This window comes from Trichogramma pretiosum, unplaced genomic scaffold, assembly GCF_000599845.2.
Source record: "Trichogramma pretiosum strain Unisexual culture from Peru unplaced genomic scaffold, Tpre_2.0 scaffold16, whole genome shotgun sequence".
In the NCBI taxonomy this organism is placed as follows: Eukaryota; Metazoa; Arthropoda; class Insecta; order Hymenoptera; family Trichogrammatidae; genus Trichogramma; species Trichogramma pretiosum.
This window is the reverse complement of record NW_019641647.1, coordinates 1,393,674-1,515,267: the sequence shown is the minus strand read 5'-3', so window position 1 is coordinate 1,515,267 and position 121,594 is coordinate 1,393,674. Positions and strand designations below refer to the sequence as shown.

General features: G+C 38.4%; 9 protein-coding genes across 23 annotated transcripts; 4 read left to right on the top strand and 5 right to left on the bottom strand.

Moving 5' to 3' along the window:
* The first annotated feature begins 40,817 nt into the window (after positions 1-40,817).
* Positions 40,818-55,966, top strand: LOC106658622 (protein hairy-like). Its single transcript, XM_014380642.2, has 4 exons — positions 40,818-42,010; positions 46,533-46,760; positions 53,328-53,900; positions 54,027-55,966. Exons 1-4 carry the CDS (start codon positions 41,774-41,776, stop codon positions 54,552-54,554), a joined length of 1,566 nt encoding a protein of 521 aa, XP_014236128.1. The 5' UTR covers positions 40,818-41,773; the 3' UTR covers positions 54,555-55,966.
* Positions 55,967-63,086: 7,120 nt separating this feature from the next.
* Positions 63,087-75,124, bottom strand: LOC106658694 (uncharacterized protein CG3556). Of its 3 annotated transcripts, none has more exons than XM_014380776.2 (7): positions 74,886-75,124; positions 69,303-69,406; positions 66,764-67,007; positions 66,003-66,250; positions 64,969-65,358; positions 63,774-64,241; positions 63,087-63,706 (listed from the first exon to the last, which is right to left on the bottom strand). In XM_014380776.2, the coding sequence occupies exons 2-7, from the start codon at positions 69,403-69,405 to the stop codon at positions 63,645-63,647; spliced, it is 1,515 nt and encodes a 504-aa protein (XP_014236262.1). In that variant the 5' UTR covers position 69,406; positions 74,886-75,124; the 3' UTR covers positions 63,087-63,644. The 3 variants fall into 3 exon arrangements, with proteins under 3 accessions (XP_014236262.1, XP_014236279.1, XP_014236253.1); XM_014380793.2 differs by lacking the exon at positions 74,886-75,124 and adding an exon at positions 70,125-70,610; XM_014380767.2 differs by lacking the exons at positions 69,303-69,406; positions 74,886-75,124 and adding an exon at positions 68,276-68,415.
* A 2,945-nt stretch (positions 75,125-78,069) lies between these two features.
* LOC106658244 (protein I'm not dead yet-like) lies at positions 78,070-82,123 on the top strand. Its single transcript, XM_014380108.1, has 9 exons — positions 78,070-78,116; positions 78,207-78,336; positions 78,936-79,316; positions 79,406-79,452; positions 79,510-79,822; positions 80,347-80,492; positions 80,706-80,800; positions 81,344-81,627; positions 81,734-82,123. Exons 1-9 carry the CDS (start codon positions 78,070-78,072, stop codon positions 82,001-82,003), a joined length of 1,713 nt encoding a protein of 570 aa, XP_014235594.1. The 3' UTR covers positions 82,004-82,123.
* Positions 82,124-82,335: 212 nt separating this feature from the next.
* On the bottom strand, positions 82,336-83,245 carry LOC106659041 (PAXIP1-associated glutamate-rich protein 1). The gene is made up of 3 exons (XM_014381330.2): positions 82,933-83,245; positions 82,712-82,872; positions 82,336-82,641 (listed from the first exon to the last, which is right to left on the bottom strand). Exons 1-3 carry the CDS (start codon positions 83,002-83,004, stop codon positions 82,419-82,421), a joined length of 456 nt encoding a protein of 151 aa, XP_014236816.1. The 5' UTR covers positions 83,005-83,245; the 3' UTR covers positions 82,336-82,418.
* Positions 83,246-83,404: 159 nt separating this feature from the next.
* Positions 83,405-87,713, top strand: LOC106659344. Its single transcript, XM_014381861.2, has 6 exons — positions 83,405-84,181; positions 84,622-85,349; positions 85,410-85,526; positions 85,640-85,804; positions 85,869-86,033; positions 86,475-87,713. The coding sequence occupies exons 1-6, from the start codon at positions 84,142-84,144 to the stop codon at positions 86,754-86,756; spliced, it is 1,497 nt and encodes a 498-aa protein (XP_014237347.1). The 5' UTR covers positions 83,405-84,141; the 3' UTR covers positions 86,757-87,713.
* LOC106659345 (interferon-related developmental regulator 1) lies at positions 87,213-92,529 on the bottom strand. Its single transcript, XM_014381862.2, has 6 exons — positions 91,690-92,529; positions 88,921-89,369; positions 88,583-88,836; positions 88,262-88,505; positions 87,960-88,181; positions 87,213-87,883 (listed from the first exon to the last, which is right to left on the bottom strand). Exons 1-6 carry the CDS (start codon positions 91,718-91,720, stop codon positions 87,791-87,793), a joined length of 1,293 nt encoding a protein of 430 aa, XP_014237348.1. The 5' UTR covers positions 91,721-92,529; the 3' UTR covers positions 87,213-87,790.
* A 1,239-nt stretch (positions 92,530-93,768) lies between these two features.
* LOC106658947 (27 kDa hemolymph protein-like) lies at positions 93,769-96,957 on the bottom strand. The gene is made up of 4 exons (XM_014381155.2): positions 96,755-96,957; positions 94,531-95,037; positions 94,266-94,446; positions 93,769-94,183 (listed from the first exon to the last, which is right to left on the bottom strand). The coding sequence occupies exons 1-4, from the start codon at positions 96,780-96,782 to the stop codon at positions 94,045-94,047; spliced, it is 855 nt and encodes a 284-aa protein (XP_014236641.1). The 5' UTR covers positions 96,783-96,957; the 3' UTR covers positions 93,769-94,044.
* Positions 96,958-100,695: 3,738 nt separating this feature from the next.
* Positions 100,696-104,182, bottom strand: LOC106658848 (calcyphosin-like protein). Of its 13 annotated transcripts, none has more exons than XM_023459839.1 (8): positions 103,988-104,182; positions 103,368-103,467; positions 103,176-103,241; positions 102,873-103,108; positions 102,649-102,802; positions 101,444-101,621; positions 101,165-101,374; positions 100,696-101,085 (listed from the first exon to the last, which is right to left on the bottom strand). In XM_023459839.1, exons 4-8 carry the CDS (start codon positions 103,051-103,053, stop codon positions 100,984-100,986), a joined length of 825 nt encoding a protein of 274 aa, XP_023315607.1. In that variant the 5' UTR covers positions 103,054-103,108; positions 103,176-103,241; positions 103,368-103,467; positions 103,988-104,182; the 3' UTR covers positions 100,696-100,983. The 13 variants fall into 13 exon arrangements, with proteins under 13 accessions (XP_023315607.1, XP_023315606.1, XP_023315608.1 ...); XM_023459838.1 differs by having other exon boundaries at positions 103,193-103,241; XM_023459840.1 differs by having other exon boundaries at positions 103,193-103,204.
* A 9,518-nt stretch (positions 104,183-113,700) lies between these two features.
* On the top strand, positions 113,701-120,856 carry LOC106658566 (elongation of very long chain fatty acids protein AAEL008004). Its single transcript, XM_014380573.2, has 4 exons — positions 113,701-113,924; positions 118,954-119,217; positions 119,301-119,544; positions 119,852-120,856. Exons 2-4 carry the CDS (start codon positions 118,966-118,968, stop codon positions 120,334-120,336), a joined length of 981 nt encoding a protein of 326 aa, XP_014236059.1. The 5' UTR covers positions 113,701-113,924; positions 118,954-118,965; the 3' UTR covers positions 120,337-120,856.
* Positions 120,857-121,594: the final 738 nt, after the last annotated feature.

The following is a 121,594-nucleotide window of genomic DNA, read 5'->3' as shown; positions in this document are numbered from 1 at the left end:
GAGAGAGAGAGAAAGCGTGCGTTCACACACACCCACCGATGCACACATATATAGTAAAGCTATACGAGTGGAGCGCAGTGGAGCTTTCCACTGATCCTAGAAGCGAACGAGCGCGCGCGTCGCTTCGAAATCGTTGAGCAGCAGCAGCAGCAGCGGCGGCAGTATAGTGTTCGGGTTTTATTCGCCCTTTTTTCTTTTTTTTTTTTTTTTTTGCGCACACGTTCCGTCCTCGTCGAGCGTAATAGCCTCGTTCTTGCTGCCGCTATACGCGCTCGGGATATATCCTCCTCCCTCCACGAAGCAAGAGCTGCTGCTGCTACTCCGAAGCTATATAAGGTATTTCGTATAGCTACGTTCGCAGCAGCGAGTATATACGTATAGAGCAAACGAGAGAAAAGAGAAAGAGAGAGAGAGAGAGAGAGAGAGAGAGAGAGAGAGAGAGAGTACGTGCAAAAGCGCGCTCGAGAGAACTTGGCTGGCTGACTGCTCGCTATATATAATATAGCAGGTATATAGTAGTATAGCTGCTGCACTGGTGGTAGTAGTGTAGCAGCGGCAGCACTAGGTATGGGTGGATGGGGTGGAAAAGCGTGGCGCGCGAGAGCCCGAGAGCGATAAATGGTGCCGCGCCAGAGCCAAGCCGCCCCAACCCATCCATCCCACCCTCTCGCGAACCGAACCGAAGCTCTAGTGTGCGAGCGAGCGCGAACTTCATCCCCCCGTTGGGAGTACAGCACGCCGCATACACCCACGCACACACACCTACACAGGGACTCGCTCTCTCTGCGCGCCGTGCGCTATATCTACTGCTCGGTGCTCTCTTGTGCTGCTGCTGCCGCTGCTGCCTGCCTCGCTCCCTCATCCCCCAGGGGGGAGTAAGCCGCACGGAATATCCGCACGGTGGTTGAGAGCTCGCGCGCGCGTTCGAGCTTGCCATACGCGCGCGCCAGCGAGCTCTATAGCTCGAGCGATGCGATATATAGGTTGACGAAAGCACACGCGTATATCTAACGGGTGACTCGATCGCAAGCCTCGCGCACTGTTTTTCTTTACGAGCTTCTGCGAGCTTTCACCGACCTCACCATTGTGCCTTTAAATTTTTCCTCCAAACTCATGTTTCGTCCTGTTTTTTTTACAAAGGGATATCGAAACTTTTTGTCCTTGACAATAGATAGCTAATTATGTAAGCGGGTGATCGGAGGATTATATCAAAGATGCACATATCAGTGGTGCGCGATCATGCATGGAAAATTCAAATGGTCAGGACGCGCATAGTATTTAATCTTAAATAGAATTTAATTTTTTTTATCATGTTTTATACATTGTTTATTTTAATTTTAAAGGAAAAAGGAGCAGTTTATATCCAAACTACATTGCAACCTGATATAAATTTTATGGTTGAATAAATTAAATAAAAATGTACCACTGTTCTTCTGTTTGTGCAGTCTGTTCCGTTCAGCCCGTACAATTGATGACTTTATCATTTTTTTAATTCTACTGGTTCCAGTGGTTCCATATTCATTTTTGTTGGTGACTTTTGTTTTGAGCTGCCAACAAATTAAGTTGGAAATGAAGTAAAACTACTAACTAGTAACTTTCAATGTGCTACGTGCGCACAAAACCATACCTGTAATCGATCACGTCATCAAGGATTAGAATATTCGCCCTTAATCTACCCAAATTCGAAGACTAATCGCATTGCGTTTATTGCAATAAGATAATTAGACCATCACTTTTTGAATAGAGGAGCATCCGAGACCAGACCAATTTTATTCCACTACAGTATCGACCCTTCTCTGCCAAAAATGCCCTTGTGCCTTTTTTGCTTCAAAACCAGGAAACTGTCTGTATTTAGGTTGACCTGATATGCTCGAGTACACCCAAAAAAGTTGGGTGAGCCCAACATTACTTGGGTAATCAGCAAAAATTTTTTTGCACATGATTTATTATAAAATTTTAGCATAAAAAATTGTAGCCGAGCTCTTGAGTCGATGACGATGTGGGTGCAGAAAAAACATCCCGAACAAGTTAGTCGGGATACAAATTTGTTACTAACACACACAATCGACATTAATAACTCATGTACATATCAAATTCCATTCGCATAAACAAAAACGAAAAACTTACTTCAAAGCTCGTTGAACTCACTTTTCGGACCAACTAAAAAAGCTTCGTTCAGCCCGAGTCTTCCAGAACCTGACGGATCGGGTTAAAATGGCAGGTCGTCGAAATCCCTAGTTAACTTCCCCTGCTCTGTTTCCCAACACGTGGTATTAAAGATTATTCAGAGCTATACCACAATGTTATCAGTTCCAAAATTTGTTTAGTTCTATACTACTTAATGTACACCAATAATTATCTTGACTTACAATATTGAGGAGAAAATACGTCAAATACTGATAAAGATTAACATTTATAATTTCATTTATCGCCTACATCGGATTACTATTATTATTTTTCAATACTATTATTACTATAACGTATACATACTACTATAATTTTTCAACAAAAATTAACAAATTGAATTATGAAAATTTCTGAGAAGGATGTGTTTGGAGTTTTAATTCCAAAAAATTGCTGTGAAATTGTTGTGGAACTCGTTTACATAATACACCTTTGCATGAATGTTGTTATTATTTGTCATTACATTCCTATATAACTAATGAAAAACTATAACAATCAGCAGTATCATCATCCTCATCAACCACTACAATATAATTGTCATTCTCTTCAACTAAAACAATTTTACATACCAGCGGCCCGAAAGTAGCATTTCCCTGCCGATGCGCTAAACGGAATATGGCTATTTTCAGGCCACGAGGTATGTAAAATAGCATACCGGCCTAGGGCAGTAATATACTATAAATTGTGTATGATACACTATCCGTATGAAAAAACAAACTTCCCGTACTTGTGATAAAATTTGACATTATGTACCCGCGTGAGAAGTGGTTGTTTCTCGCACGAGTCAGGCTGTAGCAGTAACAGCAGCAGCTTGGAGCGCTTTTATACTCCATTGCTTACGAGCGCGCAAGCTCGACGTTCGGTTGCTTCTCTGTTGGCTGTTAATTACTACGTGACCTTGAGCTTCTAGTGATGAATAACTCATACTGACACTTCGCGCACGAGTAACGTAATGTACTTTTATGAATAGATGCTGTCGAAATGGAACATTCTCTCTTGTTATATAGTTACTTTTACTAGAGATTTCTGTTTAATATTTATTTATCTTAGGTACTTTTTTCTTATGATCGGATTTGTAAAAAATTATCCTGTATGTGGTATAAAAAGTTGAGCATTTCTATAGTTACATAAAAATCTTCTGAGATGAAATGAAGATTCGCGCGGACCACCCGTTAGATGATAAAGCTCGTTCGCTTTTCCTCATAAGCAGCAATACGCGACGCAATAGAAACCTCGCTTGGCTGACTGACTCTTGCTCTATGTATACACGTACTTTTAGATATATAGTACGTGTACTATATATTATATACAAACACAGGAGAATATAACATAAAAGTTCACAGACGTACACATACTCAAATTACACGTACATGCAGACAGCGAATACAACAAGTACTCACACAGTTTTAATAATTTAACAAAAAATTGTCTTTTTACATTTTATAAACTTATACGTGAACATTTAAAAGTATTTAAACATAATAGTTTAAGCAGACTAGAGAAAAAAGTCAACATAATACATAAATAATGACGTAAGAAATAATATGATAATATGCAGGTTGGCCTAAGCAACAACCACAAACGCCATAAAAAAGGGATAATCTCATATCTTCCCGTGACATCGTGGTCCAAGTTCTATTACTGCAGCTGGTCCATCTTCTTGATTCTATTCTTCGTCCGATTCAAAAAGGTCAAGTGTGACTTTTAACTGAACCACATCATGACGAAACTAAATGTGAAAGCATAATGAAATACATATTTTTAACATAAATATATTTTATATAATATTTGCAATAAAAATACAAACATAATGAGTAGAACATTTAAAAAAGCATTAAAGGGAGACAGGGGTCATGGTATTTTTTTTAAGAGCTCCAATTTTTTTAAATTGATTTATTAAAATTTATTAACTTTAAAGAGTATTCTGTAACAATTTTATCTCAGTCAGAGCATAAATGACATAAAAACTGAATTTTTCTAACGGTGGGGAACGTAACTAAAAAAATATTTAACCGATTCTTTCAAAATTGTGTTCATTTCTTTATTCAACTTTTGAGCAGTTGCTGAGGTCGAAATATTTTGATTTTACCGAATAAGTTTTTGCTAATAACAATTTACCGAATAAAAGGTTCATTTTTTAATTATTCAATTACTCAATATTAGAGGATTTCTTAACTTCAGAATTATGCCAAATTTAGACGAAACGGTGTTAATGAATAAAATCATCGTCAGTTCTTACAAAAACGTATAAATGAATGGTGGCATTTGAAATTGTTAGCATCAGATGGACGTGCCAGTGCTGAAAGATGACGCTTCGCAGAGCAGAGCAGAGCAGAAAGATGCCATTTCGCGTTCGAGCTGAAAGATGCCACTTCAGCGCTCGAATCTGAAGGATGGTTTTTTCTGCGTTTGAAGTGGCACCATGTTAAGGTTTCATGTTTTACAAGTAAAATTGGATGCTCTTCCAGAATCTGGCGTTGGTTAGTTAAAAGTTATGATAGTTAAAGTTGAAGCTTCAAACGCAGAAATACCGAGCACTGATGTGTCAGCTTTCAGCTCGAAGCGCGAAATGGCATCTTTCTGCTCTGCTCTGCTCTGTGAAGCGTCATCTTTCAGCACTGGCACGTCGAGATGATCATGTGAAAAATTATGGGTCTTAAAAAAAATTTTCTGACTTCAGTAGTTTTTCTCTCTAAATCTTAAATATAAATGGGTCAGATTCAGAATTTTTGAAATACTAATGATGGAAAATTTGGACAATTTACAACAAAAAAGCTCATGGGCACTTTTACTTTTGAATCATTCTAATGTAGTCTAGGAATTATTTGAATATTTGCGAGTTTTAATGAATTTCGGATAGATATTGAAACGGCCAACTGTGGGCCTCTGAAAAAATGTCATAGAAAGCCCCAATTTTTCAAACATTTTTTTGGGATATTTCTGACATCGGGTATAACAAGTTTTTCATATTTGCAGAAAAAAATATTTTTGGCCGTTCGACTTCACGGAGAATCGGCCGTATGTTTAGTTATACAAATAAATTTACGCCACAAGCAAAAAAAGGCAACAAATAAGTATTAGTATCAACCTTGCTTATTGATCTTCAGAAGTTATGTATGTATTTCATGAAGTTTTGCAAATCTAAATTTTAGGCCAACGCGAACAATTTGCTATGAGCAATTGTTGTAAAGAATGGTACTTAGAAACGCTTTAAAACTAGAATTTTTGATAAATATTTTCGTTAATTTTGGAATTGTACAAAATTCAAAGCCTAACTACGTCACTACTACAAGTAGTGTTTTTTTATAAGTTTGAAAGTTGAATTTTCGAATCGAAAAACTGAAAGTCTTGAAATCAGTAAGTGGATGGCCAAGCTAACTTTTTCAACATTTGATCTGAATACTCGAATTGGAAAAAGTCACACGATCCAGAGAAAAAAAAATAATAAGCCGAAAGACATTATTCCATTGTCGCAGCGAGTGGTCTGCGATTGCAGTAGCGCAGCAGACGCGTTTTGCAATTCGAGCCAATCCAGATGCCAGTCGCAGCATCAGAGTTAGTCTCTAAGCCCGTACATACGCAGTTACGGCAGCAGTAGCAACGGTACGTGCTATGGTCAAGATAAAACGCGCGGGGGTGGATGGGTATGCGAGCGCGCGGCCCATAACAGATCGGCTGCGGCTGATTGTTCCATCGCACACGTATGTACACGTATAGCGTTACCGCACCACCGAGTCACTCAGCTGCATGGATGCTACATGTTCGTAGCTACATCTATAGATGTGCATACAGACTTTCCTTTACCTCCCTCCCTCACTATTACCGCTCGATCCTTGCTCATGGGCACGCAACCAAATAAACGATTCGAACGAGCTCTGCTCGCCTCGGGCTTCCCTTTTTGCATGCCAATGCTTTCGCTCGCCGATCCCGTTCCCCTTTAGATCCCGTATACATATACGAATACGGATTTTTTTCTTTTTCATTCTTTTCTTTTTTTCATTCGACGCTGCTGCTGTTTTTACTGCTTTTGGTGCTACTGCACCTTAATTCCTTTCATTGTTGGAGCCTTGGCGCCGGTTCTATCGAAGGATATTCATAAAACGTGAGCATATTTACAGTACGTCGTGATCGTTTTGTGTTTCGTAAAAAAGTAACATAGAGTTGCGAATTAATCAGTGAGTCCGATATTACTCGTTGAGCTGGCCAGTCGAAAAGTAAAATGTTATGCTTCCACGAGTGAGTAATGGCTATCAAATATTTGCAAATCATGGAGACTCAAAACAGTACCAGGTCTTACATAGTCTGCAGAATCAAAAATAGAAAGCTCTGGCCATAAGAACTTGAAACGAGGAAAGAAACATGGTGTGTATTATTCACTTGCTTTTTTCTCTTTTTATACTTTTATAAAACAATATACAGGGAGGTATATACGTGTGTACACTGGTTGATCCACGCTTTCCTACCACATTCTGTACTACGAGTGATCCTTCGAGAATCGATCTTTGCTTGTCTCTCCTTTTCTTACTGGAACTTTTTTTCTTTTTTTCTTTTTTTCTTTTCTCAGCTATACTTATTTCTACAGCAAGAAATGAAGCGTAACTTTTGACTTGAAAACAATTTTGATTCGTGAATTTTTCACACGCATACGATCGCGCTCACACACACACACACACACACCCACACAAACTCAAGTCCAGTAATATTTGATAAGAAAAATTATTTATAGTCAGCGTTGAAATTGTATTACTACCTCCGAAAATTCAAAAAGTGAATTTTACAACGTCGTACTACAACAACCTTATCTCACAAGCGGTTAATGGGTTGTGAAACCTCTCAGTCGGATGAAGACAGTCCTTTACCAATTCGAGCAAATCATGTACATACGACGAAGAATTCCAAATTCTGAATAGTGAGTCGAAGAATAGTGAGAAAAATGTATACATTTATCAATGTTTCTTATAGTTAATTCTATGTTAGATCTACAGAATGGAAACGCGTTATCACTGAGAAAAGTTTTTTTCATCACTGCGTGCGGGAATAGTAGATTACGCGTAGATTGAGTATACTATTTTTTGATACAACGTGCGGAAAGTTCGTTTTTCCGCACGCTGTAGCCATAGCACCGGGATCTGTTACTTTCAAAGCATCCTATTGACTGCGAAAAACGAACTTTCCGCTCGCTGTATCAAAAATGCTACTTTCCGCACACTGCGCCGTGCGGGAAAATCTTAAAATCGATTTCGTGCACTCGATGATGAAAAATAATATACGTAACTGAGGCGGGGGGTTGTCTATCTTGCACGATTGTACTATTGTACTATTTTTAATTGTCTATCTAGATTGACTCAGATTTTTATCTTTTTCAAGTTTTAAACCGTCAGAACCAAAAGCTATTTTCTTAAAGTTAAGTGATATTGACTGCAATTTGAATTGTTTATACTATATTTACTGTACCCAACTGCAAGATCGAAAATATTGAATTACCTGATACTCCGAGTTGATTAGATTTTCTTATTCTTATCGAGTTGCATGTCTCATCGCAATCTTCATTGACATCAGTTTTGAAGTCTCATTCTGCAGGCATCCTAACTCTCTTACTTTAATGAGATAAAGCAATAGAAGCAAAAGTTTTTAAGTAACTGATTTATATAAAAATGTTCTTCCTTCGAAAGCTCGAAACAGATACGGTCGATAAGTAACGATCGAATTCGCGTAGTGTATGGTCAAAAGACGACTAGAAGTAAGTTCAGTCGAAAGGAACGAGTATAGGGTAAGCTTTTGTATTTTTCATACGCCCAGACGTGTGCGTGTGCAAACGTCATCGCGTAATAATGCTCATTAAGGGAAGGGAGCTACGATAATAGCGAATACGATGACTATGCACAACGTTTACATTATACAGTAGTTGTCGTCTAGGCGCGTTTGAGCAACACATACGCACCTACGTATGGGAGAAGGGGCAAGACTTGCTTCTGTCAGTTATGTTTTTTATACGACGCGAGCTCGCTTGGTCTCTTTGTTTATCCTAGCAGGTGTGGTACTTTGCTTCAATAAGAGCGTGTCTTTGACACACTCGGGGGCAAAACTGTTGAGCAGAGAAAAATTATTTGCAATATGGTGACTTGCTCACTTTCAAGCTCGAGTTTGCGTGATAATATTGTGCTTTTAATTGAAACAGAGAGAAAACACTGTTTTCAATTTTTCAATTTTGCATCTGAAACATTTTTTCGGTTGTTGAAATTCTTATTGAAGAGCCTTCTGGCAAGTATGGCAGAGAAAGAGAGAGAGAGAGAACTGTAGTGTAACGCTCCTCATGTACAGCGAATTTGCCTTTTTGCTATCCACAAAAATTCTCTTTCACTCTCATTTTAATTCGATAACAGATATCTTATTTCTGAAAAATGTTATGGATTCCTTGATCAAAATTCATACAATAAAATATGCTGCAAAAAAGAAGAGCTGCCTTCCATATTTTATCGCGGCTTGGCAAACCTTAACAACGGAGCAGCAAGAGCAGCTGTTTTTTGATCTTTTGCCCCTTTCTCTCGAGCAACACTTCCTTTATAAGGCTTGCTTTCTTACATACAATATATGTATATATATTACTACCAAGAACAGGGCACAGCTTCAGTTTAATTATTTCAGATATAGAGCACAGGTAGACGCGCGGCACTGTTCAAGCTCTAGTGTAATGCTGCGCGCTCGAGCCTTGAGAGCTTTTCTAACAAACATATAATATATATGGTACACCGTAGGCTTGAAGATGTGGTAAGCGAAGAATTTAATACTTTGCATCGCAAGGTCTCGGTTACGTAAAACATTTCTAGGATTGGACAGTTTTGCTCTTCGAAAAATGAATTTTTTTCTCAGATCGAGCTCTGATTTTATACCATAGAATTTTATTTAGCTTTTTGATCGTGAATCAAGTCTGCTCGAAAAGAAAGTCTTTCGGATTCTCGAGTCTGGCGTCTTTGGAATCAAGCTCCTACGTTTAAAAGCCGGAAGACAGCTCGAAATTCGAGGCTTTGAGCTTTCGTGCGTATACGCACATACAGAGTACACGTAAGCTTGCAGCGAAACTTAGCTTAGCTCCTCGTGTTCGTTCGGAAGGGGTTGACCGTGTATACTTGCGCGTGTCAGCTCGGCATGATGTATGGGAGGACATTATACATGCGTACACGAGAGCAGGAATGACGGATCGTGCACTCAAACGTGCGCTGTCAAGGGTTGCTCGCCACCCCATGGCGCGCGTGCACTTGCGGCTGCAGCGCCGGCATCGTTGCCCAAAGGACTGGAGCAGCGGCCCTTCGTGCGCACACGTGAATTCTCTCTCGGGCAATCGTATGCATTTATACAACCGATGCCTGTGCAGCGTCGTACATGTGTGCGTATCTGCCGCTACCCTCGTTTCTCGTGTCCGTTGCTAGGCCAAAGCCTTGCGACCCTCGCGCTTTTATCGCGCGCTTATCTCGTCGCGAGGATGATCGCTGCGTTGATTTAAGCCGATGTGTGCGCCTCGCCGATTCGACTTATTATTTGTGCCGACCGGGGAAGCTTTCTTATACACGTATAAACTTGTTGTGTCCATTCTAAGTAATATTCCGACGCTTTTTGCAGATTACGAATTCGATTTCAGCAAGCATCTAGCTGAATAAGTGTGCTCGAATGTAAAGAATATTTTCATCAAGAGTTTTCGTGCAGGTGAAAAAGCGTCGAATATAAAGAAGAAAAGATCGAAAAGTATAAAACTGCTCCAGTCTGTGGCACACACTGAACATTCTGCAGTACAAAATTATTGTACAATGTAGAACGCGCGTGTGCCGATTCATACATTCTTCGCGGCTACGAATTATGAGAAAAGCTCTCGATCTTTGGCATAGGTACATAAATCGAACAAAAAAAAAATAGAGCGATATATCCGTATAAATATATTCGGTAAAAAGTAAAGCGGGAAAAGCGCTGTTTTCTAGCAATACGTATATATGTGTAATGCGCTTGTGTACGTACGTAGAAGTATAGAGCGTCGTAGCGTACGTCAGCGCAGCCACCCACACATCTCAGCCGAGAAAGAAGGAAAAAAGAAGGAAAAAAAAAGAATAAAAACTCAAAGAGAGAGAGAGAGGGAGAGAGGGAAAGTCTCTCGCAGAAATCGCTCGTCCATCCGACCTCTCATCTTTTTTTTTCTCCATCCGCGTGCACAGCTCTTTCTCTCTTTCACTCGTCTGTCTATATATATACATAGTCGTATAAGTAGTCGAGGGTGGCTGCTGCCGTCGCTGCCGCTGCCGCCGTCGCTGTATAGCACGCTACGCCAAGCTTCTATATAACTTCGCTAGAGCTGTACGCGTATATAGCTATAGGTGTATATATCTATAGCTATATGTAGAAACGAGAATGCGGAGAAAGGCAAAGAGACTCTCTCACGCGCGTCACTCAGCTCTCTGAGCACACGATAGCAGCGCGAGCACACATATATATATATACATACACACGCAGATACATATACCTTTATATAGGTATATACATAGAGCTACCCTTCGCTCTCTCTCGCTCACGCGCTCTTTCAGCCGTGCTACTGCACTGCACGAACAGCAGCAGCAGCAGTACTCGTTCCCGCCTTCTTCGTGTTTCCGCGACCCGTTCGTTCCGACCGCTCCGTCTCTCTCTCTCGCTCTCACTCGCTCTCACTCGCTCTCACTCACTTGTGTCCCGCAGGGCATGTCCCTGCTTCGCCTCTTTCTCTCGACCTGCAAAAGTATAGTCCCTCGGCTTGAGCCTATTTTCCCTTTATTTGGGCCTTTGCCAGGAGGATAAAAAAAATGCCGATCTCTGATTGGAAGCGCCTCGAGTCGATCTTTCCAATAAAAAAAGTCCCAGGCTCGAAGCTAGAAAAGGAGAATTTTGCGAGAATTTCGAAGCTCCAGCCGTTTGGACAATACATTTGCGTGGCAAGGTGATTCTCATCCCCTTTGGTGGCACGCTCCGCGACACGCCCGCGCGCTCCGTTGTAGCGCCAACGGCAGCAGCAGCAGCAGCAGCAGCGAGAGAGAGAGAAAACGCGCGCAAGCGAGCTGTTCGCTCTCTCTCTCTCTCTCTCTCTCTCTCTCTCTCTCTCTCTTGCTCGTTCTTCGCTTTACTATATAGAGTAAATGTATAGATATAGGTATAGGAGTCGCGTCGGTTGGCATGCCACGCTCGCACGACCCTTGACCCTCCCTCGGCCCCGCAGCCGCCCTCCCCCGCGCGCGCGCGCTACCTATATATTCCGCGCTATAGCTATAATATAGGTGGTACGGCGCGCGCGCTACACTCGTGCTAATACTGCTGCTCTTGCTGCACACCAGGCTGCTGCTGCTGCTGCTGCTGCTACTGCTGTGCTGTCAGCCACCCTCTGGCTATATGGAGCAACGTATAGGTATAGCTGTATAGATGTATAGCTGTATAACTGTATACATGTATGTATGTATATAAGCAGGAGCCGCGTGCAGTGTGCGCGCTCGCTACAATCCCCCCGCGTGTTCTATATATATAACAGAGACGAGTGGAGGGTAGGTTTTCCAGCCTCGCGCGCGAGCCGCTCGTTAACCTGCCTCTCGCTCCCTCGCTCGCTCGCCTGCCTGCATAGCGTGCGCATATATATAACACGTACACAAGCGCACGACCTCGTATTTCCTCTCTCTTTCTCGCTCACCACCTACCAACCCACTCCACTTACACTTTTACGTCGTACCTATATATACTGTATACGTATAGATACGAGCTGGAGTGAGAGCGACTGCCAGAGAGATAGCTGACTAGAGCCAGGCTGCTGCTGCTGCTGCTGCTGCTACTGCTGCTGTTCTCGTGGCTTAGGGGTTGGGGGCGTGCGAGCAACCAGCCAGAGCCTGCCTACCTGACTCGCCTCTATACCTATATGTACGAGCGCGCGCGAACGTTGCAGTCGAGCAAGCTTTAACTTTTGACGGCGCGCGTGGACGACCTCGTCGAGTTGGATGGCTCTTTTTTTCTCTTTTTTCCTTCTTTTTTCTTCTCTTTTTCTTCTTCTCTTTTTCCTCTTGCTCTTTCTCTTTCTCCTCTTTTCTTTCGCACGGCATCGGTCTGCATTTTTTTCCCAACTACGCAGTGCAGGATTGATCGATCAGTTGAATATATATGCCTTCGTGTGTTTTTCCAAGCTCTCTTGCTTTGCCCTTTTTACCTCTGCTCAATTTTTATCAACATCATTATTTTATAACACATTGCAAATAGTTCAAGTTTTTACACGGATAATTTTAAAAATGTTGAAAGAACAAATTATTTATGACGCGAACCAACGCTAAAGAAACGTATAAATGAAGACTTGATAGGTAGATGGAAAAATTTCTACAGAATTTCATAAAGTCGAGGATTTTGAGAATACCATCTCACTTGCATAATAAAATATATTTAAATGCTTCTTTCTCGTAAATAATGATCTTACTTGGGTTTCAAAACAAACAACGTGTGACCCTATCGAAAGAAAAATATAATTTATCAGCGTCAAAAGCGCGCGCAAGCTCGCAAGCTCGCTTCTAAATTCTTTTCTACTGTATACGCGCGCTACGTTGCCAGAGCATTCGAATGTTTTCTGTATTGCAATGTATGGCACAATGCCGTATATGCATGTTTATTTTGGTATCAGGCCTTTTCATTTTTGCGTCATCTAGTGGTGTACGAGTCGAGTCGAGCGAGAAGCGCAAACAATAAATGTACACAGTGTCGCGCCGCAGACGCTTTTGCTGCCGCTTTTGCTTGCTCGACTCGACTCGCTCCTGCCTGTATGCATGTATGCCTACGTATTTGTATATGGTGGATTCTCAGTAAAATAGAATGGCCAAAAAAATTTTTTTTCTGCTAACATTTTTTTTTGTATGTGAACAACAAATTTTTCATATCCGTTACACTTGAAGGCCCATTATAAAAATCTATGTTGTATTAGTTGAAATTCTAAGAAAGCTCTGTGAATATTTTAGTAATTGGAGTAGATTCGATTTGAGCTTTTATTACTTTCTATATAATAGGAGGCTCTCTACGTGCTTGGAACCTCTTGCAGTATTTTTTTTTAAAGTTTTAAAAAAAATTTTCAGCAAAAAAGCTTACTTGCGCTTTTTTCTTGAATTTACTCGAAATTAAAATATTTTCAATATAATCATGAATTTTAGAAATAACACTATCTTCGGCCATCTGAAAGTTTTTTATACCTTCAAAAAAAAATGTTTCAGCTCCTCGATTTACCAGAGAATTGACCATATTTAAACGCGCATACATGGAGATATACACGTTATACACAGGCATTCGACGGCATAGGCGTTAGGTTGGCATACGCGCGAACATCGTGTCTGTGGACGTACGGTGCAATAACAAAGACTCATCGAACGAGGACTGCGCGTATAAAAGTACGTGCAAATGTATGTAGATGCGTCGCATCTATGTGCACATCGTCGGCACATCAACATACGTATAAAAGTGTTGAATGCCAGACTACGTGTGCACAAAGCTTCAGATAGCTGTATAAGGCTTGAAGCGCATATATATGGCATGCACGATGAGAAGGAGCGTCCGGTCTTTATAGGGAGCTATATTTACATATCAATATTAAACTAGAGAAGCACGAGCGAGCGTGCAAAATGCTAGGCAAGATTGTCACAGACGACGACGAGCTATATAGCTCGAACTTGAGAGCGCTAGATTTCACGGCTGGCGCCTGTATTATGGAGCATTGCATTGGGCTCGTATGCTTTTAGCTTATATCTTGAGCTATTTTGTGGCGTCGCGTCCAGCGCCATCCTCACCTTCCCCTTTGCCCCTATTCCAGCGGTAGTATTGTGCAGAGAGAGAGAGAGAGAGAAAGAGCGCATTTCGTGTTTGGCCGCGTTGCGAATTACGTCCGCTCTGTAGGGAGATTAACGGCTCTCAACTGCGAGTATTTGGCACTATATTGCTACTGCTAGTCTCTCTCTCTTCTACATGCTGTTTATATAGACATTGCTTGTATGTGTGTACGTGTGTGTCTATTCGAGCTGCTCTTGTGTATTACAGCTCTGGCAATGCAGCTCTTTTTCCTTCAGTAGCTCCGGTCTACGTTATTCACTAAAGTAGCATGCATCCTTAGCTTTGTATCTCTGGGTATAAAATATATTTTCATCCATTTTTTATCAACAAAAAAAAAAAAAAGTAAAAATAAAAAAAAAGAAGAAGAAGAAAGAAGAGAAAAAGAAAAAAAGGCGTGAATTCGAGGCGAAAAATTCAAATAAAAAGAAAGACTCGGATGAAGTGGGTAAAAGTTCGAAAAAATCCACGTCTCCGCTCGCATCTATGCAAGTATTTTCTTCCTTCGCGTATATTTATAAAAGTTCTGCTGCTACATTAGAGAGTATCGTGTGCGACAGGCAAGCAAGAGTCAGTCTCCTCACACCTAAGCCTGTGTAAGATTGCAGGGCTGCTTGCTCGACTGCGTGGGTGGTAATCCCGATTCTCTCTCTGCTCGAGGAGAAAGGGTCGTTATATCCGGGCGCCAAGTGAGCGAACGTCCCTCGAGTAATAGTACTGCTCTCCAAGATAGCTTTCTCTCTCTCTCTCTCAGTTCTCTCACTGCGGCGAATGCGTATTATAGATACACCCACACGTACACTGCGGCACAATATCCGTTATATATAGAAACCAAATCGCCACTACTGAAAATACCAAGCTTTACGTATGCGAGTGCACGCATGTAGCTTTTTTGGTTTAACCCTGACTCTAGGAGAGTAGACGTTGTTGATATGTAAGGATAAAATCCGAGCGTTCATTTTTTAAGAATGAATCCTGGATATTTTTAAACTCTTCAAACGATGACAACTTTTTTGGTAGATACTATAAATGTTTACTCTTTTCAAAAATCCTCCTTTTTCCCTTCAAACAATATTTATTTTATGAGGATAGAAACACTTTCTTTGCTTTTTTTTCACTGACGACAGAAGAGCTGTAAATAATGATTTTATTTTAATGAGTGAGTATGTATTTCATATTTAATCTTTAAATAAAAATTTTACATTAAACAGGCAAAATTAAAAAAATGGGATAACATAGAAAGCTCATCTCTGCAAATTGTAAGCATGTATCATAGAAATATTTGTCAATTCAGTTTAAAGCCAAGCAAGCATATATGCGTATTCGTCGAGTACTCGTGCTTCATATGTATAGCTTACGTACAAACTACGCGCGTATTGTAGGTAGAGGCAGGCAAAAAATTGTTTTTACATGTTTTTTTTTTCATTAACCCGTACAAGTACTCGCTCGCCGAACTATATACAGTGATAATTTCGACAATTGTAGCACTAGTAGCAACGCATGAAATAAAGATATCATGGATACTACATGTTCGGTCGTGTATTGTTTTATTATACTAAATCGGTCTTTTCTGCTTGACAGATTCGCTTTTTAAATATGCCTACATTTACATATAACACATACATGGTAATATTTCCAATAGTAAAATTGTTAAAATTTTGTCTGTTCATTGATATTAGTGAGACATTTTTTAATTTTTATTAAAATTGAATTGGTTGAAAAATACTACGCAGATGAGAACGTTTTTATCATTTACAAAACTATAAAGTTAAAAAAGAAATTAAGACTGGCTGGCTTGAGAGATTTATTTAACACTACATAAGAATTATTTATTATATTCTTACCCTTATTGATCAATATGTTTCTAATAAGATTTTCATTAACAATTCATAAATTTCAATTCATGAATTCAAAAAATCTCATAAATGATAAAAAAAGCGGATCATTACTCTCAAACCAATGTCTGACTACAAAGACGTAGAACTACTTAATCACTGGTACATGAGCTTTAAAATTTCGTATTATCTGTTGCTATTCACTCTGAATGTTTTTAATGTTGAAAAACTTGAATAATGTTAAACCCTCAGAAACTCAAGAAGAGCATTGAGTAACTTCAACAATTTTTCATATTTATAATTTGATGAACTGGAAAAATAATAAATTTCAAAAACAAACTTTATCCGTACATTTGATGTGAGAAAATTATGTTAAATTAAATTATTTTTATATTTTTATATGTATCTGCAATGGATTTGCCAACTAATGGATTTGTTTAAAAAACATAATATAAATGAGTTCGTCTTGCCTTTTTTGCAGCGAAGCCACAACTATTCTTTTCCCCTCTATATATATATCCATGCATACACACACTCACATATATATACATTTCGTACAAACAGTCGTATGACCATCCATGCGAAAAAGTCGCGCACAAAGAGGATTGCAGTGCGCGGATAGTAAGAGAGCACGCGGCGCGCGAGCAATGATGCTGTTGGGGGAGCTGCTGAAAGAGGATTATAACGAGAGAAAGATAGAGATAGAGAGAACGACGCGCTGAATTGGTAACGAGAGCGGAAGTATCGCCAAGAGAGAAGAGGCTCACTGCGATTCACTTGCTTCTTTCTTTCTGTGTGGCTGTCTTCGTATATATATAATATATCCTCGAGTCGTCGTCGTCATCGTTGCTTTCGAGTCCGTATATAGTTATATATAACGAGTGAAAAAGTCACCGACACGAGGATATTGTTATATATAGGACTCGACTGCATTAATCATTTCAGCCCGAGCCTTAAGAATTATTCTCCTTTTGCAACTCTTTTTTCCTATATATTACTAGGATTTTTTGCCTTCTAACTTGACAACGTGTGATACTTTTCGTTTTTTTTAACTCAAATATTACATCAAAAAGTGAGAAAAAACTCTACGATTGAAAAAAGTCTTCGGGTTCGTGTAATGCGAAACGAGCATCGAGTCGTGCTCGCAAGGAGCGCCGATGTTACGTACGACTCACCTGTATAATACCACGGGCGTATATTGCAATGCGCACTCGAAACAATATTCAACAGTCCTCGATTTAGCTTTCATCTGGTAAATATACTTTTTCAGTTTCACCCTTGCAGCACTTGACGAAAAAACACTCCTCGCAAGCGCGCAGCGACGCTCGTTTCTCGCGCACGAACCAGCAACAGCGTGACTTTTTTCTTCTCTCAATTATTATTATGTAGCCAGAGTTTCGTATACGTACACTTGCTACATTTGTAAGAGCTCTCAATTCACGATACGCACGTGTGCACTTGCAACATATGTATATACGTATCAATACGTGCTGCGAGCGATGTATAGAGTCATCGTCAAGGCGAAAAAAAGAACCACAATCAAGTATAAAAGTTCGCTCCATTTCTCGTTTGCTATACCCATATAGATAAAGTCGAGCTTCTTGTCAAGGGGGTGCGAAGCAACAGTTAGCAAGCGCGTACGTGACGACGCATAAATCGTCCACTTCAAGATCTGTCTATATATATATATATACGTTGTTGTGCGCTATTGTGTCTGGTGTATACTGTTGTATGCGCCAATAGATGTGTGCGCGTGTGTAAGTGAACGAACGTGCCCGAGGAGTCATGATCTAAAAGCTGCACTTTTCTATATATACATTATCTGATATGAACTTGTGCCCGAATCATCGGAGATTATGAAATTTATTTTTTAACAGGCGGATACCCATTTTACGAGACTGACATGAAATATTTTTCTGAACGACTGTATGGTAACTTCTAATATAATATTCTTGAGGCCGACCGCGAGACGTTTAGAAAAATGTTTAGCATTGGGAAAAACGATCTTGCAAATTGTTTCTTTGTCCTGGTTTTTTATATCCTTTAAATAATTGTAAAATCAGAGACATTTGGATAACATTGTATTGGAAGCGATGAAAACAATTGGTTTAAAATAGTTGAACTGATTTTTTGAGGTCAATATTATGATAAAACCACTTTTCTTCAATGTTGTGTTTTTGAATATATACGGAGAATTTTTTATTTTAAAAGTTGTGCAAAATTATGGATTTATACTCTGAAAAAGATGCCCGATAAATACGAATTAAAAAAATTGTTGGCCTTCAACACGAGCACGAAGCAATATACGATGTATCGCCCATCTCATTTATCCGAAAATTCGTAGCTTTCTAAGCTTCTCACATATGTACGCGGTTTATTTTGCTCTGCAGCACAGCCGTCACGCGTACGGAGTGCATTATAAAAAAAAATACTACTGCACGTAGCAACTCTCGACTCATACGAGCGCGTACATAATACGCGTATACGCGTATATAATATGCAAGGGAGGCGGTAACGAGAAAAAAAGGTCGCGGGAAACGACATTTCCTCTCTGTCTAACTCTCTCTCTCTCTCTCTCTCTCTCTCTCGCTCGGCACTCTTACTCTGGCTCGTTTCAGTTTCGCACCGAGTCAGAACGAGCGCACGTGGCACACACGAGCTTAATTAACGCGCTGTCCGAGAGCTACCTCGTGCGCACAGCACACCGACTGCATACACGCGCACACACACATACACACACACACTCTCTCTGGTTTAATCTCTCAATGACGCGTACGCGCACGCTTGCAGCTATACACATAAGCTCTGTATATATTTAAGCAGCAGTACTCGCACTGCAATAGAGGCGGTACATGCATTGCGTGCACCGAGAGAGGCGGCTCGATAATCAGAGAGAGAAAATAGGTTGAGCTTCAACAACGACACCCAAATACACACATATATTATGATGTAATAAATTCCGTCCTTCCATCAATTTCTTCCTGACAAAATGTAAAAAGCTCAATTTTTCAAGTTGTATTTTGAAGTTAGGAATTTTTCTTCAAAAGAGTTTTTAGGGCTCCTTCTAGTGCTTCGAGAAGCTTTCTTGCAGTTTTCTACCAGTGCAGCTTTTTTATTTCAAATATAGCTTACTTGGAGGTTATTTTCAACAAATTATAAAACATTGAAAATAAATAGTATATTTTGCACCTAGTTAGTGAAAAACTAAAAAAATACATTTTTACATTGTTTTTAGTAGTTCATTTTATCATTTATTTTTTGGAGATCCTTATACCTAGACGTTGTATGGGTAGGTAGCACCCAGAGTATGTTTGATCTATGTCTCACATTCCCTGTCATCTGACAGAAGTTGCGTTCGTGAAGTCCAGATGAATCAGCGCTTCACCGATAAGCACTCGATCAAGCTTTTTGTTTAAATTTTTGTCTGAAGTGATGACACTGTTTGGATTTCTAATATTCAATATAAAACTATTATTTTAGGCTCGAAAAGCAGCTGTGACCAAATTTCAATGCAGATAGGTTTTTTTTTTGAATTTGTTGAGATGAAAGTAAAATCTCGTAGGAAGAGCTTTTGGTCGCGGCATGCGCTCGCACCGTGTTACTCTTTTTACTGCGTACTTGCGAGTTTTTAATAGCTCACCTTGGAATTATCGACAACTATGTACGCATAACCGGCACGTAGCGTTAAGTTTCAAAAATAAATTGAGCTTGAGATGTACTTTTGAAGCAGCTCCGGGGTCATGGATTTTGAATTTAACGAAGCTTTGCACGCATACATAAGCACGTTATTTTGTACACATACATTTTCTTATTTTTTCTTTTCTCACTCAAGCTCACGTACATTGGTATTGTTTATTTTTACAGCGATACTTGTACGACGTAGAAAGTGACTAGAAAGAGTTCAACATGTTTGTTATGTCCAGCACAAAGTTGGTACTTGAGAGATATAGTTTTATCATTTTGAGAATACAAAATAGCATGAATATAAACATTTTTCCAAAAAGGAACTCTGGCGTTGGCGATAGCAAAAAGCACAAATAAGAGAGTAAAGCTGCAGGACGTGCAAGGAGCAACGCAAGAATATATTGCAAAACTATAAGGTAATACTCGCATTAAAAGCGAGTACTCGGTTTGCGTTGGTTCGTGTAGGTGCGGGCAGCGGGCGTGTGAGTGCACACACACACACACACATGGGTCTGCGCGCTACAAGCGCATATAATGGGGTTGCAGCGATCGCGGGCACATGGCGGGGAGGAATGATTAATGCGAGCCGTGTTGCTCTGTTGCTGCGAGAGATATGTATTAAGCCAAGCTCGCATGTGCGGCTTTCTCTGTGCACGCGCGCCCGGCAAATAGGCGCGCAGGTGCGTTTCCGATTATATATATACATGCTCCTACTGCTGCTGTGTACTACGTCTAGCTCGCGCAAGTGTACGTGCGGCGTTCGAGCTATATACCAGTCCACACCGAGGCGCCTGCTTTACTGCCACGGCTCGTTCTGAAGCGTACGCGAGCACTGTATACTGCGCTATATGCATATATACGGCAGACTCTCCCGCGGGATTTCGAGCTATATCTATCTCCGTGACCCATCGGCTATAATACTGACGCTCTATACCCACGCGAGTTTGCTCGACGCGCAAATGCGATTTACTATTTTATGCATACATGTTTGTTGAAACTATCCTAGATGGCCAAAAATAAATATATATTTTTGAATTTCACGCGCGCCTGTGCTTGCTTACTTGCATAATACTAGCGCGCTGCAAGTACATTACATGCACGAATCGACGTGGAGCTTATAATTCTCTATAGCTCGTCTCTGCGAAAAGTTTTTTTTCGAAAACGGATGGAAAAAAAAACGTTATAGTGAGGATTTGCAAGTAATATGCGTATCCCGTAGTAAAATGTTCGTTTTGAATCATTATCGAAGGTCGATATGTTTCAGCCGATACAACGAACGAAGCTGGCGCGTTATACATATAATTACGAAAACAGCCCCTGTCGCGCGCACGAGTTCCATCGCGCTGGCTGTTATCGGGACAAAAAATCGTTCAAGGGTATATCGTATATAGCAGGGTTACTAATGTCGCTGAGCGCTACGCGTGTGACAAATACAGTCGAATATATAACAGGCCAGGATTTTTTATACATACCACACGTAAACTGAAAGCGTAAAATAAGCAAACAACCCGTGTCTCCCCCCACACCCTTTACCCTGTGTACATACAGAGAGAGAGAGCGCAATATCATCAAAAAGATCACCCTTCTTGCCGCCGCTGCTACTACCACCACCACCGCCGCCACCACAATCATCGTCGTCGTCGTCGTCGTCGTCGTCGTCGCACATGCAATGCACGATCAGTCGCGCACGCCCGGTATGTATTATCGCACCATATCTCGAGTCACGCGAGCAAAGCTAAAAGGAAAAAAAGAAATCTATATAACATACAGCCGCAGGAGTGTGTTTATACGTAAAAAGTATATCTATATACGCGGAGCGGCAGACGCGCAATCGAGCGTGAATCATCGTGAAAGCGCTGCTGTATATATATAGGTATACTTCATAGGCTCCGCACATGTATTGTGTACGTAATATTGCGCGTCGGGACTCGAGGGGGGGTAGTTTGTCTTTCGGTCGTACGCTCGCGAGCGCCAATGTATACCCGGCACACACTTGCGCACATAGAGTCGTATAGGCCGACTGTAGTGACGTTGATCGCACCCACGCGACGCGATTCATCAAAGAGAGACTCGAGGGTGAGAGCGGGATCTGCCGCCGTTGCCTACTGCCTTTATGCCTGAGAGTATATCGCCTGTCATCGTATAGCCGCGTAAAATCGCACACCAGCACGATTATATTATACGCGTATATAAAAGTGCGAGCGAGCTAAATCTTCTCTCGGTCGCTCCACTGCACGTATATATGCTATATATAGCGGCGCTCATCCGTAGAGCATATATTATAACGGCGCGGGGCGCGTACAATGAGCGGACGAGTATTTGTGAGGGATATAATCGACTGTATAATGCTGCGGTCTGTGCTTCCAATATAATCTCTCGGTATTATTGCTCGCGCTCTACCAAACCGACTCTACATATACATATACATTTACTGTGGAGCTCGATTCGCGAGAGCTCATCGCATTGCTGGCCTTGTTCTTGCCGCTTTTGCATATATATATGTTCGGACTACGAAGTCGAGCTGCACGATCTCCATATCGTACTTCGTTTTTTTTTCTTTATGCCTGCACAACTTGGTTTATATACTTGCGATTATCCGCAAACTCAACCTCGTTCTTGCTCGAGGATTCATCGAATTATTTTTTTCTAACCCATACAAAAATAAATAATTTGGTTTTTCGGCTTTCCTACATTTTGTACATGAAAAACATGACAAAGTTTAACTGACAACGAGACCATTTGATTTCCGGGTCATGGATTTGTTCTGAAAAATTATTTGAGTCTCCTATTGTCTTTAATAATGAAGCTCTCTGTGCTGAATGTAATTTAATGGGCCGTTGGGCCCACTTTTAAGAAGAATTTTCACTATATTTTCAAAAAATCTTCTTTCTATCTCGAGATAGAAGCACTTGGACGAAAAAATACAAACAACAAAAATATCTTAATATTTTTCAAAGAATCTTACTGAATTTTTTAGAATTTTTAAAATGGGCGGTTTTAAAAATTCTGGAAAAATTCAAAAAGATGTTGAAAATTTTCAAGACTTTTTATTCTTTGCATTTTTTCGTTTAAATACTTCAATCTTGAGATTGAATTAATCACTGAGAGCTTCATTATTAAGTACCACGTGGTCTCCTTGTGAGTCAAGAAGTAAAGAAAAACAATCAGAAATTCAATAAGCACGTGGCGACGAACGTGCGAAAAGCTTGATTCCTCACATCCAAAAGCTCGGAATTGATGGTAAGCAAGGCGAGCGATGAGCTTGCATGCAGTAGAATTGCAGGAGCTCTTGCGCAGGAAATTGTATTTGTCAAGGCTCGGCGCGGTACAGGCACCTCCAAGTTTACAGTCGCAAGCTCATTATTATCATGATTCTCGAGAGCTGCATTCAACTTGTTGTTATTATCGTCATACGCGCCATAATGAAAATCGTTATTATAACAATAATAATTGCGCAGAGTCGCAGTTGTGTGACGTATGCAGGGGCGTTTGTGGACACCGACGGGCGGACACGACTGTCTCGATCAGGCATGTGTCTTTATGACATGACTGATACATAAAGGCGGATCGAGTTGAGCTTACGTACATAAACGTATATATACGCTGGCATGCAGTGCTGTACCTTTATATGTGTACGTAGACTAGACAGGGTAGCAGTAACAGCAGCAGCGGCTATAGTGGCAGTAGCGTTGTCGGCGGCGTCGGTGGGTGCGCTAGCGGTAACGCGATAAACGGATTAAGGGGGTGAGCGCGCGCGCAAGAGAGAGAGCGAAAGCTCTCGGGCGCCAAGCAACGTTGACTTGCGTGGGAGAACGTCACGCTCGCCTGTGTACTTGGCGCGTGATCGTATATATATATACCGTATACTATTACGCTCGCCGCCTTGTAGCTTTTCTCTCCTACATATATATACTACGGCACGAGTATGAGCTTTAGCGGCAAGCACAAGCCGCCCACCTACCTGCACGTGTGCATCGCTCGTATAATATCTACTATGTATATATGGGCTATACCACGTGGAGCGTGATGCCTAAAAAACGGGCATCGTCGAATTATAAACTACTATTTCCAGTACAATGAAAATTGGAAATCATGAAATTTTGAAATCTCTGGAGATCATATGGTTATGAACCTTAAGGCTCAAAGATGGATTTTCAACTTCTTAATATTATTTTAACTTTACGTAGGTCACTTCAATGCATAGTGTAAAATACGTTTTCAAAATTCATGAATTTTCATGTCTGAAATCCAAACAGAATGTGGCTAACGATACATTGAGACAGCCATTTGCACCAAAATTTTTTATTTTAGTCTTCAGATATTCACATTTTAATATGAATCGCTTTGTAATAATAGGATTTTTTCAATAAGTTATATACAAGAATTTAAATAGAAAATTTGAATTTGTTGTTAACATTTCCCGAGTGACAATAAAAGTGTTAGCTCAGCATATGTTGATAAAAGATAAAATCTAACTTAGTAAATACCGTAAATACATGAAGATTTGACTTCTAAAGATGGTAATTTTTTTGATATTCATATTGTAATATACTCTTTGTAAGTACACATTATTATAGAGGATTATATTGATCATAGAGGATTTTTTGGCTAATCACATTTTACGTGGGGCTGTCCATGTATGTTTTTAGACCGGTGTAGTCACATAATCGGTCGATGTACGCTTGAACGTGTGTACGAGCATATGTACGCGTGTTGACGGCACGAAGTGAATTTTATGACAATTACACCGTCGCATAAGACAACTTGACGCGACAATCAATGCCACTGCAACCGATCGTCCTTCAATTGCGGATCAAGCAGTAGGGTCGCAAGTGTAAAAACATTATCTCTCCTCGAGAGAATCCAGAGGAGAAAGTTTGAATGCTTGGGGGGTCAAAGAGAGACCCGCACGCGGCCAACTACCATACTCGTTGCGCTTAATGTTACGTGCTCCACATATAAGCTCGGCACCGTATCATTAATAATGCCAGTGCAGCTCGAGCTCTCGCGTTGGCAGTTACAAAATATACATAATGCATATATACCGAGGCGCGACAGTATCATGCGGTAAGCAGAAAACACATTCACGCGCAAGTTACGCGTATCTATATGTGTGTGTGTGTGTGTGTGTGTGTGTGTGTGTGTGTGTGTGTGTGTGTGTGTGTGTGCAGCATCGCTGTCGGCTCGAGGCAGCAAAAGAAACGAGAGAAAGAGAGAAAAAAGAAGGCAATGTTGGGCGTGCGTGACACTGCGCAGCCTGCTGCTGCTGCTGCTGCGTGCCATGTGCACCTTATTAAGCCGAGGCTCGAGCAGCTACAGTGTACGTACGCCGCGTATGTACTTATTGTCCGTATGGAGCGCGTATACGAGTCTCGTGCAAAAAAGAAGCTGAAAGAGAGAAAAAAGAAAAGGAGCGTCGGTAGCTGGAAGGTATATACGCGCAGCGCGGTGTACGCTAAACGGTAAAAGCCATACGGCCGACGCGTGCACACGCGCGCACACACACACCCCCAGCGGAGTAGCGGCCGAGCTGGCGGAGAAAAAAAGCAGCGGTAGCAGCAGCGAGCGAAGAGCTCCTTTTCACGCGTCTGTGCCATGTATAATAGCGGCGCGCGTGCATTGTTATATTGCGCGCGCGCGTGCTGCATTTTATCGCGCTCGCACGCCTACGCTTTATCTTGGCGCTCGTATCGCGTCTGCACATGCACACATTGCGCTGCCACTACCTTACAAATATGTATTTTCTTACTTTTTTTCCTCGCTCAACTTTGTGTGTGTGCGTGTATAAACACGAACGTGTACGTGTGAAGAATTTGGGCGTGCCGAACATTGTCTTGTCGCGCTGCGGTCTAGATACTATATATATACAGTGCGTCCATGCCCTCGAGCGAATTTCTACGACGCAAATCGTTTCGTACCTACGCATAAAATATAATTACGACGCATTTATTCGTGTCTATATGCACTTTTTGTTCACGCGCCGAGATGGATCGATAGAGAAACGGCAAGGGAATCGGCATCGAATCAACAAGTACAGCAGTGACGCGTCCTTCGGCCGCCCTTGTATACGTAGGCGTATTTTGAATCCATCGTCACTGCTCTGCACTATTGGTCGATGCACTAGGATCGTTTGCACATCGCATCACGGAATCGAGATTTTAGGGGTCACCGCGGAGACGTAGCCGGGTATTATTTTGCCCGTCGAGAGCCAGGCTACTGCCGAGGTCGTTCTGCGAGCGGAGCAGCGACTAAATTATGCCATCGCACGTTGCGAGCGATATTTGTTGTTACGTTGATCGATATTGTTTTGAACGTTTCATATAAAGTCGATAAAATGCAAATACGTAGCAGGCAAAATTAGAGTAAGGATTATCAATATTTATGCTAGCTTGCAGAGGGGGCAGGGACAGAAAGGCGTACCGATATAATATTCCAAGCGCGTAGATTCGAGTTATAACACATGAATAAAAGTGTACGCACGTATAAGTTGTATTATAATGTATAGGTACACGGTGCACGTCGCGATGGAATTTATATGTATCGAGAGCTGCACACATTGCAGTACGCGTATATACTAGGCACACGTAGACGCGTTCGTAGCACACATAGCTGGTGGTATTATAACATGCGTATAGCCGCGCGACGAGCTCGCGGGCGGCGGCGATCGCAATATCTATAGCGTGCATGCATCGCTGGCTGCTATACGCTGCTGCTGCAGTCGGTGGCACGCACGTCAAAAGCTCGACTCGATGCTGGCTGCGCAGCTGCCATGCAAATACGCCTGCTACGTAGCCTAGGTCGTGGGAGCGGACCAGCAGAGCCAGCGTGTGCCGCGCATCAATGATGCATAGCTGCGTGGCACGGCAGGCGCATCTCTCTGTATAAACCTATGTATAATCGCTAATATATACCTGTATATACCGACATAGAGCGAGAGAGCCGTATAGTAGCCGAGTCATTACCGCGCGCCTCGTCGTTTGCACGCGCTTCGGCTGTATACCTACATTTTCAGCTATAAATACTGCACTAAACGTTTGCTTCGTCACGCTCGAGGCGAGCGCCAACCATCGATAGCACCTTTTTTCACCAACTACCACTTTTTTTACCTAATTCATTGTTCCCTGCATGCTTCTTTTTTTCCAAGCTTTCAAAACTGATACTGAAACAAATTTCGCCTCCATCGAGTCATTCGCTTTCCAATGGATAGATTTTGTTATATTTTTCAAAACAACTTGAAAAATAAAGATGAATAAGAAAAAATGACAATTAAAGACGCACATTTACTTCTCGAAGTAAAGTCAAAAATAAAGAAAAAAACGATGCAATCCCGAGCAAGGATGCACTTTCGAAAGTCACCGAAAAGCTAAGCTCGTCGCCTGGAAAGTACCGCGTACGCTCGTGTCATTCTCATAAATAAGTCGTGCGTTGCAACGAGCTGCCCCATCATATTCCAGCTAAGAGCGACCATACTCGTATAATTTGTCGCATGAAAGCTCAAAACTACAATACGACTCGCGTCGAAAGAAATTTGCATACAGAGTCAGGAAAAATTGTCGAGCTTTAATACTCGTCGCATCTGTCGGGTGAAAGCTCGGGCCTCGAATCGAACACGAAGAAAGCTGTAAATTCGACGAATTGTTCGACTTAGGTAAAAATAAAAATACTCTGCAGGCGAATCAGTGATTTGCCAATAAAATATTTCTCGAGTATCAGGATTCTGAAAAAGAAAAATCTCTCGTGAGGTATAAAAAAAAGAAGCTTATATATCTCTAGGCTGTCGTGCGGACACTTACTCACTCAGACGTACACGCGATATGTATGTACGTACGGACTTGGTAGAGTCGCTCGCGTCACACACATATGAGACTCTCGACGATACGTCAGCTCATAGAGAAAAAGAGAGAAAGAGAGAGAGAGAGAGAGAGAGAGAGAGAGATCCGTAATCTCCGTTAATCCGTTGCGTCGAGTCAAGAACGCTCGGCTGGCGAGGCTCAGGCAACAACTGCGGCGACGGCGCAAAGTCGATGCTTAAAGGCCGCGCGCACGCGATACTTTTTATCGCTCGTTACACAGCTCGACGAGCTATATAGCACGTATATAGTCGAGTCTATGCGAGTCTGCGGGCGACGATTGCCGCAGCGGCTTGCGAGCCATCCTATACCTATATCTATGTACGTATTATAATGCGAGACGAGCCAAGAATTGCTTTATACGTATACAGATATACATTATAAGGTGTGCGCGCCAACTCGTGCCATTACTCGACTCGGCACGCCGTCCGTCGTTGCTGTGCCGCCGCAGCCGCCACCGCCGCTGCCGAGAGCGAGAAAGCCTCGGAGCTCTTACCAGATATTTATGCTCTACGTACTTATACGTTTATAGCTCATATAGCTATATATGCTCGCGACGCCCGAGTCTCTGGCGTTTGTTGTGTCTGCCTATATATATTATGTATTATACGCACCAACGGTGACTGCGTGCACAGGAGCTTTAATTCCAAATACTTTGTGTTTACCAAGGCCGCCTGCTCATGATGTACCGTGTTCGAATATTTTTATTAATATACTGTTTTATACACGATGTTTCAACTGTTCTCTCCGGCAGTTGTACTACTTTAAAAACAATATTTCATTTGCGAAACAGAAAGAAAAATATTATTATTGCCATTACCGTTTGCATCTGTATATTTTTTCCGAAATTGATCTTTTTTGCGTCAGAAATAAATATGATAACATTTTTTTCTCAAAGTAATTTTTCTATGAGATGTACCTTATCGTTGTTGAATGGTTCTCAGAAAAATCAATATTACAGACGTTTTTTTTATGGTGGGTTAAAATGAAAAAAGCTCCGTCCTTTATCAAATATCTACTAGCTGGGTCAAGAAAAAAATTAATTGATATTTATAATACAACGTATTAAAATTTATTTTATGCAATAGTATGACGAAAAATAACTATTAAGCATTATTATTAAAGAGTATGAGCATTTATAATGAACAAGCTCATGCTTGTAATAGGACAAACATAAAAAAGCTCACTGCAAATTCTTAATCAAAACTTAAAACGTGAAGAACGACGAGACAACAATATATAAAGTATTGTATACCAAAAACAGTTCACGAAACGTTCTTTCTCACGTCGGGTCGTTGGCATTGAGTACAATCTCTGGTGTATATATAAAATATATACTTTATATATATATCACGAGTTTGAGGTTGCGCTGCATGCAACGTGCAGCATCGTGTGCAAGCAGTAGTAACAGCAGCAGCAGCAGGAGCGAAGCTGTCAGCTAAAGCAGCACATGCCGCTGCTGTCGTGGTTATGCCGTTCTCTGCTGTAATGCCTGTGGCCGGGCGTTTGTGGCGAGACGCGTCGACTTTATCTTGAGCATTGCACGACGTCGCGTCGACAACTGCGCGCAGCGGCAACAACAACGGCGCGCAGTGATCATCAGGTATCTAGGTTGAAAAAATGCACCCAAACTTTAGCTGGAATTTTTGAAAATGATAAAATTACACGAAATATATATTTTTAACAGAAAGTAAATATTCGGGAATAATTAGAAAACTTTTGAACTTTTAAAGTGCCTCTCAGAAAAAATATTCGCAACAAAAAAGGTTTTCAATAACGTGATTGATAATGAACCATGCATCTAATAAATATAAAAAAATGAGCAAATATGAATAATTCTATTTGTTTATACTTTTTATAGGTTTATGAGTATTCATTGACTTTTATTGATTGATTTTATACCACCGCAATATTATGTGTTACGTCGTCGCCATCGATTTTATACTCATTGAGGCCTTATCAGCGTCGCATGTTGCATCTGTTGTGACTGCTGTTGTTGTTCAAAATACAGTCCAAAATTACATCTATATACACTATTTGAGAAATCTCGCCACGAGCGGCTTCATACGAAATCCGATCCATACCTTCGTTGTTATTATCGATGTTGACTCCATGATAGATGAAGTTGATGAAATTTTTTTTTCTTACATTTCCATCAATAAATTTTGTTCGTTAAAGGCATACTATTAGAGTTTATGAATAATGCGACTATCCTTGCATAATAGGCTGATGCTTATTACCACGAGACGTAAATTATGTGCGAGAATTACACCGAATATAATGTGCCGAGTTTTGAAGCGCACAAACGTTAAAGGCAAATTACTGTTGCTGATGCTGCGAGCTGCTCATGCGGCGTGGGCCACATATATGAGGCTGAATAAACAAGGTTAACATGTTTCATGTATGTGACAGTGCGTGTACGCACTCGCGAGTTTTCGATTATATAAAAGAAAAAATAAATAAAAACAGTAAAAATGTTTTCTTTAAAGGTAAAGCCGAACGTATGATGCATATATAGGCAGGTGAGCTTGCAAGCTTTACATTACACGCAGATTTACATGCAAGCGAACAACGAGAATTTCACATTTTCCACGCTCTGTTTTCTTTTTTTGCACGCGGACAACTTTTTAATGCGAGCTTTCGTATTCTGGCTTGGATATTCAGGTATACATGTATATACGGGAGAAAAAAGCTGAAGCAACGCCGCTAATATTCCATCTTTCTCTCTGCAGGTGTCGAGAAAATAGCTCGGGCGAGAGTTGGCGAAGTGGGCGTGAAGCGCGTCTAGCATATATATATCTTAATGTGTATATATCTATATATATGGGAGTCGCGCGCGCGCGATAAACGCCGCAGTGCCGCTGCTGCCGATGGCGCTCGTCGCGCGAAAACGATTACCTGCTGCTACTGCTCTGCAGCTTTTTGCGCGTCGCTCGTCGAGTCTCGCCAGCAGTGTCAGTATAAGTAGTAGTAGTAGTAGTAGTAGTAGTGGTAGTCGTAGCAGCAGCAGTAGCGTACGAAAGAGGAAGAGAGAGAGAGAGAGAGAGAGAGAGAGAGAGAGAGGAGGAAAACCGCACGGCTTGACAGTATATCAGATTGCTTTTTGGGGTCGGCGCGCGTCTCTCGGCAAAGCGTATAGATATACATACTTGGCATCGGTATAGTTGGAGACGGGCGCGCTAGCTTCGCGTCGAGGCGCTATCAGCATGGCAGAGCAAGAGAGAAAAAAAACGAGCGTTAATGAGCGCGAACGGCCTTGCTACCGAGTAGCAGCAGCAGCAGTAGCAGCTCGACGTGATGAGAGAGAGAGAGCTATATTCTCGTGCCTGACGACTGTTGCCACCGCTATGTATATACTGCTCGGCTCTCTACTCGGCGCACAAGGCCTGCAAAAAAAGATCGAAAAAGAAAGAGCAATCGTGCGCACAGGCATATATAGCTACCTATATACACGCTCGCTCGGCTCTCCTGGCCGCCGCCGCCGCCGCCGCCACCGACTGCCTGCGAGCTCCGACTTTTTCTTCTTTTTCTTTTTTTTTGCACTCCGAAATTAGACGATATTTCAGCTCTCTTTTTCTCGCCGTGCCGCGCGAGCTTATTATATTATTCCGCAGTGATGCTCGCTCGAGCTGTCTAATGCGGCGCGCGCGTTATTCTGATAATTTGTGGAAATGATTGCAGGCCAGAGCAGCAGTGGATGGCAATTCGGCTGGTCTGTGCGACTGCATTTTTTTCAAGTTCCCGCACGTCTGGCCGCTTTTTATACATCTACAAGCATGCGCGCGCGCGCAAAATTCGAAAAATATTTATCGTCGTACTTTCTACAAAGATTAACCGTGCGCGGTGACTTGTACATGCGGCCGAAAGCCACCGCAGCGAGACGTGCATTTTGAAAATTGCCTCTTTTACCTTTAACGCGCTCGACTTTTCTTCACGCGTTTGGTACAGCTTTTACGTGACGTCCTCCTGCTCAATCACGCATACTTGCATGATATAGTATGAATATTTACCACAGTACAGAGTGTAGACTTTTTTTGGCGCGTCTGCGCAGTTTGTAGGGCTCGGCAGTTGCAATTTTTTTCTTTTTCCATTTTTTGCTTCTCTATGAATATTTCAAGTTCGCCAGTCTGGAAGTTTACGTATTTAGAACGACGCGAACGGTGGTCTTGACGCGCTGAGTGCGAAATCGAGTATAGTTAAAATATATAGCGACTCGGTAGTATAGCATCGAATTTTTTTAGAGCTCGTCTGGGTAATAATGAGCATGAAAAAAAAAACAACAATAAAAGAGAGAGAGAGTGAGAAACCGAATGAAAGAAAAATAATAATAATAATGGAGGATCGTTTGCTCGTCGCGTATAGCTGGCAGTACGTATAGGCAGTGTATTTGTGTGCGTGCGAATGCGCGTGCAGCACAACGCATAATACGTTAAACGCCATGAGCGACAGCCGAGCTTTATATATATTTATAGCAGCGGCAGCTCGTCGCGGTGCGCGCGTCCACGTATAGAGTCGCAGTAGCAGCAACGGCTCGAAAACGAGTAAAACAACAGCCTCGGCTCGCTTATATAGCGATATGTATGCGGTATATAATGTGCGCGAGGCACGCTTTACGCGTGCAGTCGTCCGAAGCTCGTTCGGTCGGCGTCGACTCGTGCGTCGACTGCGGAGCAATCAAAGAAACGACGGAATGACGCATGCTACGTGCGCTGCACAGTTTCGCGCCATCGTACGCCGACAAAATTTATGCCCACGATTTTAACTCGATATGGCCTACCGTCCAAACTCTACTCGACAAAACTCTCTACGCCTATACTGCAAATGCAACCTAACAACAATTTTATCATACGTGTTTTTACTGCTCTTGTGTGCAGAGTTTAAATCCTGACAAATAATATACACTAATGAGCGACAATCACATCTTAGATGTACTGAGCGCGACCCGTCGAAAATTCTGTCAGTGCTTCCGGCTCCACAAATGGTCGGAAATCGAATTGAAATATTCTAGCATATTTCAGTGCGTTGCATATGCATAAATTATACCTGAAATCGATCACATTATCAGAAATATAAAAATTGGCCCTTAATATACCTGAATTAAACTACCGATCGAAACAAATTTATTTCTATGACACAATCAAGCCTTCACTTTTTTAAATAAAGCAGAGAATTTTATAATCAAACGAGCCTAAAATTGTTTACCTATCGTATAGATAAAAAGCAAAGCCATTGCCAATTCATTGGTAAAGAGCTTTCTCTAAAAAATGTGCTTGTTCTTATTTTCATGTATTAATGCGTTAATATAAAATAACTAATCAAGAAGGAAAAAATATTATAACTTCGATAAAAAAAACCAAATTTTTTGGAAATTATCATTACTCTATACATTATAGTTTTTAGTTTAAAGCTCATGAAAAAAATTACATGTAAAATATTCTAAAAGAAGAATACATATGTGTTAATTAGTTATTTGCGCAGCAAATTCAGACAAATTACTTCAATAGAAATACTAATAATTCTATTGAAAAAACAAAGTTCGATGTGCGGTGGAAAAAATATTTAGAAAAACTACTCAATTTATAACTATACTCAACCATAAGGCGATTGATCAATTGCTTTGTAAGTGTAAATGCATTACATAACAGTGACAAGGGATCGAATGTGGGATATGCCCAAAGAAATTTGCACGCTTTTATACTCCCATGAGTACTTTATGTGATTTTGGAAATATTTCTTTAAAAAATGCTTCAACTTTTTGAAAAAAAATAAAGTATTTTAAACTTTTATTCATTTTGTCATGTATGTTTATTCGCGTTTCTTACATAAATTTAAATATTAACAATATTTTGTCTTCGATTAATTTGTTTAAAGTAGTTATTAAACCAATCTTTTAACATTTCAATTTTCACTTGTTTCCTATTGGTATGCTCCCCCCACCCGTCGCTTAGAGATTGATCGTAAAATACCAATTTTTCGCTCATTGTTATAAGGATGTAAGAAACCTACCATTTCTTCTCTATAATTTTTTTTCTATTTAAGCTTATAAGTTTAATAATCAGGCATATAGTTATTCAAGTTTAGGTTGATCAGTGAAGTTTATTCGATGACAGTCATCTTTGCTGACGAATACTTTAGACAAATACGGGAAGGGGACTTTAGCGCAGCATTGGCGGCGAAGTATCACACAATGTATGCCAAACTTGGCCGTATCATACGACCATAGTTGATCCAATTTATAGCTATACTTTTGGACCGATAATACGATCATCATTAAATACTACGATGATCAAGCTAGCGTCTATATCATAGATCAAGCTCGGTACGAAATGGCGAGCATAAATTTTTGCCGGTTCATATATAGAGGCAAGATGCATTCTGCATCGAGTGCGGAGAATGAATATGTATTCCGTGCGCGCATATAGGCGCGAGCGAGCGAACGAGCGAACGAGTCGCCGCCGACCGGCCACTATTATAGCCTGCACGAGCGCATAGCTGCAGCCTGCAGTATTATGTGTCTATATATAGGTATATGCGTATAATAGCTGCGACACGAGGAAGGAGCGACTATATACGTGGAGCGCACGTGTGTGCAAACAGTCGGCCGTAGCAGTAGCAGCGGCGTCGCGTCCGAAAGTTTTTGCTCGTAAATCAAAAGTGCGCAAAGAGAGAGAGAGAGAGAGAGAGAAAGAGCATGTGGTATACGGCCAGAAGCAGCAGCAGCAGTAGCTACTATATATATTAAAGCGTGCAGTGCAGTGCAGCAGCAGCAGCAGCAGAGTTGGCCGACTTTCCTGTGCAGAGCTGTGACTGTATAACGCGAGCGGTGGCGGCAGCTCATGCCTATATAATCCGTCGGCGCGCTCGTTTGGACTCTGCACGCGCGCTCCATACCTACCTATATAGCACATGACTCGCTGCAGTAACAGCGCGACTCCACTCGACCAAGCTCCGGGATGCATTATATTACACACCATCTATGTGTATATATATTGCATGTACGTGCATTATGTCTCTCTCTCTCTCTCTCTCTCTTTTCTCTGCATGACTCGTGTGCACGTATATGCAGTCTCGTATGCAGAACGAACGAGACGAGAGAGAGAGAGAGAGAGTTCGCCGAATCTGCGCGCGCGAATCATTATATTTTCATTCTCGTACACACTATACGATGCGCCGCTGCACTATATATACATACGAGCTTGAATTATGCACCGTCAAAATTGGAGCAACAAAAAAAGCAGCCGAGGATTTTCCTGTCTCGACTCTCGTTCTGCTCGCGTGTATTATATATACGTGTGTGTGTGTGTCTTAAATTTCGCGTATAACCATCGTGATTGCACGAACGTTCATGTCTATAATGAGCTCTGACGTCAATGTCAATAATACATAAACACACACTTGTGCACAGGCTGAGCGTTAAAAAGCTGTGAGACCATGCGTGCGATTCTTTTCTTTTTTTTCTTCAATTATATGGCACAAAAAGAAAAAGGCGAATTTCAGAAGTATAAGATCGATGGGATTCGAGCTGCGAGACGGATATTATGAGCGCGTCGCTTATGCCGTTTCCTATAGCTGCGGCGCTGACTTTTCGCGCGCACTCGAACGAGAAGCTGCAATTGCCGCACGCGCGAGCTTTATTAGATTTATCCTAAGCGTGAAACATGTACATCTTCCAAAGCGTCCGTTATATACTCGTGCTCGAGCTCTCCCAGCTCCGATAAATATCTCGGTAAATATGATTAGATCGTAAAGCGAGGCGGCTCCTGCGCCTTTGCGGATATATACGTTGAGCGGCCAAGTTTAATGAAGCACGGCACAGCCTAGACCGGCCTATATGCATATCGCGAAATATTAGAGGCATATTCAAGGAGAGGAGCTGAGAGAAGCCGAGCAAATGAGCGGCTTGGCTGGGAGCTATATCGCGGCTAGGATATAGCGCGCGCCGCGCTATTATATAGCGAATGCAGCAGAAGCAGCTCCAGCACGAGAAGTAAGGGAGGAAACAAAAAAAAAAAACTATACGAAACTGGAGAGAGCGAGAGAAGAGAGCTATATTCTGCATATATACGTATACGTAAAGGTTGCCTGGCGGCGGCAGCGAGGCTGTGCACGGAAGCGCCAAGAAATTTCTCGCCGGGATACGCTTTATAAACGACCTTCCGAGCGTGCGCGCGCGCCAGCCAGCCAACAATCTTTCCTCCTCTTTCCCTCCTCCCCCTCCTCCTCCTCCTCCTTCGCCTATCCTCCTCCTCATCCTCGTCCTCCTCTCGTGAAGCTTGTCGTGCCTGCAGCCTTGTTGTTGTTGTTTTTTTTTCTACTCCTTCCACTCCTTCCACTTCTTCTTCTTCTTCTTCTTCTTCTTCGTCTTTTTCTCCGTCTTTCTCTGTCTCTTTTTTTTGTTCTTAGTAAACAGCTCACGCCGCGCGAGCGAGCTCGAGATATATCCTTTCGCGAGAGTCTGCAAAAAGGACACGACGACGACAACGATGACGACGTGAGGCGCAAAAAAGCGAGATTGTGTAGCTGCTATGTGTATACCTATGCTGCCTCACTGCTGCGCTTCGTCTTAGTCATTTTTTTATGCTTTTGAAAGAGCTGCGGCTGCTTCTGCTGATGCTGTTCATGCCGGTAGGATAGGTAGGCGGTATGCGAATATATATCGTACACAGTATGAGAAAAAGAGAATTTTCAGCTTGCACAAACACATCAGGTGTGTGGGAGCTTGTTTCGTATATATTATATATACTAGGGCCGAACTCTGTATGCGAGTCTGTTTATGTGCAGTGCAGCAGCAGCTACAACAGTAACAGCAGCACAGAGAGCTTGGCTTGCTCGGGTGCTACTATAAGCGAGAATGTGGCTGGCATTTTTGATGTGCGACTTTTTGCGCAGCTCGCATACGCTGCTGCAGCACTGCTCGCGTCATCCGGATAGACAGTGAAGACAAAGAATTTTTCTTTTTTCCTTTTCGTTTTGTTTTTTATTTATTTTATCCTCGCCAACACGAGAGCGGATTGCTCCCTGTAAGGTCACAGTCTTCTAAGCGTTATTTTTTTAGTTTTTCTTTAAATATTTTACTCGATCAAAATAATTTGATTCACCGATAATCTTGTTGATTACCGAACCGTATTTTAATTATTCGTTTGCAGAAAGTGCAGTGCCAAAAAACGAGAGATTAATCTGTTTTATATTTCTTTGAGTATTGATTACATGCGGGGAACGAATCCGATTTTAGATCGGTTTTATTATTTACTTATACAGAAAGAAACTGATTGGTGTTGCACAGATTCTTAGGAATGCAATTGAAAAGTGAAAAAAATTGTTGCTATGATATTTTGAAATGAAAAATTGTTTACTAACTCAGTTATTTTTTAGAGAACTGTAATTTTTACGAATTTCCTACGAAGTAAATTCTGAAAATTTCAGCATTATATTTTATGAAACATTATGAAGCATAAGTTTGGTGTACGATTCGATTCTTAGGCAAATAATTACGAATTTTTTCATTTCATAACCGATGAAAAAAAGAAGGGTGAAAATCGATACAAAAAAGGGGAAAAAGGGTAAAATCTGTAATCTTCAAATATTCGCAGCACCAGAGTAATCGAAAGAAAGAGAGAGATAGAGAGAGAGAGAGAGAGAGAGAGAGAGAGGGAGAGAGAGAGAAAAAAAAGCCAAAATTGTCTGGCCTCATCTGAAGTTGGTATCGCGCGTCACAGCAAGCTCTCGCACTCGTAAAGTGTATATAGCTCTGCAGAGCCACACATATAGATATAGATCGCGCCGAGCCCTCGTATAGGTTGCGCGCTTGACTATATAGAACGCTTGGCTGCAGCCACGGCGCGGCGTGCGAGAGAGCGAGAGAGAGAGAGAGAGAGAGAGAGCGAGGCAGGCAGGCAGAGAGTAGTGAAAAAGCTCGCTCGAGCGTCAAAGCGCAACCGCGCGCGAAATCCGGCTCTCTCAACCACCCACCCACCTACTCATCCACCAACGTCTGTATACGTATAGATATATATATGCGCGAAGCGGTAGTATAACGTATAGCAGCAGCAGCAGCAGCAGCGGTGGCAGCAGCAGAGCGTAGATAGCGAAGCGAGTCGTGAGGCGGGGTACGGGGTACGGGGATGACGGAGGGTACGGGGAACGGGGAGGGATGGAGTCGAGTGAGCAGCCGGGGGTGGCGGCGCTACGCCACGCTGGGAGGGTATATATCGCGTGCGCGTCTCCGTATATATCTACCCATATAGTCGTGTAGACATATACGTACGTATGCTACGATAGCAATATATATAGCGAGCAGTAGCAGCAGCAGCAGCAGCAGCAGCAGTAGTAGCGTAGAGAGAGAGAGAGAGAGAGTAGAGCACTTGGCGGCACGCGCGCGCGCCTCGACACGTCGACTATGTTCTCTCGTTTGCTATGTGTGCACACTACCCCCCGAGGGCACATCGCTTCCACTCGACGCCCGAAGAAGAGGTGTGTGCGCGGGTGGGTGGGCAGCAGCAGCAGCAGTAGCAGCAGCAGCACAGGGTGAAGAGGCTAGGCAGTGCGCAGCGTACGCGGGGGTGGGTGAAGGGCGGCATTGGCAAGGGAGGAGTGGACGCGGGGGGTAGGTCGGCATAGTACAGTAGTAGCAGCGGCGGCGGCAGTATGCGGGGGATCAGCCGTGCGCGCTCTGTGCTGCCAGCCGCACTTTAACTCGCAGCCAGCAGCAACTAACCCCCTCGTCCCCCGGCCACCACTGCCGCCGCCGCCGCACGCGAATACCTATATCTCTCTCTGTAGCTATATACAGGGGCTATGTGCTGCCTAGCGTATATAGCTCGTGCAGTACTGCGCGTATAAATACAGGTATATACCGCACCTTTATACCGAGTGTACGGAGAGAGAAAGTCTCGAGCGCTCGGCTATCCCTCTATATATACGTAGATAGCTCGTTCTCTCTCCCTCCCTCTCTGGCAAATACTCCGCATTCGTAAATATACATACAGCCACCCCCTAGCTACGTATTATATATACATACACGGGGCTACGGTATAATACGCAAACGTTGTTGTTGTTGTTGCTATAGCTGATGCAGCACATGCAGCACACGCAGCAGCTTGTACGCTGCTCAAATACGTATATGCTGTATGTAGGGTATGGGTAACGCGCACCAGCAGTACATGCGCTCGTATACGATGCACGAAAAAGCCTCTCCGCTACGCCCATGTGTATATACGTACGTAGCTCGTGTGGCCAACTGCAAAAATGGTTATACGCTCGCGAGCTCGTGCACGTAACGCAGTACGCGCCCTGCTCCGACTCTTTCACGATTTTATGTACCCATACCTATATGTATACACTCGTGTATACCTGTAATGCGCGCAGGAATTCGTTTGCGGCTTCGCCAGGAATGCCTGAGCTCGTTGCCTACATCTACACCTTCCTATATACACCTGTACAGAATTACGCTCGAGTTGCGGCGTGCACTCGTGTTTTCCCAAAATATGGATTATATATACGTAGACGAGAGCTGCCGTTCCTGCCACTGCGGAATATGCGAGCAGGCGTCTCGCCTCGATAAATATAGCAGCTACGTCGCGATAGCGCCTGCCTTAATTCATCCTAACGAGCGAATGCGAGCGCGACAGACACTCCGATAGATATATAGATGGAATTGAGAGAAAGAGAGAAACGAGTGCCGATCATTATAATACACATCCATGTCTGCTGACACATGCCAGCTGATAATTTTGAGCTCGATAGGCCGAGCGCTTGGCGACAGTCTTATCGTCTACTGCTACTCCTCTTTTTGCTCGTTCGATTGGCGTTTCAAGAAAAAACTTTCATTTGCCCACGGCCTCATCCACGGACGAAGATGACTCGAACGATTTGCTTGATATTTCAGCGATCACTCAGCTGCTTCCTTTTCCTTCTTTAACTATTATCATTTTCAACGATATTTCTTACGAATCGCTTCTCATCTGTTTTGCAGCATCCGACGATTGTTTTCATTGCATCGTATTTTGGCATATTTTTTTTTATTCGTCGTCTAATCGGAGCTACGAATGAAACGAGCGAGCTTAGTCGATCGATTGTCGCGATCTTGTTCGATGATTCGAGTAACTTTGAATGACGATGAATCGTTTTTCTCAATCTCGCGCGTTTATTTTTTTTATTCCCAAGCATATTACCTTATGGCATGTGCCGTCGTATGCGTTAAAGAGCCTAATTCAGTCGTTGATTCTGTGCGCGTATCAGCGGTATCAATTCGAAAATGATAAAGTGTTTGTAAAAACAACACTTTCAGAACAATTTAATGTTTTTAAATAGAAAAATCGAAGCGTCGTCAGCAGACTCCGACAAAACTTGATAAAATACAGATAAATATAAATTATTTGATAAATAAAAAAGGTGCCTACTTATTTATAATTCAATATTTACAAGCTCGATATTTCAAAACATGGAAATGGAAATGATATTTAAGAAAGCCAGGAGCATCGAAACGTCTCGATTAGATTCGCCAGGCACGGTACAGACTCGTTTGATATTCTATGACTTTTTCCTGCGTATGTATACAAGCAAAAGCGTGCAGCCGCTCGTGCATGTGCGGCACGACGAGTTGTGCCGCCGCCAACGACGCCAGTATAGCCTGCATGTGTATGTGCACATAACGTATGTAGGTGTGTGCATGTGTGCGCGCGGCTACGTTATATAGCGTCGAGTCGACGCGCGCCGCGCTCGTCTCGTTTGTTATAAAGCCGCACGAGCGAACTCGGCTTGCTGCTGCTGCTGCTGCTCCGAATCGCACGCGCGCGCGCGCGTGTATACATACACCTTGTATCCTATAGCTATATACAGTGCGCTCCTATATAGCTATATAGGCGAACGTGCGCGAGCCGCGCGTATATAGCTATAGAGGCATTACGTATAGAGGCTGCTGCGCGGGGGGCTGCTACTCTCTCGGCTGCCGCAGTCTCGAGCTTCGCTGCTGAATCGCGAACCGCCACAGTCTGTCGACGGCGCTTCGAGCGGCAACACGCGCGCGCGATACGCTCTTCTGCCCCACTCTTTCGCTATATACAAATACATATATACGAACGCTCGTCGTAATACATACGACCTCACTTCTCTCGCTTCCCTCGGCACTTTAATCTGTCGCACGCGCCCGACTCTCTCCAAAAGCGCGATATCAACAAGCGAGCTTGCAGCTGTTTACTCGCTCACACGGCTCGACTTCTCTCTCCCTCTCTCTCGCTGTCTTCGTTATTGTTACTTTTACCTTTTACGACTCTGGTAATCACGAGCGCATAGAGTATATTGTGGCGAATAAAATTCGCGATTTTGAACTTGAACAGAGGCCGCGCGATTGATGATCCCAGTGCAAACACACGTGTCAAAATTATCGAGGCGCGCACTCAGCCGGCAAAAGTTAATATCGCACGCGCTCTCTGCGTATACGTATATTGACAAGTGAGAGTTGTTGCTGATATTTCCGACAAATAAAAGGAAAAGCGATAAAGCTTCTCTCTCTCTCTCTCTCTCTCTCTCTGTGTTCGCGTGTGAATAAAATAAAAAATAAAAATTGTGACTACTGTTGGTGATATACGTGAATGATACACAACATCTAGTCTGCAAAAAGTTCACGAGTGTTGTTTTTTTTCTCGACTCGTACGTAGCGCACGTATATAGCGTGCATATGTAACGAGTCAGACGCGCGTACGAGCGGCAAAGCGTAAAGGAAAAGAGAAAAAAAATTTGTGAGAGCGAGACAGACGTTAGATATATGTGCACGCGCCGCGCACAAGTGATAACAACGACGTAGGCCAATTTGATGGCTCCGCAGCCTGTACGTGTGCGTCTGCTGTGCGTGTGTCGGCCTAGGATCGTTATTATCGTTGCAAACGAGTGACTCGTGCGCGGACGATCTTTGGCGCGCAGCGAGAGAGGCTGTTGTCGTTGCCGACAAGTGGCCGCGCAAACAGACTCGCCGCAACTTATACCTCCTATCGCTCCTTCTGCTGTCTACACGTTTGTGCGATTGCTGCGGTGCTAACGCATCGCGATACACGCATACGATACATACTTGGCATTACTGCGGACTTGTTGTGCAGAGCAAATATAGTGCAATAGCACGTGGAACGGACATAGACATAATAATAGTGATCGTCACGAGCGAGAAAAAAAGCTCTCCCATTGTGGCGTTGTTTTTTTTGCCAGCCGTGATCGTTACGAGTCGTCTCGAAGATAAAGATAGAAAAAGCCTGAGTCGATCGAAAGCCAAGAATAATCCAGATCATTAATCGTTAACGCGAATGAGCGAAATGCTGAGCAGATTCGGCCTGATTTTCGTAGCTGGTTGCACGAAGACGTCGCAAGCTCGATCGAGCGGTTAAGATGACCGCGCGCATACACAATTCAAAGAGTCATCAGCAGCAGCCAGACAGTAGTTGTAACAACAGCAATAGCAGCAACAGCAGCAGCAAAAAAGTCCAATTGAGCAACGGTAACTCAGCCAGTGTCGCAGCAGCGGTAGTCCGTCTACAGCAGCAACAGCACCTGTACTTGGACGAGACAAGCTCGAGTCCTTGCACAAGCCCCAGCCCGAGTCCGAAACTCGTCGAAGGACGTAGAGTGAGTATATACCATCGAGCAGCTCGACGCGCATATCCAAAGCTTTTTTTCGTGATCCCGTTAACTATTTCAACCTCGGTTCGATCGTACGGCAATCGACAACGATAACCACGAACGATGATCATCCATGTCCACTCCCTCGCTCATAAACGCAATTCGGATGTTTTTGATTCATTGAGATTATTGCCGATCGACGGTCGAGCTTTCTTACACATATTAGTTGAATAGATGATAGGCGGGAGCCGAGCACGCGCGTGAATCTACAAGAGTTGCCGAACGTCAGGGAAGATTAATCCGGCGCGTCGCCGGTACTATAATATACTACTAGTGCTATGTACGCATTCATGGTATGCCCGCCACGCACGTAGGTGGTATAATAGACGCGCGTAAACGAAACGCGACGGTGGCGGCTGTGCTCGGGTAATAAGCTGCACCTGCACGAGCGAGCGAAGCATTAACACCCTCTATATACGTCGCACCGTCGACGCATTATAACTATAGCGTATATAGTCGGCAAGGGAGAAACAAGCCTCTGTACGGCTTAGATGTATAATAATATCTTTAATATATATCTCTCTCTATATATATATATAGCGCTACAAACTGGCTCTCTGCGCGCACCACCGCGTCTCGAAAGCAGTCGCTCGAGCGGCAAATCAGATGGAGTATTTCGCGTGTAGCTGTATTGTCACGCGTGCGTCTGTGTGTATAATACGTGCTAGGGGATAGCTGATCATATAAACACTTAGCGCGCGCGCCACTCGGCACCCCTCGCCGATCGCTTACATGTATATATGTACTAGGCTCCCGTCGGCCAGCGAACAATGTCGGGCTTCGATCCGTGCCTCGCTATATATCTATAAGCTCGTACATAACAGGCGCGACGTATTATACAACGTGACGATATGTCCTTCGGCCCCTTTATATACGCACGAGCGAGAGAGAGAGAGAGACCAAGACAGAGATAGGTATAGAGCTTGTAACGCACAGTGGCTGAAACGCGCACCGCAACTCATCGACTTATGCACGTTATATAGCAAGCGATCCGACTGCCCATTTATAATGCACCTATGTGTATCGTGCACGTGCTCGCGTGACAATTAATGAGCTCGTTCGTGCGCTTACTCGATTCGCTCGGACGCACAGAGCTTGCAGAGCTTTACGCCACGAGCGCGCATGGCCAGCTCGAGCTCTCGATTGCATTTTTTAATTGCACCCGCACAGCCACGCTCGTTCCAATGCGTTTCATCGATATACACCGAGAATATTTGTATATTTTTTTTAACTACGAAAAATTTTCAAGCGAATCAGAGCTTCATTTTCGAGGATTCGATCTAGTTTCTCTGGATCGCGTTTTGATTCATGAACGTGGATTCGTTTGGAAGCGAGATTCGATCGGTATAAATATATAGTCCGTGTGACAAGGATTGCGTATACTTGCTCGTCGTGCGAAAAATCTGCCGGCGATTCGGAAGGATAAAAGCATGCCAATGTGTAACGTAACGAGAGCTCGCGCGCGCTTCCATTCGAGCGTATACATATAGGTGCACATTATGTACTGCTGTGCACTGCGACGCACGGCTATATAGAGGAGCCATACGCTATAGAGGCGCAGTCGAGCCAGTGGCAATTTTCTCGTAATTGGCCTGTGTGTATATATGACGACGATATAGCTAGCAACTGTACTACTCACTGCCACGAGCGCTACGTATATAGTTATATCACGATTTACTGTTGAGGCTGATAGATGTAGAAATGAAAGTACTAAAAAATAATTCATATCGCATGAAAAATATCATTTATTTTACCTTTGTGTATGTGTCTTGTACAATTGATGTGCTGAACTGAGTGGCGAAAAAGCACACACCTCGGTGCTGTAATTATAGTCAACGTTATACATGAAATTCGATGGTTAATTAATTGATTATTAAAATCTGTTTGGATATTCGATGCTCTCTCACGAGTCATTCGTGAACTGATTAAAGTCGCGTCTGGCCGAGCTAAGCTTCTCATATGCGAGTTATCGCGCTAACCAACAGAGCTTCGCCCTTTAAAGATTAAAATTCAACCGAGTTTTCCTTGTGCTCCTCACCGTATGCGTATGTTCAGCAATGGAAAAAAATCGAGTTGTCTTCCTTTGTCTAGGGATCGAATTTGTTGTTGGTCACTTCAAACGTGGCGTGAACTGGGAATTTGGAGCCGACGGAAGATCGGTTTTTTATTACGGATGACATTGGCCGAGGATTGCATCGCAAGTTAATTGTTGGGTTCAAAAATGTCCCGGTCGTAAAGGCTTTTTTCATATATCCAGAGGTGCAATAGGGTAATATACTCGTAAACATAGCGGTAGGTTGTAATAGCGATGATCTTTAATAGCTTAGCCTGCGTGTCGGGCCATTAACCGAATTGGCGACTCTGCGATACGCGCGTCTCTCCTGCGATATATACATCGCGCGACTCATTTTATATAAATAAAAAAGTGTATAAATGAAAAAAAGTGTTGGTCAACATGCGAGTCAATAATTTTCATGCAAGTATGTCGCACAGGCTTTTAAGCGTACGGCAATTTACAGATTTGTAAATATATATACGTCTGACGCGCTGCCGCTGAGTTTTGCGACTCGAGCGACGATAAGCATCGTGCGCGCGTGTACGTATGTATTTGATATTCACCGCCAGTTGACAATGCTCAAGGCCTACGACCTTTGCTCCTCCGACGCGCCTCGTCCATACTAAAATATTCATATCTGCGCTCGCGTGTAAGTAGATGTACATATATACACGAATCGCCGTTGCCGGGCGTATACCCGAGCTTTCCACTTTTTATACGTATGTACGTGCAATTTATCTTTATACTTGTATACGTGCGCACTCGACGCGCACGAGAGAGTTACACACAAATATTTTTTTTTTTTTTATGTACAGTATTAACGCCAGTTATCGCGTTGCAGCCGTGCTCGGCGGTATTGCACACAAGCGCCTGGCCACTGCAGTATACAGTACATACATCCATGTCAGTGCTGATCTGCACGTATGCACTGCGGCAGAAAGTAAAGCGTGTTACTCATTGACAGTTGACGAGGCGAAAGTCGAGCTCGCTCCCGTGCAGCTATATATTTTTTTGCCTAATAGATCCGACGCTTTTTTTCTCGATATTATTTTCTGTCGCAGTAGCAGAAATAGCTCCAGAGAGAAACTGTATGGAGGATATTTTTAATTGTTCCGCGCTCGTGCCAGCGAGCCACAGATATACAATACATATATAGCTTTTTTTTACGCAGTAATCACGAGTCAGCTTTTGCCACGATCGCTGCGAACGATTTAATTGCCGTAGTAGCTGCTAGTAATCGTCGCGCGGCAGTGGTGGCGGCGGCGGCGGCTGCGAAATTAGCGCCAGGCAGCGTCCCGTAACGAGAAAGAGAGAGAAAGAGAGAGAGAGAGAGCAAGAGATAAAGCGAGAGAGAGAGGAAAATTCAGCCGTCTAGCCGATCGCATGAGTGCTAACTCGAGCTGCGAGTCGCGTTGGTCACACACTTTAACCTCGGGAGAGCTCGAGAGCTGCGATATAATACATGTACGTGCGAGTCGTTTGTTCGTCGCGTGCATAGCACACAGACACGCGCCTGTGCGCAGAGATGCTTATATATACACGTATAAGCTCGGTTTATGCCGTCGCTGTCTGTCGCATACATAGGTATATACACAAGTACGAAAGCCTGCGACCGCAAACAAGCGGCTTTTGAAAGCGCCGCCGACGACGACGCGAACCGGTCGGCACTTTGCCAAACGCGCTCGCGCGTCGCACGCACAGCACACGCGCGCTCACTCATATATCGCAAAAATGACGATGGCTCGGAGCCCGGCCGCCCCACGAGACGTCGCGCGTTATGTATTTACGAAAGTACATCATATATACGCGAGCGTAGACTGGCGCACGAGCTGCGAGCTTTATTTGAATTTCTCGTGACTCAAGCTCGACTCGAGTCGAGGCGGCATATGCCTCTCCGCGCGTTATATGCAAGTCGGCCGCGTGCGCTCTATACTTTTCGTTTTGCCTCTCATAAGCAGGCGCCGTCGCCGCCGACGTCGTCGAGTTTTGCGGCTGCGACTACGAGAACGACGACGACGACGACGACGAGAATTAATTTCGAGACGGAGCGCGTGCGAAGAAACGCTCGCACGCAAGCCAGCGCCTCGAGCAGCTATATTGGATTATAACGATCGAGCCTCGGATGATGGATCGCAATGCTCGGCTTCTGCGCTATACTTTTATAAATATTAACATTTCTTTTACCTTTTTTTCCTTCAAAGTGAATTTTTTTAACTTTTCAAAACGTCAACGCTCGATGCACGCGTGCGTGAAAAATGTTTGCCTTACGATCACGCTTATTGGCCCTTTGCTATATTCTCCTGCCCTCTGAAACTTCCCAATAACTCGTATTCTGAATCGTTAGTCGCATTTCATACCCAAAGTAAGACTATCTTATCGAGCACGTGTGCTTTTTGCGATCGTGTGTTGCAGGCGAACAAACCACTAATGGAGAAACGACGCAGAGCCCGCATAAACCAGTCTCTGGCGGCGCTTAAGGCCCTGATACTCGACAGCGCCCGCCTCGAGAACACGAAGCACAGCAAGCTCGAGAAGGCCGACATACTCGAGCTGACGGTGAGGCATCTGCAGAGGCAGCGCTCGCTGGCCCAGCCGGGACTGTCCAGGTACAAGGCTGGATATCAGGATTGCTCGAGAGAGGTAAGAAACGATCGCGAATATAGAAATATTTTTAATTCTATTTTCAAGCCTGACAAATTCCTTCGAGCCAGTTGAGTCGCGATGTTATTCGCGAATTATAATAATATATGCCTTCTGACTCTGTCGAATTCTGCATGGCGTGCGTCACGAGGCGCAATTCAAAGCTCGCACTGCCTTGTACAATAGCCACGCTGCACGAATTTCAAACAAAAAAAAACTCGAAAAAAGCTAAACGCCGCTTTGGCTCGAAAAAAAGAGAGAGAGAGAGAGAGAAAAAAAGAACAAACGGAGCAGGCGCGATGCGGCCTCCAATAACACGCATGCACGCAAGTTGGAGTATGAGCGCGCACAAGCATAAAAACAAAATTGGCAGACGGCTTTGACGCGACGACGCGTGTGCAATGCTACTGCTGCAAACGAGTGGATCGTGTTTGTGCACACACACACACACACGTAGAGGCAGGTAGCGCAAAGTCGAGCTCGTCTGTGCGAGCTGCACCGCCAGTATAGATATATCGCGTACAAAGGCAACACGCGCGGCACGCATGTAGCGACGCGCCGTGCAGTCCCAGTCGGAGCGAGCGATCGTATCGTAAACGCGCAGCATTGCGCGTATTATACCTATACATGTAGCTGTGCATATATCTGCTGCTGCTGCTTGTCACGACGTGCGGCGGCGGTGGTGGTGGTGGCGGCGCGTCGCGAATTTAATGCCGCACTGCCTTCGATCTCTCTCCGACTCGGCGCGTGCATATATGGCACAGCGTCAGCGGCGTTTGTTTGCCTTTCAAACGCGAGCCGAGCGTCCGCCAGTATGAAGATTTATAACAGCCAGTCTACGCTGCACACACATATATACATATCTGCCTATATTTATATACGTGATGCGCTGGGCTCAACACAACGCAGAGAAAGAGAGACAGATAGTCGGTGCACAAGTGCGCCTGCAGCTCTCAAAGCTTCCCCATTATCTTATCGCGCTCTCACTGCAACGAGCTTTTGTATTTATATTGCAGCTACTATAGCGCGCGCACGCTCGTCTGTATAGTATACGCGAATAGTCGTAGCGGTGCGCGACGCGAGGCTTGCGGCCAATGTTGTTTTTTTCTTTTTTTGTCATTCTACTTTTGTTTCTTTTGCGTCGCATGTGGGTGCGGTATATATTCGCGCGCACTGGCGCGACTCTTTTATTTCAGCCGCGTCGCTGCGCACGTTTATTATCGGCCACGCAGCTGCTTTTATCGGGTATCGATCGATGATTAGCTCGTACGTACTTTTGGCACGACTCTCGAATACGCGAGTAAACTTTTTCGAAATCGAAAGCTCCGTCGGGTATCAAACGAGCATTTGCAGGGCTGAAGTAAGCCAAGCTACTTATCGAGAGGACGCTCGCGCCGAATCGTAATATTACGCGTGGCTCTGTGGAATCGAAACCGATCGAATTGCTCGTCCACGCCCAATCGATTCTCGCTCTTTCTCTCTTGCGCTTATAGCAGCGCGAGAGCAAATAGCAACCTTGCTGTATTGCACGAGTTGCTGCTGCTGCCGCTTATATATACCGCACATCCGTGACGAAAAAAGAGGATAAAAAAGCAGCAACGACGGCAGCCGCAGCAACACGCAACGAGCGGCACGCTTTGCAAAGCGATCCAGGGAAGGAGGGGGGCTTTTTCTCGTGCAGATCTCTCGAGCAAAGCAAGTGCTCATCTTTCTCTCTGTGCGGGGTCACGCAGTGCCTATATAGCATCATCAACGCGCGCACGACGTACGCTCTCCGCGCCCCATAAATCGGAAAAGGAAATAAAAGCTATCTGCGTCAGTCTCTCTTTCTCTCTCTCGATTCGCGCGCACTCGCTAGTATATAGCTCAACGCGGGTATGTAGCTCTGTTTTTCCGTACGGTCAGCGCATATATAGATGTAGACGCAAGTATAGATATATACACAGGTGTAAGGTAGGATATAGACTCGGGCGCGTGCTTTACTGGTCGAGTGCTCGTCGAGCAGCAGCTCAACGGGCGGCACTCCCTATGCGATATTTATACGCCACTGCTGCTGTTGCAACGTAGCGAAGAGAAAAGAGAGAGAGAGAACGAAGCATGCCAGTATATATACACGTATAATATACGCCGCTGGTATGTGTGCAGCTCGTGCTCGAGCCTCGAGTGCACGTTATATATGTGCGTTATATATACCGAGAGCTTCGCAGTGACGCTGCACCACGTACTGTACTCGCGCTATATAGTACGGGGCTATGCTCGGTCGGTATTATGTATAGCTATATAACATAACTATATAGCCGCCGAGGCGCAAATATCATATATATAGCTTTCGCGCAGTTGCTCTTTTTGCCGCCTTGAACTCTTTGAAGAGGCGGCTGAGTTGCTGCTGTTGCTGTTGCTGCTGCTGCTGTCCTCTCGACTCGCACGCGCGCCGGCCTTCCTGCCTGCCTTCGTACGCTTACACGCACTCAAAAGCCCGCTTCCTTTTTGCTTCTTTCTATATAGTTTTCTCTCTCTCTCTCTCTTTCTCTTCTCTCTCTGTACTGCTTTTCTTCGTGTGTATACACACCGTGCTATAAAGCCCGAGGCAAGGCAACGTATACTGCAACTAGATCGCAGCGCGTGTGCGGCATGCAGCTCTCAAGTGAAACATAGAGAGAGAGAGAGAGAGAGAGAGAGAGAGAGACCAAGCCAAGTGAAAAGAGATCTCGCACGAACTCGTGCACTTACCTGAGCTTCCATCTATGCACACAAGCATATATACATCACCGTCGCTGATATATCTTGCTTATATGCATCGAAAGCTTCGTGTGCGCTAGCCCCCACTTTTCTCACTCTAACATATGTATACCGATCGGATGATGTCTCATCGCTCCCAAGTTATCATTGGAAGACTTGTACTTGCTCCGAAGCCTCGAGTATATATGTTTGCTTCGACGTTAAATCGAATGCTAAACATTTTTTTTTTCTGCAAAATTAATTATTGGTTAGAAATTTTTGGGCCGTCTACTGTCCTTTTTCGAAGGCCCGATGTCAAATCTAAGAGACGGGAAAAATCCAAGAGTATAGAAAAACGTAGGTAAAAGCTATTTTCTATCATTTTTCAGCTTTCGAATAATTTGAATACAATTTTGAGACATGTAATATCATTAACAACAAATTTTTAAAATTATTAAAATAAAAAAACTGTTTGATATTTAATTTCGTTGAGAATCAACCATCGATACTCGAGACTAAAACATTAGGGCACAAACCTATCGCAACTAAATAGAAGTCATTGCTTATTCCTGATTACGTATACCTTCAACACATTATATATCATACGTCGTGCTACTGATGACAATCAAGATGTAATCAGCCCAAACGACTCGTGGGAATTTAAACTATTCCTTTCCTTGTTTCATCGTAAAATTTGTCATACTGAATCGTACTAGGTATTAAAAAAATAGGCTCACATCACCATATGAATTTATTTGTATTATTTGTGCGTGCGATTTTTATCAACGCATTAATTTTTCCAAGCTCTCGGGTCATTAAGTATATATCTTGCTTTACGCGAATGCGCATTAATCATTTTTGCTACGGTATCACGCATGCGTTCCATACAGTACATGGATGTACAATTCTATTCTTTGCTACTACTACATCTTTGCCACGTTTATGTTACACGCGCTTGAAAAGAAGTTTGAAAAAAAAAGTACAGAAGAAAAAAGAGTTGTGTCTGCAACGGCAAGAGCAGTAGTAGGATCGAAGAAACCGAGGATTTATATATACAGGTATATAATAATGTGCACGGCAGAGGCGGCGGCAGAGGTTTGTGCGCGCCGCGTGAATTCGTAATTGAGCGTCGAGGCGAAGTATAGTGAGAGCTGCCGAGAGAAGAGAGCCGCACGAGCCGCCAACGAAGAGAGAAAAAAGAGGAACGCAGAGAGCTCGAGATATATACGCTATTAGGTAGCCGATGCACGCGCCGAGCAAGGCAGCCAATGTGCGTCACGCTTCGGCATCGTTTTCAAACGCAAGCGAGCGAGCAGAGCAGCAGCGAGAGGTGGCTTCGGATATCGGTCGCCACCGCCGCTCAACTTTTCTCACGCCTCTGCAAAAGCACGACTGTAGCTCTATTCGCGGCTCGCCTCCGGTATATCTGTATATTTTTCACCGCCGCCGCCGACACACGTACACATGTGCACATGCACTACACACAGCGACAGACTGACGGACTGGCTTTCTGTGGCGACTCGGTGACGATAGATGTATCTCGCTCGACAATTCCGAATGCTCCTGATATTTCTTCTTTTTTTTCCGCTGTGTTTTTTGTGTCGTCTCGATGCGATAGCTCGAGTTGCGCAAACTGCAAAGTTCTCGCAAATCTCCGACTTTTCGATTGCTTGCGAGAAGCGTATACATTTTTTATCCGCTTTTTCTTCTGCGACGCGCTATGTGTATCGATTTTGTATATACGTATAAGCAGGCACAGCCGTTCAACGGTCTATACGTATACTAGAGCACAGGAAGTAAAGAGAGAATCGAATCAAGCGGAAATGTGCCGACTGCATCGGAGTCTGAACCTACGCAAGTATGATTAGCTTTGCGTGGCGTCGCGAGTACATAATGTAGCGCCAGACACGGGCTTTCTCTATTTCTCTCTTTTTCCATCGCGCGAAATATAATATATAATCAATGCAGCACATATCTATACAAGCATCGCGACTGCAGTGTAGGTATAGCCTACTTGCCGAACGCCAATGTCTCGCATTTCATCTATAGTTATATAGCCTGTTGCTTATACACGGAGAGAAAATATACGCGATTGAGGTAGGACATGTATCAAGCAAGAATCGCCGGAACGCTTGCCTGGCTCAATCGCTGGCTGTCCGGCGATGAGAGCCGGAGACTCTAGCGTCGCTTTGGTCGCTCGCACGCTGGAACTTGAGTCAACCTATTTTGTGAGATATTCGACTTTTAAGGGTTCCCGGCGATTTTTTCGGGAAAAAATGAAAATTTCGGAAAATTTGACCATACCATTGGAAAGCTAAGACAATTTTCTATCGGAATGGTGGATTCATTTATTTTTTTAAGTGCATTCAGGCACTTTTTCAGTGAGTTATAAATTTAGCGATTAGACTAAATAATGCCGCGCGACCGTAGTTCGACTCAAGTCCCAGCGTCGAGTCTCCGGCTCTCATCGCCGGACAGGCAGCGATTGAACCAGGCAAGCGTTCCGGCGATTCTTGCTTGATACATGTCCGCCCTCAATCGCGTATATTTTCTCTCTGTGTATAGTTATACGTTTGCTGCTGCTGCTGTTGTATCAGCGGCGGCACGCTCACACTTGGCGCACGACGACGGAGTTATATATATGGGTTACATCACGTCAACCGTGGCACAACGTATAAGGACCAAGTACTCTTATGGAGAACATTAAAAAATAAAAATCCTGACGAGGTACTTCGATGCGATATCCACATTAATCCAAAGAATCTCGAAGCTACGATTTTATATTAAAATTCTAGACTTTCAGCTCATTCCGAAAAAGAACTAATATTTTCATCTAGCGATGATATTATCAAGAAATCGAAATCCTTTATCAAAACTCACGAGTGTAAAACTTAAAAAGCTCAATGAATTTTCACGATTTGCACTACATCGGGGTTGACACGATACAGCCCATATGCATATAAGCAGTCGCGCACTCCGCTGAGCAGCAGCAACAGCAATTCGATCGCACGCGCTCCGTGCCTACGTAATATATAATAGCAGCAGTCTGCACACAAGGTGCCGCATGTTTCCCGCACTTCTCTACGTATACAATATACACAAAGCTGAGTTCGCACAAGCGATCGAAGTTGGCGCCTGGCGTGCCGCGACACGCTGCATTCAGAATGTGTCGTGTATATAGCCGAGTGTGTCGAGCGAGCGAGAGAGAGAGAGAGCTTCGGGTTTAAATATAGGCACGCGGTGCACTACGCCGCAGACACGTCGACCGACATGCGCCAACACATACGTACAGTCAGACAAAGAGAGTGAGAGAACCCAATGATTCTCGTTATGCACTATGTATGCGCTTGGCCAAGACATTTATATTGTTTTGGTGTTGAATATTATAAAAATGATTTTCTTCTTTTTCTCGAACCATTATCATCGTCAATCTTTCTAAAACGTTTACATTTTTTCCGAGTACTCAACTCACTTTTACCTTACAAGTCTACAATGACAATTGATCCTCATTAAAATTTCGAAATAAGAAAAACTTGGGCTTATGGTGATATCAGCTGAGATCGATGCATTTGTATTACATTTACAAATGATGGATCAACAAAAAAAAATGCTCGAATTTTAAGTAGATAAATCTATCATTAGTCAGACCAACTAATTTAATTATAGGCTAATCTTTGACAGGAAATCGTATCGATTTTAGCATTTAAAAATGTAAAATGCAGTACTTGGGTTTGAGAATAAAAGAAGATGGTAAAATATCAATAGAAGAAAAATCAAGCACATCCGCATGAAAAATATCAAATTGAAGCTTTTTAATAATGAGATATGTTTCCTTGATCGGTGTTTCAGGTGAGTCGTTACCTCGATGCACCGGACATTATAACCGGCAACACAACACCTCTGGATCCGGCGTTCAAGCAGCGATTCATTCGACACCTCGACAGTTGCGTCTCGGAGCTCGACTTGGACCTCGGCTCGAGGCCGGACTCGGGTCTGGGCTCCAGCCCCGGAAGCGTGACGGATCGCGTCCTCGGGCCCGGCAGTCCCTTGCCCCTCGACCCGGCCGCTCATCATCAGCAGGCGGTCGCCGCAGCGGCCGCGGCAGCCGCAGCAGCAGCCCACTGCAACGCGGCGGTCGCTCTCGGCTCGGCGGCTCTCATCAAGCAGGAGCTGCCCGAGCTGGATGCCGCCGCCGCCGCAGCCGTGGGCGTGTCGGGCCTCGCTGCATCCGCCAGACCGGACAACGGAGCCGCACCCATCCCCGGCGACGAGAACAACAACAGCAGCCGACCGACCTCGGCTTTCGCGCAGATGCACGCCGCGGCGGGCGTCCTGCCACCGGGTGTTCCGCCGCCGGTGATCGATCCACAGGCTGCGGCTTCTGGTAATCAGCCGCCCAGCAATATGCTGTCGGTTGTACAGGTACGTTCGTCGTTTCTTTCTTCAAAGTCTTGTACACGATGTATGGGTCTTTTATGACAAAACTTGTAACGTAGATGTTTTGAAGCTCATCCGAGTAACAAATCGGTATTTTTATCAACATAACAGGTTATTCCATCTCGTCTGCCCGATGGCCAAGTGGTTTTCCTCTTACCGAGTCACTACGTACAGTTGGCAGCTGCTGCAGCCGCCAACGGGATCAACATCGGACCTAATCCACCGACGGCCATATGGGCAGCCACGAACATGTCGCTGCTCAAACAAACCGACAAGTTGCTCAAGAGGCCGTTGTGCGACGAAGCCGATTGGCCTCTCGACCCGATAAGCAGCATGACCAACGGTAAGCCCAGCAAGATTCCAAAAAGCGAGGGCGAGCAGCCTCTGGACTTTACGACGAGCAGCGTTAAAAAGCTCAAAGCCGCGGCGGCGCGACTCGTGGCCCAGCAACAGGCCGAGACGTCATGCGCCGACAAGCAGAGATCGCCCACCGCGGGGGTGTCTAGTCAAAGCTCGGCTGCCGGCGAGGTCAAGGCCGAGGCGATGAGCGACGCGTATCATCACCAGCCAGGATCTCATAGAACGATACCTTACGAGGCGCATACGAAAGATGAGGAGGGTATGTGGAGGCCATGGTAAATTCAAGTCTGACAACAAAAACGATCTATCCGTTGTTTAATTACGCGAAATATTCATCGTGCGCTCTTACGGACACTCGTATATTATACCTATATCCTCGAGTGTCGTTCGAATCATCTTTACGATCGTTGTAAAATAATTTCTTCGTGTGTCATGTATCGAGGTAAATACTTGTAGAAATCGATCTAGAATTACTAGTTTACTGACTTGGCACGTTGATGTTAAGAAACGTTTTAACGGATTATTTATTGAAAGTTTTAAATCGAACTTTACTGATAAGTGAAATATTTATAACCATCAATGTAATGCCTTTTGTCTTCCTTAAAAACCAGCTTTGCATTGCTATTGGATATTGCTATTGTATGATAATATAATATAAAACAAAATACGCATCGTCGAGCATGCGATGTTTCTCTTTCTATATATAAATAAGGTAATGATACCGAGTCGTTTTTATTTTTTACCGATTTCTTATAAACACACGGCTTTAGCGAGTTTTCAAAAAATTCGGTAACAGTAGATTTGATCGTGTTGCGGTTATGCGATAGAGCTGAAATTTCTGAACGTTTGGATGGTCTTGTTATACTTTGTTAAAAAAATAAAATGAAAAAATTTCTATTTAATTTAAAAAATTGAATCTGAAAATAAAAAAAAAATGATAGATTTCCGCTCTATCGCCAATATATGACTGAACGAGTTTCTACAGTTATTGTATGCGAATGTACACACTGTAATAAAGTAATCGGTATAGTTAGTATAATAAACAAGTACGCTGTGAAAATTATTAAGAAGCTTACCAATACACAAACTATTTCCCTAAGAGAGTATTAAATAGAATAATTTTAAATATTATCGTACCTTTACGTTATGGATATAATTATTATTTAGATTTACATTGCGCTTTGTAAATAAATCAATTATATATGGTAAAACAGTATATAATGATCAATAAATTAACCAATAACACCTATTATTATTTATCGATAAAGATATACATACATACAGGTTTATTCTAATGTTATCTAGGTGTATATGAAAGTTATGTTCAGTGAAAGGATGAGTGAAGCTATTCGTAATATTGTATATTGTTTGATGTCGTTGATATAAAAGAAGAAAAAGTTGTCAAATACCCCAAAATAATGTTGGTGTATATTTCATTGTGTGATAATTAGAATTTAGGCGAATCAATTTACTGAATACCTAATACTGTGTATAAGAATAAAAAAATTCAATGTGTATTAGCGATTAATTTGCGCATGAATCATATTTTAAGCATATAATTCATAAGTGTATCTGTTATTATAATGGCTAAAAAATGCATATTCATTTTGTGAAATTGTGGTCAACACCCACCATTCGATGTACTTAGTAAAACAGTCAAGTCTTGCTGATATAAAACATCTTTAAGCTACTACCAATCATAGTTAAAATTCATTTATTGATTATTTAACCTAAAATTTTTTAGATTAAGCCACCGTCCATACTTTTATAACTGCTAAAGTTTTCATTTTTTCATTTATCATTATTTAAAACGATAGAATATTTTTTGGATTCCATTACTTTTAACCAACCCTTCCATTCCTTTTGACCTCAAAAACCTGAGTATAATAAATTTATGAGAATACTCAACTCCATCGTTAAAATGAGTGCAAAGCAGTAACAGGCATGATTTTTTTTAGCAGACACATAAAAATGACACAAAAAGGGTGAGCCTAATAATCATAAAAATGAGTGTAACGCTGCAAGGAAATGGTAATTGTCGCTGATTATCTCTCGACGATCACAGGCTCGCGGCAAATTTCAGAGGGCCAATTTATCAGGTGCTCCTTATGCGATCTCGCCTTTTCGATTTTGCACGCGGACGATCATTAGGTTCGGCTCGTTTTGTATAAACATGTGTCTCTCGGTATTTATGCTGTTTTTGCGTGTGTAAGCGAGGATGTTAGTGTGGATAATTTATGGTATTAAGACAGCACTTTTGCCTTCAATATTGCAGGAACCAAATTAGATGAAGCGTGACAATATCTTTTTTTAGGTGCGGAGTGCTCGTGAATTATAATGAGATGTTACAATTTTATATCAAGTCAAAATACGTCGAAAATGAGTATGATCTTGATACTTTTTATCATTTTCATCATGTTTCATATGCTTATTATTCTACTATATTTTTGAACCAAGTAATTTTTCTTATTTTTTAACTTCGGATGAATTTGTGACGATAAAAATTTAGTGATGTAATTTAGCAACCCCAATTGACAAACACGTGACTATCAGATTTTCTTAACAACTAAATTTTCGTTCAAAACGTTTTCTTCTCCAGTACTTTTTAATCTTTAAAAATTCTTTACTTCAGATGATGAACATCAGATAAAGAAATATATGAAATTCGCTATAGGCTTGAAGTAATATAGCTATAGCATGACGTGAAGATATAGTCAACAATTGCTGTTTAATTGCCAAGTTACAAGTGGCATCAAACGTACATCATGCATTATATCACGCTCTCGAGTCCCACAGGCGATATTATTTGGCCACAGCACGCGTCAAAGCTCCTAGGAATTTGTCTTTGTTTTTTGTTTCTACTGGTATTATTTATACAATGAGTATTAAGTGAGTCGGATCAACAAATATGTAGACACCCAGGAAGGATGCTGTTTGATAGATAATAGCCCAGATGATCCACTATATTTGGCATTGACGTTTGTCTAAAGGTTGGGGGTTCAGTCAGTCTACTGTAAAAAAAGTTTATGATCAATAAGCACAAAATCATCATCTTCTCTCAGTTTGGACTTTTATTCATCTTAGATAAAACATACTTCATATTCACTCTATGCCGCAGTAATCATCCAAGTGCGAAATAGCTCCGTTCAGATATGCGAAGTCGACAAGAATACCATACGGACGTATATTATGAGTGATCAGGTTGAGCAGGTGCGACTCTCACGCAGCTCTTTAAAGCGACGATTTAACATGGTCGCAGCTCTTGAAATGTATAATCGCGTCCCTCTAATTTGCGGTTGATTTCAAAGTGGCGCGCAGCACGCGCGACAAGCGGTATGCGGCAGTCGTTGCTCGATATGTGGCATGTATATAGCTGCACCGAAAGCGTGTATAATAACCGTAAGGAAACGAGACTGATTTTACATATTACTGCCAACGTACACGTGTGTATTACATTACGCGGCCGAGGCACGAGCGCAAATCGATGAATGATGCATGCTTTCCTCCTCGTGTTCTCTTTGCGCCCGTCTACAGGACTCAGCGTGAACATATAATGGCGTTGATATCGAGAGGCAGCGGAGGACGATAATTAGGGTGGCCCAATATCGCGCTTACCCAACGTACGATTTCGATTTTTCGGCAGCGGAAGAGCTACTGGAAAGATTTTTTGAGAGTTGCGGTTTTATTATTTAAAAGACAATAAAAATGAGTAAAAAAATAAGCGGCATGGGTGTTTTTTTTGTACTTTTGTATATTTTATCATGCTATGAGCTCGTCAGCGCAATAATTCTTTTGAATTATTTATAAAATACCTCAAGTTAACGTTTTTTCCCGCGCGTTAAGTCAATCGCGTGAAAAACAGTAACCGAGTAAATAATTCTTGATCGCCAACAAAATCAGACTGAAAAGAATCGTTAATTTTTATTTGGAGGTAAAATTTTGTAAAAGGTAATCTTAAACAAATATCATCGCCAGAAGTCGAAAAAACTGAGAAGGCTCGAGAATACTACGAAATAAGACCAATCCCAGCAGAACAAAATAAATATTTATATAAAATGTATACAAATACCATAGGCGCACTGGTCTGTCAGCGCGCGCGCGTACAGAAAATATCAAAGATCGTGACGACGCGTAATTCGCGAATGAACTCGCGTGCACGCGCTATATACATATATAATATTATACATTGTATATATATAAGACGGCATGGTTGGAGGTGGTAGTAATGGTGGTGGCGGCGGTGGTGGTCCCTCGGGCGTTTTGACACCGCCGCTATATATAGCTATACATATAACGCGATGCTATATACCTTCAGCCGTGCCGAGCAGCGCGCGCTTCGTCTCATAAATCTTTCATTAATGCAAATTGCCCGTAAGCGCTCTCGGGGGCGCGCTGTGTACTGCCTGGCAAGCTTCTGCTTATGTACATGTATATCTATAGTCTATACACACGCGGCATACTCAACGTATACATTAATACATGTAGTGAGTCGCGCAGATGCTCCGTTCCTAGACGACCCCCTTTTCTCTCTCTCTCTCTCTTTTTCTCTCTTTCTCTTCTCTCGTTTTTCTTCCTCTGCTGTTCGTGAAAACTGCGGACTCGAGTATCGACTTTTCAGCCGCTCGATCCTCGTAATCTTTTGACAAATATTTTTTATAAAAATACATTTTGCTTTCCGTATTCACCCATTTTATTAGAATGAGATGGACATGAATGAGTTCCAGTAGCTAAGGGTGCAAATGAACAATGACTTCAGTATAAAGTTAGATGAAGCCAATCTTCATTCGACAAGTGCAACCTTGAAATTATTATCGATAATTACAAACTCAAATCTGAATGATGCGATTGGACATATTTTCGAAGAAAGTGTAAATGTGCGAAATTCAACATCTTTTCTTCTTGTCATTATATATACTGTACGCATAGAAGGATCTCGTGCGAGACGTTGCGCTATCAAGCTGCCGCAAGCGTCCTTTCAGCAGCGAACGTACAGTACCCTCCTTTTAGCTTGATATAGCAGTTAAAACCACCTGTTACGTTCATGAGCCGCTCGCTCTCTCTCTCTCTCTCTCTCTCTCTCTAGCTGCTCGTCGGGGTGTTTTCAGCAAGTTCTCTCGCTCCTTCTGTCTATTTAGCCATATAGATATATATCTACCCAGATTTCTTCCTTTTTCCTAGCGAGTACCGCGGGTTTGCCTCTCTTATTTCTTTTTTTCTGTTCACTTGTTCCACCACTGCGAGTCGTATATACCGACCGTTCCCAACCCCTGCTACTTTTGTGCCCAATTATTCAACTTTCCACTCGCAAAATTGTATGTCAATATTTTTGAAGTTTATCAGTGTAGGAAACTGGGGAGAAATATAACAGTGAGAATGGGTCACGTTTACAATGAAACATGTTTGATCGAGTCATGGAACGTTGAAAAGTTGAAGAAACGCTGAATATTGTAAAGATTATTTATAAAAATGTTTCTTAACATCGGTTCTTATTTCAATATTCCAATTAAAAATCACATTGCCAAAACCAAAGGAACAAGCCTACTTGAATTCATTACTTGAATTATTTTTAATGTTTTCAATATTAATTAGGGATATTAGTAGAATATTGCTCATGACCCATTGCAAGAGGTAACCCGCCTTTGAATTACGTATAACTTTCGATTTAGGCGAGCAAAAAAAAGGACGATAAACCTTTATACGGGCGAGCTCTTGCGGCAATCGACCAAAATATTTTTTGCAGAGTTTACTTTATAATTTTTGAAAAAAAAAATTAATAAAAAACAATTTTGAAATGATAATGAACTATTTCTCATTAGCATATTTTTTTCTGATACATTGTATATAAAAATGTTAATTAGCCTGAAGTATAGTAAGAGTATATAAACGTCATCTTCTTCATGTACGCATCGAAGTACACTTAGATCAAAAGGACATCTAGTTGTTTATTTTTTTTATATTTAAGTTTATTTTTTGTATATTTAAGTTGATAAAGTACTTGCTCCATCACAATTTTATCAATAAGTGAATGATGCAACCAGAGTAAAAACGAGAATACATTTATACCTGTTTTTTTAAGAGTTATCAATGAATCGAAAATAATAAAGTATTCAGTAATTTTTTGGTGTGTTGAATAAAAGAAATCTTGATGTTTTTGTCAATTAGAAAATAAATAAATGTCAAATCATTTAACAATTCTCAACGCATGTTAAACTCGAACTATTTTTAGAGTAGTCATAGTAGTGACATCTACTGGAAACTGGAAAATTTATCTCGATCAGGAAAATGCAAGATGCAAAGAAAATCTAGTTACTGTTTGATGGTTACTAAAAATTACACTGTTTTTGACTTGATCCCCGAAATCGCTCATAGTTACGGTATTTGACGGTAAATTTACATCTACATGAATAAGTTGATTAATTAAGTTCTGTGAAGCGTAGCATTCTTTAGAAATTTCCCCTATTAATAAAAAATAACGTAAGAATATTCTATTAAATACATGTTGTTGATACCTACAAGCGATAAAAGTTGAAATTGGCAAAGTGAACAAATGAGGGCTTCAAAATCATTTCACTATGGTGAAACCTATGCGCGTGAAGAGCTTAAACAGCATTAAAACGTACATTAGAAACACGTTGCATTATTAAAAATATAGCTGTAACCTTTTACAATGAGAAAATCAATGATAAAATTAATTACGAGTAACGAGTTCTAGGAGAAACTTTTTACAAAACATATTTTACAGTTCACCCTGTTACTTTGTATCACTTTATTATGATGGGTTTGCATTTTATGGGATTGCCTTTGCACAGAGTCAGGGACTTTTCTGCAACTGTGGTATATTTAGGACGTGTATTGCGCGCAGAATAGCGGGCCAAAATAGGATTGTGCCGAATAAAAATCAAACTGGCACGATCTTGCTCTGTTTTGTCCACTAAAATCTTGCTGCTAGGAGGCATCGAAAGAGCCGAAAGGCTTAAGGGGTTACTGAATCCAATTCCGGCATCAATTTTTCTGAACTGGCTCATTTAAAGGCCAGATTGAGAAAAAGTAATAAAAACATCGGAAAAATCTATATCAAGGTTTTTGTGATAAAAAAGAAGAAACAGCTGCCCCTATCCAGACACAGCTTATCATTTATAAGGTACAGCTGACTTCATAGAAGTCATCTGGCCTCAGATTTGGATTTAACATCCTCAAAAACCTTGGTATGAATTTTTTCAGATTTTTTAAAAAACTTTTTCTTAATCTTACCTTCAAATGTCCTTGAAAATTAGCCAATCTTGAAAAACTAATGCCGGATTTGGGTTTAGCGTCTCCACTATAAGGTCCGATCTCTAAATCTTTACTTTTCAATTTTGTTGTCCGATCTCTAAATCTTTACTTTTCAATTTTGTTGTGTGCCAGTGTAATTTTTAATTAATTGAAGTTGGGACAACTTTATAATGAAACGTTTTTAACAAAAAATTTAATGGATCATAAAGTTTTTTTTTATAAACGTTTATCTCAGTTCTTAAGTATTAATAATGACAAACGTTTCTTGATATGCTTTTTTCTATTATTAAAAATTGTGAACTGTTAGTGCAAAATGTTCGATCAACGTTGGTTTTTTTTCAAACGTTGCAACAAAGTCATGATAATAATGACACAACACCAAACCAACACTTTTATAACCTTCGCTCTCTTTGTTTAGTCGCACTGATATCACTCTTCATAAAATATTACACGTATCAGTTACTAAACGTTTTACTCTCACATAATTAGATTTAAAATTTGTATTTCAGGTACCATAGAGGTTTATAGCATTCCAATCTAAAAATTACAACTTGACCACTACTCGTAGTCCTAATGCTGTTGTGGACACCAATGATTACCCGGTGGAAACGTTATTAACTGTTTAGAGTATTAACCAATATTAATGCAAAGCACGTAGATCGTTTAGCATGACTGCATTGCATCGTAGCCAAGTCGCTGGATTGAACGTATCGGATCAACAAGCCATAGCAACACCATTTTGTTAAGGTGATGCCTCGGCCACAATTTTTACCGACCGAGCACAGAAAATGTATATTTTCGTAACTTTCTTTCCAGGCCGATTTTCGAAAAACGGCTCTGTGGAGCCCTCCGTATTGTTGCTGTGAACAACTGCACCAAATTTCAGCCAATTTCATCGGGTAGTTTTCCCGGAAAACAGGATCGAAATTTTTGATTACTGTTTGTAGGATAAAAAAGTTTGATCCTGTTTTCCGGAAAAACTACCCGATGAAATTGGCTGAAATTTGGTGCAGTTGTTCACAGCATCAATACGGAGGGCTCCACAGAGCCGTTTTTCGAAAATCAGCCTGGAAAAAAATTTACGAAAATATACATTTTCTGTGCTCGGTCGGTAAAAATTGTGGCCAAGGCATCACCTTAAAGCAGGTTGGCTGACAGCATTGCGAAGAAAATCGAACATATGGAGGAGTAATAAAAATTGTATATATCCTCTTCAGATCACCATAGGTTAGCATCAATGACATAAGGCAATTCCTGTCTATTGAAATTAATATTGAATTCAATACCGGTGATGTGAAGGTTTATTTATACCGGTGAAAATGATAAGTTACAGGGAGGGTATACTGGGGGCTATTTTCATAACATTTTCACTAATGTGCACTATAAATTACTTCCTAATAACGAAATCAAATTTTAATCCTTCGAAAAAGCTTTTATTGGGATCTACTATCGTTTAGTTGGCGGTAATAAAATTGAATTTTTCACCACAGACATGGATTTTTTTTAGTTACGTTGTATGGAATAAAATTAAATAGAACATTTTAATTGGTTATATGAAGTTTACTATAATTCTATATTGATAGCATTTTCCTGATTCACGTCTCAATGGAAAAACTTTTATTTCGTGTTTATTAAATTACTTATTATTTTATTCAATATACATATGTACTAGTAATCACAAGATAGTTGTGTATTGCAGTTCATAAAAAACATTATGCTTTATCGCTTGATACAATTGAATAATATAATTTTTATACATTTAATAGTATCATTCGATACATTGTAATTATTATCATTATAATACCTCTGTGTCATGGCGTAAACCTCTTTGTCATTATGTTTGTTACAATAATATCCATTTGTTCTATTGTTGCACTTAGATACATTTTTGAGCAATAATATTCATAATAATTTTTTCTTTTATATAGACTAATTTTTTATCATCTTTCATCAAATGTATTTTCTCCTTCCATCTCACTTATTTTCACTTTCTAATATTTACTTAATTATTTTATTTTCAAACATAGATTTATTCGTTTTCGTTTTAATACCGTATTTAGCTGCCTTTCTTCTAATGTTTCTCACGGCTTTAGTCACTTAAAGCTTTTTGTACCAGAAAAGATAATGTTCTCCGTCACTGATTTGTAAATCATCAACACCTGTAATTGAAAAAATCGATCGATTTTAAATTTGAGCATTTTACTAAAATTACTTAAAGATTGTTACCTCCTGGCGCAACAAGTTGATTTCCTGGTGGAGATGATGGTTCTGGTGGCGAAGGCAATCTGTAGAGTAGCCAGTAATGGTAAGACATCGGTTCCTCTTTGTAACCTGCTAAAGTGTGTACGTAATGACCATTAGGCCATTCATAAGCTGAAAATGTAAAATCAGTCGATCGTTGGGCGGCTAGTACCATAACTTCATAAAAGGTTTCATTTTTTGGCGCCTGGAGTGATAAATTGTGAATCTCATTGACATCGCTTCCGACCCACAATGTATATGTAACATTAACCAGGGGGTTTTGAGGACGAGTTATGACATAAGAGCTTGTCACAGTTGCTTCTTTATTTATTGCTGTGCTGAAAAAGTCGGAGCTAACACTTGGAATCACAGTCGATTGATGAGGTGACGAGATTGGTAGACCGGTTGAACTTGGAACATATTGACTATTCGTAGGCTGTGATGTTTCACCCCCTTTAAAAACATTTTTAAAAATAAATATAGCTTCAATGATAATAAATAAACGAAGTATAAAATAGCGATCGCATTAGAAACTGATCTATAAAATACGCGAAATGTTCATATTAGATATACTGCCGCTCAATCACTTTTGCCATTCCTTAGCAAAAATGAGTAAACTTCAAAGTTCTTGTTTTAGCTCGGTCTAAAAAGATCGGATCGAAATTTTGAAAACACCATTCGAAAGGTATTTACAAGTACTCTATTATTATATAAATATTCTGGAAAATTTAATATTAGGGTATAGTAAAACAGTCGTATCTCGGGGTAAAATGCACGTAGAATAATTTAAAAAAATATATATTTAAAGGTCTTGTAAAACCCTATAAATCTCTTGGCCCAGAATGTTTCTACGACTTCTTTAACTAAAGTGTCAAAAGAAATAGCCAAGACAAAAAAACAATATTTTCGATTCGTTAATTGTTAATAATAATCGGCGAGTAAAGAATAAACCTTAAAAAAATTATATTAAAATAGAGTACTTGAAAATACCTTTCGAATTGTTTTTTCAAAATTTCGATCCGACTTTTTAGACGGAGCTATGACACTTTGAAGTTTACTCATTTTCGCTAAGATTTATGACAAAAGCGATTGAGCGGCAGTATATGTGCCGACAAAACTTGCATTATATATCTTATTGGAATATGCTTCATTTAAAAATAATTGTGTAAATTTGACTGACCATTAATACCAATTATTTTAGTGACTTGACCATTGCCAGCCAATTCTTCACCACAATCAAGCATTCTGATACTTGATAGTTTCCTTGGTGCCAATGCTGCCACTACTTCCGCTGTATTTCTTAAATCACCTTCAAAAGAACCATCGTCTCTCTGTCTTCTAGATAGCCAGTTTATAGCCGCTGTTTTATTCCAATTATTGAGGGGTTCATTCTCGACTTCTTCCAGGGCTTGTAGAGCCAAAGCCGTAGAGCGCAGGTCCCCAAAACTTCCGTCACGTAATTGACGTTGGGCCAAATTCAATGATGGCTTGCGCACAAAATGCTGCAGATTGCGATGTCGATGATCCTGAACGATGCATCTTAACGTCATTATGCACATGGCAACAGTATCTAAAATTCAATGTCAAAATATAAATGTCTAGTTTTCAATTTATATTGAAAGTATTTTTTAAAAGGCTTAATGATTAAATATTTACATAATATGTGCATTGTAAATGAATAATCACCGAAATAATTCAACAATATTATTCATGTAGATTAACGAAATTGACATATACAATGCGAAACAATAATTTCTATTTGCATTACTAATTAGGATAATCTCCAGGTAGTACTTAATTCCATTCTGTTAGTAGATTATTTGCGGTTCGAATATTTACCACGTCTATACATACACTACATAGTAAATTTAACTATATTACACAGTAAATTTAAATGCTTTATCGATTTTAATAGTATTATTTCACCTGAAATTTTAAGCGCTGTATCACGCCAGTTTTTATATTTAAAATGACGATTAAAGTAAGGATTGGTAGTGGTAATGAAAATACTTGAACTTTTTACAATCAGTGAAAGTGAAATAAAAAATCAAACAGTTTAAATTAACTCTGAACAATTACTTGAATACTTGAACATAAAAATAAAATCATTCCTCAATGGAAAGAAGAAGAATTAATGTTTTGATGATAATGTTTCATTGTATGCAAGTTATTAGTAATAAAAATAAATGAGGTAGGAAGAAATTATAGACTTACCTATAGTGTGGTCCTGAGCTGTGTGAGCTATATCGAGGAGCCTTCGCATCTGTCGCTTTCGCACGTGAGCTTGCGCGTTGCAGGCGGCTAAGGCGGACAGAGTGAATTCGTAATCAGTCGGTGTCTCGCGATGCTGCAGAGTGCCTATCAAGTCGTGACCGTAAAATTGTCGCGGATCCATACACATTGCGTTCAAAGCAATCGTGTATCGGGCGAGTCTCAGAGGTGAACCTCCGATGTCTCGGTGTCTATACGTACAGATACAAGTAAATTAGATATGCGATACAATAACAACTTAATTAGTACATTTGTGCAGCGTAAAATTGGATAGAAGCCGTGGTAATTTTCCATTGATTAGCTGCTCTCGTCAATTTCGTAGAACGCATTGTTATTTGTGAATAATAAATTTGGAAACTATGAAACGTTCAATGCTACTTTCATGTATGTATACATAACATGACGCAAATGCAGCTTTATATAATTAATTAGTTTATTACAGTCGATATAATTAAAATACAGCGTAAATATACAGCGACACAATCAAGTGGTTAGTATACATATTAACATCGACGCATGTGCGCTTATAATCTTCAGTAGATACGATCTGATAATGGAATACGCGTTAAAATAAGCAACGAGGTGATATTGGATATTTTGTATGAAAAAAATTACTGCATTGTGAAACGACAAATAAAGTAAAAAATGTAAAAAAACAACACTCGATTTCCTTAAACGCACTCTTGGGAAGATAAACTGCTTACCTCCATAATTGTAGTACAATTTCGAGTTCAAGGCGTTTCGCGCTAAGTTGCATATCCAAACTTGCCGGGGGTGCTTCGTCGACATCGCGAGACAATTGAGTCAGTCGCAGTGCCAAGAGGACGCGTTGGGTCTCGTTACCCCAGCCAGCCTCGCGGTCTCGCTCAGACCACAGCCAAGCCTCCGCACGTTCCAGCATCGATTGTTGAAGAGCTTTCGTTGCCGCCGTGCCATCATTCGTACCAGCTGAATTTGATGAACGAAAAATAAAAAAAAAATTCATTCTACTTCAATTGCATTTTCTCGTCGGTTATAACAGGGATTTTTCAATGTATAAAAATAACGACTTGATTTTAACGATTTAAAATATTGCGAAGCAATTGTATCGTTGTAAGCAATCGAATGCCCATTTTATTTTACACGAGAATATCTAATTAATAGTCGACCATATATTAAGCTCAATACAGCATTTCAAATATAAAAATGTAATCCATCAACTTTGATACAAGAATATATGGAGTCTTGATAGACGAAAATTGACATGAAAATTTCGGTAAAAGTGTGTTACTGAAGGAGTTAGAATTGCTTGCAGAGCACAGAGCTGTTATATCCACATATGAAGCGGCTCTATTTGAATTACCTTTAATAACACATCATCAAATACTGCGCATTCATACTCGGAGCGGCAGTAGCAGCTTGCGAGAATATTTGGCTCTCGGGCCCTCGAGAACAAGAGACAGAATGAAAAAGCTCTCGAGCTTGCGAGCGCGCGGGAAACAATGCGAGGCATCCTCGCACGCGAGCCGTTCTCTATATCGTTGCGCAAGTTTTTAATATTGCGCGCTAGACGAGAACATACGCACCGAAGCGACATTCTCTCTCTTCTCTCTCTTTCCTTACCCGTTATACCTGTGTCGGTGGTATACATAGTGTACAATTCGTAGCGCGTTATATCTTGGTCGTCCTCGTTTCAATTCTCCGAGCTTTTTTTCGTTCGCCTCTTTTATATACGCGCCGTCTATCATGTATATGCGCGCATCGCGTTCGCAGCCATCCAGGCTTGCATACGTATACGTATACGACGAAAATAAAGATGAATGCAGCGTCGGTTTTTCAATGGGAATACACGCTGTTGAGTTTTTTGTGCATCGTTTTTTCTCTCGACGCCGCGACACGAAGTTTGTAAGAATTCCTTCGACTGTGTCGGATTTGATTGTTTCCCGGCGATAAATATACATAGGTCTTTGTATACATAAACGCGAGACTCGTTGCGCAAGTTTCGCATGAACACGCGAGAGTCGATCTACACGATACAAGTATAAATATGCTCGCGCGCATATGAAAATGATCCGCTTGTATGTTTCGATAGATATAAATAATTTACACTCGGACTCGCAAACGATGCGTCACCTCATTGTGGTCAGGCAGTCATAAAAATCCAGAATGATTATATGCCGTCAGAGAAGCAGGGTTGCATATCGAAAGCACTGGAAAATTGTTTTAATTAAACTTACGTGTGTCTGTTGCAGAGAGAGAGAGACGGCAGCAAGGCACGCGCGGCATATTGTCTCCGTGCGAGCGTGCATATACTGTGTGGGGCAACGCAACGCCATCGTCACCGCGCATTAATTATATGAACGCGCGCAAGCATCACAGAGCCAAAATAAACGTACGAACACAATTAAGCCAACGTACACAGACAAATAGCGCAAAAAGCCGTCGGTACACGCGAACACGTATAATGTGCAAGTATTATATACAGCGCGTCTCACGCTTGCACGAGGCTTGCCTCGAGACTTCGAAAGCTGCGTTTATGCCAGCAAACGTTGAAATTGAAGTGCTGTCAAGCATGCAAAAATGGGCTTGATGCCCCTTCTCATTTTACTTGTGCGCGCATTATATTTATGCGTACACAACTTCACTAAACGAAAATTATTATTCATCGTTATAAACTTCATTACCATGATATCAGTAAGATGCCAGAATTTAATCAAACTCCACTTCATATAATAACTCATAAATGGCAAGTAAAATGACGATGCTAACAAAGAATCCGTCATTCTTTCATTTCCATTTTTCTTTTTTTGACGCGAAAAATGCTACCCTACTGTTGCAAACAATAAAATTTCTTTCTAAGAGCGAGTAAAGTTAATAAAGAGCTGGGCTATCGGTTATACAGAATAACGCGATCAAAGATATGAAAATGCAAGGAAAAATTCGTTTCAACCCAAACGAAGCATCATAATTTAATGAAAAAGTCGGACTCTCGTCGACTTGCATGCATCTCCCATTCTCCGGTGAGTAGCTCTTTTACATGCCCAGAAGGAGGGGAAAAGATCCAAGTTGCAGCTTCGCGGCACTGTGTATAGCAGTAGCGAGCCATATAACTAAGTAAGTACATTTTCATCAGAGAAAGGGACTCAAGGGGATGAGGGGTGGGAAAAGGAAAAAGTAAAAGAGCGTTTGACGACGTCGACGACGGAAAGAGGGACGATGGTGCATGCTTAGAGCCGACGCGAGAGATAAAACTAGTGCACTCACCCTCGGCGAAAATGCAGATACATCCGAGCAGCAACAGCGGCGAAAGTAGTAACAGCGGCAGGGTCAACGTCGGCGACGACGCCATGTTTGTTCTGTCCCACATTCTGTAAAAGGCGTTATAAGATGTTGTATACACACACTCATACTCTACATACACATAATACATAAATGTACACTAAAATAAACACTAAGAGTGCGCGATGCTATGGCACCTGTTCGAGCTTTATATATATACGTGTGCTGTACATTCGCGAGATAATCATAAAATTAATTGCTTTTGTTCGTTGCCGCTTTCTTTTTTTTTTCTTCCAGCTAGTGCAAAGGTATATTTTAACTACGAGCTTTTATACGTATGCTCTGAATCAACGACAAAAAAAGTGACTGCAGGTAGACAAGGTGTATGCATACATCAAGATTTTAATGCCGTCAATAACCGTTATCGTCTAGAATATCTGCAACAACGCTTCTTGCAAGCTTTCATCGAAGCGAGAGAGAACGGCGCGTCCAGGTGAAAAAAAACAAGATATATACGTATAGAAAAACGTGCAAAAGTGATTCGGTTAAAAAGTTATTGCTAGCCGCGGGGGTTTCTCTTGCTGCCCCGCTTCGTAAATGGATCGTTGCGTTGCTGCAGCAGCATCAAGCCTGGCTTTAACGGCGAACTCAATGCCTTACTCGCTGGCAGAAGCGGTAAACATCGACGTTACAGAAACGAGCGCGAATACATTGACGATTTTATTATAGAGATGCAAAAAACAATGCCACATGTTTCTATTACATTTATATATTATTCATTTATATTTTAGATTTATTTTACCCCACCTGAAAAGAATCTGATCGATGAATGCGACGAACCCGAGGCAAAAAGCATCAATAAGGGAGAGACGTTTGGTTAGCCAAAAATTCAAAAATTATGATCGCTATTCAAGTGGTGGCTGCTATTCAAATATGCATGGTGCATATACTACAAGCAGGCATAAGCTCGATACCAAGTGAACATACCATACCATGTTGTGGGGCTAATGCTTGAAATATACATGTGACCCGCTACTACGTATCTCCCACGTTTTCAAGAGATTTTCACGGAGAATTCGAAAACTGTATACGTATGCATGTAATACAAGTGAGTTTGGCAAGTCTACATAGCTCAATGTTCCCTGGCAACCAGCGACACAAAATCATAACATTTCCTCTTCGCCAGCAGTGGGTATTTAAAATATTCACCTCTTTTGAAAAGTGTGACTTTATATTTATGCAAGATGTTATACATATACTTGAAAATATCACGAGATCCGTGACTAAATACAAAATTTTAAACATTTTTTTCGAAAATATTATGATAAATACTTCGCAAAAATAAGTACAAAGCAAAAATATTTAAAGGCTTTTTATAAAAAAATTAGATAAATGTTACGGCAAACTCCAAATTTTCGTTTAGTTCTGAGTCTTTTTGAAATAAATTTTTGTCAAAAGTTTGATTTTTTGTTAACTCATGAAGACAACTCTTATGATAAAGAACCAAAATCTTTAGAAACATAATTTTGAGCACTCTGTACTAAAAAAATGTTTTTATTTATTTATTGAGCTTTAGCAGATTTCAGAGACCTCTGGAAAAGGATTGTAGACGGTTATTAAAATTCTGAAAAAATTCATATGTACAGTGGTCGCCGCTTGAGAGAATCACTACGGGACAAAAATTTTCATTCTATTAAGCGTATCATTCTACTATCCGATAGGTATTGCAATAACTTTGAATCCGAGAAATTATGCATTATTATAATAAATGATTTATTATTAAATATTTATCCCAATCATTTGTGACACCATTATGATCTAATAAAATAGTCAATAATCTTAGTTTGTTTTTCTTTTTGTCAATTACATTGGAAATGAATTTTTCAAATTTGCAGTACTAATCAAAGGATTGTTGAACTCCTCTTTTCAATACTTGTAGTGCCTTAAACATTTCTGTATTACTAGGTACGGGTTCTATAATATCATCTTTCTCTTTAATTTTTTAGTCATCTGTGTCAAATTTTTGGCATATTTTATTGTCTGTTGGTTTTCTGTGGTTTCTGGACATTCGTCAACATCTATCCAGTCGTTATAATCGATTTTTCCATTCTTGTAACGCTAACACAATTAATTGCTATGAATATGTAATACCGTCGGTGCTATGAGAATCGACAATAATATTGAATGTAAACATCGATTTCAAACTAAATTTGATCCTATTAACCGAAAAGTTTATTCACTTAAGCGGTGAATTTTACATGTATAAGGATACAGGAAAATCAGTGTTAGGATTTTTGATAACCGGCGTAATCTATTAAACACAATTCTCTTAAGCGGCGACCACTGTATATTTGCTCAACTTAAAAAATTTTTTGTTCTTTGCTTTTTTTGGTCCTTCCTTACATAGAAAAAAAATTCAGAATGATTTTTAATAACAAAAAAATATTTTAGAGGAGGGTCTTACGGTTCCATTGGATCAAAAGAAAAAATACCGCTATTCAAAAGTCAGAAAGAAGTTGCCATAATAATTTTTGAAAAGATTTTAGTTCCGGATATCAATGAGTTTCCTTGTGAGTAAAATTCACCATTTTTATAAAAGAATGTTATGTTTTGTTAAACTTGTCACTTTTTTACATACTGTACCATCGAGACACTTTAAAACTTCCTAATTTTGATAAGCGGATGATGCCACACAGCCACGTAGTAGCGTACATGCAAATACAGGGAAAAATCAGATTAGCTCGATCATAATTTAACTTTGCAAAGCTTAATAAGACAGCCAAATGAGATCCTTCCGAATATTTTTTCAACGAATGCGCCAATTAAGTTGAAATAACTTCAGCGTCAAACGAAAGAAGTAAAAGTTGAGAATTAAAATGAGAATAAAAAATTGTTCAGTTTCGCACTTGTAATTGCAATAGCAAGATGGAATGCACTTGTACAAGTGCTCATAATACAGCGAACTTTATTTATTCGCGCTGCGTGTGCTGTATTTACAAAAGTTGAAGACCTAAAGTAAAAAATAAAATAAAATACTCTTTACGTAGGAGCGCTTTATCCTCGAGAACTACGTATATATGTACATAGAGAGAAACGCGCCACCGCAAAAAACGAATCGTCTCTTGTATTCTTGTCTCGTTCAAATGGTTTTCAAAACGAAAAAAAAAGGGTACGAAAAATACTGCTCTAAAATTATTCGTGCGGGCAATTCAGAGTAGTTGAGCGTAGGAGCTTGCGCGACACAAAAGCCCTACGCGCGCATCAATCCAATCGGTCGATCCCTCTTTTTTCGTCCAAACTATACATCAATCGTCGAATCTTTGACAAAACGTGCACATATATAACTCAACTCCTAATCTCGCCAGCCAACACACATCGTTGATGAAAAAAAAGTGAGAAATCAATGTCCAGATTTTCGCTTGTTTCAGCAAGTGCGTCGATAGTGTAAGGAAAATTCGCTCGGTGTAAACGGCATATTTGAGCTTTTTCGCACCTCGTAACCACGCATGTAGTCGCATTCCTCAAAAAGGTTTTATCATGTACGTTGCGATCGATATCTCTGGCTCTCCATCTCTTTCCACCGTCCCTTCACCTGGCAAAACTAGCAGAGCCCGCATTCACGCCTCCCACTCATTGTCTCTCTATCTCTCCTGCTTTGCTCTCTCTCCCTTTCTAGTGCGGAACATAATCGATGCTTGGCGGCACAAGCCTAGACCTCTCTCTCTCTCTCTCTTTCTACGACTGTACGCGAGTACGTCTGTGTGTGTGTATTCGTACAAGTGTAGGTACGATTCCTCCCTTCCTTCAGCGTGTTTAACTCCAGCTATGTTGCCAGTATACTAGAGCGGCTGAACTGGCTTTCCACCTTTATCACTTTCGCACGTGCGAGCTTGCAGCATCAGGCTTGTTGTTCAGTCTCTTTGCTCTCCGTGTGCGCATCTATATAACCTGAGCCATGCTTCTTCTTATTTTTTCTCTTCGTCTCCTCCTACTCTAACTTCCTGTATCGGTTTATTTTCTTTGTTCATGAATCTCGCTGTCCTCTTTCCTCTCTTTATCTCTCTTGCTCTATACATACAAAAAGAAGCGCGTGTACCTAGGAGTTAGATAAATATTGAGCTTGTCAGCGGAGATTGGCTCTAAATACGTATATATATAAGCCGAGACTTTACGATTTTCTTCGTATGTGTGCCGAGACATTCGAGCAAAAGCTTGATGGGCTATCGAGCTGCCGTTCCAAGACGCTGCCTAGCTCACAAACTTGAATGGTGAGAAGTTTATTGGCTTTTCGAAAGAGAGTCCTAAAGTGGAAAGAGAAGTATGGCAAAAATTTGCCTTGTCTCCTTCGTTTGCTCCTTCAGCCAGGCAGATGACGGCGAGTGTATGTAATATAGTCCGAGCGCGCGCCTGAACTTGGCGTATATCGAATGTTTTGGCAGAAACAGAATAAAAACAAGTTCGATTTTGAAGTTTTCGCTTGATTGCCGAGTTTTAATAAATTCTAGAGGCGTATACACGAATACGACGTTTCATGGCCGATATATTTTATCGACGCATGTTATACTGCCCCTGGTATGTGACGCTGAAACATAAATTTAATACATAGCTCGGCTGAAATTTTATAACATTTTTTTTTCTCTCCCACCGCCAAAGCCGCTAAATTTAGCTGTGCAGTTCACCCCGATCGCTTGATTAGACAAGTTTCGCTCTATTGCGATTTTCGAATTTACATTAAAATGTATGTACGTGCCACGGCTTGGCGCCAGGCAGTAAATAATGATTTTCCGCGTGCCTCGCACACATACACCACACACAGACACACAAACACACACACATGTTCAGAGCTATCAATCAGAAAAGCTTATTTGCACATGCCACGAAGGAATTACTTTTTGAAAAGCGGCAAGAAATCAATGTCAATGCTTAAATCTCTTTTGATCTTTTTGTCTCCCGAGCTTCTGGTTGCATATCATGTTTTCAAATGCGTTATTCAGAGTAACCCGGCTTTTGATAATTGTTCCATTGAGTCAAGTGAAGCTTTTGTATCGACTTTGCTACTTCGAATTATTATAATTTTTATACAAGCTTTGAGTTTCCATCTCGTTTTGTGGAAAATCCTTTCAAAAGCTGACATGATTATTCCAATGAGTATAAAAGGATATAACATATTATAATACTTTAAAAATACAAAATTATCTGGTATTATTGGAAATTGTGTCATTTCACTTATGTATATTGGTACAGTCTGGTTCACTAATTTCACGCTTAAATTTTAAACGAGGAATCAAAGTTGAAATGTTCCTTTATGCATTTCTATAAGAGCCTCGATATATAGTATAGAAAAAAAGCTCGTTTTATTTCTGAATCATTGTTACATAATTTCATCCCTGCAATTGGCATATATAATAAATAAAAGCTCGAAAAAGCTGAAAATAGGCACGATTTTAACCTAAAAATAGCATTGTCATGCGAAATCGTTTAAAAAAATATCTCAAAACTGGCTCGTAAAGGATCGTAGGGAGATCGCAGCATATATCGAAACATGGATTGATAATAAAAGTCGCTTACCCCAAAATAATGCCGTGACGAGAGGCTAAGACGCGTCGCGCTCGCAGGACCTCACGTATTATCGTCGAAAGCGATGAGCGCGCTTCTGTATATGTTTGGCTTTGCCCTTACGTGTCCTGCATATACGGCTTGTCGCGGAGCAGCAGCTGCGAAATAGACCTCCTGCGTCGCTGGCTTTGAACCGAGTCGGCTGCGCAATGCAGACTGTTATCTCTGGCCTGCTGACGACTGCTGCTGCTGCTACTACTGCTGCTGCGAGTTCGAAGACCAACCCGCGCTCTCTGCTTTCTCTCTCTTTCTCTCTCTCTCTCTCCTTTCTACCCTTATAGGTGCGCGCGCGCCCGTCTGTGCCTCTGTAAAGCTAATAACTACTGCTGGAGGGGTATAATATCTACACTTACATGCACATACACACACACACGCATACTCGAATGCGTATTGCTCACTTACTGGCGTGCTCCTTCTTTGTAAAAAAAGAAATGGGAAAAAAGCTTGTGCATAGTAAATCATTTTTGTTCACCGTAGATACATTAAAAATATAACTGCTGCTACAAACTATTGCGAAAATGTCATTTCGAGTTTTTCTATTTATGAAAAGTAAATTTTTTACCCCAAATCCGACAAAAAAATTTTTATAAATTATCTTTTATGACACAACAGTAAGTAGTAAATGTTAACAATTTCAAAAGCTGAGTCGGTCAAACGAAAATCTTTCAAGGACAAAAAGCTCAAACTTTGCTTAAAAGTGGAAATCTGAAATATTTTCGACGTGTCAAAGAAAATTGTAATTCAAAAAGAGCACGATACGCTAGTGACCTACTTCAATACCACTGATTTAGTATAGCAGTTTGGACTTATTATAGAAGAAATCACTCACCGGGCTTGCGAGTAAAAAAAATCATTTTTAAGAATATTGAAAAAATAAATAAAAACAAATAAGTATTAATGAAACAATACTTCTTCATTTCTTAACAAATTGTGAATAATCATCGCATGGAAATAAATTTCATAAAAATCTCAATGAAGTCAGATGAGTTATAAAATTATTCATGGAAATACTTCAAATAATATTGCGTTCCAATGAGACGGGCAACGTGCATCGAAAAAAGTCACACGTAAAGAAAAAATGCCGTGCATTTAAAATGGTTTCACTGCTTTTGCTCATGAATAATAAAATAAGAGTTACCTATTTCCCTTCGCGAAGCAAGCGCAAACTTTGAATATTATCTAGATCAACTTTCAAGAATTTCAATCTATTGAAATTTTAAATATAATTAAATGAACGGCTACTCAACACAATACTACATTTTTACCTTATTTTAAAGCTTTATCGCAACACTCAAATGTCTATAAAAAACTACTTAAACCGTATGAAAAAATACCGACAAATCAAATACCTTCAAAAAATTAATTGAAGATAAACTGTTCTTTGTTGATACTTGCCCTCAGTTTTTTCGATAAATGATTTTTAAGATCACGAAAAACTGAAAAATGTAAAAAATAAAAGAGGGTATGATGGAAAACCAAAAAGTTGAGAAGAAATTTTTTTCAGGCCAATGACCGATTAAGTTTTTCCGATCTCGTAATTACGACAATCTTCAAAAGGTACAGTTTCATTCGACATCTCGTTTTCGAAATAATTTCTGCACTCGTTACACTTTTACCCTCATAAATACACTCACATACTCATTCACTATCACACAAATAGAAATTTGTGAGTATTTAAATTAGTTTACAAATAGAAAATCAAATTTTCTTATGACGCCTAGTTCAAAAACTCGTTTTCGAACCTATCACAGAGAATTTCCTCGAAGAGGAAGCAATTTTTTCCCCACTAAGGCGTACATCCGTAAAAAAAATAACAAAAACGTAAAAAGAAACTAAAGCAGTATCGTATTTTCTGTTTGAGGAACAACATAATAATTAATAGGTTATTCATACACGTTGTTGGACCAAATGAGGATAAAACGAGTTAAAAAAATAATTTTAATATAATTCATCACTTAATAAAGAAATAACGAATGAAACGAAAATGTTAAAAACTAGTTTCAAACTGAATTTTAAATTGAGGCAGAGAGCATTACCAACTATATTTCATAATTCTTGAGAATTTGGATCTAACTTATGTTATTATATCTTATTTTATATTACAACTCTTAATGATTCGATTTTTTTTATTTTCAGTTGAAAATTATGTAGCGACGTAACGACTCAATAAAGCTACTTAAAAACGTGTGGTGCAAGTAAAAAATTTTTAACTTCTAGTTCGCGTGTCCAAGAATCGTTAAACTCAGCTTATGAGCGAATGTTAGCCTTTCGATGAAAAAAGTAGAAAACTCGTGAAAAAATGTAACATACATCAATTAGACTTCTTATAAAAAGCAAAGAGATCGATGCTCCAGTGAGAAGAATATGGGAAAATGAATATGAAAATAATATTAAAACATTTGATAATCGTTTTTTCTTGACTAATTAAATGATTTCCTCTTAAAATGAGAATGATAAAAAAAGATTTTTAGTATTTACAGCAATTGTGCAATTTTTATTATGAAAACTAAAGTCAACAACAATGTCATGAAAAATCTTGAGGCTTTTATATTTGTAGATTTAAAACAAATTACATTTTTCTTTGATACTTAAAAAGACAAGCTCCCAAGTAAGTAGTCAAAAACCAAGATTATGCCGTACTTGTGGCCTGAAGCCATATTTTAACGTTGAAATGAAACTAAAAAAAATTTGAAAGCTTTTACTTATGTTTTTTTCTAAGCAAAGCGGTCAAAATTTGGTTTGGAAATAGTCCTAATATTTGATATATTATGAAATGAGCTGAGAGATATCTCGTTTGAACTTGGAGGCAAAAAGGTGCTAAGTCCTATGTTATAAGGAATTTGGTCCCTTTTTCCTCCGAGTTTAAACGAGATACCTTTCTGTACTGAGGCGACAAAGTAGACTGTCCGAGTTTTAGAAGTTGATTTTTCATCTGCCTGTATCATGTTCAATAATATCACCAATGTAGCGTTCTTCAATTATTTCTGAGCGAAAATGCGTCTTGCAAACTATAACCAAAGAAAAGCTCACATCTATTGTATTTCATAGTTGACAATGCTTTTTTGTGGAATTTCACACGAAAGAGTTAAATCAGTGAAAAATCAATTTTTAATAAAGTAGTTTGTGGTGGAGTGAGATGAATCTCGGCCGAGGAACTGTTCCATCTACGCCACAGATGTCTGGGTCAGTTTTGTTCATGTTTTTTTAAAGTCATCACTGGATCGATTGGGAATATTATTGAAAACTTACTCAGGTAATAATGAAATTCTATAGGGCCGCGGTGTACGATAACGCGACATTTGGCGCAAAAATGCTGAGATTCGGGAGGATTTATTGGCGATCGATAGTGGTCTGCGTCATGCCGATAGCGCTTCTTCCTCTAATTTTGGTTTACAAAACTCGGGTAAGTTACTCCGAGCCTCACGTTATTTAACTTTGAATTGCCAATCGTAATATCTCGTTGTTTCGTCCATTTGGTTAAAACATGACTATATATAAATACCGTTTCATTTCAATTAATCACGAGGGCTAAATGTGTACATATATACGTAAACGCAATAATGTGTACCCAGAGTATTATGCCGAGTACAGTGAAGCTGGGCACTTGAAGTTCAAACCTTTCAAGGCTCATTGTAGCCATTTCATGAATTTATTATATTGTGCGAGTGCAGCGCGTCGGAGCTTTCCATTTTCATTTACTTACTGGTCGTTGCATATTAATAATCATAGAAATGGTTGTATTTTTTAAAATTGCACGGCTTATTTTTACGAAATGAATGGTCGAACGATGTCAAAAGATCGTTATTGCTTGCAATGAAGCGATCGCAAGATATAACGATCAATTTCCAAGTGACTTGGTCGAAAATATGGAATGAAAAAGTCAAGCGCGATCCAAGTGTCGGTCTGAAAGCAGCAGGCCTGCGGTTGAGCCGAGCAACGCTTCGGACTACGGATAGTCGATGAAGCGCAATTTATAAATTGTATCACGTTGTAATTTGCAAGTCCGCCCGATGCGGCTTCGTAATCCTGCTGATGGGCAGCTACTGGGCGACGGAAGCGATGCCCATGGCGGTGACGTCGTTGCTGCCGCTCGCCCTCTTCCCGGTGTTCGGCGTGCTCGACTCGGCGACCACGTGCCAGTGCTACGTCAACGACACGATCATGATGTTCGTCGGCGGGCTCATATTCGCCATCGCCATCGAGCACAGCAAGCTGCACGAGCGCATCGCCCTCAGGAGCATGATCGCCTTCGGCTGCAACCACAAGCGACTGCTCGGCGGTCTGCTCTGCGTCACGACCTTCCTCTCCATGTGGATCAGCAACACCGCCTGCACGTCCATGATGGTGCCCATCGTATTCGCCGTGCTGTTCGAGCTCGAGAAGGTCAATGGAACAATCTTGCTTGCTACTTGTCACCAACGGCTTTAATCATTGCCGATAAACCGTATTTTGTCGCTTTTCCATCACTGCAGGAAGGTCTTGGAAAAGTTTTCGAGAGTAATGCTGACGATCCGGACGAGTAAGTTTTGTTTTATTGTTTTGCCAAGATAATACATGGCAATCGACGCAAAAACAGGTTTCCGGAACCGACCCAAGTGACGAAAGCCTACCTGCTGGGCACAGCCTACGCGTCGACGTTTGGAGGCACCGCCACCATAATCGGCACCGGGGCCAATCTCGCGTTCAAGGGCATCTTCGAGGATTCTTTTCCCGATTCGCCCGGTATCGACTTTGGCCAATGGATGATCTGGGCTCTGCCTCAAACCGTAATCAACGTTGCCCTCACCTGGTTCTACATGCTTTTCTTCTACATGGGCTGGTTAAGACCCAACAGCGTCGACGCTCGAAACGCCGAGATCGGACCCGAAGGCATGCGAGTAGCCAAAAGGGTATGCGGCCAAGGCCCTTTTCTTTGCGCTCTTTCCTACACATCGAGTTTGCGATTCTTCCGCTGCAGCAAAAGCTCTGCCGTGGCCTTTTCACCGAGTAAATCATGTACACATCTACTTTATTCGCGGACAATTCCTCATTTAAACTTTTGTGTCCTGGGTCGCACGACGCGATACCTTAGAAACGCTACTTCAAAAACTTACCGTCAACATGTATACATTTATATTAGACGCAGCTCGAGAGTACATTTTTCCAAACTATGTCTTCGGAAAAAATCAACTCTACGCATTTCTTTTGAGTGTATGTGTATTATGCCAGAAGATGCGAGGTATTTATCTGCAACAAATATATGTATGAGTTGTATAATTTTACAACTTAAATAATCCGAAACACGCGAGAAAGTTGTAATAAACTTCATTGGAGCAATTATATTCAAGTTTCATCATTTATGCAATTATCGCTGAAAATATTCAAATGAATAAGGCAAACCTGCGGACTGCATAATCATTCTAATCATTTGCAGATCATCCGTGAAAAATACAGCAGCTTGGGTAAAATGAACTTTCACCAAATCGCCGTCGGAATTCTTTTCTTGCTCTGCATCTTTCTTATGTTCTTCCGCTCGCCTGGATTCATCAGTGGTTGGGCCGACAGACTACCAGTTGACGTGTGAGTATGACAACTATGAACCCAAACCCAGGGTTGAGGGAGATGATTCTTCGACAAAAATGTAATACCTTTTTCTTTTTTCTTTTTTTTTTGAAAAATTGGAAGAATATTTTTAGTGAAGTTTTAAAAGACATTACAAAAACAATATAATTCTGTTACCCTGGCTTTGTCTCTCACACGCGTATCTAATTAATACCCATTTCATGATTACAGGGAAATTAAAGAATCGACTTCTCTCATGTTAGTGGCTATTCTCCTGTTCGTTATACCAAAAGACCTGGCTTTTATTCATGCTTTCAGCAAAAATGGTAATTACAAACGCATCCATTTGTCAGCTTGGTAGGAATTATTATATTAGCGACATTCTGAAATCTAAAATTTTTCAGCAAAGAAAAAGTTTTCGCTACGATATTTAGCGAGTTTTAAAGGTAGTTAATTTGTTTTTATTTTTTTAAATCGTCTTGAATCTAGTGCGGGCTATACAAATTAAAATTAAAAATAAAGAATTTTTTCTCTCTAAAATTATCTAAATTTACTTCTTACCTTCGAGGTGAATTTACGACCAGAGAATTAAGGTAAACGTATCAAGCTGTCACTTTAATTAACTCTAATCCTAACGGATACGCTAGCTCTACCCACAAATCTCGCCTAGTCTAAACATTTATGTGCATTGTTCATAGTACAAATCTTTGTTATAACATTAATTAGTATATAAACAGAAAAATTACTTTTAGTATTCTTAAAAATGGATAAAAAAGGTATTTTTTTACTTATTTTTGACATTCAAAATTTTAACTTAAGAAATGTATTATTAAAAGTACGCCTATATTTATTTATTCAATTTTATGTAGCTACTATAAGGCCACGCAAACCTTCAGACGCCTTAGTATCATGGAAAGTAGTTGAAGAAAAAGTTCCTTGGAGTCTCATGTTCATATTTGGTGGTGGTTTTGCAATTTCAAAGGGCAGTTTAGAATCAGGACTATCACAAAAAATTGGTGATTCAATGGAAGAACTTTTTGGTCTACCTCCCTTTGCCTTACTGATTGTAGTTTGTATACTCATGAGTGTGGTTACGGAATTTACATCTAATATAGGAGTTGCTAATATTATACTACCAATTATTGCTGAAATGGTAATTACAAAAGAAGTCTTTCAATAGTCATACATAATTACATCTACAACAATATAATAAATTAAATTTTTAACTTTTATGTACTTTAAAATAATCTTTTTTACAGAGTGTGCGGGCAAAAATACATCCACTATATTTCATGATTCCTGCAACCCTCGTAGTTTCACATGCATTCAGATTCCCTACTGGAACCCCTCCAAATGCTATTGTATTGGCAGCTGGACACATACGAATCAAAAGTCTTGTAATTGGTGGCTGCGGAGTGGCTACTTATGGCCCAATTGTAGTTATACTTTTATTTATTACGTGGGGTAGATTTATTTATAAGACCGATGTTTACCCAGATTGGGCTGATAGTTACAAAAAGATAAATTGATTTTCATTTTATAAAAAGATAGAAGGAAAGTTTTTGACATAAAATAGATAACTAAAATTAGAATTCAAAAATTAAAATTTTAATGAAAGTTACGATATTTTAAATTAGTTATTATGCATGTTATAAGTTATATTTATAATGAATATATAAAATTAAGTATGTAATTTTTATAAAAAATATCACGTTCTCACTTACTAATATATTGACATTGGTCATAATCAAATTAAAAGCGTACCCTCACAGAGGATAAATTTTAATACCTTATCTAGGTAAATGTTCTTCTGAATAATATTAATTTTATAAATTTTAATGGAATAGGTATTTAAGTATTATCGATTTGAAATATGGTTAATTATTCACCCTATAAATTATATCAATATTTACAATGCTCAAAGTTAAGACTTTATGACTTCATTTATGACTTCATACTAGGTGATCCTGGCTCAGATTTTTTAGGACTAGATCCTATTTCTTGTTCTAACCTTCTATGACGTAACATAGTTGTCAAAACACCATTGAATGTGGCAGTTTTCTTTTTTGCACTCCCTTTTGGAGTACTTTCACCTATTCTTCGAACTGGCTGTCTTGGTGATGACATTTCATCCATAAAATCAAAATCTGAATTTTCTTTCGGTGGTCTATAATTTTAATATGGAATCATAATTAGATTCAGTTATTTAATGTAAGTGCATCAAATAAAATTTTTACTTGAACTCCGTCGTTGGATTCTCTTGGTGATTATTTATTGTTGTGACAGGTGATGGTGCTCGTTTACCTGGACATTTCCACTCAAGTTTAAGAACTCGATTGTTATTTTCCATTTCATCTATAAGAGCAAGTAAATCGTCTGGTTTGGGAATCCATTCATTCTGGAAACACGAAAGCAAAATTAGTTTTTTCTCATACAACAAATCAAAATTTAATCTTACCTTTTTATTAAATTCATATTTTTCATCATCTGAACATTCAACTCTCCAATTTTCTTCGTTATTTTCCATCATGTAGAATTTAATTTTGATTGAAGCAAGCACAATTTTATTATGTTGGAGAATGTGAAAGTTATTAAAGACAATAAATTCAACTCTTAGGGGTTATATTACATAGCGTGACTGACATATGATATGATACAAACAAAATGATGTATTTATATAGCCGGAAAAACTGTTTTATCTCATGTAGGTGTAGCAGATTTTCATAAGAAAAATTTTCTACAATTAATTGAATTTATTAATCAACCACTAAGTTGTATTAAAATGTATCATACAAACAGGTCAAAATATTTTTGAGTTGATGAAATATAACAATTTAAATATTTTTCCAAAAGTTACAACAGCATGACGTCACACTTGTTGAACACTCAGTTTCATTTGCATATTATATTCTGATCTTATGTCTGCTACATACATAATAACGTGCTCTACCAGTCTAAGAATCCTTACAAGTGGCGTTGAAATAATTTGATCTGGTGGTGCTACTAAAGTAGTTTGGTTACAGTGTTACGTTTCAACAATTTTTCAAGATAATTGTGTCGTATTAAAAAAAAGTAATTCGTTAATCTAAAAAAAGTCTCGAGAAAATGAAAAATTTTTTGGCACACGAGTTTGTAATTTTTCTCTCACTGTCAAATCGGTATGTACAGCTAAGCTACCTGCGAAGACAAACAAGTCCTCGGCAGTCATGCGTAGGCACGACGAGAATCAGGCAGATATGTATGCAATGAAAAAACGGATATTAATCACGAGAAACAATCAACGAGTGATGAAAAGATGAAAAGCTCTATGTTCGAGGCTGCGTTGCTTGCGAGCTAGAGAGTCGAAGGCACATTTTTTCTCGCCTTTTGCAACGGTGGCCGCTGCAGGTCAACGTCGTCTAGTTTGGATTTACCTGTAGTGCGTATATAAAGGTGTACGTATATGTATATGCGTAGGCTTATATGCGGACGGTTAGTGCATAGTGACAAGTATACATCGAGACTTGCGAGGCGTTGCAATTGTATTTTTAGATCCGTGTCCGGCGTAGCGGCCACAGCCCCGAGTAAGGCAGAAAAGCCGAGAGGCGATATGCAGCCGTTTAGTATACCACGGACTTCTTCAAATGTGTAGTCGACAGCTTGGTGCTTAAATTTTTCATCTGTCAACATGAATAACGGTGGTTGGAAGCTCAATGGAGACGATGAAGGTATGATCATCGTAAAGAGCTTTTTACGAATTTTGAATCTAGATTTCTAGAGCATTAATTTTACCGCGGCGCTAACAGCAACGACTGATCTTATTGACGTCACGATGTAACAGACTTTGACAGATCTAGATTTTTTTCCTTCTTTGATATTGGACCTTCATTTTTTTTGAATTTTTTTTTTCAAATATGTTCAAATTAATTTCACATTTATTACGATTTAATGATAATTTCGAATAATGTGATAGCTACGTTTTTATTTCGCACTTATACGTAATATTCACGTTGCCGCTCGGTATATTTATTTATAACTTTTGTCAGCTTAGCGTCATGAAATCGGCACAGCTATAGCATGATAAAACTGCGCATAAAATTTTGGAAGACTAGAGCTTTGTAAACCTCGGGTATATCAATTTTTTAAAATTTTCAATTCCATTTTGTAGCTCTTTATGTGGATGTCGAAGAAGATACCGAGGAAGAACGAAGAGACAAAGTTTATAGTAATTGGGATCGATTGCCAGATATCTTGCTTGAAGAAATTTTTTCGCATCTAAACATAAAACAAAAATATTATGCTTCATTGGTGTGCAAAAATTGGTATCGAGCATTTAAATTACCATATACTTGGAACACATTTACCCTACAAGAAACAACTCTTACAAGAGGAAAATATAACTACTACAGTGGTTGGCAATATGTTTTGGATCACATGAGAACTTCAGCTTGCTTGAACAAAGTTGGAGCCAATTTTAAATGTATCATATTTGAGCCAATGATGAACTTTTATAATCTCTATGAATTCATGAACATGTTTTCTTGGTATGCTGAAAAACAAGGTACTGATTATACAACAGTGCCAGGTATTGGCAAGCTTGTGCGCAGGTTGAAATTTACATTTCCTTGTAATATGGCCAACAGAGAAGATCCTGACTCAATTAAACTTTTTGGTACTGGAGGAAAATTGCTTGAAGGTCTAAAAAGACTCATGAAAAATCTTGAAAATCTCAGATGTTTGGAACTTGTAGACTTGATGTTAGAGAGTAGAGAAGCTTTACACTTAATGGATGAAGTTTGTGCAAATTGTACACAGACTTTGAGAAAATTAGTTTTGATTAATGCTACAAAATTTCACTGTCCTTTGTTGCATGTTGGCGTATTTTTGAACTTGAATGTGAGTTACCTTCCGTATGAAAATAAAAGATGTCATTGATTACATTCATTTATATTTCAGACTCTAGTCGTTAGCCCTCAGAGCCTTGATGAAGATGTTATAGAATTATTGGGATTCACTCAATTGAGACATCTTCATATACTGCAAAATCGATACAGTCCAAAAGAAACATATTTGGTAAGTTTGAAATTATGGTGATTGGAAGAATTTTAAGAATGACATGAACTAAAAATGAAAATTACAAGAAAATTGATTATCATTCTGTAATGAACATTTGAATATTTTTGTAGCCAAAAAACTCAGCATGGAAAAAAATGAAAAAGAACAACCCTTATTTAATGGTTCATTTTGAAATAGAAAATCAAAGAGTATGTGAAAATATATTTTTATTTGATGCAAGTTTGCACAGTGAAATCCCGTGCCACAGTATAGTATTAGATAATTCAAATTCTCAGGTACATTTACTTTTTATATTTTTTTATATAGAACTGCAATATTAAAAGATTTTTTTCATTTTAGGTTCTACATGCCACAGTAATAAAACATGCACTATATTTTGGCAAGAGCTTAAGGGTTTATGCTTTTAAAGGACTTTCAAGAAAGTATATGCCTAGAAAGTTTTCAAAAAGAATTGATGAGGCAATTGTAAAACTTTGCAAACTCAGCCCTAATATAAATACACTGGCAAGTTATTTTCTTCTCACTTTTAATTTACATTGCAATCACATATGGTTATAATTTAATTTTTACTTTGAAGTTCATTTTTCTAAAACATATATTTTCTTTGTTTTACATAAGACAATCTGGTTTTTGAGTATATTATTTAAATTTGATAATTTCAATTCACCAACTTTAAGGAGAACCAAATCCAAGACAAATTGAACATACCTATACAGGTACATTCAGATTTCCGCGAAGTATTTTTCAATAAAGCTAGTCTAGATGATGTCTACAAAACAACAAAATGAAGACATCCATGTAGCTTTTTTTAAAGATGTTTAGTGAAATTCTCAAAAAATGTGTTTGAAATTAATTATTTTAGCTTGGCTTTGGTATCTCCATTATGAAAAAAAAAATATTTAATATTTTTTTTTAAATTCATAACGGTGATCTTTTCTTATGTAGATGATACGAGATAAAGTTTCGACGGCAACACTTCTAGAAATCGTTTCGACCGCAAAACAATTACGCTTCCTACATGTAAGACGCAACTTAGTTATGAAAAAATGCGATGCTGAATGGTTAAATATTGGTGACTGGACTGCAGAACATTACAACTGGATTAAAGATCACAGTAATGATTACAAAAAAACTGAAGAAGCTATTTCCAAGACTTTAGGATATCGATGGAAAATGTTGAGTGAAAGAGAATTTTCCCAACAAAAAGTATATTTGCATCTTGATTAGATAAATAACTTCATAATACTTGTTCTCATTCATTGTGTATTTTTTTTAATGTCTCATTCTAGTACATTAACTAGTATGCCTTATGAAATGACACTAGGTTTTGAACCAAAAAATTGTGTTGCTTTTGGAGTTTTAGTATTTTCCGTTGAAAGCAAAAATTTTCTTCAATAATGTCAAATTATCAAAGTATTCATAGTAATATCTTTAAATATGTGTATATATTAAGTTTTTTATGTTACAGTATTTTTTAATTTTTTTGGTTCGATTAGTTTGATATGCTAACAATATTGTCTCTGTACATATGTTTTAATGAAGTGTATATAAAAAAATTTACATTGCAAAAAAACTTTTAGTTTTGTAAATCGGATACAAATAAATATTTATTTTAAGTATACAAATGACTAAAAATCTTAATTATGGACTTTGGACATAATTTAGGTGAATGAAAAAAAGAGATTTTTTATTTTTATTGGATTTATTACATACAGTGTATAATAATATATTAAATTTAATATTTTGTCTATAAATGCTGAGCATACATACTTGACTAAATAAAAAGCAATGTGAAAATTAACGTTGTCAAAGTTTTTCTAAAACTGGAAAACGATGTCTACTCAATCTCACAAACAAATCAACAATTTTACGTGTCCAAAACTTAACACAATTTACCTATTTATCAATCAAAATATTAAAAACCTGATAAATTTTTTTTTGTGATATATATACAATTATAAATTATACACATCTTTTCTGATGTGTATCTTTAGATTACAAAAGTATTAAATATGTATCATTATGCTACATTTTTAAATGAAAGTTAAACTCAATTACATCAGTTTATTACATTCTTTATCATGAAGTTCTTGCTCTTGAAATATGCACTAATTATGTACCAAGAACAACATGACTAATATTAAATTATAATTCAATTAATTTCGAATGCCAATAATGAAAAAAGTAACATAAAAGTAAATTTTTGTTTTAATGATCCAAAAAGTAAAAAATGTACATCAATACCGTGTCATGATAAATAATTAAAATTCGTCCGCCAAATCGGCTGAGCGCTTACTTCTGCATTTGTTTCTGATTTTAGTGCGAGCTTTAAAAGCTGCAGCATTCATCAAAGTCTGAAAATAAAGAAAACCTCATTAGTTTTGAAATTCACATTTTTTATATTATAAACATAATTAATATCAAAATTACTTTTTGAAATTTAGGGACTTTTTTTGTTGGATCTCCAATAGGTTCAACGATTTTGTTGCCAAGATTAAACACATCTCTAAGCACTTGATTTTCAGTCAAATGAATGTTGATGCTAGGACCAAGTAATCTGCAACAAGCATTGTATTGAGTGCGAGCACACCATCCTTCCAAAAATAATGTTTCTTTTCCAAATCTAATTTGAGTTTCTGGAGTAATATCTTCCTACAATGCAAAAGTTTTTATTCATTAGATATTGTATATGTGGTATCTTTGTTGTCAACATCAACATTTATGGTTCATACTTCAATGTAACGCAGAATATCTCTGAAGGTAGCTCGCTGAATAGTTTTATCTTTTTTAGCCCTAAATTTATTTGAATCAGTGGCCAATTCTTTCAAAGATTCAACTAATTCTTCGGCCCAATCTTGCTCATAATCTTCTGAATAATTTCGTCCCAACTCAAAAATTACAGCCAATGCTTCACCTGCTGTCATACGCACATCTAAATGAGGTGATTGAAGCAATCCACTTAATTGATCAAGAGATCTGTTAATAAAAAAAAATGTAATGAAAAATTTTCATTTAATACTATTAACAATCATAATTATTTTTATGGTACATACGGCATAGAGGTATTTGTTTGTGCACTCTTCAGTAAATTATTTATGTCACCAGAATTCATTGTTGTCAAAAGTAAAGTCCAAGATGAAATTGCAGCAGCATGGAGTACAGCAAGTTCAGGTGTAACTTTTGCCATTGCACCATTTCCTTTCAAATAAGAACCAGCAAATACATTTGATAATAGCTGACTTAACTCTAAAAATTCGCTAAGATCTTTGCCGGACAAAAATTGATTCATGCTAAGAGACCAGCAGCACTGCACAAATAAAACAACAACTTTTATAAGATAATTGGCACTTGATTAGAAATAGGAAGTAAAATGTTTAATAAAGTTTTTTACCTCAGATCTACCAGCAATCGAGGCTGCATTATCATTGGCAATTTTAGTCATTGTTGGTTTAAGATCTTTATATACATCCTCAGCATAATCGCCCAATTGTGCACACATCAAGGTACTCAGTTTAGCTGCAGTACTTTGTTCCTCTCCCTTGCCTTTTTTCAAGCTTCTTTCAATGGCGTCTGTGAGGGTGAACTTTCGATCTTCAATGAAATCCGGCACATATTTGTCGGTAAAAGACTTGCCGACCTTACGGAAGTGGGACACTCGGCTCTGGGCACTTTTGGACGTAAGGCCGTCAATTTCATCATTGTAAGAGTCCTGTTCGTAAATTTCCTCGACCTCGTTGTTATCATTACCCTCGTCCAGGACACTATGAGCGTCCGAGCCCGAAATGTAGCTACCAGTATCCGTCACAGACTCGTCATCAGAGTCAGGATGGTTACGCCTACCTGCAAATCATCGTAAAAACGTTTTTTATTATATTACCGGTGTATACTTCAGACTGCAATATTACACAACATTGTATCGTTCACTTTTTTCACAATAACAAACATCATTCGTAAAAATGTTATTGTGCACAGTTGGATCCGGTTTATTGTCGATAAAAATAAGTAATGGAAAATAAATATTGATATCTCGTAACCTAGTCTGCAATGTTAAAATGCCGTCAATCTCAGTAAATACCTATTGAACGAATGGTAGACAGCATAGTCATTGTAGTTTATTTTTGCAGTGATAAAACAAAAAAGTGTTGATAAGCACAGAATGCAGAAAGATAATCCAAGGCATAAGCATATGTTACTCATACAATTGGTCTTGCATAAAAAAGTAAAACACTTTTATACAGTGTAATTTGTCAAATCTAATTTTTATATAATGCCATATTGTATAACGATTTCCTTTCGTCTCATGAATAATATACGTAATTCAAGCGTTACACCTACTAAAATTAATAAAGAAACGAAGGCATCGTCACGATTAGCCCTACAAATTAATTAATCAGAGATTTTTCAGTATTGTTACCCAAAATCTATTTTGGAAAAAAATGTATTCAAAGTTATGAGTGATTGGCAAGAAATGTTTCGCGGCCTATTGCCATTCCTTTCACCTGCACGAGGAAAAAGCCAACGAGGAGAGTGAAAGAGAGTGAGGCAGACAGAAAAAAGAGGAAAAAGTCAAGAATCGAGCCACGCGCAAAAAGAAAACAAAAAAAATCAGTATGGAGCTGGGGTAAAAGTAGAATAACATCAAGGTCTTTTAAAAGAGCGCGAAGGGTTTCTCTTTTGCCCCTCGTGTGCGCAGGGCACGTGGCTTAAGCATCAAAAGCTCGTTTTGTTGCTCTGTCTTTGTAATATGAGTCTATCGCACGTTTTTCACGTGGACTTCAATGACAATGACGACAATGCGAATCGATCGGATTTATGTACTATCGCACTTGGTACCTCCTCCTTGTGTATATGATACGTGAATGTATATATCACACTCTTGCGCAAGTTCGTTTCGTCATTACACTACTCACACTAACATCATGCTTGTGTTGTTTTTATATTCTTTTACATTTAAACTCAGTCAACAGCTGTTACTAGTATGCACGCAAGTGCAATAATTTCAAAAAATTAACTACGAGTTTCATGGATTATGTAACGCGTTTTCACGTGAATTTTCAATATGATGTAGGTAAACATAAATTAACCACGACTGGAAATTCTTGCTAAAAAGCGGGTGTCACCTCTAGTGCACGAGTTTGATTCAATATAACTGCGTACTAAGATAATGATTTTTTCCAAACTCGCATCGCAGTGCCAATATCCGTGTTATTTTAGCGCGAAAAATGCATTTTTTTTCTGTCTGATTAGACTTTCTTGGATTGACACAATTTTTGCATTTAGATTGATATACGCGAGCGTATCATTTTGAGATACACGAGAAATAAAAAATGTGCAAAATAATGCGAAAGTGCATGATGCAGTCGACTTATTACGTTATTGACGTAAGTAGTAGGAGCTCGTCTTGCGCGCGAGAAACATATGGAAGTCGAAACAGTTGTCAAAACATACCGGTGAGAATCTAATTTTTATATTCTATAATTGTACAAATGAAAGGCATGACAGCCACATGACCGCTAGTGTCCCTTTAATAAAAGCTTTCGAGAACGTTCACACCTGCGCATGCGAGCGTAGCGCCCATACATAGACGACGTATATACGTTTGCGTGAATATATATATATATATATATATATATACTAATGCATCTCGATCTTTCTGTCACTCTGGCAAAGCCATAAACGCACTCACTGCATGCCTGTATTCAGTAAATGTAAATACCGAAACAGAGATGCAAAAAATATCGTCGGAACAAAGGCAAAAAATATCTGCAGACGATCTTTGGTAAGTAAAAATAACTCGTGACGTAAGTGCAGTCTGTTAGCAGTTGGAGCATGTATATGTAGGCAATAGTAACAGTAGCAGCAACGCATGAAGAGCACGCCAATACCTGGATATTATAACGCGAGCATGTATGAGGCAGCATGCACATAGTGGCATCGTTGGGTTTTTCACGCACGTGTGTATGTTGTATGTATACGTACATGCCGAGATTCGTTTAGTGCGATGCTACTGCCATGCTGTGGAAGTACGAGAGTCGAGAGGCGAGGCAAGGTCTATATGCGTGTGCTTGTGCTGCCGCATGTGCATGGCTTGCTCACCAGGCGAGCAAAACTTGGCACGCATTATCAACTTGTTATAATAATAATGAAATGGATTACTCACCAGCTTTTCTTCTTTTGCCTTTGCCTGGCATCTTGAAAATTCCAACGTTTTATTTGGATGATAATTCGGTGTACGATCCTACGACGTTGTCTCGGCGTAATTTTCTTGACTATGCGTTTATGATTATGATGAGTGAACGTTATATGTATGCAAAGCTTACTATATTTTTGCGGCTGTATTTAGCCGATTGCACTAGAATTTGACGAGGTAAACTTGCTATAACGAGTTAAAGTAAGAGAGAAGAGAGAAAAAATAGAATGAATTTGTAATGCGTGAGTGACAGAAAGAGAGAGAGAGAGAGAGAGAGAGATGAAAGAGCCTAAGTAGAACGCCTCGATCAAGAGGGTAAATGTCTAGCACTGTTAATTTTCCTTCGTATACTGTTGGCTAAAACACTGTTGATGGCGATGCATCGATTGCTACTCTTGACACAATTGAACGATCCTAATACCGAAAAATCGACTGAGGCTGCTGCTGTTGAAACTGCTTCGACATCATCGACAAGAATAATCCGACGGAAACTTATTAACATGATGCGCGCACGCTGCCACAAAGACCCGACAATTTGATGCGGATACTCTGATCACACACAAGGATTTGTTGGTGAACGTGAACTCGCTACGTATGAACCGACGTTGTTGCCCGATATGCGTATGCGTATGTATACTCGACGACTGACAATTCGGGGTTATATAGTTCGCTTCGAGCGAGGAAAAAAGTTGAGAATGCAAGAGAATCGTTGCTTAGTGTGCAGCTACGATGTTGCAATCAGCGACAACGACACGACCGAGAGCGAGCCACGCGGTTACGAGGCTTTCTCAATGTGTACTAGTCGAGAAGGCTCGCAATGATGGTGGCTATTCTTATACTTCGAGCGAGATGTCCCCCGCTCGTGGCGCTACCTGCAGGATTGGCGCGCAATTACATTTCGACTAGTGATAAACACTGCTCCAAAAATCAACACTCACACTGAGCGCCAAATTCAAATTCATGTAAACATGTTAATTAAAATATCTATTGTAAATTTTTTTCCCATCAAGTCCGGGACGGACACATTTTTGATACTTTTTTGAATCGTTGTACTTTTGCTTAAACTAGGGTCTAGAGAATTTGCGAGTAAGCATAATCAACGCAAAATTTAATGAACTTTCCGAGTCCGGTGTCAGATTTTCGATATAACAAACAGGTCAAAAGTTATGGACGGATTTATTAAAAAAAAACGTGATTACGAAAAAAAAAAATTATTTTTTCGAATTTTCACATGAAAATCTTTTAAATCCTGGCGTCTAAGGTAAAAATGAAGCATCTATAGGCCCTTATCTTAAAGTTATGACGATTCCAATTAGTGAAATATGATTTTAGATTCACAAAATGGTGTCTGGAAAACAAAAATATGTAAGAAAATTTCCCAAACTTTTAACTCAAAAACGATGGATTTGAGGAAAAAATTTTACCGACAAAAAGTTGACTTTTTCAGTCTGCACTCTGTGCTTTTTCTTTTAACATCAAATTTACATCAGAATTTAAAAAATTAATATGAATGGAAATTCCAATGTCAATACACGATTACACGAAGAAACTAATAAACTAATGAAACTATTTTAAATTTTTAGTATTCGATGATCCTTTGAAAAGTTAAGAGTCTCGTCAAAAGTTTCATAACCCTTTCATAGATTTCTTCACAAAAGCTTAAATATGAAAAATTGTGACTAAAAATGTTACATAAAACTCTTAAATATACGTACTTTCATAATAAACCCGTAGGAATTTCGCAATTTTTTCCTATGGAAAAGTTCTTATAAAATAGAAAAAATCCTATATAATTACCGTAATCCCCATAAATGAATTGTTCTTTGTTCAATTTCACTCATTTATTATTTCAAGTTTTTTTATTCTTTTTTGTGGGCAATGCAATGTGAAATATCTATCTGAAAATTATGATTTATCACGAAGGTAATAAAATTAAGTTCAATAACTTATCAAGAATCAGTACCTCTATAACTTATGACATTACGTACGTAAACTGCAATTAAAAATACAATTTTTTTAAAAGAACTTACATGTGAATGAAAACACATAACCAATAATGATAAATTTTATTTTTTGAACGATGATTAACAACTTCACAAATGAAAATTTATCTTTCTTTAAGTGTTAATTTTGACAGGTCTTTTTAATATAAAAAAAGGACATTTATATACAGTCACATGTTAAAACTTTGTACAGTTATTGCATAAGGGAAACAAATTATAATATTAGAAGAGCCCAAAGACTGCAAAAAGTGTTAAAGACATGCCAATGGAACGCTCAGCTGAATTGTGCCCAAAATCTTCGGACATAACAAGAGCCGCAAATCTAGGCTGATTTGAGCACTTTTTCGCAGGGTGTGACTTTTTTTATGTAATTGAAAATCGAGTCCAATAAATTTGCTGGTGTGGGATCATCGCAACCTTCTAACGCATCAACAACGCAAGTTTGAAATTTACCCATATTTCTGTTAAAAAAAGTTTATAGTAATAATATTTTAAAAAATAATTGTTTGAACATATTTTCATAGCATTTTCAACGTTTTTTACCTGCAAGCTTTGTCGTCAAAAACAAGCGAGGGAAGTGACTTGATGTCTTCAAAAGATTGCAAACCATTTGCTGGATTTATAGGAAGGTTTTTAGCTTCATTTCCATAAGTAGCATTGGCACATTCGAAAATTGCTTGGCCTTTACTCTGGAAGCACTCGGGTCCTTTGGCGGCAATAAATACTAAAAAAAGGAATTTTATTTCTATGCTTAATAACTTCCAATTTAATTTATAATTTTTTTATACGTTATGACGAATGGACTTACGGGCAATACGATCGCCTTCCTTGAAGCAAACGAAATTGAGGATTTTTTCCGTGACGTTGAGTACGATTTTTTTATTTTCACGCTCTATCGGCTCAAGGCAAGACTCAATTGAATTAGTGTAATTGACGATGCAATTCTTCAAGATTGGCTTCTTGCGACAGTACTTTTTGAAAACTTCATCGAGATCTCCTGTAGGTCTAGCTTTGTCCATTTCTTCTTTTAGTACAGTAAAGTTCACCAAATTTTTCGCGCAGTTGACAAAATCAAACGTAGCTTGCTTGGCAACATCATATGCTTTCGCCCCGCCATTTTTTTCACATTTTTCTCTAAGCTTGTTTTCTGCTTCCGTAATAGGCAAGGCTGAAGTATTGAGGTTTTTGATGTCAGATAAGTTGGTAAGATTCAAGTTCAGATTCGGAATATTGAGAACCTGGTTGACCTTGGCCAGAGCATCTTCAACATTTGTTGGTATAGTTTGTGCAGAAGCTAGACACAATAGCCCGACAACTGAAATAATATTAATTTAATTTCTATTGAGACTGATTACATTAAAAATGATAGTATATATTAAAAAGTGTGAAAAACACAACATTAAAAATCAAGATTTTTCAGAATGGCCAGTCAGTGCAATATTTTTGTTCTTTTTTTATTTATTAATTTTCTCGAAAAAATTCTGATCGATGCAAATGCGAGTAGTAATAAATTTCGAAATTATTGGTAAATTTGACGCAACAAAAGTAGAAAAGAATGTAATATTTTTAATACGGCTTTTATTTCATTAAATAAAAGTTTAAAATATGAACGCATTCATAAATAATCTACGTAGAAATTTAAAAAAAATGTTTACATTGACATAAAATATTGAATCTTGCACAGAAAATATCTTATAAACTTGAAGAAAGTAAGCTTCGTTTGTTTTTCTCGGCGCCGAAAAGATAAAGTAATCTAATACATATTTAATGTTTTTACAGTAAAATAATACATGCACATTATACGTTGGAATATATTCATATACTACAGAAGTCGCATTTACGCGAGTAAAGAGAAGGCTTCTGTATTATATATACATTCTGGGCATTCTATATCTAGTTTAAAGATAACTTGAACATTCGATGCACGATGATTAGTTGTTGATATTTTTTTTAAATACAGTGTACCAAACTGAAAGAGCAATTTAATCATCAATCGTAATCACAACGATTATACTAAGCTCTAAGAATTTTATGTCTCTGAAATTACGATTTCAGATAATTTTAGTTTTTATCATTCAATGAATTTTATTTATTAACTATTTTTCCAAGTTTATATTCTTTCATAAATGATGTTTTATAAAATGATCAAATAACTTCTCGTATAAATTATTTAAATTGTTATCAATCGTAAATTATTAAAATGAGGCCGTTAGTTGTGTGTACCGAACAGTAATGGAAGTATTTACTACGAGAATGAACTGTGACCCTAAGCTGAGAAAGTTATCGGAAATTAATCACATGCCACTGATCACAACGCATATATTCGACTATTCAAAGCATCTAATACAATTTATTTATTTTGGATCAATTTAACTTATTTTCAAGATGAACTTAAGTTATTGTATCGATCTAATTTTTTGTCAAATATGAAAATCAGTTTTTAGGAACGTAAATTCGATTCCTAGATGCAAACATTTAATTTTCTAAATATCTTATGACTGTCTACATTATTCAAATTTTATTTATTCGTTAGAAAAAAGAATATATTTATCTAATCTGTTTTCGATTACGAGAATTTTTATCACTAATATTCGATAAAAATAGAATAAATCCAAATCAAGTCCGCCAAAGGAACTACAAAACATACTTCAATATGTAAAACGACCAAAAGTGCTACAATAACCGGTCTTTTCATTTCTATTTAATATCGTCTTTTGGGTAATTTCCAACTATTTAACAAAAAACCCACATTTTCACGAGCATACTTCAGCCCAAAGTATTGTTTTGATCTTGATATATTTAAAAAAAAAATCCAAAAAAATATATTTAGTAGAATGTCGATTGTTCAAAAATTGTTTAATGCATGATGAGTCACGAATGTTTTTCTTTTTCTTTTGAATAAAACAATGAACACTAATTTTTAATTGAAACGTCCACACAAATTTGTTCGATGCGATGAAGATTGCACATGCACTCGTCCACTTACGACATAAGAATTATTTCAAATATCATCAATAACACCTTTAACTTACAGGCAAAAGCAACTGCGAACATCTTCATATTGTTGAACTTGGTAAAAACAGTTTTCAGAATAAATATTTTGAAAGCCCTCGACTGTTACTTTGGTTGGTAAACTAAAGTTTACAAGTTTTCGACTACTGAATAGCCGTGTGCCTCCCGTGAGACGTTTACCTCGATACTGAGCGCGGTCGATTGCCGCCTTGGATCGTCTTCAAAGTTCAGCCCGCGCCGTATATATACATACTCGCACAACCTGTCTCTTTCTATCCTTCGCTTTGGACTAGAAACTCTGGAAGCCGTATTTTGTCCGTTAAGACTGCTCATGCCAACTCCGTATGTTTTCTGATACGTCAGTATGCGCGCGCACCCCTGTTTGATAGTTTATGTTTCAAATTCGCAGTTATAAGCAACTTTTTCTTTTTATTGTAATTGTTTTTCTAATTATATTTAGAAATATTTTGCTCAAAATATCAATGAAATATCTTGCATCAGTACTCAACTATTAAAGTCAAAATATTTTTTGAAGCTATTTTTGAGTTTTTACTTTTAATTTTCATTTTATATTTTTATGTAGTTACGTGTTAAATTGTAACTTTAAAATTTAATTTTAATTTGCATTTTGCCCTGAACGGAAATAATGCAAATTAATACAAAAATTATCTTAATTTTAAAAATTTTGATTGCAATTGGAACAGCTTTTTGTCGGACAAGAACATAAAATATTAAAACTCACAAAAAAAAATATAAGACCCTCATATTACTCATCATTTGAAACAATGGATTTACAATTTAGGCAAAAAGACGCTCATTTTCATTGAAAACGAAGTCCTTTGTACGCTGTTTATTAAATTTAAACTGTAATACCATGATTATATTGAATATTCGCTGATTGACTTTGAATGCCCGTGAATAGTGTGTTACTAGCTTCAGAGAAATTGGAAAAAATTTTTTTTTAATTTTTTTTGGGGATGGTTTTTGAATAGATTTCAGATGAGTAAATTTTTATATTAGGCAACAAAGCAGTTGTAAGAAATTCGTTTCTTTGAAATAAAAGAACATCTGTTTTATTTCAGAGTAACACGAATCCCGGTGTACGATATTATATCGATGAAAGAAGCTATTGTTCATTGTAGGTGTCAATCAGGGATTTCTCAACTCCCCTTAAAAATTAGTTCACGATTCATAGACGTTGTATGTATTAATTTTTATTCAAATTCATTCTATAATCTTTTTAATTTTTTTCTGTTGAAACAATCATCAATAACAGCAAATTTGTAATATTGAATTTAGTATTATAAAACGTGGAAGATAAATTTTATACATAGTTAGCGAAATTTTTATTTTACGAAAATGACAATGTTTAACTTCTGGCGTAAGTTTTAGTATTGGGTTTTAATAACTCCTTTAATATATTATGATTGTACTTCCGCAAAAATTTCTACGAATGATACACATAACTGAACTCATTTGTATTCTATAAATTGTACATTTCACATTTTTTAAAATACGCATGTAAAAAATCCAATGCAAAAAATAAGCATAACTTTTAACTTCAGTATAAAAGTTGAGATCATGTTTCAAAATTATATTATATCTTAAATTTTTTTAGATTGCATTATGGTGTAAAGATTATCAATTTTATACCTTAAACTTTTAATAAATAGCAAAACTTCGACTAAACAATATAAATTATCTAATGTTAGTTCATTTTTAATTGGGTTTTAGAATTAAGAACAATAATTTTACCTAAAAAAGTCACGATCAATTAATTTAAAAATAAATATGCTTCAATAAGATGTGAAATTTAAAGTATTGCTGACCTTTGGTGTACGTATTCTATACTATTCTCTATTCTATAAGAGCCCCTACGGTAATTCATCACCACTCTAATTTTTAAAAACTCTTAAAACCTCTTTGAAAGTCTGAATAAGTCTTAAAAATTATTATAAATGTTCGGATTTCGTACCGTGATTTTTAAGAGTTAATAAAACTTTATAAGAGTTTTAAATGATATAAATGGTGCATTATTTCAAAAGTGTGATATTTGGAGTGGGTAAAATGGGCAATATTGGAAAAACCGAAAAACTTACTTTCTTCTATTTTGGGTTTAATTTTTCCGGACCCCCGTAGTTTCTGACACTTGATTCTTTGTTTTTTCATGGAATATTTACTTTTTATCGGCCATCATCTTATGCGTTTATTTTCTTATTGCAAACATGAAAATTTTTCACGGAGGGGACACTCACGGAGGGGACAAATCGCACTTTTATGAAATTTCACGGCGACAGACGAAGTTGAACATTTTTTTCCGATGATCCACAAAAATTGTTTGTAAAAACGAACGTTTTTATGCCACCAGAGTCAAAAACAAAAAGTGCTAGCTCGAAAACTCGTCGATCACGGAGGAGACACTTTATTTTACTATTACGATTTTCGTGTGCAGCTATTGTTATAGCGAAGCTGCAATTAAGATTTGAATATTCTACGGATAAAAATCGAGTACCTTAGTTCTGAAAGATAACCCTCTTATAGTTAGAGAGGTCAAAATGACTGTCCAGCATGTTTACTGGCCATATATTTAAAATGATGTAAAATTTTACATAATTTAAGGACACATTTGTTACTCATGTACAATTGTTTTGAGACTATTTAAGATGACGAGTAATGCAAAAAAACTTTCTTTAGGATGTATAGAATAGGGCCCATGTACCACAATATTGCTGGATATTTATAAAAATGTGTTTAATGAATGAACACAATCGATTCTGAGTTCAGGGCTGATCACGGAGGGGACATTTTGTATGTTTATCCGGCTGGCAAATCAATGTGGTCTTTATTGATGGAAATTTTATAGTTGCGGAAGGTAGAATTCGGTAAAATGAAAGGTTCTACCGTCTTAGTTTTCATTTTTTTAAAGTTTCCTAATAGCTACAATAACAAGACATGTCATATCACGCTTTTGAAATAATGCACCAAATAAATTTTAAAAATTTATGTGAAACCTGATATTTGGTTTCTGAAATGTTCAGACGGGTTAGGCAATCTCTTATATAATTTAAAAAAATGTTTACGAGTGACAATAGTTGTTATAAAGAGTTATTAAGAGCTATTAATTGTTGATAAAAGTTTTCAATATTTTTAAAGTCTTTCTTTATCATTATCCACGCTCACTAAAAGTCACGGCGAGAGAAATATACCAGCAACTATATGAACAATATAGAAAAAATAAAAAAAATGAAAAAAAAAACTTGACTTTTTTGCTGAAAAATTGAGTCTCCTCAAGATTTTGTGAATTTTTAAAAACTCTCATTAACTCTTTAAAATCATTAATCAGGTTTACGAAACTCGAACATTGGTGAAACTTTTTAAGACTTTTTTAGACTTTATAAAAATTTCTCATGAGAAAAATTTCTGTCGGGGAGTGGTGAGGTTTTTAACATGAGAAGTTTGTAGTAGCTACGATTGATCATTCAGCAGCTTGGTATTAAAGGTTTAGTGGCGCGCGAATACGAGTGTTGTAATAAATGAAAAATGTGGTATATTAATTTATTGACGGCTTGAGAATAATTTTAATAGATTTTCTAGAGAGGGCGTTAGTGCGAAAAAATCAATCCATTGTGTATTTACACAGTTTTGTAATACATAATCTTTTTTTTTTTTTTTTCTATTTCAAATATTAAATTTTATAAATCAAAAATGACAAAGCTGAAAAAGATAAAAGAGAGCGCATGGAGCGTGCTGAAAGTAGGACTAGTCTCCTTCTATAAGTAAATTTTGGTTGTTTCTTACTAAAGTTATAGCAAATGTAGTTTATTAAAACCATGGTTTTGAAAAGAGTCTATTATGAACTGTATAAAACATTTTTATATGTAAAAAACGGTTTTCATTGGCAAAAATTAGTTCCAAATATTATCGAATTTTTGAAAAAATAACTTGAGGATTAATTAACAGGTTCATTGAATTTTATTTTTATAATTCAATTTTACAATATCTTATTTTGTGATTACAAGGAGTAGAATTTGAAAAAAAATAATGATAATGAAACTTAAGCATATTAAATTCAGTGAATGAACGTGAAAGAAATATTAAACAAAGCTCGTTTACGTAAAAATTATAAGAGTTTTTACACCTTTTAAACATACAATTTTTGCAGATAAAAATTTAGTGATAATATTATGATTATTTAAAATTTTCAAAATTGATATCAATGAAAATTAAGAAAAAATTTGTGCAATTTTGATTACAATTTATACGCGTTGCGCATCATCAAATCAAAATATGCGTCGTTATCAATACTTGCACTAATAGCGCTATAATAGTTAAGGAATTCTTCGAAAGTAACCTAAAATTAGAATATTAAAATTCATTATCTTTTTACATTTCGAAAAGTTGTAACTATAAAAGTTAATTGAAGAACTTACTATTCCATTTTTTGTGGCATTTTGTTCAAAATTAGCCAAAAATTTGTTCATTATGCTTTCTTCACTTTCTTCTCCGCTTATGTATCGAGGGTGATATTTCACATTATATACTCCTTTTAAATCGTCGATATTAATTTCTCTATCACCTGTTTTATCTAATTTTTCGAAAGCCATTTCTACAAGTTTTTTTCTGCTTTCATTCATAGGTGGCTGTATTTAAGAAATAACAAAAAAATTTTTTAACGTGATTTTCAAAATCATTTTGAGATCAAATCTTACTCGAACAGCGGTGATGAACTCGTCGATGTTAATGCCTCCACTGCCATCAGTATCTAATTTAGTAAAAAGTTGACTGACTTCTTCGTCTGAAACTTCTAGTCCACTTTCCCTCAAGCCATCGCTTAGTTCCTGTTCATTCAGTTGTTTATTTCCGTCTTCGTCCATACGACGAAAAACTCTAAATTTAAAAAGTTTCAATGAATTTCGGTAAAGAAATATTTGTTCTGTGATTTGTTTAATTTTATGAGCATTCTTTTCAGTAGTCACCAGGTAACGACAAAGAAAATGAATCGAAAGATGATAAACTGGATTTTATATGTTGTATATATTTTTTAACCTTATTCGATGTAGTTTAACTGTGCGATCGGATAAAACCTGATATTATAAAAAAATATATTTGTTGAAATAAAAATCTATACATGGGTTTATCACAATAAACGAGGAAAATGTTTAAAAAATTTTCAAATTCAAGTGCATACTTGACCTTGGAAAAATGCTAGTCTTCGTATGGGTCTTAAAAATTATTAAAAACAAAATTTGCAAAAATTCTTATATACAATTATTTAAAGTAGTAAAGTAATAAGTTCTTATTTTTTAAAAGCATTTAAACGGATTGAGTTATGACTAATGCTCATTCTAAGTGCCTAAACATATGCACTATGTGAATAAAAATGTTGTAAACGAGTACTGATCAAAAAGTCATTTCCAAATCGTCAGTGTCTGAAGAAATAAAATAAAACTAAACTATAAATGGTATACTTTTAATTATGTTGTGAAAAAGAGCTCAAGGATCGGCATAAAAATAAAATTCGCCATTTATAAGCGACCGGTGTACAGTAGCTTTACTATCAACGAAAGGTTGTGAACTTGATACGAAGAAAGTCTTTGCCACAAAGACATATTAATAATTAAATTATGCCCCAGAGAATCTCATACACATATGTCACTTTGCTCACGTCACCTTCATGCACTTAAGTTACATTAATGTAATTGACTTTTCGATGCTTCCTAAACTGTCGTAGTCTGATGAATTGAATATCATTTTTGAGATTGTTCAAAGAACCAACAATTTTTAATTATAATAAATCATTTTTAATCTCGAATTTTTCAAACACGTTTAAATAAGTTCATAGTATGAATCGATTGTTTACGCTTGAAAGAGTTCAATTTATCGATATGAATTAGAAATATATAAAAGTACTTACCTGCCGAGACCAAGGATGCCATGGGCACCTCGGGCAAGGCAGAGCAAACGTAATTTCTCGATGATATCCGTTGTGTTGATCGCAGCCCGCTGGGCCTTATTGATCAGCTCGGTCTGTTGTCTGGTTGTAGCACTTTGCGGCCTGTTCAGCATCCCTACTCCACAAAATTCAATGAGTCATCAGCGGTTGGCAATTGTATGTCATATATACACACATATATATACAACTTAACACAGATACGCTATCGAGTATGACTTTTGCTCGAGCAGAAATGTTACTTTCGCATGCTACTACCATGTGTAGAATACTTAGGCCGAGAGAGTGTCTGGAGAATAAGTGAGGGAATTGTGTTGTCTTAGATTCCATAAATAGTCGATGCAGGTAATTATGCCGACTTTGGTGCATGATTTGGATTTTTATCCAGTGACGGCATTTCCAATATCTTTTACTTTTCTATGATCTAATGTCATTCAACAAATTCACGTAAATGAATATTCAGGTCTATTAAAAATATTTTATACTAATACCATTTACAAGTCGATACCTATAAATTGTGCTATAGTCCGATTCAAGAAGAAGTGGATTTTAGAATTCTACCATATAGTTTAATTACAAATTAATAAATTATTGCACTGTGTATTTTTTATACTTTGTGATTATAAATTAGTCAGTACATTATGTATAAAAAATTGAACATGATAAAATTTTAAAGGACGTACTCATATCGCTGAGACGTATCGATTGCATGCACGATTCATCAAAAATATTATGCATTTTCGATGATAATCAAGCATTACTGGTTGAGCAAATTAAGAACTGCTGTAATTTGAAAATAGTACAAACCTCAAATTTATTATTTCATTGCGTAGCCGGTACAATTTGAAAGCGTTCGGATAAACCCAAAAAATAATAAGTATATATTAATTATTAAGCGTTTACAAGATAATCTTAAAACTTTTATAATAATTCAAAAATATCTCCACAATAAAAACGAGAAACTTTTAATTTTTAATTTTAAAAAATGATAGTTTCATTACAGTTTAAAATTTTCTTTAAAATTCATTAAAACATAAAACTAAATGATCAGAATCAAGTCAATTCAAAATTCAAAGCCCCCTAGGTGGCTATGCGATTGAGCTTGCGAGCTTCAAGCACCCTCGTGTTTACAACGAAAAACCTGTACATTATTAATTTATGTTAAAAATCGATACCAGTTACTCTAAAAGGGAATTATGCACGAAATCTTTTATAATTAATTTGAAAATTTAATCAAAAAACCAGACGTGCTTTTACGAAAAAGCTCTGTACATGGCCAGGTTATTTGAAATTTTATACTCACCGGAATTTTCGACGGAGAAAAATTTTTTAAACTTTTAGTTTCACACTGTTTTCACAACTGGTTCAACGGCTTCGTGGACAGTCTACGATGGCAAGTGGACAAGCGTTCAGTACTGGAAAATGCAAAAGTGGCGCATTTAAACCGCGCACCTCGCGCGAAATGCGATAATAATGTAAAGTAGGTAAAGGCGCATACGGCTATGTGTGCATGCGCGGCAAGGAGACACAATACGTATGCACGAGTGAGCCATTGGTTTTTTTTGTTACATATATAATATATATGGTAGGTGTACTATCTGTCTATAAAAGCTACGAAGCACCTATCGCCATAACAACGAATATGTCACAACAGCGATTTGCAGAAGAATAGAGCTATGAGTTCCTTCCTTCCTGCACGTTCATAAAGTCGTATTAAATTTATTGTCTCTACGGGTGCGTAAAAGGATGAATTTACTTAGATTAAGATAAATCAAAAGACAAATAACCTGTGGGCTCCTATGAATATTTTAATAAGTAAATTACTTACTTAAAATTAATTAAGAATTTTTAAATTACTTTTTCAAAATTAAAATTTTTAGACCAGCTCTGGAACTGTTTTATCATGACTTGAATGTAAAATTAGTTCAAACTGCAAATACTACATTTGAATAATTATCTTAAATTTGATATTTGTTGAATATAAGGTTTAAATTTCAAAACTTGAAGAATTGGTAATATTTTTGAATTTCGAAGTTATGTATGTTAAAACGCAATAATATATCCGATTATTATCATATAAAATTTAAACCACTTTTTTTGCTGATTATATTCTGCGTAAAAAGCTCAACACGCCACCATGGGATATGTTGGATGGTTGAATTTTTTTACGCGCGAAGCTTACATCTGCTCGAAAAGTATGGAAATTTTTATCATTTGATTTTTCTTAATATTTACAAAAAATGATCTGTCAGAATAAAAATGAATAATATTCATGATGAAATAATATAACTCAGGGTAATTTATTAGATAATTAATACAAATATGAACAGCATGCAGTCTGGCACAGGCGAGCTCAGAGGCAACTAAACGTGGTGTCACATGAGCATAAAACCCTTGACACACGCAGCAGTTGTAGTGTACCTCCATTGTTTTGCTTAGCAAAAGCCTAAATCGAAGTCAACGGCACTTGTAATATACACATAAAACAATTCATTCGTAAAATATTTCCATTTTAACTTCGCCATAATTAACATTTAAGCCAAAAATGTAATCTTACATGCAGTCGATCAATATTTAGTTCACATTGTCATTTTCTATCCACAAAAAGTATAGATTATACGCTAGTCGAAAAAACAATTATTTACAAAGAAAAAAATTTTTTTATATATTAAAATTATTTCATTTGATACTTTTGCGTATAAATTTACTTTTAATAAAAATAATAAAGACTAACTTGTAAATTCGAAATCACTCAATGTACACTCAAACATTGTAAACTCAAAACCTCTCAATTAGTGAAAATCACTAATTGTTATTATATAATAACTATTACTAGTTGTTGAAAAATTGCAACAAAATGAAATCATCACTTTATAAACGAAAATATCTTAAAAAGAAAATATTCTTTTGAGAAATGCTACAGTTATGACCCTGATGAATGATGTCACAATTTACTTGGATGTCGGTATGGTTTCATTGTGCAGGTTTAATAAGATTTTTATTAAAATTATTTAATTTTTAATTACATAGAAAAATAAAACTTTAATTCATTACTTAATACGTCGAATCTAATAATTATATAAATAGAATCAAGAAAAGTCTATAATTAAGGAATATTTTTATTTCTTAAAGTTAACACATAATTTACAGTATTGGATTATACAAGCAATAAATATCTCGCGTTTCTACTAATTAACAAAAACAACTCATGTACGTTTCTTAAATACATATTGAGAGCATTCGATGATAAACAGATGTGATTTTAGCCAGTATCTTATATTATAAAAAAAAGTTTACTATACACGTCAAGTAATGAAACACTCAATATGACAAGATATACTGCATAAGATAAACATTTTCACAAGTATTGATGTAAAGGAATCATATTGTTACGTCTTTAACAAAAAAATTTTGATAATAAATGAAGAAAGAGCAACTAAGCTAGATAAATAGGTTTATATCAATTTATGGCATCATTACAAACATTAAAAATATTCATAAAACCACACTCCTAGTGTTCATTTCCAAAAAAATTGAATGAAACTATTAAAAATTAATAGAATGCTGTTTTGTGAAAAATACGATTTAATTATTTGATCTTTTAAAAATGTTTTAATTGAAAATTGGAAATTGGAAATATCTTGCGTTTCTATATCCTTCACGTTTACGAAATATTCAGTCCTATCATTTATTTTTTATCAAATACAAATAATTTTTTTTGCAAAACTGTCACATTTAGTAAATGTTTATTATTAAATAAGAATGTTATTTAATGAATTTTTACAATAAATAGCATACGATGATATCTCTTCAGTACAGACATAAAGATAATTATTTTTCTTTCCTGATATATCTTCAATTTTATCACGAATGATTATCAAAATTATTTTCAATTTATGAATTATGAACTTAAACGAAAAATCAACGAACTGCAAATATTTTAAAAGTTACAGATAAAAAAATGATGAACGATTTCTTTGAAAAATAGTAGTGGTGCATTATAATTTTACTTAAATTTAAATAAAACATAGTTTGTTTCGTTTTGGCGCAAAAACATGTATAATTAATTTTCATTTGGAATCAGGTCATTGTAATTACTAATAAGTTGTAAAACTTGACAGTAAAGACAATTGAGTTTTTAAATACTACATAAAACATAATTAATATTAAAAATAAAAATGAATTTTTATTTTTAACTCTTTTATTATAAAAAAAATGTTACTAGAATTGGCCACAATATTGCCCATAAAAAAAGTTTTCAACTAGAAATTTTTTTTTGTTACTTTCTCTCTATTTTGCCTATACGAGTAAATGAATTTGTGAGATTCTTAAGGTTATTTTCATCGCCATGAGATAATTTACCAAAAGTTCAGCCTCAAGCCGTTTGATTCTTGAGTCACAATTTGTTTGATATGATACTTGCAATTGTGATAAATAAACCAATCCCTTTCATCTTTTAAATCTTCAAGTTTAACAATTAAGTATCAAAATTTCATGAAACTAAAACGACTCCAAAGCTATTCTTGAAACTTCTTTTCGACATTACGTAAATTGGTAAAGGGTATTATCGGAGAGTTTTTGTTAATTTGTTGACGTCATGAAAAGTCGTTTTAAATCTAACACAAAAAACAGATTCATCAATTATAGGAACATTTTCAATTCAAGCCACATAGCATAAAGTGATTGATTCCACTTGTATAACTAAATTAGCTTTTTGAATTTTGCACATTTAAATAGTTTTGGTTTCCTAAAAAACCTCATGGAATGATACAAACAAAGTGTAGGTTTTTTATTTCACTTGTAAAGAATTTCTATTCGCAAAATAAATGATAAAACAATTGAGAAATGGGTATAACACGCTTGTTTCTGGTTTCATCCTTGTACTATTTTCCACAGTGCTTGTCTATTTTGGCTATTGACCAACCATTTTAAATCTAAAATATATGGTCATATCACGTATCAGAACGTTGTAAGAAGTTTACGAAATTATTGGAATCCATTTGTTTCAAACATGTTTTTTCTTTACTTTTAAATTGATGGTCACTTTTTCAAAGTCGATTAACTGTTTTTTTGTCAATCAATATTACTTTTGAGGCAAAACATTTCAAGATGTCATAAATATAAATATTAATTGTCGTCGCTACGACTCATTGAAAAATATACATTGTTTTTTTAATGAAAAACAATTTTTTAATTTTAGTTTATATCGTAAAAACAGTAGTTAATTATTGCGTATCATCAATAATTTAATATAACAATTTTACAAAGTAAAAAAAGTAATTTAATCTACTGTAAACATCGAAATTTATTCACAATAACATATTGTGTCTATTGAACCAGTAATTCTACTCATTGCAATCATTCAAGTTGAACCGTGTCGAAGATTTAAGATTACAAACACTTTCCAGTATGAAGGCGCACGTATTTTTTACAAGAAGCCTGAAAGAAGGGAATAAAAAAAGGATCAACCTTGAAACCTTTTGTTTGTGTGAGCGAAAACCTTTATTAACTCTGAGATCCGGGGCGTATAAGCACCGCAGCACCCGTTTGAGCAATGTCATTATAGACTAGCGTGCAATGACCAGCGACATAACTATAGTGTTTTCTTATTTTCGTTTTTTGTCATTATTTATTTATTATATTTACCTTAATGTCGTTCAATAAAAAAATTATACATACATATGGGTCAGATTCAGAATTTTTCAAATAAACCTGCGGGCGAGGTTCACGGATTTTCCTGAAATTTTGGTATGTTATAGTACATGATAAAAAAGTGCCAAAACCAAAATTTTGGACCCCCTCCCCCCTCCTACCCCCCTCCTCCCCTATAGACGTCCATTTTCTATCTATATTTTTTCTGAAGGCCTGAAGCTATTAAAAAATCTGAAAAAATTCATGAAGGTACTTTTCAACAATCCAAACAATCTTGAATTTTTTCAGATTTTTCGAGTGCTTCAGGCCTTCAGAAAAAATCATTGAAAATTTAAATTATTTTATTTTCGGTGAAATGGTTCGATGTACCAGACCGGAGTATTTTTTTCTGAATTCTGACGTCAAAAAACGATTCCTTGAATTTTTTCAGAATTTTTCATTCATGTCCATTCAGCCTAGAGCTGAAAAACCGCTTTTTTTCACGAAAATAATTTTTTTAAGGCGCTATGGAGCCTCAAAAAATCTGGAAAAATTTTTTTCTCATTTTGTTCATCAAAATACATAATCTCAAATTTTTTCAGATTTTTTAATTGAAGGCGATAGCGTCTGGAGCCGAAAAACGTTATTTTTAACAAAAAAGGTTCCTGGAACCCGATGGTTCCGGTAAAAAAATTTGAAAAAATTTTTTTTGAATTCCTTGTCAAATTTTAATAAATTTTGACCGTCGCAAAATTTCGATTGGAGCTTCCTAGCTCATTCTAGAGCATAACAAAGATTAATGCGAAATTCTGAAGACATCTGAAAAAAATTTAAATATGATGAATGTCTTCAGAATTTCGCATTAATCTTTGTTATGCTCTAGAATGAGCTAGGAAGCTCCAATCGAAATTTTGCGACGGTCAAAATTTATTAAAATTTGACAAGGAATTCAAAAAAAATTTTTTCAAATTTTTTTACCGGAACCATCGGGTTCCAGGAACCTTTTTTGTTAAAAATAACGTTTTTCGGCTCCAGACGCTATCGCCTTCAATTAAAAAATCTGAAAAAATTTGAGATTATGTATTTTGATGAACAAAATGAGAAAAAAATTTTTCCAGATTTTTTGAGGCTCCGTAGCGCCTTAAAAAAATTATTTTCGTGAAAAAAAGCGGTTTTTCAGCTCTAGGCTGAATGGACATGAATGAAAAATTCTGAAAAAATTCAAGGAATCGTTTTTTGACGTCAGAATTCAGAAAAAAATACTCCGGTCTGGTACATCGAACCATTTCACCGAAAATAAAATAATTTAAATTTTCAATGATTTTTTCTGAAGGCCTGAAGCACTCGAAAAATCTGAAAAAATTCAAGATTGTTTGGATTGTTGAAAAGTACCTTCATGAATTTTTTCAGATTTTTTAATAGCTTCAGGCCTTCAGAAAAAATATAGATAGAAAATGGACGTCTATAGGGGAGGAGGGGGGTAGGAGGGGGGAGGGGGTCCAAAATTTTGGTTTTGGCACTTTTTTATCATGTACTATAACATACCAAAATTTCAGGAAAATCCGTGAACCTCGCCCGCAGGTTTATTTGAAAAATTCTGAATCTGACCCATATATATTAGCTAGTCGAACAGAGACAGTAAGAAAATTCGGAATTTAATTTTGCGATGTATCGTTACCAGTGCCGTCGACGTAAATAAACTGATTTGACATTTAAAACACTATTGTTCTAAGTCTCGAACGTCGATGATGATTTCGAAATGTGCAGCTTATTTACAAAACATTCAAAAGAACGGATGCATTCTGTGATCAATGTACTTTTTTTGTAAATTTCCATATGGTTAAAAATCGGCACGAAGTTCATTGCTCTCGCTGCATAGAATCATCAAAAATATCCTTGAGTGACGTCATGCAATACGTTATGCTCGTACTTTTTCCACGACATGCTATGCACACGTTCATTCTGTTGAAAAAAGAACCACCGTAATTCCTGGCGCGTGCAAAACATTGTACGTAATTGAACGAATTCTCATCCAATTACCATAATATAACTTCTTGTGTTTACAAAATAAATCGAAGAATACGATTATTGAAAGGAATAACAAAAGTCTTTGCCGCGTCGAGAGGAGAAAAGCTGACCAGGATGATGGCGAACGGCCTTGAGATGAAACGAGCGCGGCGCGTCGCTTTGTCTCTCCGTAATCGAATGACGATCGCGGTAGCTGCTCACACGCGCATATAACGCACACTACGTTAGTGGCGTTAATCTTACCAAAACAACAATCGTGCTTATGATGCGCCATCTGATAAGCAGGACATTACTATTCATGCAGGCTTGGAACTGCGCGCAGCGCCGATTCTGCACTGCTCGAGCACAAGATGTAGCCGCGCGAATTCTTTACACCTCCCCGATACTTTACTCGTTTCTTTACTTTCTTGCTATTTCGGTTACTCACATTGTTTTCAGCATCTCATTTCAATTTACATTACATCAGGAAACTCTCTAGGAAAACTCATTCCTTATGAATCGTTTCAATAAAAAAAGAAATGTAACAATGTTCCGGAAATTATGCATAATCTACCATGCTTCAATGGATCGTTTTGAATACGATGAAGAATGACGCAGGTTCAATAATTACAGATTAAAATTACCACAAAACGATTATCGTAGCATAGTTTGTCTAGACTATTAATTACCAAGTTTACTCATAATTCATGTTTACGATATTCAAAAAATCAAATGGTATCTTTTTATCTTTTTTAAGCTGTCCTTCAATATAAGTTGAACTTCACTGTTATAAGATGAAAATTGTTACTTCTCCATCACTTTTGTATACTTCTTAAATTAATTATTCTCATAAACATACTTGATAGGTCGTTACCCGTGAGATGATTGTGCAGGAAGCGATTGATGCAGATCAATTTGATTCGTCATTATAAGATTGTGGAAAATTCCGATGCTACTGGTGACAATATAATCTTTTCTGATAGTCAAAAGGTTATTCATATTATATTCATGATTTTGTTATAGATATTCAAAAGATTTTTGAAACGAAAATCCTAATAAGAATGTGCATATTTTAATAACTAACAACAAAAACTTGATGGGTTTATTAGCTTTTTATTTTTGAACATTAAATAATTTGGATAGTCAATACTGTAACATATACAAAAAGTATATTTTAATTTTATCAGCACGTTCGCACAATTCTTTTTTATTATTTATTAAATGCACAACTATAGTCCATACCGCATCACTTTCTACTTCATAATAGTTTTTGCTTTTGATCACCTAATACTTTACGGTTTATTGAGTAGAATAATTAGACAAATCGATATGCTCGAACGCATCTGCTTAGTTTTTCTGAAAGAGTAAACTTTTCAAATTAAGCAAATATTGACTGGTTGACGTGAAAAAGTGTGACCACACGCACTCCACAAAACATAGCTAGCAAATATTGATTAAATATCAATCAACGTCCGATTACATAGCTGTACGGTTAACAGAAAATTGGAATTCGAAGCTGATGATTCACCAAGTACATGGGCAAGCTATTGTAAATTCACGTACGGGATTCTCGCGACAACGTGCAGTTGCGATGTACTTATCGATGGATTTCCAAAGCAAACGACGAATAACTGTCAGTTGTATACATCAGCATCTAAAACAGAGAACTCGAATGCCACCGTTCGGCGTATCGTCGAAGACTGGACTTACTGCAACCTGCTACTAGCCATATACGATACGCACCCTTTGTTCGACAGTGTAGTTTGTATAATCGGCGACACTCGACTGGTGCATTACTTACCACCGCATGAACAGTCTCATTGCGATTCCAAAAGTCAGTGGCACGGTTGACCGGCTACTTTTTATAGAATTATTTACTTTTTATAGAATTAGAAATTGGAATCTTTGTGACTTCGTAATTCAATAAAGTGTTTATTTTTATTTTATCAAAAAAAATACACATACACACAAAACTTTTTGATACAGTTGTTATTAATTTAACAATTTGGTTTATTAGTACTCGGATACATAGTTCTTCTGTTGATAATGATATAATAAATTTATTTTTTCAGACATTACGGCGATCGAATGAGCACAAATTTCATACTAGACAAGAAACGGCTCTAAGAAATAACTTATACGTCCATCAAAACTTTTTGTGAAAAATAAGTCGCTTACATACGCACAGTTTATGCAAATTTTACTTACTTTGTTTTTATTCCATCTAATAATGAAGTACTGTTGCACTTATGAATGTTATTATAATTACGTAAGACATATCGTTTATGCGTTATAATATCGACAAGCCACGATTTTTGTTGTAAAAACAACTGCTTATCATTTCATCAAATTTTTCTTTTCATTGCAGCATTCAGTATAATCGTAGTTTTACTGGGAATCGTTGTACTGGCCAAAAATAGATGTATAAATAGAAAACGCAACTATGACCAATATTACAATGATTGAACTAAATCATTTTAATTGTCGTTATGACAAAAATTATCGGAAAACAGATCAAATTGACTACCATCAATGGGTTTTTCTATGAATGATTGAGAAAATTCGCGAACGAATCGCGGAAATTCTATAGCATCGCAGAAGTAAGAAAAAAATTTCCGCAAACGCTCGGTTCAACAATTGACGTCATAAAATGCTCTTAAGCTCGATCATAATGATCATTACCATTAGGCATCACCATGACTCGTTTGGCGTCGATCTACAAGTTTTTCTGTGATTCAAGCGCACGCAAGTGATTTTGCGTGGTTAATTTTTACATGAACTTTTAGTGCACTGCTTCGTCTATATGACTATAAATGAAATGTTCAATAGACCTGGTACGAGTATTGTAATTCTAAAATGTATATCAACATTTGTCTCAGGAATTTTGGGGGCTCACTCAAATGATTTGTGATTTTTCTAAGGTAAATGACCTAGACGGTATTTTGAAGTCCGCCAAACAACATCTCACTTGGCACATCAAGAATCATTTCTTCTGAAAAAAAATAATAACAGACGATTCAAACTCGAAATGCACAAAAGTTCACTCTATTATCATCTATTCATGCATAAATTTTATATCAAAATCAAATCGTTAGGTGGCAACCGGTTCGTAACTATAGAATTTTTTCAAAAACAATAAATTAAAAACTTCGTTCCGATGCCCCCCCCCTAAAAAAAAGCACGAAAAAAGCTTTTACGCTATTGTACACAAGACCCAGAACTTTGAAAAAAAATTGAAGGAGGGGATAAGGAGTACGAGGGTCTCTTATTGAGTCCCAAGCCTCGGCTCGAGAAATAGATATATATACATACGTGTGCGGTATACGTATGTATATATAGATAGTTTGAAGCGGGACGCGAGTCCAGTAGCATAAAAGCGCGCAGACACCTGTTCCCCCTTCATTGCTATAAGTTTCTCGATCCTGAAAAGAGCGCATTTGTTGTTTCTTCATTGTTGACTAGCAATATAAAGTTTATTGTTTACTCGCAAATAGGCTCAGACAGCAGCTTTGAGAGCAGCTTTTGAGCTGATCTTTAGTGTAATCAACGAAAAAAGCTCGGCTGATCGTTATTTTTTAGTGTCACTATTATTTAGCAGAAAAGTGAGTAATCGTACCTATATGATTGTGTTAAAATAAGTGCTCATTCTCGTTTCAATTGTGGTTTCATTTCAAAATCAAAGATTTTGTTGTCAAATTATTGACAAAGTGTGTTTTTCTCATTGATTTGTGTTAATCGTTGATGAAAAATTTGGCACGATAATTTAAAATGATTTTAGGATAGTGGTATTAGTTTTATATAAAAATCAGTAAATTGTTTTTAACGCTGACAAGAATGTTTTATTCAAAGATGTTTCAAAACAATTTATTCCTACGCCCTGGCTTGAAAGGAAAAAGGATTTCATACAGCCTATCGCGTTTCAATGATTACTCCAAATGAATTTAAATAGTTGAGCGGTGAAAAACTTGTTTTCTTTAATTCACTGATTATCAATGTCGTTAGTACAAATTTATTCATATACATTCACTTACGTAAATTAACAAATACGAATGCATTCAATACCGACTGTCTGAATGGTTGGGCATATTATTCAAGCACGATTTTTCATCGTTATAGTTATTTTCACTACCCATCATTAACAAGCGTTACTTTAAATATTTACTCAACTAATATTGTACAAATCTTGACTCAGTCTTCATTTATTTTTCCTGACGAAAAAATTGCAATTTCTTGCCAAATAATGTATCGAGCTGTATATGAGTATACTGATGGAATTCTAATGATCGTTACCTCATTAACTTTATCGAGCGGACGCGGCATTTTAATGGCGATGCACCAAAAACGAAATTTCGTCGTGAAAATTGTAAATCTGTAGTGTGATCACTCGAAACAAATAAACTGTTTACCTTGAATTTCGACGAGTTCACATTGGACTTTTTATTTTTGTCGTTTTCATTGATCCGAGACGTGCGATGCGCTCACACGTATTAAGCGCAAAATGTTGCATCGCGTAAACTTTTCCGTCTCTGTGATAAACGCGTAGTGCAGAGGCTGCACCTTGAAACGCGCGTCGGCGATTCACGAATTTTGCAATTTATTAGCGCGTCGATACGAATGCATATCCGACGTGGTCGGATCGCGCGAGACACAGAGTTATGATACGAACTCGATTAGAATAATAATAAAAAAAAAGGAGACAAAGGAACGTGCGCGTCGCGACGAGCTCGCACGGAATTGTGGAAAAATCAAGAAAAATTATCATTCCTAGCGCACAAATGCCAGAAATACGTATCACCGAGTCAATTGTTACACAAGTTTAGAATATAAAATTAAACTTAAGTAATTCCGTACGTGTAAAAATCATCCCGAGTATTTCTAGAAAAACTCGATAAAAAAAGCTCGATAAATTTATTTTTCACTGGCGCAAGGCATATCTGTCGATGACGTTTTTCTTTTCTCAAAATCATTTGAGTTTCTGGCTAAAAAACGCGTACTCAAAGAAGCTGCAGCAAAAATGAGCAACCCTGGGCATTCCACTGCTTTATATAGCAATATAATTAACGATATGTAGAAGTTAACATTATCCTCACCCTCGATCCGTGCAATGAGGCGCTCTCTCTCGCACGCGTATACAGCTCGTAATCATCGCTACATGTATACAAATTAATTGCACGTTTCTTTGTGTACTTCAGATGTGCGTATACATTACGCGCTCGCACACACGCCGAGAAATGAGCCGTTCGTCTAGCGCAGATCGCGTATACGCACTCGGGCTTGCTCATGAATTAGAGGACTTTTTCCACGCGCCGAGCGCGCGGCACGAGGACTTAGCCCACGCGCCAGCGACTATCGCGGTCGCCAAGGTCGAAAGTCGTGTACTTATACTTACTTATCCTTCGCTACCGAGAATCTCTCTTACTATCAAAGTCTGGATACACATTCATAAAGATATCTTCTCAAGCCCAAGTGCAGCCTTTATAAACTTCGGCTGTCGCAATAATCGCGATTGATTGTACATCACTGGCCGGGAGCCCGAGGGAAAAGATAAAAAAAAAGCCAACCATTTGTGAATGTGTCACCGAGAGTAAGTGAGAGAAACGGAATCGTGCCAGATAATCGCATTTAGAATTGGAATTCTCACGGGCCTGCTTCGGAACGAGAGCAACAGTGCATTTTTTTCTTCTTTTTTTTATTACAAGCGGATACGTATAAGTGAATATGTAATGGAAATCGGTTACATCGTTTTGACTTAATTTATTTCAATATATGCTGCAATGAAAATGCTCCACCTTTTTATTAAAAAAAGAATTCGCTTCATTGGCTTGGATTTATTTTCCACGAGCGAGCGGTGCTCATTAATGGAATAAATTTTCAAGAAAACAAATTTTCAAGAATAAAAGTTTCGCCCAACGATCGATTGATATTTATACAAATGTACTGAATCCACCGAGCAGCATAAGAATCAACTCGCAAGCGTATATATAACACCGCTTACATCACTTTCGTCATAATATGCACGACATTTTTATTACATACCATGTTTTCGCATCCATGCGGCGTTGCAATGCACTCGATCAAGGAGCTCAGCCTATGCTACACTGCTCGCCCGACCAGTCCCCTTTTCATTAATCGAAAACTTCTTTCATTCTAAAAACAATCGCATGATAATAAATGCTATAATAGCTAATGTTTAATGTTATGATAAACAAGGGGATGAACGAACGTCTCACCGATTATTAATCCGTCGCGATTTTTCATGTCAAGATGTAAGGCTATTTTTTTAACGATTCCGGATATTTACCTCACCTGCTGCGATAACAGTATGTTGGATTTTCTTATTAGGAGTAATATATTTCATCTCACGTAATACCGATGTATGTAATGGAAAATGGCCACGAGGTTGCTGCGGATTGCGTTTTTTTTTTACCTCGACTGAAAAAAGGAGAGAAAAAAGGAGTAAAAACGATAGATCCATGGAAAGGAATTTTCGCAATGGGCGAATGTACTTGCAGGCGTGTAAATATTATAAAATCGAAATCGTGGATTTGACATGAGTTCGCTAATTAGGTTGACACGGGTACATACCGTTCGCGCGTGCAAGAACAGCCGAAACTAGGAAGAGCAGTAACTCTCATTTTTACGACGAACCATTTAAACATAAAATATACATTATACTTTCGTCTTCGCACGTCAATCTCTCTCTTTCTTTCTCGGATCGTAACGATTCTACATTTTACATTTAAACATACAAGGTTACACACACACACACACACGTATCGCTTGCAATAGAGCTTGGGAAAGAGAAAAACAATGTTGATTCGATGTACATAAATACGCACACGTGTGTTATAAGTAGCGGGGGGTAATTAACAATGTCTTCTGTTTTTAGGAAGCTTTGCATCGGCTATTTTATTTTATTTTTTTTCAAGGCCACGTAGTCATGCTTCACACAATACGTAATGCATCCACTAGGACTTATTACTTATTAATTTAAATATTTATTCATTGATTAAGATAAAAGAGGCAAGCGTGTGGCGAAAAAGTCATTGATCCGACGATCCATAATGCATGGCTTATTTATTACCGAGCAAAGACAGCACATGATACGCAGCTTGCATCGATTGGTATATCTAATTCAGCGCACGCGTACACCCTTGAACCCAAAAATCGCTCGCACGCGAACCAATCCACCCTGACACTTGGATCTATCTCCGCTTTTAGTCGAGTAGCGACGCGCGAGAAATCAAGTGCAGCGATCTACTTCTTCTGTTTCAATCTCGTTCTCTTGATCGGATCGAGACTCCAGTGGAAAAACTCGAGCGTGCGAGTTGATGGCGGTGAAAGGTGGCACTCGGGATTGCCTTATGAAATAATATGGCTTCGATGAAAAAAGGGAAGGGTGCCGGAAATAATATCCATAGTCCATATACCAGTCGTCCTTAGAGCCATTTTAATATCGACCGCAAAGAGATTCTTGAAATTTTTCAAGTAATTTTAATGGTACTCGAGATTCGTATTATATAGCCGATCGAGCAAGTCGGATTTATGCAGTGAACTTGCAACAGAATTCAATAAATTACAAATAGATATGTGAGTAAGTGTGAGTGTGAGCGTGTGCATGTGCGCGCGAGATTTGTGCAATGATTCCACTGTTACGGGAGCTTGCATAAATTAAACGCCAATTACTTCACATGTGCACTTTTTTTCTTCTGTTTTTTTTTTAACCACCAATAGCGCGTTTGTTAAACATTAATTGATGTTGCCGTGCTTATTCGCAAACTAATATGCGCATACTTGGATGAAAATTTTTATGAAAAAAAATTCATACATCGAAGGTGAAAAAAATGTGCGATGTTTCCTTTGCGGCCATTCGTGGTTTACATTCAGTTGCGTAGATCTGTCACTTATTTTGCTTTATTTGCCCACTCGAGTTCGTCCGCCTGCAAGAGTGTGTGTATCGAGAAAAACATGTCATTCAACCCATGCCAATTATCCATTATCATAATATTTAAAAGAACATTATACGTAATTTTTGTCGCGCTCTATACGTGGCGCAAAAATGTATATGTATATCAAACGCTTATGCAGGGGAATTTATGTGAAGCCAGTCGTGCGCGATTATTTCGTCATTTTCCGTATATCGAGGCAATTTAATGACTAGGTTTTATAGAAAAATGACTCCTGCCTGGCGTTTCCTGCGCAATATGAATATATTTTCACGTATTCGCAGCGAGAAGTAACGACGATAGCTAGCAACTAGTATACAATGTCGATTTGAACAGACTTTTGGCGCGTACTACTCGACAATTGGCAATGATCTCACCATATCATTTGATTTTTTCTCAAGCTTATTAGGAATTGTAAGAGCACACTCGATTACAACGCTGAGACAACAAAAGTCTTAAACCAGTTGGAAATGTTCTCGTAGCCGCGCGAATCACCTCATTTTTTAGAGAGCAAGCAAAGCGAGTCGCAGAATTTGAACAAATATAGTCAGCGCTCTTGTCGATTGGCTCTCGAGAGCGCAATTAGAAATGCATCGCTTATCCATGCGACATACTCGATTTATTTATTATTTTTATGCTCTCCGAAGCCTCTTATAAACGCATAATACGACTCGCCTTTTTGCAGGTCTACTCGACGATGGCGCAATTCGTACACATGGTATACGATGGCTATCGGGACCTGATGAACAACAAGAGCGATCCCAGGGTCAATGATTGGTTCTTGATGAGCTCGCCCTTCCCGACGCTCTGCATATGTCTCAGCTATGCCTACTTTTCCAAGGTCCTCGGGCCCAAGCTCATGGAGAATCGCAAGCCGTTCGATCTTCGCAAAGTCATGATCTGGTACAATCTTTTCGAAGTCATATTCTCCACTTGGCTTTTCTACGAGGTAATCTATCCAAGCAATTATGAATTTATCTAAAAACAAACAAATACATGCAGCAGTAGATTTTTTAATTTTTCGCTGCACAGTGTTTAGTGTCCGGTTGGGGTGGTGATTATTCATTCAGATGCCAGCCAGTGGACTACTCGCAGAGCCCGAAAGCAATGAGAATGGCTCGAGGCTGTTGGTGGTATTACTTCAGCAAATTCATCGAGTTTGCAGACACGCTATTTTTCGTTCTTCGGAAAAAAAATGACCACATATCAAATCTGCATGTGATTCATCATGGAATCATGCCAATGTCCGTCTGGTTCGGCGTCAAGTTCTCGCCAGGTAAAATCAACTCCCATAACTCAGCATTGAATCTATTTTCTTTACCATCGAGTCTCCAGAACTTTTTTCTCTTATTTATATAATTTATCTAGACGTTGAAATTTCTTTTTATTCAATAATGCAATTGCCTTTACAACTAATTGTAATAGAAAATGCTCTCGATTATCCCAATTAAAGCTCGATCCTACGATGGAAATTCCAATCTCCATTCGAAGGTGCTTAATTGACTATCAATCGGGTGCGAAGAATTTTTCCATTCCCCATCTAGTACAAAGAAGTTATATCATGTTCTTTCGTTCTGTTGCAGGCGGTCACAGCTCGTTCTTTGGCTTGCTAAACACGTTCGTCCACATGGTCATGTACACGTATTACCTGCTGGCCGCTCTTGGCCCTCAATTACAGCCCTACCTCTGGTGGAAGAAATACCTCACTTCGCTGCAGATGATCCAGTTTGTGCTGGTCATGATTCACGCCTTCCAATTGCTCTTCATCGAGTGCAACTATCCCAAGGCCTTCGTCTGGTGGATCGGCATGCACGCCGTACTCTTCTACTTCTTATTCCGTGACTTCTATCGACAAGCTTATAGCAACAAGGCCAAAAGAGCTTCGATCGAAGCTCAAAAGAAGAAAGATGCAGCGGCAGCAGAAGCAGCTTCGCCGAATGGCCAGCGAAGAAATGGCCAAAATGGCACTGTCTATCCTAGTCAATATAAAATGGCAACTGCCTATGTATCCGATAGTGGCATGAGAAATCGAGTATTCATCGATAATCGAAGCGATTACAATGAATGAAGTACGAACGTGTTTTCATTTTGATTCCACGATAATATGTATTAGAAAAGAAACAATTGCTACAGGTGTTGGTTGTTTTTTTTTCTTTTCTTTTTCACATCTATTTAATATCTCATCTGAAAGTACGCGAAGTAAAATGCGAAGTTCGAATTCAACCAAGTATCGATCTCGTCAGACTGAACTGAAACAGTAAAAATTGGTTGCAAGCTCGCAAGAATTTAAATTTCACTCGTGATTTCATGAGAAAAAAGCCGAAACAAGTGTTCCGCTATTCAATAATTCTGTTCACTATGAATATTATATTAATTATGCAATTTTATATAAAGTATGATATTTGTATATATGTTTTTTTTCAATATGAGTGATTGATAATTGTGCGTGTGTTTGTATATTTATTATGGAAGAATGCGATACTTTATTGTTAAGTTTGTTCATATTGGCATCCCATTTTTGAATATATTTAATTGTAAACAACAGCGTATTTAAAATATGCATCGAATATTTTTAATTAGGAAGATTAGAAATAAAAACGTTTAAATGTTTTAATTTTTAAAATTTTTTGAACAAAATGTTTTATCATTTCGTTTAAAAATACTAAATATATAAACAAAATATTTTTATAAAATTTTTGATAATTTCATAAGTTCTTAAATCAAGCTTAAGCCTACTTTCATAAATGCAAGGAAGTATAATTAATTTCAATTAAAAATGTATTTACAATTTATTCAGAATATTTTTTTCTACCATGCAATAAACCAGTGCCCAAAGTCAATTTTCCAGAAATGAAAATATCACCTTTCATAATCTGAATATTATAAAAATATTTGTACGATGCGAATTCGTCATTGCAAAACTTTTTCATTTATTTTTTTTCACGATAATAATTTTAGAACAGAAGACTTGAGACACTTTCGTCAAACATGTTACCTTTTACATGTTACCTCAACGAAATTAATATGATTGTGTACTGGGTTTTATTTATTGAAGGAATTTGTAAAAACCTTCATAATTAGAGCAATTATTAGTAAAAATAAATTCAAAACAAATACATTCACTTAAATAGAAAAATCTCAATAAGTTTTTAAACATATTTGGTAGTTTAATCATGTTATTTATAAGTGTATATTAACAAAATATAAGTGTTATGGTTATTTACCTTTTAATAGCAATTGTAGTGAGTGGTAATGATTGTTCAAAATATAGCGTAATAATTTGAACGTATCTTGATTTATATTTTCATGCTTTATTCAGTAAGTTA

Bases quoted from the DNA above. Each gene is read 5' to 3' on its own strand.
- LOC106659344 (XM_014381861.2), top strand. From the start codon at position 84,142: ATGAATAACGGTGGTTGGAAGCTCAATGGAGACGATGAAG. The intron at 85,350-85,409 runs GTGAGTTACCTT...TTTATATTTCAG, and splicing joins GCGTATTTTTGAACTTGAAT to ACTCTAGTCGTTAGCCCTCA. The intron at 86,034-86,474 runs GCAAGTTATTTT...TTTCTTATGTAG, and splicing joins GCCCTAATATAAATACACTG to ATGATACGAGATAAAGTTTC.
- LOC106658566 (XM_014380573.2), top strand. From the start codon at position 118,966: ATGGCGCAATTCGTACACATGGTATACGATGGCTATCGGGACCTGATG. The intron at 119,218-119,300 runs GTAATCTATCCA...TTCGCTGCACAG, and splicing joins CCACTTGGCTTTTCTACGAG to TGTTTAGTGTCCGGTTGGGG. The intron at 119,545-119,851 runs GTAAAATCAACT...GTTCTGTTGCAG, and splicing joins CGGCGTCAAGTTCTCGCCAG to GCGGTCACAGCTCGTTCTTT.
- LOC106658622 (XM_014380642.2), top strand. From the start codon at position 41,774: ATGACCGCGCGCATACACAATTCAAAGAGTCATCAGCAGCAGCCAGAC. The intron at 46,761-53,327 runs GTAAGAAACGAT...TCGGTGTTTCAG, and splicing joins ATCAGGATTGCTCGAGAGAG to GTGAGTCGTTACCTCGATGC. The intron at 53,901-54,026 runs GTACGTTCGTCG...TCAACATAACAG, and splicing joins ATATGCTGTCGGTTGTACAG to GTTATTCCATCTCGTCTGCC.
- LOC106658947 (XM_014381155.2), bottom strand. From the start codon at position 96,782: ATGAAGATGTTCGCAGTTGCTTTTGCCT. The intron at 95,038-96,754 runs GTAAGTTAAAGG...ATATTATTTCAG, and splicing joins GTTCGCAGTTGCTTTTGCCT to TTGTCGGGCTATTGTGTCTA. The intron at 94,184-94,265 runs GTAAAAAACGTT...TTTTTTTAACAG, and splicing joins TTTGACGACAAAGCTTGCAG to AAATATGGGTAAATTTCAAA.
- LOC106659041 (XM_014381330.2), bottom strand. From the start codon at position 83,004: ATGATGGAAAATAACGAAGAAAATTGGAGAGTTGAATGTTCAGATGAT. The intron at 82,873-82,932 runs GTAAGATTAAAT...TCGTGTTTCCAG, and splicing joins AATATGAATTTAATAAAAAG to AATGAATGGATTCCCAAACC. The intron at 82,642-82,711 runs GTAAAAATTTTA...TTAAAATTATAG, and splicing joins AATCCAACGACGGAGTTCAA to ACCACCGAAAGAAAATTCAG.
- LOC106658244 (XM_014380108.1), top strand. From the start codon at position 78,070: ATGAATCTCGGCCGAGGAACTGTTCCATCTACGCCACAGATGTCTGG. The intron at 80,493-80,705 runs GTGAGTATGACA...TCATGATTACAG, and splicing joins GACAGACTACCAGTTGACGT to GGAAATTAAAGAATCGACTT. The intron at 81,628-81,733 runs GTAATTACAAAA...TCTTTTTTACAG, and splicing joins TACCAATTATTGCTGAAATG to AGTGTGCGGGCAAAAATACA.
- LOC106659345 (XM_014381862.2), bottom strand. From the start codon at position 91,720: ATGCCAGGCAAAGGCAAAAGAAGAAAAGCTG. The intron at 88,837-88,920 runs GTAAAAAACTTT...TTATTTGTGCAG, and splicing joins CGATTGCTGGTAGATCTGAG to TGCTGCTGGTCTCTTAGCAT. The intron at 88,182-88,261 runs GTATGAACCATA...TTTGCATTGTAG, and splicing joins ATATTCTGCGTTACATTGAA to GAAGATATTACTCCAGAAAC.
- LOC106658694 (XM_014380767.2), bottom strand. From the start codon at position 68,387: ATGCGCGGTGACGATGGCGTTGCGTTGCCCCACACAGTATATGCACGC. The intron at 67,008-68,275 runs GTAAGTTTAATT...CATCAAATTCAG, and splicing joins TCTCTCTGCAACAGACACAC to CTGGTACGAATGATGGCACG. The intron at 64,242-64,968 runs GTCAGTCAAATT...ATGTTTTTAAAG, and splicing joins TAAAATAATTGGTATTAATG to GGGGTGAAACATCACAGCCT.
- LOC106658848 (XM_023459836.1), bottom strand. From the start codon at position 103,053: ATGCACCAAAGTCGGCATAATTACCTGCATCGACTATTTATGGAATCT. The intron at 101,622-102,648 runs GTAAGTACTTTT...TTTTAAATTTAG, and splicing joins GGCATCCTTGGTCTCGGCAG to AGTTTTTCGTCGTATGGACG. The intron at 101,375-101,443 runs GTAAGATTTGAT...TCTTAAATACAG, and splicing joins AGTTCATCACCGCTGTTCGA to CCACCTATGAATGAAAGCAG.